Genomic DNA, 134,635 nt, shown 5'->3' with positions numbered 1-134,635 from the left:
GTCTTACAGGTTTGGAACGACATGAGGGTGAGTAATTAATGACAGGATTTTCATTTTTGGGTGAACTAACCCTTTAAGATGGCAAATTGTGTGTTTAAACAAATTCTTTCAATCCATTGCAAATCTGCGTTTCCCAAACACAGAAATTATACATCCTCTAAAGAAATACGATATCATTCCTTTCACAATCTAATACCATGGATTCATTAAGAGAAACCCTAACCTTCAATCACATTTGTGCAAAACAGCATGTAATGACAAGAGGCCAAGCCCCTGGAATTCCTGTGCTTGCTGTACAGCAGCCAGGTGACAGCAGCACACAGGTGTGAGGATTCAGAACAGCAGTGCTGGGCTTGTTCACAGGGGATTATGGTATCAGAATTAACCTGGCTGGAGAGAGGTCATGGCTATGGGCTCGGGCCTGTGTAGGGTAGTGCTGTAGAGTGAATCTAAGCTTCCCACGATCCGTTAGCTGTGAACTCCTGAACGCAGTGGCATAAATAGGTTAAGTTGGTTAATTAGAAGAGAAATATCATTCCATCTAACTAGATAAACATTAGCCTGCTTGCATAGCACAGTATTTAAACTCAGCTTTTATTGGTTTTATTTGCATCATATTCTCTAATGCAGAAAAAAGATCTCATTACAAACAATGAACCCATAAAATTAATTAATCGGTCACACTGCGATCAACCTCTAGTTATCGTCTTTAAAAATCACGCAGGGTTATTAAATATCGCTTCAGAGCAGTATTAGCACAGCAACAAACGATATGGATTTAAAATGTAGCTACAGTTGTTTTGCAACAAAAAGCCAATCATTTAACCGAAAAGCGCTTGATTAATTAAATATTCATTCGCGTTGTACGTCACAGATAGTTTACTTACGCTCTGTAAAAAAAGTTTACTTATGCACTGTTTGTTTAGCGTAAAAAAAAGCGTGTGTTGTAAAAAAAGATGTCAGTCAAGAACTGTGACGGAAGACGTATTGAGTGAGAAAAATACGGTTTTATTCTTACAGTTATTATGTAAAATCTCTATTCTAGTGTAAAACAAGTTCAGCTGATGGCAAGCAGTTATTTAAACAGGTAAGTTAGCGTCACGTGTTGTGAATTTGTTCAGCCAGTGATATTATTTGATACAGCACAAAATAACATTTAAAAACTCTGGTTTTATGAATGTAAAGTGTTACTGGGTTAGTTATTGTGAGTCACTTACACTGGAAGTGAATGAGGCTAATTTGAAAACACTGAAACGCTTTTTCAATTAGTACAGCCACAAGATGTAAACAATAGGCCTGTTTGCTTACTTTTACACCTTATCTGTGTACAGTTATACCTAACTTTAGGGTTTATGATACAATGCCATAAACCCTTAAATTAGTGTACAAAAATCATTTAAACAGTGTTACAGCTCATAACAGAGAAATTAATGTAAGTGCTGTATTAAAAATTCTAGTTTAAAAAAAAAATTAATGAAGAGGTTTTTGCTGCTTTTTACTGAACTTATATGAACCTGCAATATTCCTTTACCAACACAGTTTTTATTTATTTATTTTTTCATTTAGAAGGTGAAAGAGTATCTAAGCAGTCAGTATCTTTAAAGTGAGTGGATGCCCTACAGTTCAGCAAAATCATCTCTTTTCTGTTAATTTATGGCCATATGTTTAAACCGTAGATTTGACACACACGCACACACAGAAGCGTCTAGAGGATCATCTAGGCTTAGCTTGATTCTTTGTCGATTAGACATGTTGTTGGATTTTTGACTCTCCTAAGCACACACAGTCCTCTGTTTCCTTCCATGATTTCTCGCCCTGTCCTGAAAAGCGTCTATGAGGAATCCACGTCCCGTTCTGAATGCACACTTGTTCCTACTCTCGATTGGCCATTCAGCCCCCTCTAAGGAGACAAGCCCCAATCACAATATTGTCAAGGCTCTGTTGGTTTTCTGGTTCAAATCCTTGTTCACGCTGTTTGCTGAGTACTCATCTGCTGTGACAGCCTTCAGACAAACAGAGGCTCCTGAAAGAGGTCTTCCACAAGCAGGTCCTTCCTGCTGGGCAGTGGCTGAAACGGCCCTTTCTCTCGCCATCAAGTGGAACCCAGCCTATTGAGCCGGCCCCTGGGAGCCCCACATTGAGGCGGGCCACGGGCCAGCGCTTCACCCCTCAGGCCCTGGGCCACCCTCGCGTTGTTCCAGGACACCTGTGCCCACCTCCCGCTAGCGTGGGAACCCTTGGCGGTGAACCTTGTTACCTAAATCAGCTGTGGGCTGAGACGTGAGACCGATTTAGACACATTATTTTTAGTCCTGTGTTCTGGTGAAACAAAAGTTAGACTGAAACTTTTTTTCGGAACAATTTCAGGTACTAAAAATGGCCAGACTGAACTAAGAAACGGGTTATCGTTTTAGAAGTTGACCCACTTCTTTACACCAACCCCCCCCCAACTTCTCAGATGAGGCACCAACTAAATCTCCATGGCACACTGCAGAAAAATGGCATCAATTAATCAACATTCATGAACCGTTTACTTGAACCCCCCTTTGTTTGAAGCAGGGTCTAATCCAGACAGAGGCCTGGGTGTTTGGATCCCTGCAGACAGCAGCAGTCGGACCATTGTACGCTCACGTCCACTAGCACTGCACAAATTCTCATTCCCTCACACTCTCATTTGCTCATTTGTCATCGACAGCAGCGCTCTCAGCTTTCCGGCGATGACAGCTATATTCTTTTTCGCACCGATGTAAAGGTGAATTTAAAGCAAGCTAAAATCATCATAATTAGATTACATTTATGTGACAGTTTACACTCAAGCGCAAGTATCTGTCTCATTTTCCAGTTTGGAAGTCATTCGTGCGTCTTTGCGGGGCCAGAAAAGGCAGGAAGTTCTCTCTCTTGACGTATTTCTCTCCCTCCCTCTCACCGAATGCCAGCTTTGCCAATTCACTCCGCCGCATGTGTGAAGACATCTGTCCATATTCCAAATCTCCCATTTTGGTGCAAATGATCCTCCTTGAAGGAAGCAATTTTTACAATGTGGCAATTCTCAGATTTCCATCAAGGCTCAGTGCCTTTGCCTTTCGCCTCAACGAAGAAGCAAGTTTAATTGGAAGGCTGCATTTAAAGTCAATCCACAATTATACAATTATACTGAAGATGCATGTCTGCATGTTGCTCAGTTTGCACCAATTTACTGCACTTTCTGCACAGTTAAGACTAGCGCTCCTTTCAGTGGATGCAAATTCCCCTCATTTGGCTCCAAATGAAGCATAATTGCTCATATTCAAGCAAACACCTTGCTATGAGAGGTTCTTCCTAGTTAGTTCATATTAAATCTGAGGAGAATAAAAAAAAAAAAATCCCAAAATCCATTTGCGCACACGTGCCAGCTGGATCATTTTGTTTGGGGGAATGATGAGGAAATGGATGATGCAATTGAGCACATTGAACATTAAACATCCTGCTAGTACTTTTAATTCAGCAACTGCCGTCTCCAAACTTCCCTGTATGTTCCTAAATGCCAGTTAAAGAAGTAAAAACGGCTTCCATCCATCAAGTTGGTTTCATTTAGATTTCACCTAAAACGTGAATCAAAAGCGATTGTATTTTGCCATCACGAATGACGCCGAATCTCAATTAGTTCAAGCGCAGACGTTTCCCCTTGGATTGTAAAACGAAATGGAATTATATCACCCAGACATTCCACCATCAAAGTATACTCTAGCCTTTCCGCTCTTTTGTTTCGGATGCCGCAAGTTAGAGAGGGTCTCGTTGTTCAAAAGACCCAAAGTATCTGAAGTGGCGGCGCAAGCACACCACCGACAATGGCTTACAAGAGTCTGTTTTAATTCATACCCTCTTTTTAAAAAAGGGGGACAGCACAACAAACTGTTGACCCACTGATATACAATTAAGAGTGATGCGGCAGTTAATGCTACAAGCTACTCTGTTTAACAGTCTGTCTTTGACCCACTGCCACTGAATAAATATAATGCAGAGAGAGAGACCGAACGAGAGAAAGGGAGCCAGGGAGATTTTAAGCCACAGATCAGTAGTTAAAGACCTTTATAGAGTATAACACCATTATCCTTGCTGAATAAAAATAGGATTTAGTGTTTTTTCCACTTAATTTGAATCAAAAGAATCCCCACCTTACATATTGCACTGGTAATGTAATGGAGAGAGAATCACAAAAAGGCTTTGTGGTTCTGACACCTCCTATAGTGGGCCTGTGTTGTCCCGCGAGCAAAAGGGAGAGCAGGCTTTTTCTTCTTCGGCTTGCTATCTGCTAACACATTCTAATTGATGCCGCTGCATTCCTGCACTGTGCACATTCAATGAATAACGAGTGACGGACTCAATGCCCATGAATAAGTCCCTTCTAAGAGAAGCAGTAAAACAGCCCCCATGCCCCCTGGCGCTAGATCTCCCCCTCTAGCCACCGAGCTCCCCTCAATCCTGGGCCAAAGCCTGCTCCAGCTTCACCGCCCATTAAAGTGCAACTATTGTGCACCGACGCAACCCACAAAAGCTGTCCGTCTCTCCAAGGCCTCTAAAGCCCGGTCTCACACAGACTGGAGTGACAACCTCTGCAACTCCCCCTGGCCTCCTTCCCACCCTCGCTCTTCCCAATAAACCCCCTAATCCCACCCCTTCCACCAACGCGCACACACATGTGTGTGCGGGCAAGTTGTGCTCTCTCTCTGTCCCTCGCTTGCCTCTGCTGTGCACAAAGCATCAATCTGTCTTCGGTGTTGGCACCCTCGGCCCTTTGTCCAATCTGCAGGTGTCTATGAAAGCAGCTACGGTTGCCCTAGACCCACGCCTCACCACGCCTCGCCCAGAGACAGGAACTGCTGACAAAGACCCAGTGTGGGAATGAGGGATGCGTACAGGGAGTGAAAGTTAGGGGGCTCCCCTAAAATTGATGTCTGAGGAAGTCGTGCAACTTTTAGGAAGTCCTGTCCATGGAGAATAACAAGTTGTTAGAGTGACTAGAGCTCAGTGTCACTATGGGAAGAGATGGTGATGGAATGCCAGATGTAAATGCCCCTTTTTGCTCTCATAAACACACAAAAAACCTTATAAATACTTAAAATAAAAGTTATATATATAGTTAACTGAATCAGTGCAACTATTAATAAACAAAGCAAAAACAGTGAGACATCCTTGTAATGTGAAAATAAAAATCATTAAAAAACAATTATACTGAATATGTAACTTATTATTAATTATTCTCAAATGTCATTAAGGTATGAATAAAGTGTGCATGTATTTAGAAAATTAGCCTATTTACAATCACAATACAGACAGGTTTTAAGTACAAAATGCTTCAGTTACACATTTCATATATAAAATGCTCACCATATGTCCTACACTGTTCTGTAGCCCTGAACATTTATGCTTTCCATCAGCAAACTAAGTGTGTTAAGGATGCAAAGTGTTGCCTGTATTAAGTTTGAACCTACAATGAAAAAAACGTGTATAATCAACCGAGCCAACACTTACTGCATTAGGGCGACATCGTGTGGGTTTATTACATATTGCAGATTAATTTACTGAGCACGAGCTACTTTTTATAAAACATCACCAGGGAAACTTGAAATATTTTCATGCCAGGTTTATTATAGTTATCTAAAACATAAAACGTTTTCGTTGCTTAAAATAAAGGTTAACTGAAATAATAATAATAATAATAATAATAATAATAATAATAATAATAAAAACATTTTATTTCAGCTTGCCACATTTTTTTGTTCTTATTTATTTTAACTTAAATAAAATGACTAAAAATACATAAATCTGAAATAAAAATAACAAAACTGTATGTAGACACACACGCACACACACACACACACATATATATATATATATATATATATATATATACAGTATATATATAAACGGATAAAATGACAAAATACAGCAAAATTACGAAAATGAAAACTATCAATTTGAAAATAAAAACAAATATTAATAAATAAACACTGTAATAGCCTAGTATCTCATTGGTACCAAAAAAAGAAGAAAATACAAACACAGTTTCATGCTTATAGTAAATGGTGCAGTGTTTATATATTATATATTTTTAATTGATTTTAATTTTTTTTTTGCTCACTCTTATATATAAAAGAAAGTATTAACTAGAAATGTCCATCAAAACAAACTTACAATTTACTGAAAAAAAGTGTGTGTGTATATATATATATATATATATATATATATATATATAGAATCAGAATCAGAATCAGAATTAGAATATATAGATTGATATATATATTGTGAGCCGTGTCCCGGGCATCTATCAGCGTCGCCCTGGCAACGGAGGAGATCCACCTGCACTCAATCACTGTGGGCTGATAGGTCCCAGCTGAAAACGCTCAGACGAGGACTACAAAAGCTGTACCCGAGAAGACATGGGTGAGAAACCTCTCCAGAAGAAAGCCAGCTAATGTTGTGTCTCTTATCTCTCCAGGAAGCGATTGACCGACCAGCCCGCCACCTGAGCACCGGACACCGATTCCCCTTGCACTCAGCCGGCCGGCGAACAGGATCACGCAGCACCGAGGACGAGCACCGGACACTACTGGCACCCTTACAATCACCACCACAAATAAATACACCCTCCGGGGCTTTAAACTTTCATCACAGCCTGCCGTGTGATTCTTCAGCCTGCGACACTGGTGGAGAATGCGGGCAAACTGCTGAAGAATCACCGGCACCATGACCCGATTAACTCACCGTTTTTTTTTCCCCCTTTCTCTGTGTTTCGTCAGGCGGTGACTCCTTCCCCAGCCATGGAGGAACTCCTCAAACACCTGACGGAGATCAGTATTCGACAGCAGCAAATTGTTGAACATATGGCTACTCGGCAGGGAGAGACAGAGCGCGAAGTCGCCGCTCTCTGCTTCGCGGCTGCCCAGCAGGTCCCGCTGCCGGATCCTCGCGCTCAAGCCACCCAGCTCCTGCCGAAGATGACCGTCCACGACGACGTGGAACATTACCTGGGCATGTTCGAATCCATAGCCACAAGAGAGGACTGGCCCCGCGAGAGCTGGGCACGGATACTGGCCCCGTTGCTGACAGGAGAACCCCAGTGGGCCTATTTCTCCATGCCAGCCGGCCAGAAAGAATCATACGACGGGCTACGGAAAGGAAATCCTGGCCCGTATAGGTCTGTCTCCCGTCGCCGCGGAATACAACAGCCAGTTGCCAGCCCGTGCCCAAGCCGCCGAACTCAAGCGCCTCGCCCACCACTGGTTGCTCACCGGGGACCCCAGACTGAGGTTTTCATCAATGCCCGACCGCTCACAGCTCTGTTGGACTCCGGGAGCGCAATAAGCCTGGTCCAGTCCTCCATACTTCCCCCACGGGTGGGAACCAAAGCCCGCGTGTCCATCACATGCGTCCACGGCGACACCCGTAGCGTACCTACCCGAGTGGTGACCATCTCCACGAAAACCGGCACTGGGCCCCTAGAAGTGGGCGTGGTCAAGGACTTACCGGTACCCGTACTGCTGGGGAGAGACTGGCCAGGCTTGGAGCAACTACTCACCCAAGTTACCCAGCCTGCCAGCCCTGCCAGGAACCGCCCGAAGAAAAAGGACCTCCGCCGAGCTCTCCGACGGAACCCTGCCCTCCTGGCCTCAGACAGCACCCAAGATGGTGAGTCCCCCCCCCCCCCCAAAGTTCTAACCTTTTTTATGATGTCTTCCAACAGGTTAGGAGTGGGGGAAAATTTGTGGTGGAGCAGCTCGGGGATGATCGGCTAAAATATTGCTGGAAGCAAGTAAGGGTGCTTGAGGGAAAGGAGGTCCATCCACCGCCGCACCCGACCCCACACTTTGTGGTCCAGAATGGCCTGCTGTACTGTGTCGCGCAGTCAAATGCCCTTTGAGCGAATAGGAATGGATTTAGTAGGGCCGCTGCCAAAGTCTGCCCGGGGGCACGAACATATATTGGTCATCGTGGACTATGCGACCCGGTACCCCGAAGCCATTCCACTGCGCAAGGCTACCTCCAAGGCCATCGCCCAGGAGCTCTTCCTGCTGTGTAGCCGGGTCGGCATCCCCCGAGGGATATTGAGCGACCAGGGCACCCCCTTCATGTCCCGGACGATGGCTGACCTCTGCAGCCTCCTTAAGGTAAAACGGCTCCGGACCACCGTCTACCACCCTCAGACCGATGGGCTGGTCGAAAGGTTCAACCAGACGTTGAAGCAGATGCTCCGTGGCGTGGCTGCGGACGACCGACGGGATTGGGACCAAATGCTGCCGTACGTCCTCTTCGGCATCCGGGAAGTCCCCCAGGCCTCCACAGGATTCACACCTTTCGAACTGCTGTTCGGGTGGCAGCCCCGTGGCCTGCTCGATGTCGCCAAAGAGGCCTGGGAGCAGCAGCCGACCACCCATTGGACCACGATCGAGCAAGTGAGGGAGATGAGGGAGAGGATCGACCGCGTCATGCCCCTCGTCCGGGAACACCTGACAGCAGCCCAGGAAGCACAACGTCGACGATACGACTGGGCGGCCCAACCACGGGAGTTCCAGCCAGGTGATTACGTATTGGTTCTCGTCCACACGGCAGCTTGTAAATTCCTCGCGAAATGGCAAGGCCCATATATCGTCACGGAGAAAGTGGAGCCCGTGACTTACAGAGTACGCCAGCCTGGACGAAGGAAGGAAAGTCAACTATACCACATTAATCTCCTGAAGCACTGGGAGGGAACGAGGACTCAGGTCACCGCACTCACCGCCGTCTCTCTCGTGGTTGCTGACATCAGCCCCCAACTGTCGGCCGCCCAGAGGACGGAGCTCCAACATCTGGTCGGTCAATTCCCTGATGTGTTCTCCCCACGTCCCGGGCGGACCCACATACTTCAGCATGACGTACGCACACCTCCAGGAACCATCGTGCGACAGCGGCCCTACCGAATCCCGGAGGCCCGGCGACACGCAGTCGAAAGGGAGGTGCAGGAGATGCTGAAGTTGGGGATCATCGAGCCCTCCCGCAGTCCGTGGTCCAGTCCCATAGTCATGGTCCCAAAGCCGGACGTCACCCTCCGGTTCTATAACGACTTCCGCCGCCTTAACGAGGTCTCTGTGTTCGATGGATACCCGATGCCCCGTGTCGACGAGCTGCTGGAGCGACTGGGGAGAGCCCGGTTCATTTCCACGCTCGACCTCACCAAAGGCTACTGGCAGGTACCGTTAACAGAGCCCACCAAAGGCAAGACCGCCTTCTCCACCCCCAGTGGCCACTGGCAGTACCGGGTTCTCCCCTTCGGGCTGCACGGGGCTCCAGCAACCTTCCAACGAATGATGGACATCGTGCTTAGACCCCATCAGGCTTATGCAGCGGGGGGGGGGGGGGGGGGTGAGCCGTGTCCCGGGCACCTATCAGCGTCGCCCTGGCAACGGAAGAGATCCACCTGCACTCAATCACCGCGGGCTGATCGGTCCCAGCTGAAAATGCTCAGACGAGGACTACAAAAGCTGTACCCGAGAAGACACGGGTGAGAAAGCTCTCCAGAAGAAAGCCAGCTAATGTTGTGTCTCTTATCTCTCCAGGAAGTGATTGACCGACCAGCCCGCCACCTGAGCACCGGACACCGATTCCCCTTGCACTCAGCCGGCCGGCGAACAGGATCACGCAGCACCGAGGACGAGCACCGGACACTACTGGCACCCCTACAATCACCACCACAAATAAATACACCCTCCGGGGCTTTAAACTTTCATCACAGCCTGCCGTGTGATTCTTCAGCCCGCGACTATATATATATATATATATATACATGTTTGATAACTTTAAGTCCATCTATATGTAACTCCAATACTATATGTCACTGAACTCATTTAAAATGTACAACCTTCTCTTCCATAAAACAGGCAAACAATAATAAATTTACATTTATTAATTTAGCAGATTTTTTCAAAGCAACTTACAATTGAAGATATTTATGATATTATTGACTCAACCTGCATTACACAGATCGCTGTACAGTAAAATGCTTTCTATCATGAGAAGGTGATTTCTCTTGTGCACTGGTTGTCAGCTGTACAGTATACTGTCGCACACTGCTTTAGCAACATGCTCCAAACCACGTATTTTCTGTAGAGCTGCGGGGATATTGATGCCCATTTCAGCAGCCTGGATGGATGGCCAACAGCATGTAACATGTGCGACATATTTATTATTATGGAGCAAATTATGAGATTTACATGAACTTCTGAGCATTTTTCCCCATGTTACAACAACAACAACAAAAAATTGTCAAATTGTCGTTTTTTTTTAACTTTTTCTTACGTTTGTACTAGCAAATTTAAAAATCTGATAATGGAAGACCTTAGAGTAAAATAGGTTGTGAACCAATGCCCTAGTATCATTTTCCACTGATGATAAAGTAGCAAATCGTGAAAATTAAATTAAAATAATTGAAAACAATTAAAAGCTCAATTAGTTAATTATGCATTATCATCTGTCATTAACAAATGAATGTGTGTGCATGTTTTTGGACAATCAGGCTATTAAAGGTCACAATAAAAATATATATATATTTTTTCTTTTAAGTATATGACATTGAGATGTATGTAATGTAGCTGTGGCAGGGGGGGCGTGGTTTAGCGAAGTCTGCAGCGGGAGAGAGAATCAGGAGACGAGCGGTAAGTGAGTGGTTTGCGCGAAAATTATCATCACCTGTTTCTTGTTCTAGTAATTGGCGTGGAGAGAGTATAAAACGCCAGGAGAGTCGGAAGCAAGCGAGAGAGAGACGGACTGCTGACGCAAACCGGAAACCGAAACCGGAAAGAGCAAACCGAGAGTGTTGTGCCGACGTATCAGAATAAAAGTCACCAGTTGGTGTTTGTGAACTTTAATTTTATTTGTTAAATAAATACGTCAGCAGTCCAGCATACCCCTTTGTCCTCTTCCTTTCCTCCAAACGAACTTGCTACACTGGTGCCGAAACCCGCCATGCAAAGCCCGTCCTCCACGCCGCTTGCGGACATCATCCCCTCCCTCGCGGTCCTGCACCGCGAACAACACCAGGCCCTGCTGGACCTAAGGACGGATCAGGAGAGGCGTTTCCAGGCCATTGTCCAGGCCCAGCAGGAGGACCGCGAGAGGTTCAGGAGCTGGATCGATCGGGAGGTTCGCGCCGAGGCCGCCGGGCCGCCCGCCGCACCCATGCACCTACCGCTGCACAAGATGGGGCCCCAGGACGATCCGGAGGCCTTCCTGGAGCTTTTTGAAAAGTCGGCGGAGGCCTGCGGGTGGCCCGAGAGCAGTGGCCGGTGCGCCTCATTCCCCTGCTCTCTGGAGAGGCCCAGGTGGCCGCCCAACAACTTCCGGTGGCGAACCTCCTGGTCTTCGACGACCTAAAGAGGGCCGTCATCCAGCGGGTCGGCCGGTCGCCCGAACAACACCGCCAGCGGTTCCGGTCCCTGGACTTGGGCGAAGCCGGTCGGCCCTTCGCGATGGCCCAACAGCTCCTGCCGCAAGTGGCTACTAGCCGAGGGAAGCGACGTGGAGCATGTCGTCGACCTGGTGGTGCTGGAGCAGTTTATCGATCGGCTTCCCAAAAAGACGGCGGAGGACCACATGGTGGCGTGCCCAGGGGTCGGTGCACCCCCACCTACTAACTCTCTCTCTCCTTCCCTCTCTCCCCCCTCTCTCTCTCGCCCTGTCCCTCTCCCTAGGTCCCGTCCACCCGGCCCTCCTCGTGTCCCGCCCCGGGCCATTTTGCGAGTCCAAAGGCCCTCGCTGCCGGAGGGGACAGTGCTTCCGTTTCTCCGCTCTCTCTGTGCCAATTCTCCAATCCACTCCCTGCTACTGGGGCGGCGGGTAGGTCTGGGCTGGCCGGTTGGCGTTGCGGGGACCCGGAGCATTTCGTGGACAGGTGTCCAGTGATGGAGGTGGGGACGATGATCCGGGTCCCGGACGTCCCGCAGGTCACCCCCGGTCAGGCTGGCGAGTACCAAATACCAGTGAGTATCAAGGGGGGTACATATCCGGCCTTGGTGGATTCAGGATGTAACCAAACCTCAATCCATCAAAGCCTGATTCAACCGGGGGCATTGGATACAAGCCGCGTGGTTAAGGTGCGGTGCGTACACGGGGATGTGGTGGAGTATCCGGTTGTCCCAATTGTAATTCAATTCCGGGGACAAAAGCATAGTGTGGAGGTGGCGGTTAGTCCCCACCTCCGGCATCCGATAATCTTGGGAATGAATTGGCCCGCGTTTACGGTTTTATTGGGGTCGTTATGTGTGGATGCCTCTTGGGGAAATAAGGCGCGGAAGGAGACCGCGCGGGTACAGGTGGGGGAAACTGAGCCAGGACCGCTGGGTTCTGCTTCAGGGGAACCGAACGAAATCAGGAGATTGATTCTCTCGGAGCGTGATGACTTTCCTCTGGAGCAGTCTCAGGATGAGACCCTAAAACATGCGTTTCAACAGGTCCGCGCTATCGATGGCCAGTGTCTCCAACCTGCCCTCCCGCTCTCCTATCCATATTTTGCCATTTTAAAAGACCGGTTGTATCGAGTGACCCAAGACGCTCGGACAAAATTGAATACAACCCAATAGTTAATTCCAAAGGGCCGCAGGGAAATGCTTTTCCACGCGGCTCATTCTAATCCTATGGCGGGCCATTTGGGACAGGCAGCAACACTAAATCGCCTCATGGCCCGTTTCTTTTGGCCGGGCATTCATGACAACGTGCGCAGGTGGTGCGCGTCTTGTCCGGAATGTCAGTTGGTAAACCCACCGGCCGCCCCAAAAGCGCCTTTGCGCCCTCTTCCCTTAATGCAGGTCCCCTTCGAGAGAATTGGTATGGACCTCATTGGGCCATTAGAGCGATCGGCACGAGGACATCGCTTTGCACTAGTCACAGTTGATTATGCAACACGATATGTTCGTTCACGAAGACGGCAAAAATTGGGATAGGTGGCTAGAGCCCTTGTTATTCGCTGTGCGAGAGGCCCCGCAAGCCTCCACGGGGTTTTCCCCCTTCGAGCTTCTCTATGGACGCCAGCCCCGGGGGTTGCTCGACGTACTGAGAGAAACGTGGGAGGAGGGACCATCTCAGGGCAAAAACGAAATTCAGTATGTGCTGGACTTGAGAACAAAACTCCACACATTGGGGCGGCTATCAATGGAGAATTTGTTACAAGCCCAGGACCGCCAGAGCCGGCTGTATAACAACTGGGGAACTACGGATATTATAGACGGTTTATTCCTAATTATTCGGACCTCACCAGCCCTTTGACTGACCACACTAAAAAGGAGGTGCCAGATACGGTCCAGTGGACGGAGCCGTGTCAGCAGGCCTTTACTCAGGTCAAGGCTGCTCTGTGTGGCGGGCCGTTGTTACACTCTCTTGATTTTTCTCTCCCTTTTCTGTTGCAGACAGACGCGTCGGACAGGGGGCTGGGGGCAGTCCTGTCCCAGGAGATAGAGGGAGAGGAACGGCCGGTGCTGTACATTAGCCGGAAGCTCTCGAAGAGAGAGGCTAAGTACAGCACCATCGAAAAAGAGTGCCTTGCCATCAGATGGGCCGTCCTCACCCTCCGCTATTATCTCCTGGGACGGGAGTTCACCCTCTGTTCGGACCACGCTCCGCTGCAGTGGCTCCACCGCATGAAGGATACCAACGCGCGGATCACTCATTGGTATCTAGCTCTTCAGCATTTTAAGTTCAAGGTGATCCACAGGCCGGGTGTTCAGATGGCGGTGGCCGACTTCCTCTCCAGAAAAGATATTTTCATTTCCGACCTGAGTCGGGCGGTGGGGGTATGTGGCAGGGGGGGCGTGGTTTAGCGAAGTCTGCAGCGGGAGAGAGAATCAGGAGACGAGCGGTAAGTGAGTGGTTTGCGCGAAAATTATCATCACCTGTTTCTTGTTCTAGTAATTGGCGTGGAGAGAGTATAAAATGCCAGGAGAGTCGGAATGCTCACGTAAACCGGAAACCGGAAAGAGCAAACCGAAAGTGTTGTGCCGACGTATCAGAATAAAAGTCACCAGTTGGTGTTTGTGAACTTTAATTTTATTTGTTAAATAAATACGTCAGCAGTCCAGCCGACCCCTTTGTCCTCTTCCTTTCCTCCGAACGAACTTGCTACAGTAGCCAATGTCAATGACGTTCTGAGTGGCTGCTAGGGAGTTTCTAAGGTGTAACAGGTAGTTGCGGTTGGTCCACTCTTAAGAAAAACGGTTCTAAACAGTACCAGAAAAGGGTTCCTCGGCTTGTAACAATAGTAGAACTATTTTTGGTGCTAAATATAACTCCCCCCCCCCCCTTTTTTTTTTAAATAAGGTTCCATAAGGAACCATGCTTTGAATGGTTTATATGCTCTGAATAGTTGACTTTGAATAAAGGTTTATTTTTAATATAATTTTATATATTATTTTATATCATTTCTTGTTGTTTAGTGACTGGGCATGTTTATGCATAAACCAAATAATATTTTAGAACTTTAACAATATATTTAAAAAAAAGATAGATAGATAGATAGATAGATAGATAGATAGATAGATAGATAGATAGATAGATAGATAGACTGGATTGGTCTCTCTGAATCAGATATCAGAAATCAGAGCTTCCAATAGGCCTACATAGAGCAATAGAAATATATATATATATATATATATATATATATATATATATATATATATATGCAAATGTGCTGCTATTTACTATTAAATGTGCCTTTTTGATGGGTAAAAACTGTATATAACGTGCTTGCAATCTAAACTTGAACCGCATGGTGGTGCTATAACAAAATCTATCAACAGGCAGAGAGCGTGATTAAAGGGGTGAGCGAGGACGTCCATTATTCAATCATTTTAGGTAAAATGCATTTTATCTCATCCCAGACACGACCACGTAGTATTATTAATGGTTCATGTAGTCTATGTATTTACAATGCGACTGATTTTCTGTTATGATTTAGGACAGTGACACAGTGATTCACATCGTCGACCTGAAATAGCCTATGTTAGAAATTGGTGGTTTAATGCATGTAAAAATGCGATAAAATAATGTGAAGCTACTATATTACATATACTGTATGTCACATTTAGTGATTGAGCTTAACTGAGTCATGATACATGATACTACAGCATACACTAAACAACATACTGTAGCTTACTGCAAATAAATATCATGTTTTTATTAGATATAATTGACTTAGACCTTGTTATTTATATAAACAATGTATTCTGGAATTTCCATGATGTTTCATGTTGGGGGAAGTCGTGGCCTGGTGGTTAGAGAGTCGGACTCCCAATCGAAGGGTTGTGGGTTCGAGTCCCGGGCCGGCAGGAATTGTGGGTGGGAGGAGTGCATGTACAGTTCTCTCTCCACCCTCAATACCACGACTTAGGTGCCCTTGAGCAAGGCATCGAACCCCCAACTGCTCTGTGTGTGTGCACTTCGGATGGGTTAAATGCAGAGCACAAATTCTGATTATGGGTCACCATACTTGGCCGAATGTCACTTCACTTCACTTCACAAGATACACTGCTAAACCAAAAACCAAAAAGAAAAATTCTCAGCAGTAAATAAAACAAAGTGTAGCTCCTTTTAAACTTATAATGAAAATTACATCAACATTACAAATAGAATACCGGCTAATTACGTTAATTTAAAAAAAAGAAAGAAAGCAAGAGAAAAAAAATAGATTCGTACCCAACCAAAATACATTTCCCAGAAACCTGCGGAATGTGATGACGGCACCGAGGGGCGGGGCTTGTTGTCGTAGCGGCTCTTGCGTTAGGAGAGTAAATGTGTTTGACAGGAATCTGAACGAGAGGAGGGGGCACACGAGTGGAAATCCGCACCTTCAAGAGACTTCCCCCCTCGCGTGCAGTCTATTAACCGCGGGGAGGCGAATGCGGTGAATTATTTGGAGGCTCAGCAACAGGGCACAGAGTACAGGATGCCGCTGATTGTATCAACCCCGCGCGTGGGGGGCTCCCGCGACTAACACCGCGCAAAGTAACCAAAAAGGAGAATGTGAATGGTTAGAGAGGACAGGATTCAATTAACATGGAAACGATGTAGCTTCACCGCCGCATTGCATATAGCTCTGGGAAACAGGTTAGAAAGTAGATAGCTAAATAGGGCGCATTTTGCCGTCATACATGCAAACTTACTCATCATCAAGCTCAACTAGCCTGTAACGTTAGTTGGCTGCTACAAAAGGAACAGCTGCTCGACAGTGTCTTCAGATAAAAAAAAAAGAAGACAGAAGAATTAAAGATGTTACGGAGGAGGCTCAACCGATTGGTATGTATGGCACTCTATGTTTGTAATGACCAGCCTGAGTCTGATAACAGAGCGCATGTCGACGAAACAACTCAAATGCTGCATGAGTGGAGCGCTTATTTAAAAACTAGGAAGCCACCCTGCAAAAGCTCCGAGTTTCTCAACACCACCAAAGCTGTAATTAGTTGAGGTATGCAGTCAACTTCCTGTTAACACTGGCCAGCTGTTGCAAAGCGAGTCGTGCCGCTCACATTTAGCGGTTCAAAACATGAGTTTATGGGCTTTAGCAGCCGTGAATTTAATTCATTTATTTATTTATTTATTTTGAGTGTGTGAAGTTGATAGTTGTCTGAAACGCTTTTGAGTTGGCTACCTAGGGTTAGGAGGACAGGCTGGGTTTGAGACACTGGCGACGTCTCTGCTGTGGTGAAGATAATCGTTCAGATGTGTCCTGCCAAATGTTTTTTTTTTTAAGTTGAGCTGCATTCCTGATAGCGCTAATCAAATAATACTGCTCAGTCTTGCAAGCTAAGCCCTTTAAGTGCTGTACTTGAATCCAATAATTAATTTCCTAATGCCCTTCGTTGCTGTCGCAATCTTTTAGCTGCAAACTTTATTTGGGCACTTGATGCAGAAATTCTGCTCTTACCACATGATTGCAGAGCATCCTGGCAGTTCTTGGAGTAGCTCTTGAAGTTGAATGTTGGGTTCAAGATGAAGCCTGTTGTTAGTCTTGGCTGTTTAAGCCTGTGGTGGGAATACTTGTAATGGAATTTCTCCCTTTTTGAGCTTCAATTATTGTTGTGATTCACCCTTACAAATGAATTCACTACGCTCTCCATATCCTCAAAGGGATAGTTCATCCCAAAATAAGCATTTATTTCCTCACCCTCATGTCGTTTGGAACCTGCATGACTGCCTTTCTTCCATGGAACAAAAAAATAAATGATAACTGATTCGGTCATTTTATGAAGAAAAAAAAAACTAGCAGTGAAAGTTTATATGGAAGAGAGAAATTCAATTCAGGTTTGGAACAACATAAGCCAGATTAAATCATGACACCACTCTGCGTTTAATACGGCTGTGTCAGATTGTCTTGTAATGTGTTGATTGTATGAGGTGAAACCTCTCATTTTGCTTAATATATTATTCTTACCATTTGTTACTTCTGGGTCCGTGTGAGCATACCAGATCCCAGGGCTGGACTGGGACAAAAAATCGGCCCGGGCATTTTTTCCCAGACCGGCCCACTATATGATCATAAACACCACCCATCTTTGCACGCCCTTAATTATATGCATACCAACTCCTATTCATTAAAACCACTAATGCCATGTAATGAGTGAGTATAGGAACGAGTGAGAGTTAACAGATGAAATAAGTCAAAATTGTATATATATTAATACAGTTGAACTATACTCCACAGCGGTGAATCCTAAAACAAGCTATAAGCGGCTGTGGCATAGCAATACCAGTGTTTCTTACAGGATTTTTATTAAAACTATGGTGGTGTGTCCTCGGTCCTTCTAGGGGGGCTCGGGGGCATGCCCCCCCGTGAGAAAATTTTGTGCATTTTAATGTTAAATTCATTAATCTGATGCACTTTGTGAGTTCAAAATTAAAAGCTCCAACCCATATTCAGTGTGCAAATTAAACAAAGAAAAATTCAAACCTCTTTTAGTTACAGTGTCTATTTACATTACACCTATACATAATAATAGTTATAATATTAATCCAATGACAGTAATAGCCATATTTTGTAAAACAAATGCACAAAAAAATAAAGGAAACTTTCTTAATTAGTTGTACCAATTTCTATACTTGAAAGAGATAAGCACATGATCTTTTATTTTGACGCAAACTGCATCAAGCTTTTATTTTGGCGGAAAACATGGTTTACAAACGCCTCTTATTAAATTTCTAGTGAATTGCGGTAATCGTCAACTATGCAGATGTGGAAATAATCTACACTCATGACATGGCCTAAGTGTTTTGAAAGTAGTTATGCTTACCGCAGGCTCTACACTTTCTCATCTCTCTCCTGATCCTCCGTCCTCACTATCATCATCTGCCACAGGAGCTGATGAAGGTCAGAAAACATATATTTTGACACAGTTTACAGTGTCTGCTTTAAGGGCCTGGTTCTATTTTTTCACGCTATTTATCTGCACATTCCTTGCGTTTCTTCTCCATCTTTTTTTACAGATACACACTGACACTTCTGCCGCTCACTCACTCGTTTAAAGTTGTGATTGGGCCAGCCCAGTGTCAATCAAGAAAAGAGCTAATGGGCCGCTGATCTACGTGTTTCATGGGCTGGTCTGTCAGAAAAAAAACTAACACTGACTTTGACCAATGCACTACACCGGCACAAACCCAGCGCCGCCAATTAAGCAAAACAAAACAAAACGAATGGGCCGCCGATGTACAAATTTTATGGGCCGTTTAAAAAAAAAAAAAAAGAAAAAGTATGAGATATCGGCCCAAAAAGAACGTCGGCCCACCGGGCAAATGCCCGGTATGCCCAATGGCCAGTCCAGCCATGCCAGATCCTCATTTGTTTAGTCTTGTACTATTTGCATAAACCAGACCTTGGTTTATTCCCCTCAAAGTTTATGTACCGGAAATTATTATTAGTTTGCATAAAAGGAGGCTTCTTAGAACACGATTGCATTTAATCAAGTAGCTTTTCACCAGCCAACCTCTTGATCCAACAAACCCTCTGTATGTCTTTAAAATTCATCCCGTTTTAGGCACTTCACACAGAACATTTTTATATAAACGTGCTAGACTTATGTCGTGTTCGCACCATGTGTCTTTTGCAGATTCTCACAGTTGAGCATTGCTATGTCTGGTTTAATAAAAGGTTCCTAGATTGTGCCCCCCCCCCCCCCATCATTCATGTCCGTAATGCAAATGCATTCACTATAAATGGCTTTAAGCCAGCATTAAATGAAAATTCATTCTTATTTTCCAAATGCATGTTATCTATCTTATTGTGAAAAATTAATCAGATTTTGTTTGATAAAAAAAAAATAAAAAATCCAAATCTTTTAATGAAAATGTCAGAACTAGATAACTGATGTATGCTGGACTTCTCCAGTCCTTTTAGTCAGCTTAAACCGGTCACTGCAAGCTAACATTCATCTGCCTTCATTCTGGACTGAATCACCCACATCAACAACTGATGAATAGAACCGAGTCTCCGTCCTGTATAGTATACGTTATTTTGATAATCCACTACACTCAGATGTTTGTGATTGTGTTTTGTTGTGACCCCTCTAGCTAATTTCTGATTCAGGTGAACCCAAAACCAGCCTAATTATTCATGGCTACCTTAAGACCAAGAAGTAAATGTCCACATCTCTACCGGTCAATCACATAGGTTCCTTTTTTATGCTGAGCCATATGTTTCTTTTTATAGTATAACTCTCCCATAACCTGTTGGTGCCATTAGGTTAAATGGTGCTGCTGGCAGTGTGTGCGCTATAGATACCAGCAGTAATAGACCAAAATAATGATACCATGCTCTGATGTATTTCCACAGTTCTTTTAATGTTACACAAACCAGCATATTCTCTTGCCCTGCTATGGGCTTTGCTATTTTTTTGTAGGAATCATAAATAAAGTTTGCATAGCCGCCATACTTGTTTTCACTGAACCTGACAGTATTGTTATTACAGCATCTCATTTCAATTCGTTCTTTTCAGATAACATGGAAGACTATGGTAACATGGTCTGTGTAAACTATACGAGTGGGAATCTTCTGTTTTGATGTGCATTAAAATTGTGTTAGCTGCTACAGCAATGCACCTTTGATTGTAGTTCTCTGACAGGAATGCTAAATCTTGGTGCTTTTGATGTCCTCTCACTCCTTGAAGATAGTGTCCTGTTGTGTCTTGACTGCTGGTCTGGAGGAAATGTGATAGCATTCAGGTTTGAATCTGTTTTGTAAAGATGGGAAAACAATATAGATAGATATGAAAGGCTTAGTTTTCCAGAAAAGCCTGCTTCTTGTTTTTGCGGGTGAGTGCAGAGTTAGTTTAGGGAAATGCAAGAGTTTGTTCAAACGGTTTCTTTTCTCATGTGTTGAGTAGTTCCTTGACTAAATAAGAGCTGCACAATAATGGTTAAATCACTAATACCAATTATATAGAGATACATTTTCAAGATAGATAACCAGTGTTGGTTAATATTGCCTAATCATGAGAAGCAGAAATTGTTATCATACTTTAACCTTGATTAATCATGCAGCCGTATTATTTACAGAAGTTCTCTGAACAGTCAGGGTTTATTTGTTTCAGTTAGACTTCAGAGTAGCTGTTGACACATCTAATGTACATCAGGCCCTGTTTGACTGGATGTCTCTGTTGCGCTGTCACTTCTCTTTGACTGTTTCTCACAGGTCCTTCCTCTTCACCAGTTATTTGGTGAAGTCAGAGCTTCCTTTGGTGCGTATGATGCTCTCTTAGGAAAGACTTTGCCCCTTTGAAGCAAACCTGAGGAGATCTGAAGATGGTGCTGTGCAGATGTTGTTAACCATGGCTTACCCAAAGAACACTGCAAATGTTTAATGTGCGAGGGTCCTTTTTCCCTCTTTTCTGTAGTTTTTCACCATCTGTAATAATTTTTTAATACATTTTGTGATATTGTGAAACATCCGTGGGATGTTTGTCTTTCCCTTCTACCATATTTTTTTACTTTATTGTGTGTGTGTGTGTATATATATATATATATATATATATATATATATATATATATATATATATATATATATATATATATATATATATATATATATAATTTTTTTTTTGTTTTTTCAGCTGCAACAACAGGAAAAACATGAAAGTGTGGGTGGGAGAATATGTGCTACAGGGAAATTAGGAAATAACCAGAACCGGGATTCAAACTCTGGGGAGCCATCTGGCCACACTTCCCATCAAGATGCATATTTTTTTCTAATTGTATTGTACTGCTGTTTTCCAGTGGAAGTAGTGACAGATCGTTTCTTCCCTATTGTGACGTACATTTCAGTAAAATTGGTTATCCAAAAAAAAAAAAAGTTGAGGAATTGTTTCTATTCATTTGATTTTGAGATGTGGATGTTGCACTCAAGTGAATGTAAGCTTGTAGGAAAGGGGCGGAGTTAAAGCAGGAGTAGACTGGCATACATCACCAAGAAGATGGTGTTTTCATAGGAAGATTGAGTTATGACATTTTGTAAAAAAAAAAAAAAAAAATTAAGCCTATACATGGATGATGTTACCAATAAGATCTGTAATAGACATTTACAAAAATATGTAGTGCATTTTCATTTCATGTTGACTTTAAAACTAACCAGTGTCCCTCAGCACTATTGCTGGCACAAGTCCCACAGAATTCTGGCATATTGAAAGCTTGCATGTTCATCATGCACCTTTTTCCTTTGTGTACTACAAGCAAGGTACTCAAATTTTAAGGACATCCCATTACTATTAGCAACTGCTGAGATAATTTGCATGAGTTTCAATGGTATTTTTTTCAACAGTGCTGAGATTTAAAACCAAACAGGGCTTTCAGTACCCCTCGTGATTGGCTGTCTTGTCCCTGCTATGTCCGAGTAGTCAGCTGTACTGTCATGCAAGGGCCGCTCCGTCCTGCTCCACTCTGCTGCCTCCTCTGTGCTGTGTCCAAGCTGCTAATCAGTCAGCCGTCCGGCTGTGCCTACATAGGATGTTTTTGGGTGTCCGGGTGGTGCAGGAGAGCATCATAAATTGAAGCCGCCGGCCTCAGGGAACCTGGTGTGCAGGTTTGTTGGAAAGCAGCTGCTGTCAGACAGCTCACCCAACACTCATGCTTGTGTGTGTGTGTGTGAGTGCTCACTCCCCAGGCACTGTGGCTGTGTGCATGTGATCTGTCAAATGCCCATCTTTACGAGGTGTAAACGTAAACCCAGTAGGTTGCGAATGTACACAGGTGGACATCAGATAATATGTGTTGCCTTTGAATCTGTGCATAAGGTCTTGCATTTTTAAATAAAGCTTAAGAACCTATGTAATCTGAAAATTAACTACCATGTTAGCTAAGAAGTGGGATCATTACAGCTCTTCAAGATAAATGTAATAAGCTCTTTAGATTCTGTTTCACACGTCTTCATCTAGAGTGTGTAAGTGTTAAAGCTGAGTCACATTTTCCTGCAGTCTGAACATAGCCTAAGTGACTTCTTGAAAAAAGCATAGCATCTTACATACCTAAAACTACTGAATAGTAGCGTAAACTCCTTTTTCACTTTTTACTTACTTCATAGAAGCATATTGAGAATATTACATGCTGCAGTGCAGAATTACGCTCCGTTCTGAAACTATTTCTGCTGTGAAGCTCTGTGAATTTTGTGAACGGTCAATATGTGCACCTAAAAGAATATATGCAAATCAAACAAGATTGTGAAACATGCCTAGGCCTAAAAAAAGAGAAATGGCTCATTTATTGTAACAAATCTGCTTCTCCGTCTAACCGCAGACAGCACTAAGTCAGTATAGATGGAGTTGATTATATTTAGTAATCATGCAGTAAATGCAAATTATTTAAGCATTTATTTTTCATTTCTTTTTTCACCCTAAATTCTGAATGTTAAGTGTAATACTTTATACTTGAGTAGTACTCATGCCTTTATTTTAAATTTGATAATATTTTTTATTAAAATATTCTTTTTAAAGTAGTAATTTTTCAATAGCACATTGAAAAGCTTTTTTCCCCTGGAAGTAGCACTAACTTCTAAAATTTTAGAGACAACTGTTAACCAGTGAAGCTATGCATCAAACTCTGTTAAGTCCAGCCTTACTGTATATTAGAATTGGCAGTGTTTAACAATTATGAACAATTATTTGGGTTTTTATACTTTTACAGCACAGCTCATGCTTTGAAAATGCAGTTCACCATCTATTTAAAACCGATTAGCTCTAGCCTTGTCCCTGGTATTTTGTGTAAGCTGCTCTTTGTGTTAGACCAGTGACCATGTACCCTCACCATCTTATAGTATTACTTGAAGAACTTCTGACTTCATTTGTTTTGACCGCCTATAAATGCTCCTCAGGTGGAATTTTAAGCTCCATCGCAGAAACAGACCCTAATCGTCACTGACCACCTGTTGCAGAGTAGTTATACCGATGATAACCATGTAGATGGTGTGATGGGCTTTTCGGGGTAAGTGCGAAGAGGGTGAGGGGACCACATTGGCCTGCCTGGGCCAGTGATTTATTGGCCTTGTTTCATCAGGAGAGCCACATATTGATTAGAGTCCTGCTCCGTTTTGCTGCCATTTGTCTTGTCCCTCCCGAACTGGCTGGCAGACACAAATGCTTATGCTGACTACTACTACTTCTTTCCCTCTTTCTCTTGCTCTCTCTCTCTCATTGCACTTCAACTACCCATAATGAAAACGCAGCCAGCCGCACAAGGCTGAACCCTACATCCCATCAGAGTCAGGATAGGTGAGAGAAGACTGTGCAGAAAGCAGACAAGGCAATGGAAGTGCATGTGCAGATCTACCTGTAGTATCCCTCTGTTACCTTCCATGTATAATAGACAGGCTTTCAGAGGCTGATTGCCACAGCGAGGGCGTTGGAGATGAAGGAGCATCCGGGACTCTAAAAGCAAGGCTGAATTCTCAGTTTGTCATTTTAAATAATTTACGTGGCTCGTTTTTAAAGTTCTCACAGCGTTTCTCCATTCCCAGCTGTATTTCGTCACCAAGGCTTGTGGACTTGAAATGCATTCCTGTCATCCATATATTTATAAAGCATCATCCTGAGATTCTCTGTGTTGTGCCCTAGCTACCAGCAATACCCCAAGAGCACTTGTGCTGCAGTGTGAAGAGAATAATGAAAAGTGTAAGTCTGTGAAATGGAAACAGAAACTGTGACTTAGTGTTTTTTGGTACTTTTGCTTCTGTAGGCAAAAAAGAGAGACTTTCCACTTATACCAGCGAAAGCAAAAGGATCTATTACCCGGCCTTGATGCACACACACACTTGGAGTTCCCGGTTAAATAACTGGCTCTGATGAGAACTGGATGAGCACACGCTGGAGCTTTCCCATCAGTCCACTGCAAGGAGAGAAATTAATCTTTACTCAGCTCACCGGTGCCTGTGAGTGGAGCCGTGGCCCTGGAGCTCAAACTGCTTGCCACCTCAGCAACCTGAGTGCTCAGTAGCGTACATTAGTTTGCTTTTGCTGTTACGCTCTTCGACAGAGCTAACTTTTTCTCTGTCCCTTCAAAAACAATTTGCTGTAATTAATTGAACGGTAAATACAGTCAGTGATGCTAAATGTATAGTAAAAGATAATTGCATCGGAGCCACAAGAGCTGAGATGCAGATTTTTTTTTCGATATGTCAGCATTTAGATGCAAATATCCAATGTTAAACAGTAGCTAGAACGACTCCCTCTTTCCCGTCACTCCTTTCTCTGGCCCTCCCCCATTCCTCTCTCACTGGGATGAAAGCCACAGTGCAGTCAAACTGATTAGTTTATCCAAAGACGCAACGTGCAAAGGAGACATGATAGTACCTAAATTAAAGCCATAGTGCCATTGTCCTTCTGACATGTTATTTGGAGAGAGTTCTCTATTGCATACATGCAATCTTTTGCACTATAGATTTTAAAGTAGTCATTTTGTAATGTGCTTATATGTTTTCTTTTAGATGTGAGGATTTGAGATTTTGTCTTTAAGACACTTTTTTTGAAAGCCTTTTGTGGCTATACAATAATTCTCACCCATTACAAAGTGAATATTTTATTTGGCACATTATTTTTTTCAAATTAACTTGTGCATTCACTTTATTATCCGTTTAATCTCATATACAGTACAGACCAAAAGTTTGGACACACCTTCTCATTCAAAGAGTTTTCTTTATTTTCATGACTATGAAAATTGTAGATTCACACTGAAGGCATCACAACTATGAATTAAAACATGTGGAATTATATATGCAATTATATACATAACAAAAAAGTGTGAAACAACTGAAAATGTCATATTCTAGGTTCTTCAAAGTAGCCACCTTTTGCTTTGATTACGGCTTTGCACACTCTTGGCATTCTCTTGATGAGCTTCAAGAGGTAGTCACCTGAAATGGTCTTCCAACAGTCTTGAAGGAGTTCCCCGAGAGATGCTTAGCACTTGTTGGCCCTTTTGCCTTCAGTCTGCGGTCCAGCTCACCCCTAAACCATCTCGATTGTGTTCAGGTCCGGTGACTGTGGAGGCCAGGTCATCTGGCGCAGCACCCCAACACTCTCCTTCTTGGTCAAATAGCCCTTGATGCCTTCAGTGTGACTCTACAATTTTCATAGTCATGAAAATAAAGAAAACTCTTTGAATGAGAAGGTGTGTCCAAACTTTTGGTCTGTACTGTATGTTAAAATGGTTTTGAACGAGTTTAACCAGCTGGCAGAGCAGTTTAGTTTACCAGTGTTCATCCATTTTAGCTCAAGTGGGTCAGTTCCCAGTTTAAGATTTGATTTTTAAACAATTGCATTCTCACCCGAAATACTTTTAAAACTACATTTCATGACACAATGACAGTAATATTTTGAAAATTATATGAATAAATGGTTGTTGAAATCACAATGCTGCCTGAACTCAACCAATAAGCATGCTCAGTGCCCAAGTCCCGCCTCAGAAAGTTTTGGGCCTTTGAAAAAGTACTACCTTGGGAGCAGGGACTTTCTGATGGGCAATTTTTTACCTAGAAATTTACTTAGAACCTGGTTCCTGCGGTGGAAACACACCGAGTACCAGCCCAAAGTGTCTAGTTCCTGGGTAAAGTTCCAGCGGTGGATCAACTTTATGATTTCAGTAGTTTAATTAATATCAAAAAATCATTATCATTTTTTCTTGTAACTATTATTGTTTTAAAATGCTTTTAAAAAAATTCTGTCATTAATAGGGTATTTTGGGCAGATGAGCAGATTTGAGCAGATTAAAAATATTCACTCCACGAGTATCTACTGTCAGCTGCTTCAGAGTTCCTGTTGCCAGTACAAATGCAATCAGAAAACGGCCCAAGGGAGTAACTGGTTCTCTGGGAGCGACCCTGCTGGCTAGTTCCTAGGTGCAAAAGCCCCTAATTACTCACTCATGTCATTCCATAACCTGTAAGGCCTTTGTTCATCTTCGCAAAATAAATGAAGATATTTATGATGAAATCCGAGAGCTTTCTGACCATGCATGGACAGCAATGCAACTTAAAGGCCCAGAAAGGTAGTAAGGACATCGTTAAAATAGTCCACGTGCCATCAGTGGTTCAACCATATTTTTACAAAGCTATGAGAACTTTTTCTGCATGGAGAAACCAAAAATAATGACTTTATTCAACAATTGATGAAAAATTCATGAAAGCTCACATAGTAGAGCCGTGTAGATCAGTCTGCAATAACATGTCTCCTTTTTTTGGTCGTTCGGCTTGTTCTTTTAGTAAAGTATGCTTGAATTTGAAATATTCAATATTCACAATATTTCCAAATTTTACAATTCCGTCAAAATTATTGTGATATTATCGCTAAAATTCAATATATCGCCCAGACCTATTGCAGACCAAGTTGAAAAGCATGTTTCATATCTTCAGTCTGCTTTCATACGAAACTGCATTCACAGCTCCACTACCTTCGAGAATATTCAGAGGGAAATAGTAAGGAACAGGACTTTTGATTAGATCAATATCGATATGCTGATACATGTATGGGATAAATCACACTGTCAGAGTTTTTTCTTGTTAATGATTGGCTGACTGTACATTTTTACTGCTTATTACATGACTACAAAAGAGATTAGTAAGTGAATAGGAAAGGATGTGTGTAGGGAACTAGCAGTAAAAAAGAATGAAACTAACACAGCAATACAAGCTATCAGCTATGGGACAATGAATAGAAGCAGTCATTATACACAAATATTTAAAGGCGCAATATGTAATTTTTCTGCTTTAAAAATAGCAGATATCACTATATCTATGTTATATATATTTTTTTGTTGTGTACTTACATTATCCCGACAGTTTCCACAAACTTTAAAATCCGGAGAAAATGATAGTTTAATTAGAAGACACGGCACGTTTCTTTATTTCCGTTTTGTCTCCCGTCTATGTCGTCATATAAACTTTGACCCCTCTAGTTTATCTAACTTCCTGCGGAACCGCCAAATACAAAGGTGAACAGAAGCAAAGACGAGACGAAGAAGAAAAAGTAGTAGCTAGCCTTGATCGAGACTATTATATTTTATATTTATATTGTTTATTATCGTATTTATACCTCAATCAATAACTTAGTTATGGATCATGATTATGCTTCGCCTGCACGTTCTGTGAAGCGCAAACGTACGGGTGAAATAAATGACCTGAGAAGGTTTTGGGACGAAGAAGAAATGAGACACTGGTAAATATTGGAGTTGCATTTCCAAGATAGAGAGAGCTTCGTGACAAGCTGAAACTACAGAGAGATGCTTGCATTCTAATAAACAGGTATGCATCCATTCAGCTAACTATATCTATCCGTATATTTTGTGAAACGATGATGTCTTGTGTAAAACGCAGACGGACTAGCTCTCATGTAGAGTATAATGTAAATCTACATGTGTTCTATATCTAGCTGGATAAAGTAGCTTCAAATGCAGTTCACTATCTTGTTCGATATCATAGTATAAACGTAGCCTAATTATAATTATTAACGAAAGGCAACCGTGTTTTTTTTTAACATATATTACTACTAGCTAGATGGAATATTGATTTGATAGGGGTCTGATAATTCATATATATCTCCGTTCGAAAATATGTGATTGTCAAAATACTAAGGCCGGTGACACACTGGCTGCGTGCCAGAAGCGCGGCGCGTTGCTGCTGCTGCTGTAGGTGACATAGAGGGAGACCGCCGACAGACCAGGCTCTTGTCTTCATGACAACAATATCTATACTTCATGTTGAACATAAATATAAAGCCTACTGATAAAGGACACCGTCAACAGTATTGACGGCAAAATAGACTTATGTTTGACAGGTGCAATATTTGAAAATCGATAATTATTTATTTATTTTTTAAATTACATTTGTATCTGAATTTGTCAACCTATAGACTTTCAAACATCAAAATGTCATGAATTAATATGTATTTGTGTACAAAATTACATATAAACATATTTTCCTATTATATTTTGCCTGGAAACGCTTCCAACACGCGTGCATGTCTCGTGAAAAATAGGCGTCGGTTCTATTTCTAGCATGCACACATTTTCCGCGTGGCTCGAGCCGCGCCTGAGACACGCGTCTCACGCAGGCAGTCTGCAAGCTCTAACTCAGGGATCCTCAAATCTCGAGACCTCGAGATCCACTTTACTGAAGAGTTTAGTTCTAACCCTAATCAACCACACCTGAGCATGCTAATCAATGCCAGTCGGTGTCTTCAGGATCATTAGAAAATCACAGGCAGGTGACTTTCATCAGGGTTGGAGCTAAACTCGGCAGTGCATTGGACCTCCAGGGCAAGATTTGAGGAACCCTGCTCTTACCTATTAACATGGGAGCCGAATTAAAAACTGACACGCCACGCAGCTGAGACGCTTGCGCCACGCATCCAGTGTGTCGCCGGCCTCAGTTAAAATGAGTGAGGAATGTGGGGAGCGACAGAGCGCGTGTTCCAATGAACAACAACTCCCATGAGCCTACGCTCTTTCCCGACGTCATCAAAGTACGTCTCATGTTATTGTTTTGATTGAGTGACCCCTGGTGGCCAAAAATTCCATACTGCACGTTTAACTGCAAATCATCTCACAACTGACCAATCAGATTCAAATAGTTGAAGGACAATAGTAATACAGTAATGTTTTTAGTACCTAATTTCCCCCACCTGTGGGACCTGATAAATCATGTACTACAAGGTACATTAAGAAAGTAAATGGTCTTAAAGTTTGATTTCATGTGGTCTGAAGTGTAATAATGTGTGTAATGATGATTAATGAATGTAATGATGATGGTTATCTCAGTTATGTTCATAAACAAGTTTCCAGCCTCACTGACAGCAAGCTGTCATCACAAGTCACATTCTCTTTGTGCAGACAACAGCACAATGGCTTCCTGTTGTTTTCTCTCCCTCAGCTTTTCCTTAAACTTTCACCTCTCTCAAATCCCTCCGTAATCTCACATGTCTCTGCAGATTCAGTCTGAGAACTGGGCTTGAGCCAAGCAAGCTCAGACCAGTTTGCTTTTTCACTTGCAGTTCAGAGCAAGAACAGGCTTGTCTTCAGTGAGCGTCTGGGAACACTTCTTTATATAATTTACATCAAAAAATGAAACCAAAATAAAAAGCCATCAGCATTCTCATCACTTGCCGAAAGCCAGCAGTGAAAACTCATCTCACACATCATTTGAGCTTGCGACTTGCAGAATCCCCGGATGTAGTTTAGTTACTTTCTTTTTCTGCGTCTGTCCTTTTTTCATCTCTCTCTGTCAGTGAGGCCATGTTAATATAGGCCAGGCCACAGTACAGAGTGTCTACTGCTGCACCGCTGCTCACACTTCTCTCACTACCAGTCTTCACTTCAGCGTGTCGTGATGCTATTAATATCCTCCTGGTGCCACCCTGTATTCTGCACATGATGGAGAATAAAAGACTTGGGAGTCAAGGCATTGTGGGATCTGCTGTACTCCATGGGGACTACTACCAGTATAAAATGTGATGAATGAATGATGGCGGTTAAGCCTTTTATTCAGGTTTATTATCTGGTAATGCGCAGAACGTGCAGAAGCAGCATCTGAAGTCTTAATGTAAGGCTGATGATGTTGATATTACTTGATGTATTTCATTTCTTGTCCATGAAAGCTCAATCTAAATCAGATCTAAATGATGTTCTGTAAAAGAAAATTTTTTGTTTATTTAATTTAGCTATGCAAATGTAGGCTTGATGTCGAAATAATGTTGGCTATGTTTTGTGGGAACTCTGCTCTGCCTTGCGTAACTACAGTGCAACTGTAGCCAGACAGCTTTTTTTATTTGGCTTTAAGCTTGAGCGTTTTACTTTTGTAAAGCACAGAACTGGCACCATTTTTAAACATGTCAGCTTTATTGAAATCTTATGAATGACTCATGATAGTTTTGATAGTATTAGTGAGAGTGAAAGATTAGTAAAAAAAAAAAAAAAAAAAAAAACCTACAATGTTGTGCCATAATTTTACACCATTAGTTTAATATATTATATAATAGTATGTTGTTATATTATATTATATTATACTATTTTCTGTGATTATTTAAATTATTATTTTATATTATTAAATGCCAGTGCAACTCAGAAAACATATAATTTCTGTTTTATTATGTTATGTTGTGTTATGTTAAGTTGTATATATTCCAGCTTTTGTCCTAACATTTGATTATTATTATTTTTTTTAATATGAAGTGGATTAAGTAGTTTTAAAATACATGTTAAATGATAAATGTAAAATAGATTTAAAATAAAAACAATATACTGTAAATGTAAGATGTTTTTCTGTAAAGCTGTTTTGAAACGATGTATTGTAAAGAGCATTTGAAATTGGAATTGTGAAGCCATTATTGATCCTTACGACTACTTTTTGTTGGTTTTAGGAGTTAACTAACTCCGTTCTGCCCGATGAGAGTGGTTTGGATCTCTAAAAACATGCCCTTTTGGACTCGCTCAACTTCGCCCTGCTGTTAGCATCAGGTTATGAGCTGAGAGCAGTGAGTGGGTGTTGTATGGTTTAATACAGCCTTCACAAAGCCCCTTACACTTTACTCCAAGTCTCTAAATCCGAGCAGTTATTTTAAGTGTTCAGTTCACCCCCCCCACCCCCCCCCCACCCCCCCCAATGTGAGTGCTCTTAATTACTAGGTCCTTTTTCAGTGTAGCAACAGTCTTGTTCCTTTGACAACCAGTGTCTCCCTCTGTCAGCGTTTGGCCGCTCAGAAATAGCATCCTTGCAATTTTGAATATTCAGATTAGTATGCAAAGTCAGTAGTAGACCATTTGTTTTGTCATTTGTTTGCGGCTGCTACTACAGGAGTGGGCTGGTCACGTGTAGCATCTGCCCAGATCAGCCCTGGGCCACGAGATCTCTGCTGACATCTTCTTTCAGGAGTATTTAGAAGCTCATTGTTCACAGTCATTTACACTCAACTTGAGCCTGTTCTTCTGCTTTTAAGCTGTCACTGTCACTTTGATGTCTTGCCTTCTTGCCCTATTTTCTAGTATAGATTGCCTGCTTTTCTGAATGTCAGTGGTGGAATAGCGCTGTAAATAAGCCACTTTGTTTGTCATCACATTGCTTGTCTTGTGTTTTTATGTAATTCAGGGAATCTGGTTCGTATAGGTTTTCAGAAAAGGTGAAGAACCTGGGTGTTGATAAGATGACCCAATTGAAATGCAAAAAGTACATCCACTCAGGCAAGTGAATGAGGAAGTGCACTGTATGGAAATCATCTTCTCTTGCCTTGTCACCTTCTGTAAAACTCAAAATGAAATGTCCTTTTTATCATTTACCTTGCTTACACTAAGAGGCTTCTGATGAGAAGCCTCCCTGTAATATGCTTCATGAAGGGGTGTTACAATAATGCGTATTACTTTTTACCAAAAAGTACATTGTTTAGTCTGATAGCCAAAAAGTTCAGTTGTGGTTATAAGACTGTAGAAACCTCTTTCAACAAGTTTCACATCTTCCATGTGTAGGGTTGGTAATCATTAGAAAATTTCCGGTTCCGGTTCCACCTAACGGTTTCAATTCTGGTTCCATTAAAATCATTAAACATCTATAAAATAATAGTGGTAAGGAAAAATGCACAATACTCAATACCCAAATGCTCAATACTGTTTATTATTTACTGTAAACTTAATTTAAAGTTTGGCAATGTCAAAATGCAACATATATTACAGTATACAAATTTTCAGGTTCCGATTCCGGTTCCATTTAAATAGTTTTTTACTATTTTACCTTCACTAAATGTAGTGTTGCTGGAAGCTAGTAAATAATGTTGAGTAAGGCTAGTCCATCAAACAGCATGTGCTTCAAAGTTGATGTTTTTTACAGTATCGATAACATTGAGCTTTTCTAGCAAGAATAAGCTGGTTGGCCAAATAGTTCCTTTAGGGCTGAGACACTTGTTCATTTCCCTAAATTAATGAAATATAAACTGTTATACTTATAACCATGTATACACACTCCATAAAGCCACGCGTGTACAGTCGTGGGAAACGTGTCAAAGACACAATGCGGCGTGGAGAGTCTGTTGAGTGCGCGTCATTGGAAACGATGTGCTCCGTAATTAAAGAGGCAGGCCGGCGTTTCTGTTATTTTGTTTGTGACCTGTTTTACGGGAATCGCAGAATTATCAGAACACACGCTTGGTTACGTGTCGCACCAGAACTGTTTTTGGAAACGAAACTTAGAAATTGCTCACGGTTCCGGTTCTTTTAAAAAAAAACAGAACCGGTTCTCGGTTCCCAACCCTAACCATGTGCCTTCATGCGGACTGTAAGTGTGATGTCAGGGCAGCAGTTATCTCTTCAATCTGAAGCTTTTAACTGGTTTCTTGCACTATCCTTTTTCAAGGGCAGTCGACTCGTGGTAGATTTACAGCTGGGCTGTACTCTTTCCATTTACTTAATTATTAATTAAACTCAGAGGGTGTCCAAACTGCGGCTCGCTGCCTGTTCCGATGCGGCCTGGAGGATGTTTTAAAAATAGAACAGATTTTGGCTCGCTGTTGTGAAATTATATGAATTTCTGAACACTGTATCTGTCACATACAGCCAAATCGAAGCACTTCACATCTGCAAGTACGTTCTTCGCAGGTGCCATCACACATTCTCGGTCCAATGTGATTCTGTTCTGTAGTAAAAACACTTGAGAATGTGTATTATGCAAAGTGCTATATGTGTTGCTTGCCCGTGTAGAAGTCTTTGCCATAATGCTGTGGTCTTGTGGGTGTTTGCTAAAGTCTTCATAGTGGTTTTTAGCAGGTTGCTATGCAGTTCAGAGTGTGGCTGGTTGCTAGGTAGTTGCTTGCTGGTCCAAGTCAAGCAGAGCCTACCTCCAAATTCTCATGTTTTCCTCATTTTGGTGAATAGATATGACACATTCATCGTTTTGATATCTGCCAGGCAAAAATCATGGATCAAGTTGCTTAGATAAGTAATACAACAGCCGTACGATTTGAGGTATTATTCATGTCTGTAATATTTACCAGACTTAAATATTTAGGTGTTTAAATCCCTAAGTATTAGCAGTCGTAATAGTGATGCTTGCCTTAGCAAGCGCTGCTAATTATAACTGAAGCATGCCTTTCTGCCGAACACGGAGAGAAATGATATGATTTACAGCAATCAATTGTTAATTCAGCTGTTATTGCATGCACAGCAGTGTGGTTGATAGAGGTCACGCTATCACTCTTTCATCTTTCGATCCACTCTTTATTTACTGCTGAGAAACACTGAACGTGAGGTGCAACAGCATAGGGTTCAGGAAGTGTATTTATTAGTGATATATCACAGACCATTTCTCATTCCATTGCTCAACAGCAACGCAATCAATCATTTGCTGAGAGAGTTATCCCATCAGAAGCTGACTCTGTGTTTTTGTGCAACTTTAAGACGTTTCATCAGAATATTCATTACAGTTCCAGGTGCCTGGGCGGCAGGAGCAGCTCAGCTTGGCAATTTTGTCAGGAAGCCTCATTTGTTTTACCTGGAAATAAAATATAAAGCCTTAAAAGCAAAAATAGGCATGGAAATCATGAGCCATGACTGTGCAATCTTTGCATTGTCCATTTATCAAAGGTAGCTTTGTGTGAGAATGCAGACTATTAAACACACACACATTTACTTAATAATAAATAAAATAATAAAAATAAATTTTAATGTGACTTAATGGTTAAATGTAGGGCTGGGCGATATGGAGCAAAAAATATATCTCGATATATTTTGCTATATCTCGATATACGATATATATCTCGATATCTTTATAGGAAAAATAACCCCCCCAAAAATACTGCAAAAACAAATATGCCAAATATTACATGTTTAGGGCCCTATGAAATGTTTTATTTTTTTCTTCACCATATGTTTTATTGTTACCTAATTCTGTGTTTTAGCATGTGTAATTATTTAAATGCATAAAAACAACTTAATTAGTTAAAAAAATCTTAAAATAGCCTTATGTGAAATGTTTTTTTCCCTTCAGAAATTCTGATTTACATTTTTCTGGTTATCAAATGAAGGCATAAAACATTCATTTAATTTATCTTTTAATTATTTAAAATTAAGCAATCTTATTTTTTTGGTAAACAAAGGGGATTTACTATTAAAAATAAAACATGTAAGAAATGTTGTGTGATTATTCCTTAAAAAATTATGTTCATTTCATTTTAATAGTAGTAGTAGTGGGCTATGTACATTTTGCTGAACAATAGTAATAGATTTCTGGCAAATACTTTTTTGACGGGTTTACCGTTACAGTTCTGTGTATGTGATTCTACAGTCTATGATGTGATATGACGCTTGTTTTACTCAAATCAAACGGTCAAAAGCTCATGAAGTGACTCTCAGTGCAGTTCTGGAGATGTTCCTCTTGTGTTCACGTCTTTATTAGTGAGAGGAAAGACGCTGAAATCAGCGCGAGCGTCATGCGCGCTTCTGTGTTTTTAATGAATGAAGAAGCGCTTCTGCGCCATTCATTAACACAGACACGCAGAACATGCAGGATTCATATTTAAATAGACTTTTCCGGGATAATATTTGCAGATATTAGTCCATATCGCGATTTGATGTAAGTGCATGACCTACTTTTGATGAATTCATTCACAATTTGACAAATTCCATGACATTCCGCGTTAAACTGTAAATTCCGTTTTTATGACTGTATTCTGCGATTCCGTCCGCGTTTTCTGCATCACGGAAATCATTGGGCCCTACAGTGCCTGCTGTTCGCCCGACGCCTTAAAACCGAAGTATCGAAGTATTTTTAGACTAGTTCTCTACACGCGAGGGTAGAGGGGACAAAAGGAAGGAGGCGGGGGGCGAGCGAGCGGGGGTGAGCACAAAACAGAGAAGGCAAACAAGCAAAGTGGCGGAATCAGAATTAAATATAAACAATATATCGATATATACGATATGTCAAAATCCATATCGTGTTTAAAAAAATCTCGATATATTTTAAATATCGAGATATTGCCACCCCTAGTTAAATGTGGTCTAAGCAAATGCCTTTTGTCAGTCTTTTTACACATGCCCATATGTTAAACTTTTCTTAAGTTAATTGCTAAATGTTAATAATTGTTTAAAATAATTTTTGTTTCATCAACTGAATGATCTTGACTTGTTTGATTTTCTTCTGATGTGAGTGTTGGGCTCAAACACGTGGTGAGCCGTCTGCATCTGAGCAAGTGGTCAGCAGCTGTAATGCTGGCACAGTCTGAATGCTGCTTTGTTTCCATTGAAATCACAGCATGCTGAGGCCTGGAACCACTGCTGTGCTTGCGCATTTACTTGAATCCATGTAAACATGATGTCTTTAAAGTCTAATTTGATATAGTAATGATATGCTTTACTCAATTCCCTAACGTCATGTTTATTCTGTGGCAGCTGCGTCGGGTCTTGAATGAGCAAACAGTGTTTGTGTTATTGATCCTTCACTGCTTTAGACCGTAGCAGAGAATGGGGTAAGCTGTGCCACGTTTTATTGATTTGACCTCTGGTCAAGGAGAACTGAGAAAGAATCCCTCAGATACTTTAATGAAAATTGTTGTTGACAAGACTAATATAATGATATTTCCTGCATTTGGATGCAAAGCTCACTGTTGGTTGAGCCACTGGCATGCTTTATCGCATCGCTACCATTTTGGGAAAATAAATTAATAAACATGATTGTAGAAGTACTTCTTAGCTTACTCTTTAGATCTGAATACATTTGTTTTAACAACTCATTTTGTCTTCTTCATAGGAAAATTAATCCAACAATTTTTTTTAAACCATTTCTAGCATAAAATGTTTACAGTTTCCATATCCGTTATCACGTTTCCCTATTATATAAAAGGTGACAAACTGTATGTGAGGTAATTAAAATATACAAATTCATATTATTTAAAAAAATAAAAATAAAAAACATCAGGCAAAAAGTACCTAGGTCTACTTCTGCTGAGATTTTGGCTCATTCTAATCATGACACCAAAATTTTGACTTTGATATGATCTGTGACTAAAATATTTAAATACTGCTACTGGACTGATACCAAGACAAAAACATTAAAACAACAGGAACAGTATTTGAATAAGCTAAAAGGATAAGAGGGCATGAGCTAGGGAAATATGACTAAAATCTTATTTTTGTTAATAAGAAGAAAATAAAAAAATCACATAGATGCAATTGTCAAACAGAAGGACGAATACAATAAAACTGACACAAATGAAATAAAGTGTTTTTCCATTTAACAGTAGCATTCAAGTAAGAGATAATACAGAAACCGATTAAAGTAATCAAAATGTAAAATTAAAGCACTGCATGGTCTCCATTGTTTGGCCTTAAATAAGCAGTTTTGAAAAGAGTGTCACCAGCATCTAGCATTTTGAAAATGCAACGGGGCCCTATATTCTGACCCTCATTATGTTTAACACTGAACTCCGATGCCAGTTCAATGGCCTTTTTCTTATCTATCCTGTCCCCTGGCTTTTTTCTTCTTCTGCTGTCTTTGTGTAAACAGTTCTGTGTTTTTTTTTTTTTTTTGTATTCTCTTTACTATCCGTGTCTGTTCTGACAATTTTCCAGAATGATGCTGCTCTTGTGATCTGTCTGTAGTTGTGTAACTAAGATTTATATTGTGACCTGTCAGTGTTTGCTTCGCAGGTAACCTTGAGACAGCGCTGTAACGTTGATCCTGTGGTTAATGACTCCAAATGAGAAAAACACACAAGAGAAGATGAGCAATGCTCACAGACCTGCACTTTTAAACCAGCAGAGTAATCAATAACTATCAGAACTGTACTTTTACACCGATTCAGTGCAGTTTGCACCATAATCAGTCAATGGATCAGCTTCCTGAAAACTGTTTCATTTTTCAGAACAACTATTTATTTTTATTGGTGTGAAAATAATTAACTAAGAGGCCTCGTTGATTTGATTTGTCCGAGTCAGAGACACTGAGGTGCCATTTCACTCAACATTTGCCTGTGTCAGAGCTGTGAGTCTCTTCTTCATGTACCATATGTGATGTAGTGCTGCTCCATGAATATTTAAAACGCTATTGTTGTTCTTTCCTGGGAAGCACACCTATTTTGTGTGCAAATGAGGCTCATTATAGAATTGTATAGAATATAGTATTGCAGATTCTTAATTTCAGCATTTGTAGTTCTATCATTCAGAATGATTCATGAATGTGTCTCAAACTCACGAGTTATCAGTTATATAAACTTATGCTCATATTAGTCATAAAAGTGAATATAGGAGTGTTTTTTTTTAAATAGCTTTTTCTAAAAAAAAAAAAAGTTAATCAAAACATTATTCGAATCATTCGAACTGAAACAGAATGGTTCATTTCTAGTAAATGAGGGCTTATTTAAAAAGGGATGTTTGTGTACATTTTCCTGTGATCATGACACTGGCTTATTCTATCTTGGATTTTTTTTTTTTTTACACTTTTTTTTTTTCATTTAATTTTAAGGTCCTGTCTAGAAATCTTTTCTTGCACTGTCTTTCAGCCATTGTCTGGGCACATTTTTATGACACTGCTACCCTGACATAGCCTGTTTTTTGTTTGCCATTACCATTTGCAAAATTCCTGCAGGTGCTAAACAACACAGACAGCATGAAAATAATCATCATCAGTGGAGTCATTCAGTGGATTCCCTCCCAAAGGCCTCTTTTCCTTCTTCCTAACCCTTCTCCTGACTGTAGTTGATGTATAACTAATAAAACGAAGAGACCGTATCTGAGCAAGCATCTAACCTAAAGGACCTCACTGAATCATTCACTTTTTACAGACCATTTTGACCTTTCTGTGAAACGCTGAAACTGCAGCCCTCACACAAGCATCGTCCCAGCCCTGATACCCTTATAATTCGGTTTAGATTTAACACAGCTCCACGTCCGTTTGTTTTGTTTTTCCCGAAGCTCTGCGCTGTGTTCCTTTTACACCGGGTGGCATTTGGAGGTGGATTCAATCCCCTGAGCTCTGGAACTTGTGCCATTTCCTCTCCCCTCACACCTGCCCCTCCCCTCTCCATTTGGTCCAGCCTGTTTCATCCGGGACCAGGGAACGCACCGCATGCTACACTGATGTGTGAAGAGCCGTCACGCTTCACAAAAATGTACGTAATCCCAGGCTCTTCCCAACCATCGAGCCAGAATATACAGATTGCGCCGCCATGTACATTTAAAAAAAAAAAAGCTGAATCGAGGGCATATCCAGTGGGAGACGAGAAGATGATGCAGATGAAACAGTCATTGACTGTTTTAAATAGCTGTCTCTTCTGACTCAGAGTGCAGATGTGGATGAGAGTGACTTGTATGCTGAAGATTTGCATCTAGTTTGCAGTAGATACACATAAGCCTCTTGTTCCTCGATGCCCCGAGTGAGGGACGTGAGTTATCGCGCACCACTGATGCATACTGATACGCTGTGATTGAGTTTTCAGGTGATGAATACACTGATGCGAGCGATTAGGGCAGATATGCGACACACAGGATCAGCATGTTATCTGATACACACCGTACACAAGTCCTGTCAGCGAGGAGCTGAACATTACCGGACAGGTTGTGACAGCACTACTATGCCTGCCATCCCTCTACCTGATGGGGCGGAGGTGTGGAACAGATGAAGGGGGGCTCAGCACACACTCACACACTGCATTAAACCCTCAGATTCTGTCTCTCAATGCATTCTGAATTATTCACACCAGCAGTTGTGGTACTGCCTCTCACACTGTCCTGGGAAACACTGGGGGGAGGGGGGCGAGAAAGAGAGTGGGCGGCGGGTGGGGTTGAAGTGTGATGCTGAAAGCCTGCTGAGACGTGGTGGCAGCATATGTTGTCTTCATAGAGACCCTCAGTGACAGAGAAATGGTGGTGTGTGTGTGAGTGACTAACTAAAAGTAGCAGTTTTAAGATGCTGCTGAACTCTGCATTATCGGCTATGCTCTGTTAAAAAAAGCTATATTACATCCATCCATCCATCTTCTTCCGCTTATCCGGGGCCAGGGCCGGGTCGCGGGGGGAGCAGTCTAAGCAGAGAACCCCAGACTTCCCTCTCCCTAGACACTTCCTCCAGCTCTTCTGGGGGGACACCGAGGCGTTCCCAGGCCAGCCGGGAGACATAGTCTCTCCAGCATGTCCTAGGTCTTCCCCGTGGTCTCCTCCCAGTGGGACGCGCCCGGAACACCTTCCCGGGAAGGCGTCCAGGAGGCATCCGGAACAGATGCCAGAGCCACCTCAGCTGACCCCTCTCGATGTGGAGGAGCAGCGGCTCTACTCTGAGCTCCTCCCGGGTGACTGAGCTTCTCACCCTATCTCTAAGGGATCGCCCAGCCACCCTACGGAGAAAGCTCATTTCGGCCGCCTGTATCCGGGATCTTGTCCTTTCGGTCATGACCCAAAGCTCATGACCATAGGTGAGAGTAGGAACGTAGATTGACCGGTAAATCGAGAGCTTCGCCTTGTGGCTCAGCTCTTTCTTCACCACGACAGACCGGTACATCGACCGCATTACTGCAGAAGCTGCACCGATCCGTCTGTCAATCTCCCGTTCCATCCTTTCCTCACTCGTGAACAAGACCCCAAGATACTTAAACTCCTCCACTTGAGGCAGGAACTCTCCACCAACCTGAAGAGGGCAAGCCACCCTTTTCCGACTGAGGACCATGGCCTCGGATTTGGAGGTGCTGATTCTCATCCCAGCCGCTTCACACTCGGCTGCAAACCGTCCCAGTGCATGCTGAAGGTCCTGGCTTGATGAGGCCAACACGACAACATCATCCGCAAAGAGCAGAGACGAAATCGTGTTGTCACCAAACCTGACCCCCTCCGGCCCCTGGCTGCGCCTAGAAATTCTGTCCATAAAAATCATGAACAGAACCGGCGACAAAGGGCAGCCCTGCCGGAGTCCAACACGCACCGGGAACAAGTCTGACTTACTGCTGGCAATACGAACCAAGCTCCTGCTCCGGTCGTACAGGGACCGGATAGCCCTTAGCAAAGGGCCCCGGACCCCATACTCCCGGAGCACCCTCCAAATGCCGCCTCGAGGGACACAGTCGAATGCCTTCTCCAAATCCACAAAGCACATGTGGACTGGTTGGGCAAACTCCCATGAACCCTCCAGCACCCTGTAGAGGGTATAGAGCTGGTCCAGTGTTCCACGGCCTGGACGAAAACCACACTGTTCCTCCTGAATCCGAGGTTCTACTATTACTAGGTTTCTACTATTACTAGGTTTCTACTATAAGCTATATTGTCCATTGATTTTTGAGTTACCCTGTTTGTTATGTCATTATTGTTAATTATTTCTTGTGTTGTGATGTTTTTTTTAATTTACATTACAGTCCTGACTTACATGTGTGCCATCCAAAACGTCTTGATTCATTCCACTGATTAATTTGGTCCAAAATGGCCCTCTCTCATTTGTAGTACAGGAAAGTCTTGATTCATTGTAGTGAATGGGGTTGTTTTAAATGGTTCTCTCTCTCTCATTTGTAACACTCTAAAGTCCAGCTTCAGAGATCTGGCTTCCTGGCTGTCCATCAGCGTGTATGTTTTATGCCAACATTTCCTCCGGCAATCCCATGCTTACACAGCTTTGAGTCAAGTTGTTTCCCCTTTTCACTCTATAGAAATGTCCTGAGTCACGAACTTGACCACAGGGGAAACTCACAGACCTGTTACAGTGTTTCTTAGGGATTTTTTTTTACAGTGGGCAAGCAACTGCAATCCCACTGCCAAACACTACATACAAAACAAAACAATAGTATATTAGTATAGTATATTACATTATATATATATATATATATATATATATATATATATATACCACACATCCTCTGATCCCACATGTTATCTATTAAAAAAAAAAGAACAAATCATGTGATTGCATTCAGCTTTAAGAGTGAGATCTTAAAAGTCTCAGGAGCTTGATCACACTTTGACCCACCGAACCCTTGTTATACTTGGCTGTGTCTGGAGCTGTGCTAAAGCATGTGCTGCAAAGCTGAAAGTACACATCTCAGACCTTTAGTTATTATACTTTAGGGGTTGTTTATTTTTTTTTCTCTTTTTTTAATAATATATTTAGCAAATATTTTAATTGACCCTTACAAAAAAAACGTATGTATGTATACGTGTGTGTGTATATATATGAATAAATAAATACATAAATAAATAAATAAAACATTAAAAAGTAATCAAAGTAGTAATTCAAATATAAAAAAGTAATACTCAGGAAAAAAAGGTGCAAAAGCAGTAACTATTCCAAAGGTACAAGTGTTTAGGGCAATGGTCCAACATATAGTTCCATTGCGCAATTGGTGTCCCGAGTTCGAATCCCAGCTCAGGGACATCTCCCCCGATCCTGCCCCCCACCTTCTCCCTCTTCACTTCCTGTTCTCTATACTGTCCTATAACAACAAAGGTAAAAACTGAAAAAAGTGTACCTTTTTTTTTTCTCTCCTGAGAGTGCAGTATAAACAGCTATATAATGTTACCTTGCTGACATTTAAACCAAAAGATGTCACAACAATACTATGACCTAGTGTAAAGGCAAAAATGTATGACTTTTTTCAAACACTGTACGCCGACTGGTTCTCCATTTTGATGTTGGTCAGCTGATGTTGCTGTGTTTAAACTGTTCATGAGAATGATCTCTCTCTCTCTTTTTTCCTGTTTCTCCTTGTGTCCATGTAGTGTGGAGGAGACGAGAATCGAGTGGACAGCAGGACAATCTATGTAGGACATCGGCCATGTCCAGACACAGAGGCCTTCATCCCCTCTAAATTCTGTGACAACAGGATTGTGTCCTCCAAGGTAACTTCTGGTATTTGTTATACTTGACCTCATCACGAATCTGAAAGCACGAACTGGGCCATTGCTTAACCTCCCCGTTGTGTAATCAGATTTTCACAGGATAACAGCATTAGGGGTTTGCTAGCTCCCTTCAAGAGCCTGTTTGTAATTTTCTTTAGCTCGTAATTAGCAAGTGTTGTTTTATGCCATGGCAACTGCACTGCAGCATTAACACGTAAGAGATGTGTGTTAGCAGCAGCATGTGGAGAGTACGGCTTCTCTCGAGCCATGGTGTTCGGCCACCTGTTCCTTCAGGTGTGAAGAGACTGTTGGGACCCTTCTACTGTGTTTGAATTTAGAAATTCCTTCCCATTTTCTCTTTTTTCCTCTGCTCTTTCATAATTAGTTCTTCACAAACTGCAGTAAATCTTAGCACCCCCCTTCCGCCCCACGAAACTCCCTAATTTGCCTGTCAGAGCAGTGCTTAAGATCCGGCTGATAAATACATAGTTGCAATTAATGCTCAATTGTTCGGGGTGGTTGACTCTGCCCCCCCCTTACTCTTGTGGGACTTCCTGAATCTCATCATTCAGTCGATAGATGAGGAATGTTTTAAGATACAAAAGGAAGAAACAAGGGAGTAAGATGTAATAGATTTATCAGACCTGTGGTTGTGCTGTGGTATCCGGTGATCAGTTCCTCTCTTGCATGAAGATCTAAACACTCTTTAATTACCTGCGCTGAGATGTTTACACTTCTCTATGCATCCGCTTTGCATCTTCCCCCTTCAAACTTAGCATAACCTTTTCTCCATGGCATCCATGGGATCCCATTTTTCCTCTAAAATTGGTCCAGACCTGCCACATCATCTCGAGTTAACCCCAGTATAACATCTGCTGTTAGAAATGACGATGTATTCCCTTTTATCTTATTGCAGGTGCCACAAACTGCCCTCTCTCACTTTCTTCACCCATGGTGATCCATTATTTAGCAGTGATGGTTATATTAGGTGGCAATAGCGGTCCACATTCCAGTTATTTTTCTGTCTCTTTTTCTTTCTTTATCTCCTCTCCAACATTATTCAGTCAGTATTTGCATTTATTTTTAGTTGTATAGCTGAGTTTTTGACATATTGGATATTTAAAATTCAACACAAAAAGAGTGATTTTTTTTTTAGTGTATTATATTTTATGGAATAATACAGCTTTTTTTTTATTTTTATTTTATTTTTTTACAATATTACACATGTATTATGAATTTCTGTTAAATATAATTGTGTGTGTGTGTATTATATATATATATATATATATATATATATATATATATATATATATATATATATATATATATATATATATATATATAGTGCCTTGAAAAGGTTTTTGCCCCCTTATTTATCCTTACAACTTGGATAGGTGACAAATTATTTGTCAGGGAATGTAGGAACAACAAATAATAACTTGACTTCTAGTTGATCATTTGGAATCAAAAGTGGCTTATATGAAAGGCAAAGGCCTCTAGATTACGCTTATTTTACCGAAATAAAATCTTATAACGCCTTGATTTTTAATTATTTAATTAGGACAGAAAGGACAGACTTGGCTCAGACAAATGTCTTGTCACATCTTTAGAGGATTCAACCAATCACATATTAGACCATCACCTGTGACAAATACTGTAATTAACACATTCTCAGGTAGAAGAAGAACCCCAGCACATCCAACCTTCATTTGAAATGCATCCTGACCTCTGACAGCGTGCCAAAGATTCAACCACAGACCAAAGTGCTGATCATCAAGAGCCTGAAGACCAAGTCTCCTGCTGAGGTGGCAAACATCTTTAATGTTTCTAAACGTCAAGTGGAGAGGATAAGAAAAAGATTTAAAGAAACTGGTGAAGTTCATGACAGGCCCAGGTCAGGCAGACCCTGTAAGACAACTGTTCGAGAGGACCATTTGTTGGTTAGACAGTCCAGGGCCGGCCCTTTTTCACTGCAGCAGAGCTACGTAAGAGCTGGTCACCAGAAACCCCTGTATCTACAAGAACAGTTTGTCGATTCTCTCACGCAGTGGTCTCAATGGCTGAATTAGTGCTCAGAAACCAGCATTAAACAGAAGACAACTAAAAATTGTGTTGCATTTGCCAAGGCCCACAGCTTGCAGGAAGGATGGACTGTGGAAAAGTGGCAGAAGGCTGATTTTTCTGATGAATCATCTATTGAACTTCATCCCAATCGTCGCAGATATTGCAGAATCATCTTGGGTCCATGCGGGTTCCAATAGGTCTATTGGAACCCGCATGGACCCAAGATTCAAACAGAAAACAGTCAAGTTCGGTGGAGGAAATATTATGGTTCATCATTCAGTCATTCAAAATCATTCAGTATTGGGGCGTGTGAGAGATCTGCAGAGTGGATGGCAACATCAACAGCCTGAGGTATCAAGATATTCTTGCTGCCCATTACATTCCAAACCACAAGAGAGGGCAAATTCTTCAGCAGGATGACGCTCTTTCTCATACTTCAGTCTCCACATCAAAGTTCCTGAAAGCAAAGAAGGTCAAGTTGCTCCAGGATTTGCCAGCCCAGTCACCAGACATGAACATTATAGAGCATGTCTAGGGTAAGATGGAGGAGACATTGAAGATGAAACCAAAAAATCTTGATGAACTCTGGGAGTCCTGCAAGAATGCTTTTTTTGCTATTCCAGATTACTTAATTAAAAAGTTATTTGAGTCATTGCCGAGACGTAAGGATGCAGTCCTCCAAGCTCATGGGAGTCATACACAATATTAATTATTTTTCCACTGCACCATGATCAGTGTACTGTTTGAGTAAATGAATTACTCCGGGATATTGGTTTATTTTAACTTGGATGGAGTGTCAGCCACGTTAAAAACGTTAACAGCTTAAGTAATTTGTGGATTAATGCTTATTGGAGACGTGAACCGTTTCCAACGGTTTCAAACCATTACAAGAAGAACCGGTTAAATTAAATGATTAGTTCGCGAACCAGATATCACTAAACTCTAAGCTCACAACAGACACGGAAGAGAAGACAATGCTGAATAAAGTAGTAATTTTTATTATTTTTGGACCAAAATGTATTTTCGATGCTTCAACAAATTCTAACTGACCCTCTGATGTCACATGGACTACTTTGATTATGTTTTTATTAACTTTCTGGACATGGACAGTATACCATACACACAGTTTCAATGGAGGGACAGAAAGCTCTCTGACTAAATCTAAAATATCTCTAACTCTGTTCCAGAGATGAACGGAGGTCTTACAGGTTTGGAACGACATGAGGTGAACTAACCCTTTAAGGTTAGTGTTCATGATCCAACAATAAGAAAGAGACTGGGCAAAAACTGCATCCGTGGGAGAGTTCCAAGGCAATAGCAATTGCTGACTAAAAAGAACACAAAGGCCTTCTCACATTTGTCCAAAAATATCTTGATCACTGATCTGATATCATTGTACCTGTGATGATAATGGCAGAGAGGCAGTGAGACAGGGAAGCCTCTGCTCTTCTCCATAAAAGCACATGAAGGCAACCTTAGTAATATCTTGATTACTTTAGGGGAAATTTCTATGGACTGATGTAGGTGCTGGGCGGTATATAGAGTTTGTACGATATATCGATATTTTCTTTATAAGCAATTTGATATGAGGCAATACTATTTATATCGATATACAATAGTTTAATAAAAGCGCATCTGAAAATATAGGCCGGACACAGACTGAGTTGCTTTGAAGAAAGTGCTTTATCCAATTTGTTCTTAACATGTGACAAGCTTCATATTCAGGCCTGGTAAGATATAGTTTATAGGTTTGTTTTGCAGAAGTTTAAGCGGCTCGGCCCGTCTCAGACAGTCTCGACATATTCTCAGACAGAAAGGCTCAGATATGCTGTCTTCCTGAATGCATAACTTACATATCACAGGTATATCCTCCATCTGTAAATGTTAGAATGCCATGGAAATATGTAAAAAAATTTGTCATAAGTGCATGAGCCTTCTGTTCTGGGATTCTCCACTAAACTTCAGTGACTGAGCACAGTCTTGTGCATGCGCCAAACAGACAGAGCACAATTACATAGGAGCGCTATAATTATAATCACAAGTAAGTCTATTTTTATGATAGCACTGACTGTAAAGAGACTGCAATGGAATAATCAAAATAGCCAAACAACTCTGTGCTTTTGTTCTCATTTTTAGTTTAGTGAATTTAACTTAACTTAGAAATTAACTTCTGCTTTATTTTTTATTATAAAAGCCTTATTTTTGTATTTAGATTGTAATATTACAATTTTTGAATGAAATGTGATTTTAACCCTTTTTTGCACATAATATAAAGGCTTACATGATTACATTAACTTTATTTGTTTTGATAGCCTTTAATATGTATTGTTTTGTTGGACAACATTGGGCGGTAAGTGAAATAAATAGATATTAAACACAGATTTTTTTTAATCCAAATACAAAAAAACGAAAATACCTACATATATATTGGATATTGCAAATCGGCCAAAAAAAATAGAGATATGATTTTTTGCCCATATCGCCCAGCCCTGGACTGATGCGACAAGTTAAACATTTATGAAGGCTTGTGTCCCGTTACATCTGGCGTAAAACCAACGCAGCATTTCATAAATAGAACATACCAAAAAAAAAAACAGGAATGGGGCAAAAACTTTTTCACAGCACTGTATATATAGGTGCTTGTCATATAATTAGTATATCATCAAAAAGTTGATTTCACTAATTCCATTCAAAAAGTGATATTTGTATATTATATTCATTCATTACACACAGACGGTTATTTTTCAAATGTTTATTTCTTTTAATTTTGATGATTATAACTGTCAACTAAGGAAAATCCCAAATTCAGTATCTTAGAAAATTTGAATATTGTGAAAAGTTTCAATAATGAAGACACCTGGTGCCACACTCTAATCAGCTAATTATATCAAAACACCTGCAAAGACCTTTAAATGGTCTCTCAGTCTAGTTCTGTAGGCTACACAATCACGGGGAAGACTGCTGACTTGACAGTTGTCCAAAATACGACCTTTGACACCTTGCACAAGGAGGGCAAGACACAAAAATTAATTGCAAAAGGGGCTGGCTGTTCACAGAGCTCTGTGTCCAAGCACATTAATAGAGAGGACGAAGGGAAGGAAAAGATGTGGTAGAAAAAAGTGTACAAGCAATAGGGATAACCGCACCCTGGAGAGGATTGTGAAACAAAACCCATTTAAAAACATGTAGGGGAGATTCACAAAGAGTGGACTGCAGCTGGAGTCAGTGCTTCAAGAACCACTATGCACAGACTTATGCAAGACATGGGTTTCAGCTGTCGCATTCCTTGTCAAGCCACTCTTGAACAACAAACAGCGTCAGAAGCGTTTAAAGACAAAAAGTACTGGACTGCTGCTGAGTGGTCCAAAGTTATGTTCTCTGATGAAAGTAAATTTTGCATTTCCTTTGGAAATCAGGGTCCCAGAGTCTGGAGGAAGAGAGGAGAGGCACACAATCCAATTGCTTGAGTGTAAAGTGTAAAGTTTCCCCAGTCAGTGATGGTTTGGGGTGCCATGTCATCTGCTGGTGTTGGTCCACTGTGTTTTCTGAGGTCCAAGGTCAATGCAGCTGTATACCAGGAAGTTTTAGAGCACTTCATGCTTCATGCTGCTGACCAACTTTATGGAGATGAAGATTTCATTTTCCAACAGGACTTGGCACCTGCACACAGTGCCAAAGTTTCCAGTACCTGGTTTAAGGACCATGGCATCCCTGTTCTTAATTGGCCAGCAAACTCGCCTGACCTTAACCCCATAGAAAATCAATGGGGTATTGTGAAGAGGAAGATGTGATATGCCAGACCCAACGATGCAGAAGAGCTGAAGGCCACTATCAGAGCAACCTGGGCTCTCTTAACACCTGAGCAGTGCCACATACTGATTGACTCCATGCCACGCCGCATTGCTAAGTTTTGAGTGCTATACATTCTCATACTTTTCATGTTCATACTTTTAAGTTGGCCAAGATTTCTAAAAATCCTTTCTTTGTATTGGTCTTAAGTAATATTCAAATTTTCTGAGATGCTGAATTTGGGATTTTCCTTAGTTGTCAGTTATAATCATCAAAATTAAAAGAAATAAACATTTGAAATATATCAGTCTGTGTGTAATGAATGAATATAATATACAAGTTTCACTTTTTGAATGGAATTAAAAATCAACTTTTTGATGATATTCTAATTAAATGACCAGCACCTCTATGTGTGTGTGTGTGTGTGTGTGTGTGTGTGTATATATATATATATATATATATATATATATATATATATATATATATATATATATATATATATATATATATATATATATATATATATATATATATATATATATATAACTTACTAACTTGCGCTTATTCTCTTGCTAAAAAGTTTATTTAAAATGGTAATGTTGCAGCATCAAAATATAAAACACTTTCCTGTTTGTATTAGATTCAGCCTTATTTGATGTTAACTGTCATTCATGAGCTAGTATGCTTCTGTTGTTGTGTTTATTTCCTAAAAGAGAGCTGAATAAATAGTGAGCCAGTGCCAAACGGGTCATGTGGCAGGTTCCCCTTTCTGGGGTTCGCCGAACAAAGCGATAAGTTGCTAATCCAAATCAATGTAATAGCTGCTAGCCCAGAGAGCTGCCGCCTGGTCACACACATCAGAGAGCTCCGGAGCTATTGAAGTCTCAGCTCCCTCTCCCAGAAAAGCACAAACACAGGACCTGATGAATATTGAATGCATTTAATCCTTCCTCCTGCTTTTGATCAGGATGTGGGTTTAGACTCACATCGCTGTAAATGAATAGTTCACTTAAAAATACAAAATTCTGTTTGTTTTTGGAGAAAGTCCTTTCTGTCTGGATAATGAAAATTAATTGGAACTGAGATGACAAAAAAGCACCTTAAAAGTAATAGACATGACTTTTGTGCTATATCACAAGTCTACTGAAGCCATTAATAGTTTTTTTGTGAAGTATAAATAATGACACAATTTTCCATTTTTGGATGAACTATCCAAACCCTATTTAAAACCCTATTTGCAACTTTAAATAAAGTAATTGACAGCTTGTTGGTTTTAAGCTTGTTACTGTTTGACACCATTTTTTTTCTCACTTCCTCAGTACACAGTGTGGAACTTCCTGCCAAAGAACCTATTCGAGCAGTTTAGAAGAATTGCTAATTTTTACTTCCTCATCATATTCTTGGTGCAGGTAAGTGAGATCATTTGATCAGTCATAATCATCTGTCATCCCCAGAGAGAATGCTTTGTGTCTCCTGTGTGTGTGTGTGTGTGTGTGTGTGTGTGTGTGTGTGTGTGTGTGTGTGAGTGTGAGAGGATACAAGTGTGTTTATGTGTGACTCATAGCCTGGTTGTTTCTTTCCCCGTGCTGATCTGATGTCATTGGACCTGTGATGATAATGGCAGAGAGAGGCAGTGAGACGGGAAAGCCTCTGCTCTTCTCCATAAAAGCACATGAAGGCAACCTTAGTTAAACTAGTGAGTGGAACCATATTAACAGCTGATGCCTTTTAGACAAGTGTGTGTATTTAATAAAGGGTAATGGTGGATTGCTGAAGAGCTTCTAGTCTTGTCGGTGTCAGGTTCAAGAGGAGTGAGAATTGAAAGACACGATTTGACAACTGACTCAGCAACATTTTATTTTTATTTTGTATAAGTGTGAGATTGATGCTAATGAATTATTTGGTTATGACTGTGTCCAAACCTGCAAATGCTGCGATCTCAGGCAGTATGGGGTTAAGGCAGCATCAAGGCAATACTGTTCAAAGGTTTGGGCTGAGTATGAATTTGAATGGTTTGAAAGAAGTATCTGATGCTCACCAAGGCTACATCCATTTAATTTAACAATACAGTAAATTAAAAGAAAATCCGCTGTTGAAATAAAAAATAACTGTTTTATATTTTAATATATTTCAAAATGTAATTTATTCCAGTGATGGCAAAGCTGAATTTTCAGCATCATTACTTCAGCCTTCAGTTTCACATAATCCTTCAGAAATTATTCTAATATGCTGATTTGCTGTTAAAAAAACCTTATTATTATCAAAAAGATACCGTCAAAAATACTTTGAAACTCATGTTTGAAATATGAATTGGCTGTTGTCTGAAAATGTAAAAAAAAAAAAGCATCTGACAGATCCTTTGAAATCAGAAAATTCTTAGATCATTTTTTTTTTATTTAATTCATGATCCAGATTCTCAGTTAAATAAGCCTTGTAAATTATATGAATAAAATATAGATCATACAGACTTGACATTATATGCTTAATATGACTGAAAAAGATGCCTTTTTAGTCACTAACTAAACATGGCATGTTCATTCTATTTTATTCACAGCCTATACATGTGCATCTCACAGTAAATCTAAATGGGCATCCATGTTGAGATGTGATCTGTGTGTGTGTGTGTGTGTGTGTGTGTGAGAGGGAGAGATCCCCAGGTGTTTGCCCGATTCTGGCATGCGTCTGGCATGCCTTTACTAATCCTGCTTTTCTCTGGAGGGGCTCCTTATGCTCTCTGACTAGCTCTCCCCACGCAGCCCACTATTATAACCGCACAAGGGAGACACACACGCACACCTGTCACACAAGAACTGCGCTTGAATCACCAGCCTCCAAATAGATCCGCAAGATTCTCTTAAGGCCAATGTTAACGCACCATCGTCTTATGCCCAGTTCTGTCTCCCTATGCCATTTTTCTGTTCCTCACCCCCTCTCTATTCCTCATTTCTTTGTTCTCCCCCTTCTCTCTCTCTCTTTCTCCCTTTCACTGTATGCCTCTGCAGCACAGCACTGCTGACGTCAGCAGCCAGGAAGCCCTCTGTAGTTCTTTTGAGCCACAAATAGACACTGACTGATAAAAAAGCACCAGTACTCTAAAAATAGCACTGTGTGCCTTCGCCGGAGTCCTGATGGGAAAAGAGAGATGCGAGGAGGGAGGAGAGGAGAACAGAGGAGGGAAGGAGTCAAGGGGGATCTCTGTCTCTCACACGCACATTTTGACACACATTCTGCTGGAATGTTCTAAATACCTGTGTGTGTGTGTGTGTGTGTGTGTGTGTGTGTGTGTGTGTGTGTGTGTGTGAAGGCAGAAGAAGGGATTTCTCTAACAAGCACTCAGTGTTCAGCCGAGTGGAAGTGTGCATAACCATAAAGAGGAAATTAGTGCATAATGTGAAATAAGAGGATGTTTTTGGCGCATGTATCTTAGTCAGAGTAGTCAAATGTGATGGATGAAAAGAAGTAGTACATACATGTACAATATGATTAATTGATTCTTTATTTTGAACTCTTCAGGGTGTTAATTTTAGTTATTTAAAAGCACGTGCAGAGTCAAACATAATGCATCTAAATGTTGTGCCACACTGTAATGCTGCTAAAATGAAACAGAGGCACATCTGCAGTGGCATCTGTACCAAAAAACTCTAGTTTTACCGCAGGACTCCGATTTTACAATAGACTTGACGTGGTGACCCAACAACCAAAATCTTTCACCATACAAAAATGTCCTAAATGCATGCATGACTTATTTTAGTGCTGTCAAACTATTAAGTGTGATTAATCTCATCCAAAATACGTTTTTGTTTACATAATGTGTATGTACTGTGTATATTTATTCTTTATATTATATATAAATACATACACGTACAGTATATATTTTGAAAATATGTGTGTGTGTGTGTATATATATATATAGAATATAAAATATATTCATATAATTTATTTTATATATAAAAGTCATATATAAACATAACATTTTTCTTAAATATATACATGCATGTGTGTGCATTTATATACATACATAAACACAGTACACACACATATTATGTAAACAAACTTGGGTGTGATTACTTGTGATTAATCGTTTGACAGCATTACTTATTTTATTGCACAATATAGTTAGTTTCATTTCATTATTTGCATGTAGGCTGTCTGAGACCAGAACAGAACAACAGAACAGATTTGTGACCCAGCAGTTGAGGAAACGTTGGTTTACAGTACTGTGCAAACACACACACAGGTGGAAGCCTGCAGATACGTTTAACAGCCAAGGACAAAAAGGTCTCAAACGTTATTTTACAATGTCTTAAACAAAGCAACCAACCGACATTATGAATTCCATGAACTGTATATTTAACAGTCATAGGAAGCAAAGTTTTTCCCACTCAAAATGAATAATTTTAAATCTGTGCAGTTTTATGTCACTGAAAACAAGATTTCTGCTTTTTGACAACAGAATTGAATGTCTCTGTGATGCACTGACGTAGAATCATATTTCTGTTGGCAGATGAAAGCTGTAGTACAGCTTTTATGCACTGAATTTGCCAATAGGTCACTAACTAATTTCCCATGCTTTTGCTGAAAAATTAAGTGGCTCAGTGTTTTAGAATAGAAAATACTGTGCAACACAGTTCTCAACCTTTTTGTGACCATTGTTCATATTTCAAGATTAATAATATCAATATTTTCTATATTTTCTCTGGTATTTCTGCTGTAATTTTTTTTTTTTTTTACAGAAACTTGTAACGTTGATGTATTTAATTATATCATTAAAATATAAATGTAATATACTCTGCTGAAATTAACCACAATTCATTTAGTAGTTCTAGAATATTCTGTAGGTTTATTAGTAAAAACAATAAATATTCAGGGGTGAAAAAAAAATTGAACTTGTATATATTTTTAAGCATTTTGATTAAGTTATTCACTCTGTGTCTCCCTGAAAGTTTGCTGAGGCTCCCAGTGGGCCCCAACCCACTGTTATTTTGTTATTTTTAGATGGTATGTTATATTAACAGGCTTTATAGTGGTTCCTCTCAGTCTCATTTTCACATGTGGCCAATTAAGTCGTGACGTCCAGTCTCACGAAAGGTCTGTGTTGGTATTTAGTAACTCGCAGGTTGTGTCTGCCTCTGTAAGGTGTTTCAGCAGTAACTGATGTGTTTAGCATTAGCTTTGGGAATTGGCTCTCTTGAGGCGGCGGTTAAATGGATGGTGTTTTGCGTCTCTGCAGTGGAACTAGCGAGGTGGGTCTGGCAGTGATGGGTGGGGGTGCTTTGTATGAGCGTAAAAATGACGAAGGGGCAGCACTTCAACAGAGAACTCCCTGTATTTCATTACAGCTGCTGATGAGCTGTATCAGTGGTGCTGTCTGTTACTGAGCGATCCAGGCAAATAAACTCCCATTGCAGGCGGGTGTGTGTGTATTAAAAACAGAAAGCAAAAGAAAGCATACTGTAGGACAGACCGTCCTCTGCACTTTGGGACACATCTCTCTTAATATTTTTAGTGGGCATCATCCAGATGGAACTTTATCAATTTATTAAATCCCAAAAATTATGTGCAGGGCCGCTGGCCCCCACAACATCCATCACTTGAAGGAGCCACTAGCGCATTAGAGCGCTTTCTGCTGACTGAATCCCAGACTCAGCCCTGGCTTCCATGGAGAAGGGTCAGTCTCAGAGAAAAAAGAATTAAGAGAGGAGAAACCCACCTGCTACAGGAAAAACCAGGGGTGGTATTCATAGCGGTCATGTGCTTTCTTTGGTGTTTTTCACAAAAGTACCTTTCTGAACTGCTGAATTTGTTAAACTTGCTGTCATTTACTCACCCTGTTTACTCACACCTGTTCTTCCAAACCTGTATGAAAATGTTATGGTTCAACTATGGTTAACCTGTTAACTGGTGAATTCCTTTATTATATGCAGTAAAAAAAAAAGGGACATTTCGTGTTCCTTTTTTTTTTTTTTTTTTACTTACTTACAGTGATGTATTGTTTTAATGCACAAATAACATTCAGAAAATTCCCTGTGTGATACTTCACATTAATTTGATGGTTTTACAATTAAAATATATATTCTTTTGTTTTTTGTAGTTCATGTTTATTGCACTATTTTAGTGTAGTGTGTGCTACCATGATGGTGTTTTCTATTTGTACCTAGGATATCATGCACCGTCTATATACTGTATTAATATTAACCTCAATTATACATTTTCAAAACAGATTTTTGTGCTTAGTACGGTTCATGAATTTTTTTTTTTTTTTTTTTTTTTTACCGTAAATTTAAGTATCCAAAATTTGGATATCTTTTTTTTCCAGTGGGCTCCAAAACATTTGCTTCATTGTATGGACAGAAAATCACTGAGGCATTTCTCAAATATCTTCTGCATAAAGAAAGTCATAGTGGTTTTTGAACAATATGAGGGTGACAAAATGATGACAGAATTTGCAGTTGAGAGTGAACTATCCCCTTAATGTTGCTTTGTCCTGAATGGGGAAGCAAATAATCAAGAAAAGCCCTCTATCTGCTCTTCCTCTTTATTTTCCTGATGACGGTCCCACTAAATAGCCGTTTGCAGACATCTGGCAACTGAGAGATGTTTAACGCATGATGGTTTGCAGACATCTGGCAACTGAGAGATGTTTAACGCATGATGGGCCACTACTGAAAGATTTGGGCTCTTGTGAACATGTCTGCGCACATACACCGCTTGTTTCTCACAGTGCTGCGTGTTGTTTTAGCATTAGCCATAGGGCAGAATTTAAAGATGCCTGAGTGCATTTGGGTTGGTCTGCGAGCTGTAACTTGTGGCTGTTAAGTAACTGGTTGCGTGTGACATGAGGAGGGGGGGGTTGCATGATTGGCCAGACCGTAAAGTGGTTTAGATGACGTCTAATGGCGGAGTCCAAAAGTGAAGTATGTGGTTGGATGTTTCAGAAGGGTTGTTTGGGATTATTCGTCTAAGAGTGAAAAAGGCCTGAAAGCACTCCCTGGTGTTTGTGTGTGTAGTGTGTGTGTGTGTGTGTGTGTGTGTGTGTGTGATCGGGATGATGGGGATTATAAACTCTAAGCTGGAGTGCTGTTGGTCTGAGATGGGCTTTCACCTTCTGAAGTCCTGCTGGCTTTACAGTCTCTCCCTACAGGAACTTTGGCACCGACTCGGCATCTTTGTTTTTAAGCCCTTTCTGCAGTGAAGATGCCGTTTCTCACGGTGGCGTGTGGTTTTTGCGTTGGCCTCTTTCAGCCAGGCCCTGCAGGGTGTGAGCGGAAGATGCAGTGTGTCTGTAGCTCATAGGAAGAAACATAATGTTCACACCTCTGTGGTCTTGAACCTACCCTATTTTTTTCCCCCACATACATACAGACATAGAGCACGTATTAATAACACCATGTGGCTGTTACCTCAAGTTGTTTCCTGAAAGAGTTATGGTTTGTGCTCTCTACTGCATGACAAACCGGTTATGTTAAAGATAGACTGGTGTTTTATGTTTTCAGCAACTGGATCTTGGATGTTCAAACTCAAGCTATCATGGTTATGATGCCATGTCGTTTGATGAAATACTGAACAAATGAATACTGAACCATACTTTGTAAATGAATAAAACTAGTAATTTTAATTATCATATTGATCATTAAAGTTGATCTAAAGCGATCTATATTTTATAGTTTAATAAATCAAGCATACAGACTTTATTAGAGCCACAGAAAGACAAACGTATTGCTGAAAAAATTGGGGTGAAGATTTGGGACAAATATAATTTAAGATAATGAAAAGTATGTGAATGGCAGGATTTTAAATCTAAAATAAATGCAATATCAGGATGAATCAAAAAATTTTTGGAAGTGATTCTCTAATTCGGCTTTGTTAATAATACATGCACGTGTCTCTTTTTATAGGTGATTGTTGATACCCCGACCAGCCCCGTGACCAGTGGTTTACCTCTGTTTTTTGTCATCACAGTGACGGCCATCAAACAGGTTGGTTGTGTTATGTTCTGAATATGCTCCTGTCTCTCTGTATAACTCTTTAGATATAACGAAATCACTTGATGTTTTATAGCCATATGTCACTGTTTAAATAATGCCGACCCCTTCCGAGAGTCCGCCTGACCACTGAGTCCATCTCTCACAGACAAAACAAATGGTCCGGGGGCTTGTCACAACACAGTGGTCCTCTTGCAGCTTTAGATGTGTTGTTTTAGGATCAGCTTTTTTGTAAAGCACAATGGAAGGTGGACTTCCTTCCAGATATCTGTGGCCTCACACTGAGAGGGGCTCAGGTCTTAATTGGGCTTTGAAATAAGAGCCCGGGGGACCGTGTGACCCCAGCCCACTTTGACTTCAAATGACTTAACTCCCTCAGCTCATTCGCACGGTTTCCATTATTCATACAGGCCTGCTGTATGTGATGGAAGTTCTCAGAGAATTGTTTTATTTTTGCATGTGAAATGATGTGTTAGACTGTCTCAGTCCTCATTTGACCTTCTGCAGTTTCCACACACATGCGTACTGTTTGTTCATATTCTCTGTGTCTCTCCTCAGGGTTATGAGGACTGTCTGAGGCATAAAGCAGACAACGAGGTGAATAAGTACCTGGTGACGGTGTTAGAGGACGGCCGGTCGGTGAAGAAGGAGAGTGAGAAGATCAAGGTACCTTTTAGTTGCTACACCCTCTACAAGTCTCTCATATACAAGCACTGTGAGAGCTGGGTGTGGCAAGCTGCTGTACTTTACACGTGGACAAAAAATATGCCCACTAGGGACATTCACAGCTGGGAGTGTTTCCTTCCTGTATATGGAAGGGAACAAAAGTGTTGTACACTGTGAAACAGTTAGTGTCACAGACGTTTGGATGAGTTTGCCAATACAGCTAGCTGAATGTCAGTTATTTGTGTTGTTGCTTATAACCACTTTTGTAACCATTTTTTTTAATAATTTTTTTTCAGCAAAGATGCATTAAACTGATTAGAAGTACCACCAAAGGCATTTATAATGTTACAAAATTAGGGGTGCCTTGATTGATTGGCTACCGATCACAATCGGCCAATAATCGCTTTGGGATAATTGATCGGCGGTTTCTAAAAAGGCCGATCTCATAAAACCGATCTCAAGCTGATGACGTGCCTGTCGTGAGAGGTTTGGTATGACATGCAGTAGCACCGTTTCAGTCTCTGTCCGGCATGGGTGAAACAATTATAATGCTTTAGATGAGGTACAATTCATATTTCTTCATTAAATAACTGATAAAGTAATTTGAAAAAGATTCTGTTAGCCATAATTTCACAAACAGCGTGAATGAATCACAGCGCGCTCTCTTTCTCTCAAAATGCAAATGGCTTCAAATCACATCGCGTTCGCACTATAAGAAAGCTGCACAGTGACACAGGAATTGTCACTTGCACTATCAAGACAGTGTCGCATCGTCACTAAAGTTTATAAATTGCATTTTTTTCTTTTTAATTCTTGCCAATGTTTAAACCATTCAACGCTCATGCGTTTTCCTGAAGACCGTTCTCTCATGCATACTTGCAGCGCACACACATAATAATGCCAGGTTCACATTACTTTGTTTGCAGTCTGTATGTGGTGCATATTTTTTCCGCGCTCATGTTAATGGATTAAAGCGTTCACACTGCATACACGGTTGCAGTCTGGCAGTGCATTTAGGAGCGGTGCGTCTGCAGCAGTGCCAGAGCATGTGAGCGAAGCAGAGCGGTGTGATGCTCCGCTATGTTTTCCGCTTTATGGACGTTCGCTCCACTCAGTCGCTCAACCGCCCAAGCAAGCGCTCCGTTAATATTCCGCTCACGCTCGCCGTAAACCAATTCTCGTTCAGATCCCGCTCCGACATAAAATTGCTCGACTAGTAGGCCTAATTGTTTACTGTTTGAGGGAGGGATCCAGCACTGGTTTTCCAAAATCCTAGTACGTCTTCCTGTGGACTTTTTCTCATTGAGCCAAGGTACTCCTCCATCTGACCTATGGCGGTGTCAGCTACACTCGAGTTACTTTCATATGAGCCGAAAATGCGTACCTTCTTTGGAACGATAACATTAGCCTACCTGTTTATTCGTTTTTATGGTATGAAGCTCACCTTTTGCTGCACCATGTTTGCGTAGCACATCCTCGTGCTTTCTGGCAATGTGCAGCTTCAGATTCCAATATGAATCTTTACTAACTTTAACAATCTCACCGCACTCCCTCTCAGTTTCTTCTCCCTGCTCATTCTTAACTTTGATTTTTACTTTACATATATGTACAAGGCTTGCAACTTCGTTGAAACAATATCTGAACTCCATAACTGCTCTACTATTCTTGACCTCTACAGATTCTCGCTCAAAGCAAATCACCAAAGGGCATTCTGGGTTGAGCGAGCGGAGTGGAATCTTCAGAAAGGCGCTCTGTGCTCTTATGGAAATATTACCACTCTGCTCCCCGCTCCCCGCTCCCGCTCCACTCTGCTCACATGCTCTGAGCAGTGCAGAGATTGTTTCCACACTGAGTCTATTTTTGCTGCACAGCATGCACTGAATTAAAGTAACGGCGCATTGTTTATGGTAAATATGAGCATGCTTTGACAGAAAAATGTAATTATTACACCATTAATGAATATAATTAAAGTCTACTGTGTTTCACAGCCAACACATAGGCTATGGTTTTTTGGCTAGGTTTAAAGGAAAAAAGCACTTTTAGATAAACAAGGCTATGATTTTAAAGTTCTTAATTAAAGTTCTTTATGAAACACAGGATTGCTTGTAATAAAGATTTAAATGCAAAAGAAAAGGCAGTAGAGCTGACTGTTTCTATCAATGGTAAGTTTTAACGTAGAATGTTTGTAATAACTAGGGCTGTGTATTGCCAAGAATCTAACGATACGATACATATCATGATACATGATACAATCGTTGACTTGATTGCAAATAAATGCACAGACACTATTTAACTGAACAGAGATGACATAACTGAATCCAATGATGAACTGCCTTTAACTATCATTTTGCATTATTGACACTGTTTTCCTAATGAATGTTGTTCAGTTGCTTTGACGCAATGTATTTTGTTTAAAGCGCTATATAAATAAAGGTGACTGAAAGGGGTTGCAATACGATATGTTGCGATACATTGCGATACTGTAAGCAAGGCAATATATTGGGATATTTCTTATTTTAGGAATAGTATATATTGTAAGGAAAGCTGTCACTAAGAACGCACCACCATTTGCAAACCTTAGCAATAAATAAATAAATAAGGATTGTTTAACCAGAACACAGTTTGATCTGCATTTGCAATAATCAGTCCCTGTAACATTCAACATTATTGAACCAATTTTTGTGCAGTATGAGTAAAGGGGGATAAATTAAATTGCTTGCAGGATCCTTTAGTTAAATGTATAATACGTATAAAATGTATTTTTATAAAAAGAACACACACACACACACAGAGATATCTATCTATCTATCTATCTATCTATCTATCTATCTATCTATCTATCTATCTATCTATCTATCTATCTATCTATCTATCTATCTATCTATCTGTGTGTGTGTGTGTGTTCTTTTTATAAAAATACATTTTATACGTATTATACATTTAACCACAAATGCCCAAATGACGGGGCACTTCAGCTTTGTACACCGAAACATGAATTGGGACAATTCTTTCACCCTCCATTACTAGCAGCGAACTAAATTAACGCTAACATTAGCAGCGTGCTCTAATACTAGTGTTTCCTGTCACTCAAAAATACAGTGCATGATCAAACATTTAGGTGACAAATATATTTTTTTGATATAAAAAAATATATCTCCACCCCTCAAATGAAAAAAAAGAGGAATTAATTTTCAAAAATGAAATTCAGGCCCTGAATAAATGTCTAAAAAAATCTTGATTTGATCATCACTATAAATAATTCTACATGATAAAAAGAAGGCTTTAAACAAATTGGTATCGGTGATCGGATCGGCAAATACTGCTTTCTGTGATCGGCCTCAGAAATCCTGATCAGAGCGGCCCTATACAAAATATTTCTATTTCATGTAAATGCTGTTCTTTTTAACTCTCAGAACAACCATTGAATCCTGAAAAAACTTGTTTTCACCAAATTATTAAGCAGTGCAACTGTTTTCAACATTGATAATAATGAGAAATGTTTCTTGAGCAGCAAATCAACATATTAGAATGGTTTCTGAAGGATAATGTGATACTGAAGACTGGAGTAATGATACTAAAATTCTGCTTATTTATATTTAATGTATACTAAAATAGAAAAGAGTTATTTCAAGTTGTAATAATATTTCACTATTACTGTTTACTGTATTTTTGATCAAATGAATGCAGATTTGAGCATATATTTTTTTCGCTATACCCATATTTTACAGTAGATTTTATTACAAATGGCAATCATTGAAACTCTTTTACATCAAGAATATAAATATTAATGAAAATGGTATATTAAAGTATTACTTGGGGTCTACAGCCCCAGTTAGACATCAAGTGGTGGCCAAACATGATACCAAAATTGTAATTTGTATGTTGATTTAAATGAATATAACCAATGATTGAATATGCAGACTCATTAATGACATTTTAAAGAAAAAGTGACAATTTAAAAAAAACAACAGAAGCTGTTCAAAACAGAGACGTGTGGATGTATTTTCATTTTACCTTAAGTTTTTAACATTTTCATTATATATTATTTTAAAATGATATATTTTTATTACAATATTTGCACTTAGCATTGTATTTTGAATCTGAACAGACTTGTGAGCCAGCAGTTGTGAACTGACCTGACCTGACCTGTGGTCTTGTGTTAATGTCAATGTGCTTCCGGTCAGGTGGGTGATGTGGTTGAGGTGGTGGAGGACGAGACCTTTCCCTGTGACCTGATTCTGTTGGAATCCAGTCGAGAAGATGGTACTTGTTTTGTCACCACAGCCAGCTTGGATGGAGAATCCAACCACAAAGTGAGCTTATGCATTCAGTTACTAATACTTCATAATTTCTGCTGTTTTTCTTCTTTTAATCACAAATATATAATGAGATAATATATATATATAATATGTGTATGTGTGTATGTGTATATATATATGTGTATATATATATATATATATATATGTATGTGTGTGTGTGTGTATACTGTATATATATATATATATAAAAAAGTCCTATATATACACATATAAAGTCTTTAAATAGGTGGCCCAGATCTTGTAATAATCATCCTTCTGCTCCTTGTCTTTCTCCCACTTCCATCCATCTGTATTTGTGTGTTCAACGTGACCTGGAATAATAATTTGCCTGTCTTTTCCACAGACACACTACACAGTGCAAGACACAGAGAAGGACCTGCAGGCTCTCACTGCCACCATCGAGTGTGAACAACCCCAGCCTGACCTTTACAAGTATGAACTCCCCTAGTACAAACACTCACTTAACCCGAATCCCTTTCGCTGCCTCATGATATGTTATGTGTTAACTCAAGTTTCTGTTCAGCTGTTCTCTGTAGGATGTTTGATTTCAGATCAACAGCTAATAGTGTGATTCCATGGAAGAGGCAGACACTATCTATCCTTTCTGTTTGAGTATAAGTAAAAACAGATTATGAAACAAACACAATTTGCAAGTTTATAGAGGCAGTCCTTGGCCTCCAACTGTAATAGCAGTTTAACTCAGCAGCGCCCCCTATCGCTAAAAACGTCTCATTAAAGCCTCTTTAGGCGGAAGAACATTTGCATTTCTGATTTCTAGAGCACCAGATGTCTCCTGCTAAAATTCAGTCTATAAAAAAAAAACTTCAAAGGGCTGTTGCCAATATGCCAGACTGTTGGGTCATCACCAATGAGCATCTTCCTTGTAATTGGTTCATTTCGTACAAGGCTCATTTGCATAGTGTACTGAACTAGAATACAGATATTATCACCAATCCTCTTTAATGGGGAAGGAGTCTATATTAAAGGAACAAAACGCTAATGCACGTGTATGATGGCATCTGTTCTTTTTGACCTCATCAGTTACTCTGGTTACATTTCTGGGGCGTCACTGCATTCATTCTGTGTGTGTTTGTGGTTGAGAGAACTTATATGAGCGTGTACGTGCTTGACTGGAGCCTGTTTGCTCTATTACAGGTTTGTGGGTCGAATGCACATTTACAAGGCGGAGCAGGAGCCAGCAGTAAGGTGAGACCGTCTTTGGTCTGTTCCCATTGACCCACTATATCCCACAGTATCTCCTAGTCCCTTCAGCTCTGTCTTTTCCCATTGAATTAGCCTCTGATCATTATTCCATCGACCCATACGCCATAGCAGCATTCAAGTAAAGCCGGCCTGGCAGCTTGTCAAGCCCTGCACGCTCTTCCATTTGTCACTGGGCATAAATGGGCATAAATGTTTTTATGAGTCTCTACGCTGTGTCCTTCATGAGAGTGGGCCAGGTCAAACCGGCCTACATAATTTCAGCAATGCTGCTCATTAGGAGCCACTTTAAAATGTGTTTGGATGCCAGGATGCATTTTTATTGACATAATTGTTTGTTTTTATGGTTTAATTTAGATCTTTGGGCCCAGAGAACCTTCTCCTAAAAGGTGCTACATTGAAAAACACCAAAAAGATTTATGGTAGGCCTTGGCACCTTGTAATTAGATGAATATTTGATGATGTGGAATTACATTCACCCGAATCACTCTTCATTGCTTTTCCTTTTAAAGGTGTTGCAGTATACACGGGCATGGAGACGAAGATGGCGCTCAACTACCAGGGCAAATCTCAGAAACGATCAGCTGTTGAAAAGTAAGCGAGTGTCTTGTCAATATAAATTTTGGGATTATTAGCAATGTTAATTTGAATTATATTGATTGCAAATACCAAGATTGATCTGTGTGTAAAAATATTGTCTCTCCACATTAATATTCCTGAATCAATTGCAAATCGAGTGAATCAGTATGATGTGAATCAGAATTCAATTAAATGAATGACGTCTGCCAAAGTTCATACTGTATAACTAATATATAATCATCTATAATATCTTAGTGCAGAAATTGTATTTATTTAATTTTAATGAATTTATTTGAATATATATTAGTAATATGAAGTAAAATAATAATTATTCAAATAAAATAGTGTGATGATGATGATTTATTATTATTATTATTAAAAATAAACTAAAAATAATAAGTGAATCAGGGAAACTTTAGTGTTGTTGTGAACTAAAAGTTTTCTTAGCATCTTATTTTGGCTTGTTTATATGGTTTTATATGTACATAACATTATTAAGCACATATGATCATATGTATGTTTTCTCTTCCTTGCAGATCCATCAATGCTTTTCTGTTGGTGTATCTATGTATCCTCATCAGTAAAGCTGTTGTGTGTACTACACTAAAGTATGTATGGCAGAGCAAAGAAGGTCAGGATGAGCCCTGGTACAACCAGAAAACTCAGAAGGAGAAAGACACTAATATGGTAAATAAATAGTCTGTGGATTTCACATCTGACCGATTTGAACATGATTACATGAATCAATTAGCAACTCCTCCTATATCATCAGTCATTCTTGATGCAATTAATATAAATTGAGCTAATCTGGTCTCAGGTGGCTATGGTCAGCTCTTACACAGATCATACTTAATAAATCATAATTGGGGATTAGCTTTATGTTTAACCTTTGCTGTTCCAGCCGTGATATTGTGTCTTTGAAGAGACTGAATGCAGGTGTTCTGTCTTTGTTTCAGTATTTGAAGATGTTTACAGACTTCCTCTCCTTCATGGTCCTCTTCAACTTTATAATCCCCGTGTCCATGTACGTAACCGTGGAGATGCAGAAATTCCTGGGCTCTTTTTTTATCACTTGGGATAAAGACTTCTTTGACTCTGAAATCCAAGAAGGCGCGCTTGTCAACACTTCAGACCTCAATGAGGAACTTGGCCAGGTTAGACACTTTGTTCAAACCTGAGCTTACTCTTTAGCTATTTGTTTTCATATGTAGAATAAAATGTGTTTCAAATGATTTAGGAAGTCGAGCATGACATGAATATAATCTGAGCTGTCCCTGGCTCTTCCGTGGGTAGTGAGGTCATAGATCACCCTTGGCTGGTTATGCAGATGATTACTCTAAATTACAGGCCATGCTTCGTTAAACTGATTTATGCAAGCAGACTGGTTTTGTCGCAAATTAATTGTCCGTTCTTATCCTCAGAATCTGTTAATTTGAGAACGAGCTTTATTGTCTGGGTTTATAGTCGTTAAGGTCAACATTTGTCTGTGCCCTGCAGGTGGAATATGTATTCACAGACAAAACGGGCACGCTGACCCAGAACAACATGGAGTTCATCGAGTGCTGTATTGACGGCTTCCAGTACAAACACAGAGACACCCATAGCGAGGTGGACGGCTTCACTATGACCGACGGGCCTATGAATAAACTGCATCAGAAGGCTGGACAGGTGAGTTACAATCATTCTGAAACCCTAAAGACCTCAGAGGGATTGATTTTACATTTACGGATTGTGTTGTTGGATGTGTACACCTCAATATGTAAACTGACTGCAGACCTCTTGAATTATAAATCCTTTGAGGCTCTGATATAAACACAAAGGCAGTAAACATATAAGGTTTGTGTTGACCGTCTACAAAGGACTAAATTTATGTCTGTTTACTTTGTTTTGTTTTTTTGTTTTTTTTTACATTCTCATATTCATCATAAACGGGCAGTCCTTTGAGAGCACTTCTTTAGTTAGGGCCCTTGTCAGTGTGTAGTAGTGTTGCAAAAAAGCACTACAGCGAGATGGCTGCATTAATGGCTTTACTAAACTGATTTGGCTTTACTAAAATGTGTGCATAATCGCATTAAATAGTTTAAATAAGTTGTTCAGATGAACAAAGCACGAGGTTTTCTTGCATAATTAACATTTTAATTGTTTGGTCAGACAGTTCATATATAATATTCACATTAATCGGGGATTAAACGTGCAGTTATGTTCTGTATGCTAAATATGAAAACGAGCGTATCTGCACATCACCTGTAACTGCGCTTTGTATCTGCTGATTGCTGATCGAGATTTACATGCTTGGCTCACTGACCCTGTATACTTATTCCTTACGTTCATAAACGAGATGTATCAGTTCATTCAACTCATTCACGAATGAGAATATCTCTCGATCTCGTTCAGTGAAGGGCGTTTGGGTTCACTACATTCAACAACTCACATGCTCCGTCAAATCTTGAGTAACTCTTTGACAGGATGAAACCGTTCACAGAGCTGTTCACGAGCTGCGCATGCGCTGCTAATAGTGCTGTGTTTCTGCGCTGCTGTGGAGGGAGGAACTACAGTGAACGAGAAATGAGAAAATAAATGTTACTTTATTTGCGGGATGGGCCGGGCCAAATAATTTCATAAAAGTGGGACCTGCAGATTGGAAAAAAAAAACGGACCCGTGCATCACAAGGCTGCATGTGCAAGCACAAGTGATACTGTGGCCGCCGGTCCACGACTGGTAGAAAAAGATGACGCTCATTAAAGCTCACTGGCTGAGTCACTGACAGAATAAGTTACAATTTCTGAGATATTGCTGCTAAATTTTATTTTATTTTTTATTTTTTTTACTTTAAAAAATGCCATAGCTTAAATTGATATTATTTATCTTTTGACATTTAATCTTCTGAGTTCAGAAACATTGTTTAATATAATCGCTGTTAAATGATTAGAAGGTTGTCCCGGTTTTAAAATAAAGCACAGCAAGGATATTTGAGAGTGTATTTTCCCTTTTCAGGAAAAGTATCGAAATCGCAATTCTTGACTAGGTATCGAAACAATAATTTTGGTATCGTGACAACACTAGTGTGTAGTGCACATGATCTGTATACTAGGGTTGTCATAATAGCAAAATGTTAGTAATCAATACTGATACCACTGGAATTTGGAACTGTAAAAAAGTAATTGAGCTTCATTTAAAGTTAAATAAAAACATTTTTTATTGCAGTAAAGTCACTAATACACACTAAAGGCTTGTTCACACCAAGGATAATAACTATAAAGACAACGATAAAAGATATAGTTCTAAAAGTCGTTCTCAATAATAAAGAATTGCAGAGTCCACACCACAACTATAACGATAAAGGCACAAAGAAACAGTATCCAGATTTTTTTTTGGTCAATTTAGTCATTTTTATTTTTCTATTAGTTTTTTTTATTTGATTAAGTATTTCATTCTAAACTTTTTATTTATTTATTTCAGTTAGCTGCAAATGCAACATTTCCAATAGTTTATCTAATATTTTAATTTAATTTTAATTTTAATCAAATTTTATTTAATGTTTCATGTTTTTGTTTTTCTCTCGATTAACAACACTAATTCTCACAAATATGCATGTGTTCATAAGAAAAAGTATCATTCTGTATGCCTTTATTTCCATCTATCAGGAGAAAGAGGAGTTGTTCCTGCGGGCCTTGTGTCTGTGTCACACGGTGCAGGTGAAGGAGGCTGGATCAGAAGAAGTACTTGCAGACCAGGTTGACGGGATCGACGGGATGCTGCCCCAGCTGGAGGAGGAAAGAGGCTTCATCGCATCCTCTCCTGATGAGATCGCACTGGTCAAAGGAGCCATGAAGTAAGATAATGATATTTTTCTTTTCTGGTCTCATAATAACCCATGCTGGCACTTACAGGCATAACTTCTCTCCTCTTCAGATACGGCTTCACCTTCCTTGGTCTGGAGAGCAAGAGCATGAAGATAAAGAACAGGGAAAATAATATAGAGGAGTAAGTCATGACCCTTGAAATTAGAGACTCATTAAGAACAATGTTATTGCTAATATGCTGCATTAGTACTGAGTTTTTAGGATTTTTAAAATGTTGTATAGCAGTTAAGGGATTATATAAGATTTATCTAACATTTCAGGTACAAGTTGCTCCATGTCCTAAACTTTGACCCAGTTAGACGGAGAATGAGCGTCATTGTGCAGACCAAATCAGGTGAGCTAAAGATCATTAGTGGTGCTTGCTATGACTTTTGCTATTGCTCATAATCAGGGTTGTAGATTTGAATATACAAATAACACATCCCACACCTTTCCTGACCTTTTTAGCAATTTGACTGGATGAATAAAGCAAGGAAAATGTCATAGGTTTGCATTAAAGCAGGGATTACAGATTAGATTTAATTTCTTTTTGAGACAATATTTTGTATCTTTGTTGTTTTAGTTCATGTCTCTCTGTTAAGGTTAAAATGCTTTATGTATTTCACTTAAGAATGAATAGCTGCTAAGTAAAAAATTTAATAATTTATACTAACAGTCACTAACCACTCAGAACACAGCAACCACTTACAATATCACCCCCTCCGAACATCTTAGCTTTGTGCTTGTGAGTTTTGCAGACGATGACTCTTAATGTCTCTCACCTCTGTCTTCTACTGCTTATTTAGGGGAGACGTTGCTTTTCTGTAAGGGAGCTGATTCCTCCATCTTCCCAAGAGTCAAACCAGAGGAGGTGGACAGGATTCGCATGCATGTAGAGCGAAATGCAATGGTACTATAATAGATTTCAGCATGATGATATCTTGCAGTGTCTTTAATTTCCAAGGATTAGATGACCAGTTTGATTTGCTTTGATATACTGAAATGAAGCATAAACCTCCTTCATTATATCTCTGTCTTGAAAGAGACATCCTGTAGAGACATTAAATATTGGAAAGGTCAGTAAATTTTTGCTTAATGGCGTGCTTTCGCTCTCCAGGAGGGTTACCGTACACTGTGTGTGGCCTTTAAGCAGCTGAGTGCTGAAGAATATGCCATGGCAGACACTGGGCTGAGGGAGGCTAGACTGGCTCTCCAGGACAGAGAGGAGAAACTCATAGCCGTGTATAACCAGGTGGAGAAGGGCATGAGTTTGATTGGAGCGACTGCTGTGGAGGACCGGTTGGTGACCCAAATTGGTATTTACGCCACATTGTTTTCTCAAAGGAATACTTTGAATAGGCTAACGTCTCAACATCTTGTGTTCTAGACTTCAGGAGGAGGCAGCAGAGACCATGGAGGCCTTGCAGGGTGCTGGGATGAAGGTTTGGGTGTTGACAGGGGACAAAATGGAGACGGCAAAGTCTACCTGCTATGCTTGTCGTCTGTTCCAGCGGGGTACAGAGCTATTGGAACTGACTGTGCGGACACTGGAGGATGAGAGGTTAAAGCGTGAGGAGAAACTGTATGAGTTGCTACAGGAGTACCATAGAAAAGCAGTGCAGGACGCCCCGCCTGTCAAAGCTGGGGTCACCAGGTCAGACCCTTGACCTTCTGGATTTGTTGTAAATGTTTGATACGGTTTAGAAATGTAATAAGACTACATAGACAAGTTAAAAATCCAATACTGACATATTTATTTAATTTCAACTGATGCTGATAAATGAAGAAGGAAAAGATGTAGTTAGTACACGATATTGAATTTTTAATTGTTTGTGCTTATTTCCCTTTTTTAAATAAAATGAAATTGCTTAGATTTTGTGTCGCACTATTTAACGTCATCTTAAGCAAATCTCGAAATTAATATACATTTTTATTCTTTAAATGATATTTTTTTTATTCTTTTTATACTCTAAATTATATAAAAGTCATATGCTAGTTTACTTGTGGCATTTGAAACAATTTGAACTTTTAGTGTTTTATTTTATATTTATTTAGACAAAATTGTGTAGTTTCAATAGCAATCTTAAATATGTCTTAAATGTTTATGCTTATTTCCTCTTTTTATAATTTTAAATGACCTTTGCACCACCTAACGCTTAAGTTAATCTTAAAAAACATAAATTTAATAATTAATACTTTAATTAGTGTTTAATGTCAACTTTAGCAAATCTCAAAATCAAAATACATTTTTGTACTTTATATTTTTTAATTGTTATTTTTATACTCTGTCTTAATTTACTTTGAGATGATTGATTTTAAGTCAAGATTAAGATTTTTAATTTTAAGTGTTTTATTTTTTATATATTTAGTCAGAGTTTTATACTTTTAATCAAATTTTAAATTAAACAATAATTTATCAGGTATTGGACGTAACGTGAAAATAATTGTCGGTTTTATTATATTGGCCAGAATTTTAATATTGATATCTCTCTAGTACAATTGTGCTGTATGTTTAATGAAATCTAATTTAGTGAAATTTTTGTCCTGCAGGAGCTGGTCTACTGCAAATCAGGATTATGGCTTCATCATAGATGGGGCGACATTGTCGTTAGTGATGAACCCACAGCTTGAGGCAGATGCCAGTCAGTACAAGAGCCTCTTTCTGCAGATCTGCCAGAACTGCACTGCTGTACTCTGCTGCCGCATGGCCCCCCTACAGAAAGCTCAGGTCACACTTGTAGACCTGCATTTTGGCGGCTCTTTATGGTGCTTATAATTAGAGCCCGACCGGTATATATTATTTAGCCAATGTTATCGGCCGATATGAGCCTGTTGCCGATATATTGATATCGGCGAATATTCCACCGATATATATCTTTTTTTTATTATTGTTTTTTTTTTTTTTTACAGGACATATAACACAGATTAAATGCTACTGGCGACCCTGGTCGGTGTAGTGTGTAGAGATGCGTGGATGAGCTCAAACTTCACCCGAGTCCACTGCTTCAAATTATCCGCCCACCCGCACCTCTACTTGACTGTCACATTACTATGACTTTAATTCTTAGTTTTGCATGATGATATGATGAATGGATGGCTCAGTTTTAACAGCAGATTCAGTGACGTTAGAGACTAGAGCTGATCTGCACATAATGTCACGCGTCTGCGGCACATTAAAGCCTGTGTTATGGCTACGGAGCTGATGACGGCCATTCAGTTAATTCAGTTTAAATTCTACAATAGAATTCTATTGTATTTTGTTACGCCGCACCTCTCGCATCTGGTGTAGAATAGAACCATTATAATAAGTTACTATTTATGACGTGCTGACGCAAAGTTCATATGATTTTCAAGTCCAATACACGACAGTGTGGTTGTGGTTTGAGTCTTCTGAATGGTGATTTAATGCTACGTTGTCACCTAGTTGGAGAGACTCATTGCTAAATAAACAACAATGTCCCCATCTATTACTCTCACAATGAGCTTATCATATTCGTTTGCTACATTAGTAGGACCCTAGGATGTGGATGGAATCGTGGAATCCAGTCATAAAAATGTAATTTTTTACACTTATAACAATACACTTTAATAAACTTTATATATATATATATATATATATATATATATATATATATATATATATATATATATATATATATATATATATATATATATATATATATATACATTTGAATAATAAAGTTTATTAAAGTGTATTGTTAAATACCTTGCCTCCACTACATAGGTCTATTTTTGTTATAATTAGTTGTCTATATAAGTGTTTGATCACCACATTTGAGTTATTGCAAAAAATGTTTGTGTGTGTATATATATATATATACACACACACACACACACACACAAACACTATATACAGTACCAGTCAAAAGTTTGGACACACAAATGGCAAGTGTTTGAACTTTTGACTATACTGTATTATAATATAGCCTACACATAAAGAATAATGACCGATATATCGTTATCTGCCTTTTTTTTAAATTCCCTAATATCGGCATCGGCCCCCAAAAATACCATATCGGTTGGGCTCTACTTATAATAACGTGCACTTATACTTTATAAATTAGTAGGCTAAAATTATCTTTTATCCAATTTAGATAGTGAAGATGGTGAAGAACTCCAAAGGTTCCCCAATCACTCTCTCCATTGGCGATGGGGCCAATGATGTTAGCATGATCCTTGAGGCACATGTGGGCATTGGTTAGTTATGATGCTGAAAATTCAGCTTTTCCGTAACAAGAATACAATTTAAAATACATTAAAATATTAAAATGAAAAACAGTTGTTTCACAATAATACAGTTTTTATTTATCTATCTATACTTTTTTTTGGAGTGTAATGTTGCTATTGTGTGTTTAGGTATTAAAGGTAAGGAGGGCCGTCAAGCTGTGAGGAACAGTGACTATGCCATTCCTAAACTCAAGCACTTAAAGAAGCTTTTGCTGGCTCATGGGCATCTGTACTATGTGCGCATTGCGCATCTCGTCCAGTACTTCTTTTATAAGGTATGTCTGGCATCCAGTGGAACGTGTTTCAGTCTGTACTTATAAATGCAGTCGTTTATTGAATCCTCTTGAAGTTTGAAACATTTTCTCCTTCTCTCCTGCAGAATCTTTGCTTCATCTTACCTCAGTTCCTGTACCAGTTTTTCTGTGGATGCTCTCAGCAGGTACAGTATGTACAAATAAAGGGCTTTTTGGAAGACTATGTCCCAGCAGGTCCCTCTCCTCTGCTCTTTCCTTTGCAACTTTCCTCTGAATTTCTCTCTCTCTCCCCTTCTTTCTTTTGATATATATAACAAGCACAAACTAATAAAAAAATTCAGTTAGCTTTGGTGTAGTGGTTAGTGCTTATGTGCAGATTTTGCCTTGGCACTCAACTAACTCAGGGGTTTAAATCTGGCCTGCATTGTGTACAAGTGTTTCTTTTTTTTTTTTTCTGAAGTAGAGCCCTTTCACCTCTGCTATTGCCATATATATATATATATATATATATACATACATACAGTGATGCCGGTACTCTAATCTGACCACTTTTTTCAGTAACGAGTGATCTAATACATTACTATTTCCAAACCAGTAATCAGATTAAAGTTACTTAACCAAGTCACTGTGCGTTACTATTTTTGTCAATTTCCTTAATAAAAATAGATATTTATTTATTTTTGCATCTCGGGTAGTGAAGTCACTTATGCGACAAGTCACGTTTTCAGCATGCATGAAGTTCACTTCATGTGTACGTGCCACCCAGCGACACAAACGGTAACAATGGAGGGAGGCGAGAGATGTGCGTTTTCTAGATGGAGATACAGTCACTATTTTGAGTTTGTGCCAGCTAAAGATGACAACATTAAGGTCCGTTGTACACTCTGTGCTGTCGGCGACAGTGTTATCTAGCTACAAAAACACTATGTCGAATTGGAAAAAAACATTTGGAGTCGCAGCACTGCACAGTCAAACTTATAGAGCAAGTCACAACAGGTGATGAGAAGCAGAGAGCAGGAGGTCCCCAACCACCTAAACAACAAAAGCTGGACTTCGGTGCAAAACCAGTAAGTGGGGGAGAGTTGAAGAAGTTAGTCTGGCAGTTTGTTGTGGAGGAAATGCCATTAAATACGGTTGACTTGCCCTCATTTCATGCCATAATAAACAAGATCCCTACCACTGTCAATGCCGCGCTGCCTCACAGAACAGCTTTTTATTCTTACGTGGAGAAGGAGTATTCAGTGATGGAGAGAAATCTAATATTTTTTTATTAAAACAAGTATTTATGTTAAGTCAAGAAAGACTGCCTTTATTTTTTGTAAAAACATGTATTTTTTTCAGGAAATAGTTTTTAAGTTCAACTTTGCCAGGAGATAGATTGTGGATGTTACTGTTAAAAATACACTTCCAATAAAGTGAGTGTTGGCAAAACCGGTTGTCATTTTTATGTTGTCGGCAGCTGCTGAATGTAACTAATAAAGTAACTTGTAAAGTAACTTAGTTACTTTTAAAATCAAGTAATCTGTAAAGTAACTAAGTTACTTTTTCAAAGTAACTGTGGCAACACTGTGTGTGTATATATATATATAAAATAATCTCTTAGCGGCTCAGAAGTCTCTGTAATTCCATATAATTGGGTCTCGACCTCATATTTTCCAGCATGTGTTTTGTGTATATATATCTAGTGAACATTGCATGCGCAGCCACACAGTCAGTTTCCCTCTCTTTGTTGTGTGCATATGTGTGATCTCCTTAATGTGGTATTAACCTCCCCGGTGCCCCGTCCTTTCCCTCGTTCCCCTTCCCAGCCCCTGTACGACGCAGCCTATCTGACGATGTACAACATCTGCTTCACCTCCATGCCCATTCTGGCCTACAGCCTGCTGGAACAGCACATAGACATCGCGATTCTGCTGGACAACGCTGCCCTCTACAGGTAACACTCTGCACTGCAGCTCTTCTGCTTATTTCATTTGTACCATGCTGTTGCTGATACACACTGTGTTCTTACAGAGAAATAGCCAACAATGCCATGTTACGCTGGCGCCCCTTCCTGTACTGGACAGTTTTAGGAATTTTTCAGGGTCTTCTGTTCTTCTTTGGTGTCCGTTTCTTGTTCAGCAATCCAGCCTTACAGGAAAATGGGCAGGTTAGAGATAGTTGTGCTTTTTACATTTATACATTACATTTATTCACTTAGCTAACGCTTTTATCCAAAGCTACTTACAATTGCCACATATGTCAGAGGTCACACACCTCTGGAGCAACTAGGGGTTAAGTGTCTTGCTCAGGGACGCATTGGTGTCTCACAGTGGATTCGAACCCGGGTCTCTCACACCAAAGACATGTGTCTTATCCACTGCGCTAGCACCACCCCTGTTTTTAATATGCCTGTAAATAAAAAAATTGGGAATGCATTTGATTTGCTCCTTTCTTTTTCAGGTCTTTGGAAATTGGTCTTATGGAACAATTGTTTTTACCGTCCTTGTTTTTACTGTTACATTGAAGGTTGGTGGCTTGGTTGGTCTATAACTATAAAAAGTAACTCAGATCTTCATTTGTCAGAGACTGATGTTTTCCCTCTCTCAGCTGGCAATGGACACACGACACTGGACGTGGATCAACCATTTTGTGATATGGGGCTCTTTGGCTTTCTATGTTTTCTTCAGTTTCTTCTGGGGGGGCATCATATGGTGAGCAAACGTTAAAGTCGGCATGAAACAGAAATCATCCACTAGGGATTTATTGTGCTGCAGCTCCACTGTTGATCATTTCCAGTAAACTTTTATTGTATAATGATGGTCTATATCTTTCCTTCTCTTTCTTATTTCCTAGGCCGTTTTTGAAGCAGCAGCGTTTGTACTTTGTGTTTGCCAACATGCTGAGTTCAGTGTCTGCCTGGCTGGTTATCATCATCCTCATCCTCCTCAGTCTGCTGCCAGAGATCCTTTTGGTGGTCCTTCGCAAGCCAAGAGGCCCCCATTCACGACAGGTATACCTCTCCCTCCCTTTTCCCTTTTTAATTCTTTTTTTCTACCATATCCATCCGATTCTCTGTTATTCCCCCTGATTTACTTACTCTTCTGTTCTTCTTTCATCTTACACCGTGTCCTAACCAGGCGTGATGTGACAGTCACATCCAATAGAAAGATATTTCATGTTGTACTTTTATGTGAAGCAGGATTTTGGGACCAGTCTGAGTGACAGGTTTGCACAAAAACTGATTTACATGAAAGAGCGATAGCTTTTATTACTTGTTGCATTATCACGTCACACCTGGTTTGGATGCAGAGTTACATTTTTCTTTGAACCCAGCATTACCTCCCTGTCTTTGGTTTATTCAGACCAGCCAGATTTGACCTTATATTACCTTTTAGCACCTTAAACTTTTTTTCTTATACTCTCGGTTGCATCTGTTTTCTTTACTTCCCCCTCACTCTCATGAATTACACCACTGACTTTTTTCCTAACAGAAATTTTGCCTTGTTTTAAGGCTGTGAATGGTTTGGATTGTTGTGATTGGTCTAACAGACTGGAAGTCAATCAGTCTAATTGTTACGATCACTCTTCTTCGATGTCCTCTCCTTGACTCCTGTAGTTTTTTCCCGTCTATCGCTCTTTATTCCATTAGTCAAGCACAAATACTTCCATCACCCTGTGCTGCTGTGAGTGGCTACCCAACCAGGTAACATGTAACACGGTTAGAATCAATAAACTATATTTAGAGCTCTCCAATCATTTGAATAATTCAGAGGATGTAAGCACACACTGTAGGCACTCTATGTTGTTAGTAACACTAGTTAAGCAGCCTTTAAGGCCAGAGATGAACATATGGTGCCAATCTGCCCCCTGCCTCCTCACAGGTAGGTGCCGCGACCTTTCCAAGTATGCCACATGTCAATTAAAACCACCAGTGGAGAGAAAATAGAATGTATGGTCATGTTTTTTAATTACTTGTTTGTGTAGTTATGTCATTTATTCAGTTGTAAACCTTAATAATAAATGTAGAATTTATAGTCTAATGAACTCCATTAAAATGATGGCCTTTACTGACCAATGTAACTTGTAATATGTCAAATGATAACTTGTGTGTAGAGGTTATATCACCAGTTTGTAGGAGAAAAAATATAGAAATCTACACATAATTACTCATACATAATTATGAAAATTAAACAACTATATGCTTTAATTTAGAATGTGGTCATAGGTGTGTTAATGTTCATTTTACTATAGATACAAGTGAATCCGATTCATTCAGAATTTACATTCAGTCCTGTTCAGAGTTTGGGGTCAGTACATAATTTTTTACATAATTACGTTTTAAATGTTACAAATTTATATTTTAAATAACTGCAGTTATTTAAGACTATCTTTTATATGTAAGAATTATATATAAAAAGTTTCTTTATAAATATTAAGCAGCTCAACTTTGTTATGATTTATATTGAGAATAGATTTTTATTGAGCAGCAAATTAGCATATTAGAATAATTTCTAAAGTTTCATGTGACACTGAAGACTACAATAATGATGCTGAAAATCCAGCTTTGCATTAAAGGAATAAATTAAATTAAAGTAAAAAAAAAAAAAAAAAGATTTTCACAGTATTGCTGTTTTAATGTATTTTTGAGCAGGTAAATGTAGCCTTGGTTGGCTTAATATATTTTTTTCAAAAACATAAATCTTATCAGCCCCAAACTTTTGAACGTTACTGCATCGTAGAGAGTTTTTTAAATTTTTTTTAATTCCTGATAGTTTAATATTTATTCTAGAGACCATAAATATCTTGTATGATTTGTGTGCCATGTAATTTCCATTAGAAAATGTAGTTTGTTTCTAACTCAAAGAAAGCCCAGTCACTCATTTATTCTGAGCTTCTCAACATTCTGCTGAATCAAACAGCACATACTGAAGGTTTCTGGTTACTGAAGCTATATAATATTTACTCTTGTTTCTCTATTTCTTCTCCCTTAACTTTATTCCCACTTTTTCATTCCCTTGACCTTCCTTTAATTTTCCTTTCCTCTTTGGTCTCTTGCTCACCTGTGTGCTGTGCCATAGATGAAACAACGGCTTCCTTCCTCTGGAACATCCACTATCTTCATGCTGTCGCAGACTGCTAGCACTCACAGCTTTTCCTGGAGTGACTGAGGTCTCTCTGCCTGCTTCGTTTCTGCTTTTTGTCTCACTGTCCTTGCTCCTTTGGGTTGCCTGTCTGTATCTTCAGTGTCCTGCCTGCTGTCTCTCCACCTGTTTGTCTCTGCTCCTTCTTTGTGAGGGGGTGTTCGCTAGCTAGGTTGTTCTACTCTGGTACAAACATGTTTGTCATGGGTGCTTGGTTCAGATTGTCAGTCAAAATATGTACCACAGTGGCTTTTTTTTAGTCTTGAGGCATTGTGAGCCGTGGTGGTGGTGAGTGGTCCTCAGTGTGCGTCTGTAAGGGCTGCAGGGTATGATGGGGAATCCTTCAGCTGCCTGTTCCCGGTGCCTGCTGTCTCTGCATGCCCAGCCAGGAGAATGCGGCACACAAACACATATGGGGTTTCCTGCATGCGTGCTCGGCCCAGCCTGCACCGCTCCTCACCCAAACCAATGACTTTCTGGATGCATCAGTGCTGCTTGATTCAGAATGTGGTTTTGTGTGTATGTGAGAGAGTGTTTGTCATGTTAGAATTAGGGATTGCACAAAAAGAAAGGGACATTTTTAGTTTGGACAGTTTAAATAATTTGATGTGTAAGTTTAAAAGACAATACAGTAATTAGCAGTAATTACAGTAATTAGTGTATTTTCATGATTAAACAAAAACGTCATAATGGGATTAAATTATTATTATTTCTTTATCATTTTAAATTAGGCCCCAAATATGGTACTACAGAATGGCTTCGAGAGTCGAATTCATTAGTCTACACTTGTTTCTCTGGGTTATGATTACAATTTTACCTAAATTTTGTATTTAATATAATATGTGATTTACAGTATCGTTCAAAAGTTTCAGATTGGTACGATTTTTCAGTGTTTTTTGTAAGAAGTATCTAATGCCCACCAAGACTGGATTTATTTGATGCAAAACAGTAAAATATGGGAGCATTTAAAAATATTACAATAGTTTTCTATTGTAGCATATTTTAAAATAGTTTATTCCATTGATGATAGTAGATGATCGTTTTTCATCAGTGTCACATGATCCTTTATAAATCATTCTAATATTCTCATTTGATGCGCAAGAAGCCGTTGTTATCATCATCGATAAATAGGAAATCCAAAAGCAGCATTTATTTTAAATATAAATATTTTGTGACATAAGTGCATTTGCTGTCACTTCTTGATAAATGTATTGAAAAAAATCTTACTGAGCCCAGACTTTGGAATGGTAGTGCAGTTAGAATCAATTATTTGGCACTTTTTTTCCACAAGTACTGAAAGAAACTGGAATCATTATGTGAAATCGGTGGTTTTCATGGGTTAATATCGTTTGAGTGTTGGCTGACTTTTTTTGCGATGTCATATTTATAATCTAGTACAACTGAGTATGTTTGAAAAAAAAAATTGCCATTATCATTTCTACCATGAAGGATTATCTATATGGAAATTAAAAACATGTATACACGTGGCTTCAAATATGAAATCTCATAATTGTAAATGTCCTTCACAGTGTTTTGTCTTCTTTTTGAAGAAGGATGTACTGTATAGCAGTTTTGTGTTTGGGTGTGTGTGTGTCTGTCTGAGCCATCTTGTCCTAAGTGTCTTTCACCCCACTCCCACCCTTTTTAGAAAAAGCCAAGTCAGTCGAATGTTGGGGGCAACCAGTCCTCTCAGTCTTCAGCCAGACCCCTGCTCATGAGAACCTTTTCAGACGAGTCCAATCCTGTCATATAAACAGGTACAAGACCCCAGACTTTCTAATCAGAGCCCCAATCAAGTGCCTTACGCTAGTCGTCCACAATGGATTTGTCTCCTAGTCGGTGCAGTTCCTCCCCTTGGGTTCAGTCGGCCCCCTCTGCGGGATGATATTAATTCTGCTATTGAAATTTTCCCTACCTCAGGATGAACTCACATCGGTTGGCTGAAAAGACATTTACAAAATAGACACACCGCAGCTCATCTCCCTCTCACTTTTTCAGCGCTTGGTATTGCAAAAATATTTTATCCATAAAGATTTAAAAGTCTGTGACTCTACATAATCTTCGTGATTATGTAATGTCATATGTTACCAGGACTTTTGCAATAAAAAAATATATCTGGAAGTTTGTTTTCTCTATCGGATGTTTTTTCTGTAATCCTGTTGTTGGACCTTTGTTGGACCACAAAAAGTATTTAAGTACTAAAATAATAGTCCACAATGCTATACTGTTGACAGTAAGGAATCGAAAACAATGATTTGGTGAATATTAAATGATCCTTTCAGCCTGCCAGGGGAAGCTCCGCCCCTCATTATGTCATGCATGTGCTCCTCAAGTAACCTGTGATTGCGTCCTTATTAACTGACTAAACCAGTCCTCTGTAATTTTCTTCTGGTTAATCTCATCCGGGTTTATTTGTGTGTGAATGACAGCATGAATGTGTGTTTGGTTTTGTGTATTTTGCTGTACTGGGTATTTTGTGTGGTGTGGTAGTTGTTGTGTTTGTAATTTGGAATCGTTTTTTTTTTTTTTTTGTGACAATGGAAGTCGTTTAACCTGCCTAATGGCTATCTAACCTTTGTATGACATTATTTTGGTTTCAGTGGTTGTTTCCCTGCATTAATGCTTTGTGTTCTGCATGCTGCTATGCTTGTTTTGCATGTTTATCTGTGCCAAAAGCTTCTGGGGTCAGTTTGTGACGGTTGTAATTCGTTTTTTGTGAAGCTGAAGATAGGAGGTAATCACCAGAATTAAACTTGCTTTCTGTTCTTCTCAGCTGTCAGAGGATTCCTCGACTGACACATACAGGTAAAGTGTTCAATATGATCAAAAGGAATGTTCTGGGTTCAACAAAAGTTCATTCTTGAACATCTGCTTTTACCAACAAATTCACCCAAATGAATTACATTGGTAAGGTGTAACCAAAAAGTACATCTGACAATTCATTGGACAATTTTGACTTTCTTATAGCAGAGATAACACATTTTGAATGGAAAATATAAATCCATTCATAGTTGCTAATGGGTTTATAAACATTTTTAACATGGAATGTATTTTTCTTACAATTATTTCTGATTATTTCTCTTTTACTTTTAAAACGGAGAATTAAAGGATAAGTTTACAGATTTTTAACAGGCTTTGTATTGTAAATCTACACATTAAACATCTGCAGTCTTGTAATTCCACCAATGGACTGTCTGGTCAGCAGAGAGGAGGTGGCCAAATAAAAAATGAATTACAGGTGTTTAAGTTTTTGTCAAAAGGGACAAAAACTTTTTCTCTCGCTATGTAGCACAGATTTCAGAAAATTTTTCTCCTTTCTACTCCTTTCTAGACAGCCCAGTTTTATTAAAAGCCCAAATCGGCAGCTATCAATTGTAGTGAGTGACAGCCTGTCTGACGTTGAGTACTTGTTTGAAATCCAGAACATTTCTTAAACCAGAAGTGAATCATTCCTGACCACCAGATCCTCCTCTGATTAGGATGGTTCTTTGGTGCATTTGAGATTGATTTGGTTTAGGGTTGGTGTTGTGTACTGAATTATCTGGGTTTATGTGGTTATTTTTGATGAATCAATCGAATAAGAGATGCACTTAAAAACGGGTGTTACTAACTGTTCCTAATCATGTCTTTCCTATTCAACCATTAAATACATTTCTACACGTGCGCTAAAGAGTTTTGTGTGGTGATGTTTTTGTACACCGCAGATGGCTGCTGTCACACCTCTCTCCTACAAGCATCTGAACGAGCTCTACTGATGGCCATGGACAGCCTTGGGTTAAGACTTCTGACCGGACCCTCACACCTGCCAGGGTTGCTGCACTTCTTCCTGCCTGTTTAAATGAAACATGACAATGGAACCAATTTAAACAGCTTTTCTGTTACATCTTATCCTAAAGCCTTCCATTCCAGCACGATTCCACAAGAACTATGTTTTCACACTGGTTTCATCCCTGCCCTACTGCCAGACTCTCATGTTCAACCCTACCGGGATGAATGTGTCTCATGCTAAGTGGTCAGTAGCGCTCGACTGCTACAGAATGTACCAACATCCTTATTGGTTCTCTTGCATGACCGACCCAAAAAAGTCCAATAAATGTGATCACAATCCCAAACCGTAGTTTAGAGTTTTGTGATATGTAGCTGTTCGAGATCCCTAAATGTGAGCTCTCTCTAAGATGCTGCACTGCGGGTCCTGACCCTATGGGTATAAAAGCTGCCTTTCAACAACTTGCTGTTTGTTTAACCACATGGAGTTCTGGGATATCCCACGGAGCCCAACAACTCTGTATGTATGCGTACGTGTGTGTGAGAAATTGAAAATCAATTTCAGATTTTCTTCTTATAACGTATTGTCAAAGTCTTTCGATGTTACTCTTTGTTGAAACGGGGATCAGTTTACAGTTGGGTTACAAATTGTACTAGTGAAAAAAAAGTGTGGAAAATGTTGCTTGATGCCAAAAAAAAAAAAAAGAGAGGGACTTGAGTTTTCTCTTCAGTTTTTCCTCAAGGATGAATTATCCATTGTTACAGCATATTTTAGGATTGGTTCTCGATGCAAAGTTAGTAGCATATTTCAGAGTGAGTACGAGGTAAGCAATGTTGAGCCATTAATGACGTGTATATTGAATGTGTCAGCTTTATATACCAGGCCAGTACTCCAAAACACACGTTCACGTGCACACTTTTCACTTTCGAGGAAACTGAATGAATCGTTTAAGAATCGTTTAGGAGCTTAGATTGATGAAATAGGAGTGTTGGATCTGATGCTTATTGAAAGTCATATCTGCCCTCTAGTGGTTTGGAGGGCTTGTAATTTTCATTCTACTTTCTTCACTTCTGAATACATTCCATTTCTACGTGCCATAATTTCAAACACCTTTTACATTATAATTGAATTATTTGTGTTTCTATTTGACATATTTATTGTACATTGTAATTAATCTCACAAATGTTGTATTTTTGTCAGAGGTAATTCTTTCTCTTCTTTAATCATTATCAGCTTGTTCCAACAGATTTTTATTTTATTTTTATTTTTTTAGCCTGTGCAATCCGCTGTTGAACAGATTGGGTTTTTATATCCAGACCCTGTAGACCAGCAGCTCTGGGCTTTTTCTCTGATCAAAGATCAGTCCTATAGACCCTCTCTTAATATATGGTGTGAATGCAGCTGAAGTCTCTGATTCCCTTTAAAATGTATGATCTATTCCATAATTTCTGCTTGTAGCCCAAAATGGGTGTTAAAAGAGCCACTGCCTGGCATGTTCTCTAATCGGGCACATTTTTATGTTATGTATCTCCTAAAATAATGCCATATGAAAGATGCTCCATTCCTGCTTCAGCTACCTTAAAGAGTATGTGGATTATTCAAGGGAAAGTGGTGTGTGTTAGACCTCTGACTGTGTCATGAATGCTAAGCATCTTAAGCTCAGCTCCCAATCTTGGGCCTGGCTTAATCCAGCTGTATCACAGCCCTGCGTAACCGCCAGGCCTTCTTTTCATTTCTGATTACATCATGAATTATCTTTTCAGAAAAAATATATCAGAGCTCTATTTACATTTGCTTTCAGCTAGACCGGAGAGCCCAGTTGGTGTAATGTTTCATTTTAAACATTAGTCCAACGTGAGCCCATTTTTGTTGTTCTCATTGCATGTGTGACTACTAATGCCACCACTGGACTGAACCCTGGTGAACACATACACACTCACACCGAGACGGGGACACATCCATGTGTTTGTTCAGCTCAGTTTGGGAGGGGAAAACAGAATTTGCCTGCAATGTTTGACATTTCCAAACAGACCTTTAAATTACTTCAGAGATGCTATTTTCAAAGCTTATAATAATTCCTGGATTCTGATGTTGTTTGATATATATATATATATATATATATATATATATATATATATATATATATATTAGTATTTTTAATGAAACTTTGTGAGCCACTTTTTGTAAGAAAAAAAAATTACAAAAAAAATAAATAAAAAAGGCTGAGAAAGGTGGCCTGTTTGTGGCGCACGAGGCAGGGCTCAGGTGCGTTGCTGTGAAATGAATCAGGCACTAGCACGGTCAGCCCTGCTTCCTCCATCCTGTCCCTCAGGCTCCAGCTGATCTGAATGTACCTCTCAAGACCAGTCTGTTTCAAACATTTTTCTTCAATAAAAGCTGTTTTGAAAGAATACATTTGTGTCTGAAGTTTATATCATTTTTTTCTAAACCATGTAGAAATGTTATACATGCACTTTATAAGGGCTTCAGAGTAGCTAACTAAAACAGCATCATAATATTTGTATGTTTAAAATGAATTTGTCACACTATAGGACTATAAGTCACCAGTTACAGGACCTAGAGTGACATAAGTTGTTTTGTTGTTTTTAATCTTTCTGTTTGTTTGTCTATTATTTTGTGCAATAAATGTTAAGCTATGTGTACTTTATCTTAATATAAATAATAGTAAAGATCTGTTCTTGCATGTCTAAAATCTTAATATTCATGAGTAAACATTGAAGTTCATAATAATAATAACTAAAACAATACTAGCAGCCAAATGCTCACCATGGTTGTATTTATTTGATATAAAGTACAGTAAAAAAATTATATTTTGTTGTGTTGGCAAAGTTAAGTTTTCAGCAGCCATTACGCCAGTCTTCAGTGTCACATAATCCTTCTGAAATCATTCTAAAATGCTGATTTTCAATGTTGAGAACGGTTGTGCTGCTTAATATTGTTGTGGAAACTGATACACTAAAAAATGTTGGATTAAATTGATCTGGATGCTTTTATTTATTTTTATCATCAAAGGATCTAAACTGTTTTCAACATTAATAATGGTATGAGATATTGAAATCTCATTTTATAATAATTTCTGAAGGATCTTGTGACACTGAAGACTTATCTTAATTATTCCAAACATTTGACCCTCAGCTCATATAATAATAACAACACTTGCCCATGGTATTTTTCTGGTATTGTCCTTTATTTGTCTTCAGATGTTAAACTTAGTCTCTCCAAATCTGTCCAACAATTGCAGAGCATGTGCATACTGAATAAAGTCTGCAATGCCATATGTTATTTCAAACCAACAGTGTCTCGTGGGTATAAGATGCGGTTGTAGATGCATAAATAGGGTGTTCTTTGACAACAATGCTTCTTATTCATGTAGCTGTTTGTCTTTGTGCAATTTTCCCACGCGTCATACTTTTCTGTATTGTGAACAATGAAACTCCTTAGTCTAGGAAGAAAAAATAGTTTTGCTGTCAATAGTGATATTCAGAACAGTCGGCCTGTGTGTGTGTGTGTGTGTAAGAGTAAGAGTGAGAATGTGTGTAATACAGCATGCAGTGAGAAGAGAAACAGAATTTGAGCCACTGCCTTTGAGGGAAAACTGACCAATGAGGAGTGTGGAGATCAGCAGGGGGCGGAGTCTGAACTCCACAAGCAGAGAAAGTCAATGGGGAGGGAGTTGGCAGAGTGTCAATAGTGTGAGTCGAAGAGCGATGCAGATCTGACGCACTCTAACTCACGGGAGTTTGCAGCCGGAGGGAGTGTGTGCGGTGTGTTTTTAAAGAGGGGAGACTGTCAGCACTGTGGACAGGAAACCCTTTTAATTCGATACACTTTTGGGACAGCACCTCATCCTCTCGGCCCCTCCCTGATGTGTGTATGTGCGTGGTTTTTGTAAGCTGAGATGTGATATTGCAGTGCCACTATCGGCTGCAGCAGGCTGTTTGCCATAGATATTTCCGGATCCCATTTCCTCCAGCGGCGGTTTCTCTGGATGCACTTGCTCCTGCTCAAGGTGACTTGGGGAGTCCAGAGGCGTGAGTGGTGGCACGGAGCTGAAGTCAAGGCTCAGTTGGGACTTGTTCAGAGGAGATAGTGAGATGAAACCCGGGTGGAGTGGGATGTGAGGGCCTGACGGGCCCAGAGTCAAGTCACTCCTCTCCAGGAACAGCCAGGGAATGGACTCTACCTCTCCTCTGGAGCCCGAGAAAGACATGGAGGGCTATTACAACCTTTTGCAGGCAGGTTCTGAGCTGGAGAACACGCTGCAACGTGAGTATATATGTCTGCTATATATAACTGCCATTTTTGTTCACAAGGACATCAGTTTCTCAGGATGTTCACTGGCGTTTTATGTAGTATTGCAAGGATTATATTTGCTATTTATAACTTCATGGCGTTTTATCCATAACCTAGATTTGATATTTGATAATCTGCTTGACTGGACTGGACTCAATCTTTCTGTAATTGAAAGGCAGAGGAATTCTAGAACCTTGTATTTTTCTATGTTAGCCTTTTCCTGAAACCTTAATATTAAAAGAGTGTTTTGATGGACAGATATTGTAAGCTGGCAGTTTATAATCATGCAATCTGAATTCAGGTCAGTAGTGAGATTGAAGGATGAAAATATAAATTTTATTGTATGTATCACAAATGGACGCCAACACACAGGAAGTGGAGCACTGATATTAACCCCCAGCCCTGCTCTCTGGCTATTAATTTGCCTTAAAACCCAGAGAATGCTCTTTAGACCATGACTCAGCATCTTCATTTTAGCCACCATGTCGTTCCTCAGGCACTTTAATGCATTTAAAGGTTTACAAGTCTGAATCACTCCATTCTGCTGTGTGTTATGTAATATTTACTTTATGATGCTTTGGTTTACTCAAAGTGTTTGTAGGAGATTAGATTTGGCAGTGTGGCTCAGGTTGTTGGCATCTGTCTCAGTGTTGGGGTTGTTTTTATGTGAGAGTGAGCGTCACGTCTGTGTTAAAGTAATGCTTTGGAAAGGTGTTTGTTTGTTACGTTGTAATGATGCATTGTAATATGAGACAGCAGTTCCTCTCAGGCCGAGCCAGGTTCACAACAACAACATTCTGACACAGCCATTGTGAACACCTGTCTGGGCTTCGATAACATCCATGCTGAAGCACGCCAGAAACTGCTCAAAGAATGAGAAATGTTGGTATTCCTCAGTATATTTGACATTAAGAAATCTGAAATTTTTATGAGTTTATGATTTTAAAGCTAAACTGTTGAGTTTTAAATGCTCTGTAGATATGAACTCTGATCCTTTCATTCCTCTAACCACATTGCATGACAATATGTACACGTTTATGCATACAGTCAAGTGCAGTCAGGTGTAGTTCATCACATTAACCACTAACATTTGACAATCAATACATTTGTCATAGTTTTAAATGGCAAAATTTTGTGAAATGTTTTGCTTGAAAAAATTCCTCTTGGGTTGATTTGTAATGCATTACCATTCATACAAGTGGAACTGAAGTGTCCAAATACTTCTGGGCTTAATGTATCTAAAACATGTTTATCAAGGATAGTCTTGTCTGGGCTTTTTTTTTTTTTAATTAAAAGTATAAAAGCTCAGGCAACAACTCCTCTTATCATTTAAGCCTATTTAGTAACCATCAAGAACTAAATTTATGAAAACATTCAGAAATTATTGTTTGTTCAAAGGTCTTTTTTTGTTGTTGTTGTTGTTGTTGTTTTGGAACAGCATTTTAAAAAATACATCATTAATGCTTTCAGTATTTACTTGATCATTTTTAAATAAAATAGAAACATGCCAATCAAAGCGCAGCAATTATGCAACACTGAATGTATTATTATATACTTATATTTACATTATACTACACTATTATATAACACTTTTTTTATTATATATTTATTATTTGATATCACTTTTCACATTCTGCTTTTTCTGAATCTTGAGAATAGTTCAGACAACCCTTTCTCTTACAGGACAGATCAAAGTCTCTGTGTTGCTACTGAGCAGTACAGTTTTATTTAATAAGTGGCTTTCAAACTCAGTTCAGACATGTTCACATGGACAGCACCTGAATGTGTTTGTTATACACAGACTCCCTGTATCTCTGATCTCACTCTCAAAGGAGTATAAGGTGTGGTTTTCCATCTGTTGTTTCAGAAGGGCGATGCTGCCTAAACGTAACAATGTCAAGGCAATGCTGGGCTTTCTTATAAAGCCTGAACACATGGCAGAACAAACACGATGAGCAAATATACTCCAGCATTTAGTGACCTAGCAGACTCAATAAAAATGTAAATGGAAAATGTCTTAATATATTCATTTAATTGATTATATTAAAGAAATGGTTATTTTAAACATGAAAATTTGATGAAAACGTACTCACCCTCAGGCCATCCAAGATGTAGATGACTTATTTTCTTCATTAGAACAGATTTGAAAAATTTAGCATTACATCACTTTCTCAACAATGGATCCTCTGAAGTTAATAATCCTTACTTGTAAAAGGTGCTTGTTCTCTGAATATTTCTTTCCTAATTCAGATGAGACAACCTTCACTGGACAAAGCAGTACATTATGAATAGAGGCAATGGTTTGAAATTAAAAACATCTTGATAGATGTTTACTACAAACATGCAGATTGTGGGTTATTTTCATTATTTGTAGATTTTGTGATGTTTTTATCAGCTGTTTGGACTCTCATTCTGACGGCACCCATTCACTGCAGAGGATCTGTCGGTGAGCAAGTCATGTGATGGAATTAATTTTTAATAATTTTTATTATAAAAATTCTGTTATTATTTGTTAATATATTTGCACACAAATATTTCTTGACAGACCTTAAAATGTATTTTTATTATTATTATAAAAAAAAATTGTCTATTATATCATGACACTTCACTTCACATTTGCAAATTCATCTCTCTCAAATGCACAATGCATTTATCTCTCAATATGTCATCCCATTATAAATCTCATTCATTTTGCTTATGAGGTGTATATACAGTCGTGGCCAAAAGTTTTGAGAATTATATAAATATTGGAAATTGGAGAAGTTGCTGCTTAAGTTTTTAAAATAGAAATTTGCATATACTCCAGAATGTTATGAAGAGTGATCAGATGAATTGCATAGTCCTTCTTTGCCATGAAAATTAACTTAATCCCAAAAAAACCTTTCCACTGCATTTCATTGCTGTCATTAAAGGACCTGCTGAGATCATTTCAGTAATCGTCTTGTTAACTCAGGTGAGAATGTTGACGAGCACAAGGCTGGAGATCATTATGTCAGGCTGATTGGGTTAGAATGGCAGACTTGACATGTTAAAAGGAGGGTGATGCTTGAAATCATTGTTCTTCCATTGTTAACCATGGTGACCTGCAAAGAAACGCGCCATCATTGCATTGCATAAAAATGGCTTCACAGGCAAGGATATTCTGACTACTAAGATTGCACCTAAATCAACAATTTATAGGATCATCAAGAACTTCAAGGAATGAGGTTCAATTCTTGTCAAGAAGGCTTCAGGGCATCCAAGAAAGTCCAGCAAGCGCCAGGATCGTCTCCTAAAGAGGATTCAGCTGCGGGATCGGAGTGCCACCAGTGCAGAGCTTGCTCAGGAATGGCAGCAGGCAGGTGTGAGCGCATCTGCACGCACAGTGAGGCCAAGACTTCTGGAAGATGGCCTGGTGTCAAGAAGGGCAGCAAAGAAGCCACTTCTCTCCAAAAAAAACATCAGGGACAGATTGATCTTCTGCAGAAAGTATAGTGAATGGACTGCTGAGGACTGGGGCAAAGTCATATTCTCCGATGAAGCCCCTTTCCGATTGTTTGGGGCATCTGGAAAAAGGCTTGTCCGGAGAAGAAAAGGTGAGCGCTACCATCAGTCCTGTGTCATGCCAACAGTAAAGCATCCTGACACCATTCATGTGTGGGGTTGCTTCTCATCCAAGGGAGTGGGCTCACTCACAATTCTGCCCAAAAACACAGCCATGAATAAAGAATGGTACCAAAACACCCTCCAACAGCAACTTCTTCCAACAATCCAACAACAGTTTGGTGAAGAACAATGCATTTTACAGCACAATGGAGCACCGTGCCATAAGGCAAAAGTGATAACTAAGTGGCTCGGGGACCAGAATGTTGAAATTTTGGGTCCATGGCCTGGAAACTCCCCAGATCTTAATCCCATTGAGAACTTGTGGTCAATCCTCAAGAGGCGGGTGGACAAACAAAAACCCACTAATTCTGACAAACTCCAAGAAGTGATTATGAAAGAATGGGTTGCTATCAGTCAGGATTTGGCCCAGAAGTTGATTGAGAGCATGCCCAGTCGAATTGCAGAGGTCCTGAAAAAGAAGGGCCAACACTGCAAATACTGACTCTTTGCATAAATGGCATGTAATTGTCGATAAAAGCCTTTGAAACGTATGAAGTGCTTGTAATTATATTTCAGTACATCAAAGAAACAATTGAAACAAAGATCTAAAAGCAGTTTAGCAGCAAACTTTTTGAAAACTAATATTTATGTAATTCTCAAAACTTTTGGCCACGACTGTAGAGCATTAACATTTTAAACTGTTGAAACTGTCTTGAGTGTTATTAAATATTTAGTTGTGTCTTAGTTCACATTCATCTCTGCCCCAGCACCATTATACCTGTTGGAAACTCATTAAATTTTAATGTCAGCATTTATTTTTTTATCATGATAGGTTAATGGTTATGTAGATAGCAGTTTTTAAATATTACAACATTCTTCAGGACATGACCCTTTATTTAGGAAGAATATCAGGTCTTTTTATCAACAATGGTTAAAGTAAGCATGTAAGGAGCCTTATAGTAGGAAAGAGAAGCTGTACTGTAACTTGACCCAAGATAATCCATTTCCTCTAGAGTATTGCATTTCTCTTTGTGGAATTAATTTATTTTGTTTGCCGCAGACACATGAAGTGAGTTCATGGTGAAGTCACTGGATACCATTGTTGGGCCATATGTAATCTGAACACATCCTTTATTGTCAATCCCTGATTGCAGTGTATTGTAGTATGAGACGAGGCTCAAAGGAAACTGAACCACCATCTCCTCTTGTTTTCAGTCTCTGGCTTTAGTCCATCTTGATGGTTCTGCAGACATGAATGCATTAGACTCATTGGTACTAACTACTAATGTTGTCCGTTTTACTGAGGAGTCCATTAAAAGACCATAAATAATTTTATATAGCACTGTCATTAACAGCTTCTGGTAGTTTGTACAATTAAACACTGGGTGGTGCTGTCCCTGAAATTTCACATACCGTAACTGTGACTAAACCGCATAAACTTACAGAAACATGACCTAAAGCTTGCCACTTTGTTATTTATATGAGCCTCATCTTCATTGTCTCCTCAGAGGTCACAGTCCCTGTGAGTATGCAGGAAGTGGCTGGCTACATTGAGAAACAAGTGGCCTATTTATCAGGTGGGGGTTTAAGTTTCTGTTTTAGCGTTTTTGGAGACATGAAGTATGTGTGGATTAATATATTGTCTAAACATGTCAGATAAATTTGGAGCAGTGACACAGAATTTGTCCTTAACTGAGAAACTGTAAATTTGATGTTTATTGAATTCCAGGGGGACGCGGTGAGGACTCTAGTGTCATCATCACTCTCCCAGAATGCTCTGCTTTCAGCGACATTCCTGAAGAAGCTCTGGCCAAAGTTCTTTCATACCTCACACTGATCCCGAGGTCCGTGTCTAATACATCAGCCTCTCCATGCAGTACAGCAACAGTCCCTTATGTATTCTCTTCACATAAACCTTGCAACAGCTTTTACACGAATTGAGCTATTCAAATTAATGTATTGTTAGTGTGCTAAATATGCATGCAAAGATCTTTGTAGTTACATTGTAGACACAATACAGTCAGGATCTTTTAGAATGAAAGAACATGTTGATCCCTCCATACAATACAAGCAAATGCCAGTGTACATTTACATACATATGTTCAGAAATTGTGGTTGTTTACAATGTCATGTTCTTAACAAAGATTTGACACACTTCACATGTTTCCAGAACACGGCAACCTGGTGTAAAATTTATCATAATTTTAGACCGAAGATTGGATACTTGGGCCTCGATCAAAACAGCATTGGCACGGATTGCGGTAAGAGATTACAATGTTTTATTTATAATTTATATTTTTTTATAATTAATGCAAAAGTGTGAAAGGGGTTTTGTTGTTTTTATTTATTTATTTATTTATTACTATTATTATTATTATTTATGGTTTAATATTTAATATTTTCCTTGCATAAACTTGGATTTAATCCTTTTAAAACGATAAAAAAAAGTTTTTCTTCTCTCTCTCTCTCTCTCTCTATCTCTCTCTCTCTCTCTCTCTCTCTCTATATATATATATATATATATATATATATATATATATATATATATATATATATACACTCACCAGTCAATTTATTAAATACACCTGTTCAATTGCTTGGTAACACAAATTACTAATCAGCCAATCACATGGCAGCAAATCAATGCATTTAGGCATCTAGATGTGGTGAGGACAACTTATTGAAGTTCAAACCGAGCATCAGAATGGGGAAGAAAGGGGGTTTAAGTGACTTTGAACGTGGAGTGGTTGTTGGTGCCAGACGAGCTGGTATGAGTATTTCAAAAACTGCTTGATCTACTGGGATTTTCACGCTCAACCATCTCTAGTGTTTACAGAGAATGGGCAGACTGGTTAGAGATGATAGAGAGGCAACAGTAACTCAAATTACCACTTTTTACAACCAAGGTTTGCTGAATATTATCTCTGAATGCACAACGTCGAACCCTGAAGCAGATGGGCTACAGCAGCAGAAGGCCACACTGGGTGCTGCTCCTGTCAGTTAAGAACAGGAAACAGAGGCAATTCGCACCAAAATTAGACAATAGAACATTGGAAAAACGTTGCCTGGACGAATGAGTTTTGATTTCTGCTGCGATATTTAGATGGTAGATTCAGAATTTGGCATAAAAAACATTAAAGCTTGGATCCATCCTGCCTTGTCTCAATGGTTCAGGCTGGTGGTGGTGGTGTTATGGTGTGGAGGATATTTTCTTGGCACATTTTAGGACCCTTAGTACCAATTGAGTATTGTTTAAACACTACAGCCTAACTGAGTATTGTTGCTGACCATGTCCATCCCTTTATGACTTTATGATCTTCTGATGGCTACTTCCGCCAGGATAATGCAACATGTCACAAAGCTCAAATCATCTCAGACTGGTTTCTTGAACATGACAATGAGTTCACTTTACTGAAATGGCCTCCACAGTCACCAGATCTCAATCCAATAGAGTAGCTTTGGGATGTGGTGGAATGGGAGATTTGCATCATGGATAGGCAGCTGACAAATCTGCAGCAACTGCATGATGCTATCATGTCAATATGGACCAAAATCTCTGAGGAATGTTTCCAACACCTTGTTGAATCTATGCCATGATGAATTAAGGCAGTTCAAAAGATAAAGGGGGTCCAACCCAGTACTAGCAAGGTGTACCTAATAAAGTGGCCAGTGAGTATATATGTGTGATTTTTTTTTTTTTATTACGGTTTCAGTTTAAGTCATACACACACACACACACACACACACACACACATGCATGCATACATAAATACTTTAAAAAGTATTTATGTATAAAACTTAAAAGAGGTATATTTTTTCATTAGTGAATTTATTGTATTATTGAAAAGCTTAATAGATCCAGGGAAAACATTAAGCATTGCAGATCCTTATATGTCCTTTGGGGATTGAATGATTGAATGACAAACTGTATTTGTTGTGTGCTGAAGCGGTCTTGTCGCTGTCCGCGGTGCTGAAGTGTATCAGTGCAGGTTCAGTACAGTATGTGCTCACCAGCCCAATTCTCTGAGCTCCAGACTGAATAAATAACTAAATGCGGCACTTCTAACTGAAGATTGCGTTTAAAAACAGCTTGTGTGAAACCCGAGCTCACTGCGAGGCAACGGGAATGCATGAGTTGGCAAAAAGTATGCAGCAGGTTTTGACATTATGACGCTCTTGGGGCGAGGGAGAGGTGAGGAAAGCGCAGGAGAGATACGGTGCTGTGCTGCCACCCTCCCGATGCTGCGGCGATGAATCCCGCAGACCGTCCACTGCACCGGGCACCGGTCTGCCACAGCAGGATGGGCGAGGTCTTTAAACATCCTCATAAAACATCGATCGCTATGAGCGAGCGAGACTGCAGGCGAGGACTTCCGCGCATCCGCCGATCGACGGTAATGTGGAGTAGTTTCGCTAAAGAGTTGGACTTAAGTTTAGATGAGCACAATGCGGTACACTGCGGCGCGACGGACGGCTTTAGCTTAGTCATCCGACATAGATAAATGCTAGAGAAGGCGTTGTTTATTAATGTAACATATAAAGAAATATATTATCGTGCATATGAGCGATAGCAGACTGAATATTTTCGCAGATGAAGCTTTTGTTTACAAATACGTAAGGACGAGTCAATGTCAAGCGTGGTGTGTCCTTATACTGTGAACTGTGTGCTAGGATGAACCGTCATGTTCATGTCCTTTTTCTGTTTGTCAAAGAGATTAGTCAGATTTGTTTCAAATACTTATGTATCTCGATGTGATTCAGCTCCTGTGATTAATAAACTGTACATTTACAGTAGTTGTCGGCTAATCAAGCTGGTTATCTCAGTTTGTAGTTTAGTGTTAACTAGTTAAGCGTTGTCTCATCAATTTGATTTTCATCAGTTGTCAGTGTGATGAGTGATAGTACAGGATGCACCGTAACACTAGATTCAGTTAGACTAAATGAATAATATTCATACTTGGAACGCATTTATTGCTTTTTTTGCATGCATTGTCGGAATTCCATATAAGGTGGAGTCCAAAAGTCTAAAACCACACTGAAACCTATAAAAATGTAAACAAAGAGGCAAAATGAATTGGCAATATATTATTCTGCACCATTTCCAAGTGATTACATTTTTGACATTATGCAAATTTATTTATTTTTTTTACAATTCGAACAGTTAGTTATTATTTTATTTTTTTTTAATTTATGTATTCAATACAATAGCAGACTTGAGGATAATTTCATTTGTAGCTAGCACTTGCAGCATCTTTTGATAACTATATTGGCCATGAAATTTATAGTAGTGGAATAATTGAATAAGTAACTAAAATAGTTTATGCATATTTTATTATTTCTTTATCATAGTACTGTACTTTACATGTATTTTAAAATGGATTTTAATTTTTACATTGTGTCTGGGACAAAGGTAAAACAGTAAAATCTAAACATTAAAACAACTGAAAAATACTACAAATAAACAAGTGTATGCAGGGTAAATGTTTCCATGCAAAGCAGATTTACATTAGACCCAGAACATTCATTAAACATGGAACTCTTTTCATTAGAATCAGAATCAGAATCAGAAAGAGCTTTATTGCCAAGTATGCTTGCGCATACAAGGAATTTGTTTTAGTGACATAATCTTCCAGTAAACAGAGACAACAACACACAGACAAAAAAAAAAAAAAAAAAAAAATTACAGGAGAATTACAAATTGGCAAATAAATAAGTGTATAAACAATTGTGCTATAAATGATAATGGAATAGGATTGAGTGAGATGCAGGAATGTTCTAGGATGGAGGGGTAACAAATAAATATAAGGATATTGCACATTTTTGCATAAGCATACGTTTAAGTGGGAAACATTTAACTGTTCATGAGGTAGATTGCCTGGGGGAAGAAACTATTCTTGTGCCTTGCTGTTCTTGTATTTGCGGCTCTGAGGCGCCGGCCAGATGGCAAAAGTTCAAAGATGGGGTGACTTGGATGTGAGGGATCCAGAGTGATTTTCTGAGTCCTTTTCCTCACTCTGGATGTGTACAGTTCTTGGAGGGTGGGCAGGGGAGCACCAATAATCCTTTCAGCAGTCCGAACAGTTCTCTGTAGTCTTCTGATATCTGATTTTGTAGCTGAACCAAACCAGACAGTAATTGAAGTACACAGGACTGACTCAATGACGGCTGAGTAGAACTGTTTCAGCAGCTCCTGTGGCAGGTTAAACTTCCTCAGCTGGCGAAGGAAGTACAACCTTTGTTGGGCTTTTTTCACAATGGAGCCAATGTGATTGTCCCACTTCAGGTCCTGAGAGATGGTGGTTCCCAGGAATCTGAATGACTCCACTGCAGCCACAGTGCTGTTCATGATGGTGAGTGGGGGGAGTGCAGGGGGGTTTCTCCTAAAGTCCACAGTCATCTCCACTGTTTTGAGCGTGTTCAGCTCCAGGTTGTTAAGACTGCACCAGACAGCCAGCTGCTCAACCTCCTGTCTGTAAGCAGACTCGTCACCGTCCTGGATGAGGCCGATGACTGTAGTATCGTCTGCAAACTTCAGGAGCTTGACAGAGGGGTCTTTAGAGGTGCAGTCGTTGGTGTACAGGGAGAAGAGCAGAGGGGAGAGAACACATCCCTGAGGGGCACCAGTGTTGGTGGAGCAGCTGTTTGACATGAATTTCCCCAGTCTCACTAATTGTTGCCTATCTGTCAGAAAGCTGGTGATCCACTGACAGATAGAGCTAGGAACAGAGAGCTGGGTCAGATTGGTTTGGAGGGTTGTTGGGATGATGGTGTTGAAAGCCGAACTAAAGTCCACAAACAGGATCCTCACATAAGTCCCTGTTTTGTCCAGATGTTGCAGGATGAAGTGCAATGCCATGTTGATTGCATCATCCACGGACCTGTTTGCTCGGTACGCAAACTGCAGGGGGTCCAGTAAGGGTCCAGTGATGTCCTTCAGATAAGCCAGAACCAGTTTTTCAAACGACTTCATGACGACAGACGTTAGAGCCACAGGTCTGTAGTCGTTAAGTCCTGTTATCTTGGGTTTCTTTGGAATGGGGATTATGGTGGAGCGTTTGAAGCATGAAGGCACTTCACACAACTCCAGAGATCTGTTGAAGATCTGTGAAAAGATGGGGGCCAGCTGGTCAGCACAGATTTTCAGACAGGCTGGTGTAACGCCATCTGGGCCTGGTGCTTTTCTTCTTTTGTTTTTCTTGAAGACCTGGCGCACATCATCTTCACAGATTTGAAGAGCAGGAGGTATGGAGAGGGGGATTGCAGGAGGTGTTAATGGTTGTGTAGGGAGATGGTCAGAGTGGGTGTTGGGGGTTTCAAATCTACAATAAAACTCATTCAGGTCGTTAGCAAGTCGTTGATTAGCCTCAGTGCAAGGGGATGGTGTCTTGTAGTTTGTGATGGCTCTCAGTCCTCTCCAAACTGAAGTAGAGTCGTTGGAAGTAAACTGGTCTTCCAACTTTTTAGCATAGGTCTTTTTAGCCGCTCTAATCTCTTTGTTCAGTGTGTTCCTGGCCTGATTGTACAAGACCCTGTCCCCATTTCTGTAGGCATCCTCTTTGGCCTGACGAAGGTGTCTGAGTTTTACTGTAAACCATGGCTTATCATTGTTGAATGTTAAATAAGTCCTGGTAGGAATGCATATATCCTCACAGAAACTAATATAGGATGTTACAGTCTCTGTGAGTTCGTCCAGATCGGTGGTAGCAGCTTCAAAAACGCTCCAGTCTGTGATGTCAAAACAAGATTGTAAATCCTGCTCTGTTTCGCTGGTCCATCTCTTCACAGTCTTTACTACAGGTTTAGCAGATTTAAGTTTCTGCTTGTAGGTCGGTATAAGATGAACCAGACAGTGATCAGAACGTCCCAAAGCTGCTCGTGGAACAGAGTGATATGCATCCTTTATTGTGGTGTAACAGTGATCCAGTATATTACTGTCTCTGGTGGGACAGGTAACATGCTGTCTGTATTTTGGCAGTTCACGAGAGAGATTGGCTTTATTAAAGTCCCCAAGAATGATTAAAACAGAGTCCGGGTGTTGTTGTTCTGTGTCTGTGATCTGATCAGCGAGTTTCTGTAAAGCTGAGCTCACATGCGCTTGAGGTGGAATGTAAACACTAACCAGAATGAGCGAGTGAAACTCCCGCGGCGAATAGAACGGCTTGCAGTTGATAAACTGCGTTTCTAGATCAGGACAGCACATCTTCTTTAACACAGTTACATCTGTACACCACCATTCATTGATGTAAAAGCATGTCCCGCCGCCGCGCGATTTCCCCGTTGATTCTGCGTCGCGATCCGCTCTAAACAGCTGAAAGCCCGGCAGATGGAGTGCGCTGTCCGGTATGGCGTCATTCAGCCAGGTTTCCGTGAAACACAGAGCAGCAGAGTGAGAGAAATCCTTATTTGTCCGAGAGAGCAGAAGGAGTTCGTCCGTTTTGTTGGGTAGAGAGCGGAGATTTGCGAGATGGATGCTAGGCAACGGCGTTCGAAATCCGCGCTTCCTGAGTCTGACGAGCGCTCCCGCTCGCTTTCCCCGTCTGCGCGTCCTGAAGCGCTTGATCAGCGCCGCTGCTCCTCCGATAACAATGTTCAGTAAAACGTCTGTATAATAGAAATCCGGAAAAATATCATGTGGTGTGTTCTGCCGAATGTTCAGCAGTTCATCCCTGGTGAAACTGATCGTGTTTGTTAAACAAAAAACAGGAAAAACGAACAAAAACAGTACAAACACTGGAGAGCCAAGCATTGAAGCAGCCATGTGCGGCGCCATCTTGGATTGGAAAATCCAAGTTTATATCCTCCAGTTTTTAAGGATTATTTTTGCATTTATCTGCCTGTTTAAGGCGGTATGTCCTTGTGTGTCTGCCAGGCTGATCTCATCTATTTCTGTCTTAGGCCTCATTCCCTGGAAACTTGCACCTTGTGTTGGTGCTAAGACCGACCAGCTTCTTCCAGCGCACGGTTACAGATCTCGGCTTCCGCTTTAGTCAAGACGACTTCATGCTTAGAATGCCTGTATGACTCATTACACTCATTTGTAATTTTATCTTTGTAAAGTCAGTACCACCCCGACCTGCATTTGTGTCTGCTATTAAGGTGGTGATGCTCAGCTCTGTCACAGATCTACTGCGGTACATTGATGAGAATCAGCTGACCTCAGAGTTTGGGGGAACTCTTGACTACTGCCACAGCGATTGGATCGTCTTAAGAACAGTAAAAAATTATGGTATAGATGCATTAATGAAATAGACCGAAATATCACATAAAACAAGGTAGATTCTTTGCTTTTTACAGGCCATTGAGAGTTTTGCGGTTATGGTTAAGGACATTGCTCAGATGCTGCAAGCGTTTGGAACAGAGCTGGCTGAGACACAGTTATCAGAAGAATGCAGTGCTGTTGAGTTCCTCCTGCTGTCCCACACTGAGAAATACAGGAGACTTAAGGTACAGCTCAGTGAAGCCCTCATGTGTAGAGAATTCTCTCACTTTTCCCTTATTGATTATTGCTGGACTTTAAAAACTGCTTTATGAACAACAGAATTTCTGCTTAACATGTAAATGAATTAATGCTGTCAAATGATTAATTGCATCCAAAATAAAAGTTTTTGTTTACATAATTTATGTGTGTACTGTGTATAATATTATGTATATATAAAGACACACATACAGCATATATTTTGAAAATATTTACATGTCTATATTTATATTCACATAAATTATATCCTATATAATTATTAATATTTAATGCATAAATGTAACATTTTTCGTAAATATATACATTCATGTGTGTGTATTTATGTATACATAATATATGCACACATATATTATGTAAACAAAAACTTTTATTTTGGATGCGATTAATCAAGATTAATCGTTTGACAGCACTAATATAAATATAGACTACGGTTTAAAAGTCAATACGTTTTTGAAAAGGTTCATTAAGGCTGTCTGCTATTGTCTTTTTGATCAAAAATACAATAAAAACAATAATATTGTTAAATAATATTACAAATTAAAATAACTTTTGTTTTTATTATATATTAAAATATAATTAATTGTTTTGATGCAAAACTGAATTTTCAGCAGCCATTACCTCAGTCTTCAGTATCACATGATCCTTCAGAAATCATTCTAATATCTTGACTTTTATTTTCATTTATTATTATTATTATTATCAAAGTTGACTAGAAAGTGCAAAAGAACATCATTTATTTGAAATAGAAATCGTTTGTAACATTATAAATGTCTTTACTGATGAATTGAATGCATCTTTGCTAAGTAAATATTTTTATGTAAACATTTATTTTTATAAAGAAAATACTACTCTCCCCAAATGGTTGTTTATACAAAATCTGAAACTAAATTTTTTATTATATATATATATATATATATATATATATATATATATATATATATATATATATATATATATATATATATATATATATATATATATAATATATATATATAAAATATGTATATGTATTATTATTATATTATTATTTAAATGGTTCTGTGGTGAAAGAAATATGTGACCCTGAAGCAAAAAAAACAGTCTTAAAGCGCTGGGGTATATTTATAGCAATAACCAAAAAAACATCGTATTGGTCAAAATTATTGATTTTTCTTTTATGCCAAAAATCAGAGTAAAGATAGTGTTCATAAACATATTTTGTAAATTTTCTACCAAACATTTATCATAGCTTAATGTTTGATTAGTAATATGCATTGCTAAGAGTTCATTTGGACAAATTTAAAGGCTATTTTCTCAATATTTAGATTTTTTTTTTAACCCTCAGATTCCAGATTTTTTTTTCCGAAAAACTGCCACTTAAGACTGGTTTTGTGGTCCAGGGTCACATATTATAAATATACCCATGTCTTGCATCAGTCTCTCAATTGAGGACAGCAGAGCTGCATGCATAATAATTATAATATATTTAGCTAAATAATTAGCAATAGTTTAGTTCGGAAAAGGACAAAAAAAACTCTTGACAGGGCAACCTATTAAACAGAGCGTCTGTAACAACCTCTTTTATCAGATTAAACATGGTATCTATGCTTGTTTCTACTACCACTTATTTTGCCAAGGAAAACATAAAAAAGTATCATACCTAGGGGAATAAACTATAATTAGGGTACACAAAGCATGTGAGTGCAAAAGCTGTGTTCCACTCCAGTCTGCAGTCACTTTTAGTTCCAGTCTTGTGTTTCCTGCCCCTCTGGGCTCTGGCTGTTGTTTTGTTCAATGATTCTGTGATGTCAATGACAGCAGAACACAGTGCGAAGTGTTTTTGTTGTTATTCATGGGTGAAGGATGCCATCAGATCTGTGATGAGAGAGGGGTGGCAGCTGCTCTCTAACCTGGAGACTTCAAGGAAGGAAGGGGACGCCGACACGCGCTGGGACATGACACAGGACTGGGATACCATGCAGAGGTGTAGGGTTTGATCCTGTTTATTTGAAAATAAATAGTCTTCATCACAAATACATTCTTCTAAAACTATGTGAACTTGAAATCATGCTTTCTGACATGTCCTTACTGCAGGCTGCTGGCTCAGCTCACAGATATGGAGATGGCGTTTGATGGCTTCTTTGATAAGCACCACCTCAAACTGCAGCAATATTTACAACTGCTGAGATATGAGCATAGTTATCAGGAGGTGAAATGCTTTTCTGTTCCAAACATTGCACAAAAACATACTGACAGCTCACAAACAAATGCTTTACACAAAACCAGTGCTGCCATTTGTCAATGCTGCATTACCTAATTTAAAAGTAAAAGTAAAGCAAAGAGGGAAGGATTTTTTTCCCTATTAAAATAGGAAGAGTCAATGAAAGTATTTTATCTAGTTGATCTAACATTCTCTTTATGTCAGATGGAGTGCTCTTTAGAGAAAATAAGAGCACAGGAAAGGAAGATAAGCATCACAGGAGAAACACTGTCCCAAACAGAGCAGTGTGTCAGAGAGCTGGACAGTTTGGAAAAACATGCACAGGTAACTGCATTATGCCTCCCTGTTCATGTTGTACAGTCAGTCACGGATATTTCTGATAGATTTGTGTTTGTTTCAGGAGGAGATGAGTCAGGCTCAGGTTCTTATCCTGCATGGGCATCAGCTGGCTGCTGGACACCATTATGCTATGGCTCTGATTATCCAGCGCTGCAATGAACTCAGACATCAGTGTGACACCCTGACCTCTGCCCTCAATACTAAACGCAACTCCCTGACACAAGCACAGACCTTGCTGCGCTGCCTCCAAGAGGTGGGCTAATACACTCACTCCTTCTCTTTATAAAGTCATTTTTCATTTCATATTATGAAAAAGTTTTTTTTTTTTTACATTTTTTTAAGAAGTGCCTTATGCTCATCAAGGCTGCAATTATTTGATCAAAATAAGAAAATCAGTAATATTGTGAAATACTAATGCAATTTAAAATAACAGCTTTCTATCTGAATATATTTTAATATAATTTCTTTAATTTCTATAATTATTTATTTTTGATAACTTTTGATCAAATGTAATGTGTTCTTGCCAAATAAAATGATTAAAATCTTTCTTTGTTTTGCAGGCTCTACGGTGGTGTGATGATGGCGCTTATCTCTTGGCCAATCAGCAGGTGGATAAATTCCAGTCTAAAGAAGGGGCGCAGGCAGCTCTTCGAGATATCGAGAAGTTCCAGGAGGCGGCGCCACCTCTCCTCGTTGCAGGCGAGGATGTGCTCTTTCTGGAGTATGAATCTGTGCTCACTCCTTGTCTACAGGTAAACACTGTCAGACTACAGAAATGAGACTAGATTCCTAAAGTAAATTCCTAGGCATCATTTTAGACAGTCATTTCAGAAATGTAGCTTCTGATGGATGTATTTGGTCCCTCTAAATCTTAAAGATTTAATTACACTATAGGCTAAATATAAATGGAAATCCTTTACTGTGGTGTGTTTCAGGCTCATATAGAGAAGACTTTCCAGAAGCATAGCTCTGTGCAGGCTCTGATTCAATCCAGACAGAACTGCCTGAGGAAAATGGCAGACAAACATGTCCGACCAATCCAGCTGGTGGTCCCTCGTGCAGAGAACCCACCACGTGCAAAATCCCCCCTCTTCTCCCCCAAACATGGTATGCGACAGTCCAATATTAATGTTAGGTCCAATTATCCTCAGTATTTTTCAGCCATTAATTCTCACAGTCTTATCAATAATTACTTTTTGACAAGATTTCGCTCTAAATTTTTCATATCTGCCATGTACATCACTTGCTACAATACAAAAACTAAAACACACTCTTTAATGAAGCTTTCAAGATGCCTGATCAAAAAGGATTTCATTGGGGTAATAACATGAAATCCTTCTATAGCTATTATGCATTTAAAAATGCACAGCTGCACCTTTTCCCTAATAAATCCCTGTGGATAATGCAAAATTCCTGGGCAGTTGCAAAATAAGGTGCATTTGCAATTCTCATGCAGCTCTTTTAATCCTTATTAACTCTGAGCACCCATAACAAAGGCTTTTCTGTGACGCATAGTCAAATGAAAGGCTCCATGTAAATTTATTTTTGTTTACCCCAGAATGCAAACCTTTATTACGTGGCTCTGTGGAATACTTGATTCTGATTTGTCAATAGTGGACCTCAGCTGTCAGATCCTTCTGTATAAGGACCATTAAATTGTATATTTCCCAAGTGACTATGGGAATGTGTTAAAAAAAGTAAATTGAATTGCAGATTAATAATGTATTACAGAATAAAATTCTGAATGTTATAATGGGAGAGGATAAATAAGATGGATTCGGTCGTCGTGCATTCACTTTTATTGTGAGAGCTGATGCACTTTAAGATGGAGAGATCAAGGGAGGAAGCCATAGAGATGTGCAGAGCTCACCTGACATACCGTGATCCTCAGCACAGCTGGATAACAGCCCATCAAATGTGATCCGCCAGGAACGCAATGTAAAGATGGATTTGTAGTTGAAACAAGGGCTTTTGGGAGGATTTTATTCACTTACTGAGGTCATAAACTGGTATTGAACTCTGAATGACCTCCAAAGTCAGATCAGGTTGATATTATGTTATTCCCAGTACTGTCTGATTGTTTTTTATGATATGATATGATATGATTTGATTGTGCATAGTACTGTGGCCGTTAATGTTTTGTGCTGCAGTCACTAGTCTGCAAAAAAATATTCTCATGGCTCTCACTGAAGCTACACGTTTTGCAACATATCAATTCTGTGTTGTATCCAACTGCTCTTTTTGTTTTAAAACAGATTTTAATTCCAGTTTAAAGTTCACCTTTGACCTCCCATTACCAGGCAAAAGAACATCAAGGAAAAGCCCAAACTCCAGGAAGGTAACAGCACTATTTCACTTGGTCTTTAGAAATAAATTTGGAGGTTATTTTTATAGTAATATATGTTATATATGGATGTTTGCTCAACTATGACCCGGTTGACTTTTAGAAAATAAACTCTCTCACTAGTCATCTCCACTACGTCTCAAATGATTTATTGTATTATTGTAAGGGCTCTGTAATGGAAAATATGGTGATGAAAATGACATTAAAAATTTTTTCAAAATAAAATAACTGAGGCTAATTAAGGCTTATTTCAAATATTGTATCCTAAAAAAATTTAAAACAATAATCACATTTTCAGACATTTCGTAATAAAATATTTTTTTTACTGTAATATTCACTTTAATATATACTAAGTTTAGATTTTTCCCTCACACATCAGTTTCCAAGATGTGATTGACATGTGACAAAAAGTTGAATTACCTGAACTACCCAAAGTTGAAGAAACACCCATAGACTGTATTTCACTTTTCATTGTAAAAAAGATGTATAAAGATCAGAAAAGTTGTGGAAATGGTGCAGTATGTGTGGTTTGATTAAATCAACACCTTATGCTTGTTTCTAAAGGAAATCATTCTGTGTTTTCTGTGTGGTTCAGATTGAAGTGATTCATGACTATCAGACGGCCAGCTCTCTCCCGTACAGTATGGATGGAGAAGACGCCACTGATCTGCTTAAACGGTGAGTCTGCTGTCTGACACTGTCTGTTTAAATGACACACTGATGTGTCTGATGACCATGTGAATGTGTGTGTCTCCAGACATGTGATAAAAGAGCTGATCGAGACCGAGAGGATCTATGTGGAGGAGCTGCTGGCAGTGCTCTTAGTAAGATGACCTTCATTTTTCTGAATGTGGCACTGAAGGTAGAGCTGGAAGCTGAGGTGTTGATGTTGTGGATTTGTTGAAGATCTCTGTCACTCTCTTTGTTTGGATTTGCAGGGCTACAGGGCTGAAATGGACAATCCGTCTCTTGCTCCGCTCCTGCCAACAAGTCTTCGGAACAAGAGAGATGTGCTGTTTGGAAACTTGCCTGATATCTACAACTTCCATAGCAGGCAAGGCCACACAGAGAGAACTTCATAACGCTGCTATTTTGCTGCAGGAGCAAAATGTTAACAATAGCTTCAGAACGAAATATGATTCTGTTTCCTGTGAGATAAAACGGCAAATCCTCAGCCTCAGAAATTCAGGCACAACTGCACCCTCACAGTTTTGACTTCAAGACACCTTCCTAAAACATCTTATTTTAATAAAACATATCGGTTTGTGCAGCTGTGTTTGCCAGTGGCTTTGAAACTTGTCTTGCCTGCTGGGTCTTCATCCCCGGGTGAGGCAAATTGCCAAATTGGTTGACTGCAGGAAGCCGTTACGCCAATTAAAGCACTTTAATTACTGCTAAATGGCTGTTGGTCAAATAAGGATTTGATTAAGCCAATGAGAGCTCAGCTGGAAGGGAGCGCATCAGCAGAGCGGGGGTTCTGATAGACAGCTGTGTGACCTCTCACTGAGTGTCAGTCAGTCTTATCTGTTACAGAGACAGAAAAAGGCATAGTGCAACTGGGAAATAAGAAAATGAAACAGTTGCTAAACTAATTATGCATACTAGATATTGTGCATACTATTTAAAGTGCATACTAAGTATAATGCACACTTTATTTGTAGTGCATATTAAATTTAAAACCTATTAATTGTAGTGCATACCGGATGTTAAACATTTTATGTGTACTTGATTTACTGCATAATAGATTTGTCAAGCATACTATGTGTATATATGTTTAACATGTTACTTTTGTAGTGAAAATGAGATTTAATACACACTAATTGTAGTGAATAGTTCTAGATATAATGCACATTAGATGTTGTACATACTGGATGTTTACTGGATTTCTACCTTTCAGTAGTTTGGAGTCAAAATCTATTTATAATTTTGTGTTGTTTTGTTTTTCACTAAATATATCTAAACATTTTTACAAGAAGATAAATTACAAATTGGAAGACATTTTTTCAAGTCAATCAAGACCTTTTTTTGTTAGATATAAGCATAAAACAAGAAAGCATTATTTGCTGTAAAAATGAATATTAACATGTTAAAACATGGGTAATTATATAATGATATTTTAAAATATATATTCACTGCTATTCGAAAGTTTGGGGTCAGTAGGAATTTTAAAGAAATACTTTTATTCAGCAAGGATGCATTAAATTGATCTATATTTCATATATATTTAAATTATATTTCAAATAAGTGCTGTTGTTTTGAACTTATTACTGAATACTTAAAAATGTATGACAGTTTCCACAAAAATATTTCAGCACCGTTTTCAAAATTGATCATAATAAGAAATGTTTCTTGAGCAGTAGAATGATTTCTGAACATTCAGATTTGCCATCACAGGAATAAGTGAAATTTTTAAACATTGAAATAGAAAACAGTTATTTTAAATTTTAATAATATTTTATATTACTGTTTTTACTGTATAACTGATCAAATAAATAGTAAGCAAAAAAAATAAAAAATTATCAACCCTGAAATTCTGAATTACATTAAATTATGAACAGCTTGTAGTTTGGCACCAAAGTGTGTGACTTGTGTCTTCTGTTCTCCAGTGTCTTCCTGCAGGATTTGGAAAGCTGTCTGGAAAGCCCTGAGGCAGTTGGAGCTTGCTTTCTGGAAAGGGTGAGGAAGTTTATAAAACCATATGAGGCTAATTCTGTTTTGTTTTTACAAACATATCCAACATAAACTACCTGTCTGTTTTCAGAAAGACCATTTCCATTTGTATGAATGTTACTGTCAGAACAAGCCTCGATCTGATTCTTTATGGAGGCAGTTCTCGGACTGCCCATTCTTTCAGGTATCAAAAACCATCTCTATCTATAAAAATACTTGCAGCGCACATCTAGAAATAGACCTGAAATGTGTCCTGTGTGTTACAGGAGTGCCAAAAGAAGCTGGAACACAAACTTGCTCTTGACTCATACCTGCTGAAGCCAGTCCAGCGCCTTACAAAGTATCAACTCCTATTAAAGGTGCAAGCTTTAGTTGAATACAAATGTGAATTTAGGATTTTTTCATATAAAAGTATATGTTTTGTTATATGTTAAAAGTATTTTAGTAAAAAAAGAAACGTTTTATGTGGTATTTAATTTTATATACATATATAATATATATATATATAATTTCCATATTATGTATTTATTATACCTTTTGATCAGGAAATCCCATCTTAGTTTGTTTGATAAGGTGTTCTGGGATATGGTTCATGTGAACTGCAGTATGGTTTGCATTTGGTATTATATAACAATGCAACCTGTGGAAGTTTATTTCTGCCACAGAATAAAAACTAAGTATTTAATATAAAAAATATAATGTATAATATAACAGAAAAAAGTTTTTCTTGATTTTGTGAACTAAAGCATCAAAATTCAGGCAATTCAGACTTTTTTTTTCTCCGAATTGCGAGTTTATATATTGCAATTGCAAGTTTACATTTCATAATTCTGGATGCAGAATTGCAAGACGTGAACTTATAATTTTGAGAATAAAAGTCAAAATTGTAGTGGTAAATTTGAAATTCTGAGAAAATATTTTTGCATGCACATGCAGTCCAGTCAAATGCCTCATATTTGGGGAGGGAAAAAAACTTCAGAATTCAGAATTGTGTGATATAAAGAGGTGTAAACGCTTAGTTATGATTTGATTTCATAACTTGGATTTGCATTAGAAGGGAACAAGTCAGAATTGTGAGTGATAAACTCACAGTTGAGGAAAAAAAAAAGTCATAACTGTGAGATAAAAAGTTTTAAATTTTTGTTCCGTAAGCTTCCATAGCAACCTTGTGTAATTTTTTACGTTTTCTGATGTACTGTAGGAATACTTTTGTCCATTAAATCCGAGGAATTGTATGCGTGTTTGATAATAGGAGCTTCTGAAGTACAGCTCAGGCTGCGAGAGAGTTTCTGAGCTGCAGGGGGCGCTAGAAGCCATGCTGGACCTGCTGAAGTCAGTCAACGACTCCATGCACCAGATTGCCATCACCGGATATGAGGTGACATTTTTACCAACTTCAAGTGAGTGTGTGAATGCATACAGTAGCTAACAAGTTGTATGTTGCAGGGAGATCTCAACAATCTGGGCCGCGTGCTAATGCAAGGCTCCTTCAGTGTGTGGATTAGTCATAAGAAGGGTCCGACCCGAGTGAAGGAGCTGGCCCGCTTCAAGCCCATGCAGCGACACCTGTTCCTGCATGAGCACGCACTCCTCTTTTGCAAGCGTCGAGAGGATCAAGGAGAGAACGCTGACAAAACTCCCTCCTACAGCTTCAAGCACTGTCTTAAGGTACGGCGCGCACACTTCCTGCTGGGAGGGAGCACATGTGCAATCTCAGAAAGTCCTGCCAGCATCACATGTGGATGCATCGTTGTATACCAGCCTGTTTACTCATGACAGCATTCATTTCTTGTTTTTAAAATATGATGCTACTTCACAGGATGTGACAGGATATGACATTTTTATACAGCAGATAGCTGTGAGTTTTCAGATTCACATGTGTTTCCGTGAGTATACAATGCCGTTTATGCTGGCAGATGAGTGCAGTCGGCATTACGGAGAACGTCAAAGGAGATGTGAAGAAGTTTGAGATCTGGTACAGTGGCAGAGAGGAAGTCTATGTGATACAGGTGAGAATGTAGTATTATTTAATGGACAATGACCGTGGTTTCTGTCACATTTACCACTGTTATGCAAAAAATTCTCATAGGCACCTTCAGTGGAAGTGAAGATTGCTTGGCTGAACGAGATCAGAAAGATTCTGACCAACCAGCAGAAACAGCTAAAAGGTCTCAATACATTTCCTGTGATTAAATGTCACTGTTATATATACTTGTGAGTAATGTGTGCTGTTCTCTCATTGGCTCAGAGGAGTTGTGTCACTCTGCTGCAGTCTCAGAGCAGATACAGGTCTCTCCTTCTCTCTCAGTGAGGTAAGAATCCACTAGTGTACAGATCACTGTTCCTGAGCCCCTCTCTAATCCCTGATCCAACCCTCACCGAGCACTCGCTCTCCTTGACCCTTTGGCTCAGACCAGCTCTTTCCTGCTTTTAGCTGTTAGAAATCTCACATGACACTTCCCTCCCAGAATCTTGCCAATAACAGTACCCCCTTCCTGCTTTTACAGTCCCCGCTTTAGCAATCCATATGATGTGTAAGCACGGTCCAAAATTAACTTCATTTTAATTATATGTAACTTTGTTACCCATCAGAAATATACAGGTTTTGAAATTGAATTGTGCATGATTGTAAAAATAAACATAGTAGTTTATGTAAAATGTATATATAATAAATACAACAAATAATATATATAATAATGCACTATAAAATGTAAAAACTTGTAGATATGCATACGTCTGTTTTTACTATTGATGTTAAATTATTTTAACTTTATATGGTATTATATAACATTTTATATTTATTATATATACTGTGTATTTGTTTGTACATGATACAAAAGATTTCTATTTAAATAAATGCAGTTTCTCTTGAACTTCCTTTTAAACAAAGGGTTTTACAAAAAATAAGAGAGAGAAAGAAAGAAAGAAGCTCTTCTTGAGAGAAATCTGAATATTATAATGACTTCTGAAGATCATGTGAGGATTGGAGGAATGCCTGAATAAATTACATTTTAAAATATACTGATTAAAATATCAGATATTAAAAATATATAATATAAAGATCATATATACTGTATACATCACGTATACTGTATATGCATTTGTATTTTGATGTATTTAGATTTTCATATTAGTGAGGGCCAGGTTGTAATTATTCAAATTTTACTTTAAGCATATAATGTTTCGATTCCTAATTAAGTTACTGACCAACTGTTTTATTTATTCGCCAGTGCAGTTTTTACTCTCATTTGGCGAGTGTTCATTTTGGACCCATGTATAAGCCATATTTAAAACATCTTTGTTGTATTTGCATATACAAAACCCATGCACATTCAGGATGTCTCATTTTAACAAATCAATTAAGTAAAAGTACTTAAATGTATGAAAAATGTTCTGCTGATGAGGGGACTGAAGCCGTTGTGTGTGTGTGTGTGTGTGTGTGTGGTTGCCTGTCCTCCCGCAGGGCCGTGCGGCCTTCCGGTGGCGTTCTTAAGGGCTGTCTGCCCCGTCTGGACCTTGTGTCCCTGTCGGGGGGCGTGTGTGTGTGCCTTCGCGCTCGAAGCCCATGCCTCACTCGCTCCTCCCAGCGACAGTGACGCTCAGTGGTAAATCAGGCAGGAGGGGGGCCGCTCCGATCTGTGCTCCGTCACATACAGGGCTGCTACGGCCACACTTTAACCACCATCGCCGTCCCCTCCATACACACCCCACCCCTGCGATCTCACCAGCAGAACCCTTATCATTAACATAACAGGCAAACGCTTTTCCAGCATCTCTGCATCTGTTTTGCATGACATGCAAACAAACGCAAACAGCAGAAGAGTTTGGTTTGACTCCATTATTTTGGCTGTTAAGCAGCACTTTGAAGATGGGGCTTATTTTGAGATCAAGACGAGTTGAGTCATATGTTGACAAATCAAGACTATATCGGCTTATTTTCCCTCCATTTCCTTATCAGCATGTCTCTATGCTGTTATGAAAGAGTCATTTGCCTTGCAAGCCTGAAATTACCTCCATCTGTTCATATCTGCCAGCTTCTTACATGGTTTGCTCTGGGTTTTCGGTTGGTTTGGCTCTTGTTTCATTTAGAAAACCATGTGCATGTTTGAATAATTGTTTATTTACTTCTAACTCTACTCTTGTCCCACAGCAAACAGCAAAGAGCGTCAGTCAGCTCAGAGGGGACCGAGTCGGGCCACAGCAGTCCAGATCCGTTCAGCTGCTCTAACCAGCTCCAGCGCAACAGACGCAGTGAGTGTTACACACACAAACACCTGCACATACACACCTCATCTCTGTAGAGATATGTCAGTGCACAATGTGTTAACTGTACAAATGTTTTTCTTTAACTGGACTTGTTGAACTGTTTAAAGACCAAACATGGAATTTTGAAGTGTATTTACGCATTTTCTGCGGTTTATCTTGGAGGCAGGAAAATAACAAGTATGATGAAATAAGATTGTTTGTGGGTAATAGTGTATCATTTTAAACATTAGCATTATTAACATTGATATATACATATATGCGTATATACATACATGTACAACAATATATACTGTATCGTAAAAGTTGCATTAAATTTATCAATAGAGACAGTAAAGACTTTTACATTGTTACAAAAGTATATTAAAAATACACAAATTAAAATATATTTTTTTAAAAAGTATTACTATTTACACAAAAATGTTAAGTAGCACACTGTTTTCAATATATATATTATAATGTTATATATATATATATATATATATATATCATTACGATTAAAAAGATTTAAAAATATATATTTTTTTAAATTTGTATATATACTGTAGTACATGTTATTTCATATTAATAATTTATATAATATTTATAATTCTTATTGTTATTACTATTATTGTACATTTTTAAAAAGAAAACCATTCTTTTTCATCATATTTGTTGTGTATCTACAGTATATTGTCTTTAAGTGTGGTATGTAGTTGGAAAATGGTCAGGTAAAGAAACCTACAAATGACATGACAGTAATGCAACACATGTAAATGCATTGCATTTTAAGTTCAGAAAGCAACTGCAAGTGAAATCAAGTGTTTGTCTTGATAAATAAAAAATTATTTGGGCCTTAGATATACTCACCAACTTATAAACACACATTCTGCACATGTACCAACATGAGTAAGTGTAGTTGAAGAGTAATGCTTGCTGTTCAAACTAACACACATTCATGTTTCTGCTGTAAAACCATTATCCGTGTCACCACAAACTTCAACCGCACAGTCAGTATAAAACTTGAAAGAGCGTCTGATTTCTCCACCCACACGCATGATCTCTGAAGCCCACAGGGCCGTCAGCATCGGTTAGATTCATAAGACACAGTGTATTAAATTCATGAATCAGAAACATTCATGTGGTGTGTTTGTGGTAGGCTGGCCGGGCGCACCTTATTCTGTAGATATCTGTGAAGGTCTGGAGGACTGGAGTGGAGCAAACAGCCTTTCTAACCCGTCTGACACTGAGGAGGAGGATGCTGCCCGTTTGGTAAGAGACGGACATTCCACACTCACTCAGTCACTTACTCATGTTGGGCGACACTTGTTATTCTTTACTTATCTGTTTGTTTTAGGTTGCAGGCAGATATAGGGCCTTCGTCGACTGGCGAAAAAATGGGACAGATAACTTTATCATTAAGTGTGGTGATGTCATACAACTACAGCATGAGGAAAATGATGGCCAGTGGTGAGTAATATGTGTGAGCTTAAAGGAATATAAAAGATGGTCTGGGAGAAATGCAACTTAACCGTCATCATTTACTCATCATCATGTTGTTCCAAACCTCTATGACTTGATATAAAAGAAGATATATTGAGAAATGTCTCAGTGGTACAGTTGGAAGTCGAGTGGAAATCAGTGGTATTTGGACACAAAAACACTTCAGTATATCCTCTTACCCGTGTTCCAAAAAAGAGTATGTGACACAGGTTTGAAAGAATATGACATTTTATTTTTGGGTAAACCAATAGTCAACTTTACTAGGATAGGTCAAAATTCAGAATTACCGATAGTAACCGATGGTTACACTTTATGAATTTTCTTTCATTATATTCCTCCTTTTGAAAATTCTAATTCTACATCTTGTTTGTAAGATTATTCAGGAATTTTAATTGGAGTTTAAAGGGCATTTCCAGTTCAGTATTGCATGATGCAAAACCCTGATATTTAAAGACAACTGAAGTGGATTAGATATTGGTTCGTTGTGAATCAGTATAGCTGTGTACTCTCACAGGCTGGTGAAGAATCTGAGTCGCAGACAGGAAGGCCGTATCCCTACTGCCAACCTGCAGGGCATCTTGGGGGGAAGCATCAAGAATCACTCCAACCGGCTTGGAGGTGAGAGTCCATTTGGACATCTACTGCCTTTTTGTGTAGTTCCCAGAAAATATGAGTTTGCTTAAGATCCATACTGCCATATCTTCTGTGCAGACCCAGGGAATCGTAAAGCACGCAAGCTCAGTTCGCCATGAAGGAATGGCCCAGTGCAATATTGGACCTTTAACATAAACGCTTGGTAGCTCAAGACTGTATATGACTACGTGGATTCAGACCTGACCAGCAGGATCATCTTCCAGAGTTTTTGTACTGATCCTCATTGACAGATGCTACCAAAATCTTACAAGAGTTCTCCACCATTTCAGAAAAGCCAGAGAGTGCTTTTAAACATCTGTCCTCTGCCTAAACACACTTCAGTCCTCCTGACTAGGTGAAGCCTGGAACATTCTGACTTTGTGGTTGTTGAATAATGAATAATGAATCAAGGCCCATCAAAAGGCCTCTTCGTCGCTCTCTTCGCGGTTAACCCTCTCAGAAGACCTATGAAAACATCCTGTGCATAAAGGACAATAATTTTTAAACTGTGTTTGTTTGTGCTGTTATTTATCTTGTACTGTTGTATTTATCCTCAGTCTGAGCTCTTCCTGAGAGCTTCAATGCCAAATCATGCAGTGCCATAACGCCTGTTTCCCCACTTTTTATTTAATGCAGACTTTGCTCAGTAGTGCACTAGTTACCTCAAAAAAAATATTTATAAGCACTTTATTCAGGTCACGCAAATTTGTGGCCATTTGTCTCTCTCTACAGCTTAAAACCGGATGAATTTTGCATGCCGTCAATTCTTACCTCTCTTATTTAGTAAAATTCTCTTGTCAGGCACTTCACATGCAGAATCTACTCTGCCAGCTTGAAGACCTGGGGGGCCGTCATGTAAATGTTGACTTTAGAATCACAAATATGAGTTTTGAGGGGGTGAGCAGAGTGCATGTGTGTTGAATGTGTGGCACGGCTGCGAAATCAGAGCCATGTTAATGGAGGTTTCTTATTAAGGGAGATCTTACAGCAAACATTAAATATACCCACTGTTTAGAATGCTTAATGAAATATTAATTGCAGACTTATATGAATTTACTACATTAAATCAGGCCCACAGTTGGAGGGCTGACTTTGATATACCAGCGTTTGAAGTGGAAATGAGCTGTGTGTAGCAGCAGGAGACGCTTTGGAGTACATATCTCTTATGTTATTAATTTAGCTATCAACTTGTTCCCTTCCAGCGTGGATCTCCAGCCACCCACTCAAAATCAAGCCATGTCTAGGACACAACTGCCTGTACTGTGCTATATTAGCCATATATACGGTCAACTTTGCATATTTTTATGCTTATTTGTGTCCAAAAATTTTTTTTTTAGATATTTGTGAGAGCACATTGAAAATCTGGGAATCAGAATTTCATGATCATCAGGTTTTTTCTCCATCATTTTCAAGTTAATTTAGTAAATTTAGTTTTTCAATCAGAAGTAATGCTAAACAAAGCATGTTCACTAATCGTCTCAGACTTTTGGACCTCATATCTATATCTAATAGCATTTAATCCTGATTTTTGCTTATGTTTGTTTTTTGGGACTGGCTTCTAAATTGTTTTTGAAGGAATGTATCTGTGTCGATTGTATTGTAACAATATTGTATTTAAATTTGTACAGCCTATTAAAAATTGTTTTTTTTTTTTTCAATAAAACTTTTTCGTAGAAAATAATTTGTACCTACAATATATACAGTATATAGTATTATTATTTAACTACTCTGGTGTTTAAACATTTGGGGGTCAGTAAGATTTTTCAACGTCTGCTCACCAATGATTTATTTGATCTGAGCATATATTGAATATAGCAGAAACAGTAATACTGTGAAATATTATTTTCTAATTTAATGTATTTTAAAATGTAATTTATTCTTGTGATTGCTAAGCTTAATTTTCAGCATCTTTATTCTTGTCTTCAATGTCAAATGATCCTTCAGAAATCATTTTAATATGCTGATTTGGTGCTCAAGAATACAGTTGTGGCCAAAAGTTTTGAGAATTACATAAATATTGGAAATTGGAAAAGTTGCTGCTTAAGTTTTTATAATAGCAATTTGCATATACTCCAGAATGTTATGAAGAGTGATCAGATGAATTGCATAGTCCTTCTTTGCCATGAAAATTAACTTAATCCCCAAAAAACCTTTCCACTGCATTTCATTGCTGTCATTAAAGGACCTGCTGAGATCATTTTAGTAATCGTCTTGTGAGGTGAGAATGTTGACGAGCACAAGACTTTTGGAAGATGGCCTGGTGTCAAGAAGAGCAGCAAAGAAGCCACTTCTCTCCAAAAAACACATCAGGGACAGATTGATCTTCTGCAGAAAGTATAGTGAATGGACTGCTGAGGACTGGGGCAAAGTCATATTCTCCGATGAGGCCCCTTTCTGATTGTTTGGGGCATCTGGAAAAAGGCTTGTCCAGAGAAGAAAAGGTGAGCGCTACCATCAGTCCTGTGTCATGCCAACAGTAAAGCATCCTGACACCATTCATGTGTGGGGTTGCTTCTCATCCAAGGGAGTGGGCTCACTCACAATTCTGCCCAAAAACACAGCCATGAATAAAGAATGGTACCAAAACACCCTCCAACAGCAACTTCTTCCAACAACAGTTTGGTGAAGAACAATGCATTTTCCAGCACGATGGAGCACTGTGCCATAAGGCAAAAGTGATAACTAAGTGGCTCGGGGACCAGAATGTTGAAATTTTGGGTCCATGGCCTGGAAACTCCCCAGATCTTAATCCCATTGAGAACTTGTGGTCAATCCTCAAGAGGCGGGTGGACAAACAAAAACCCACTAATTCTGACAAACTCCAAGAAGTGATTATGAAAGAATGGGTTGCTATCAGTCAGGATTTGGCCCAGAAGTTGATTGAGAGCATGCCCAGTCGAATTGCAGAGGTCCTGAAAAAGAAGGGCCAACACTGCAAATACTGACTCTTTGCATAAATGTCATGTAATTGTCGATAAAAGCCTTTGAAACGTATTAAGTGCTTGTAATTATATTTCAGTACATCACAGAAACAACTGAAACAAAGATCTAAAAGCAGTTTAGCAGCAAACTTTTTGAAAACTAATATTTATGTAATTCTCAAAACTTTTGGCCACGACTGTACATCATGAGCATCAACTGTGTTGTTATCTCCCAGAGACTGGCCTCAGATGATGAAAGGATCTTTCACGGGTGAGATGTGAGCGATCTGATGCCTCCAGTGTTTATGGGGAAGATCCAGTGATTTTCAGAACTAGGTCACGAGTCTTTTAAAGAACGCTGTTGAAATCATAAGTAGGTTTCTAGTGTCAGATATTTTCAGTCATCGCCCCTCACATTCCTCCAATTTTCCCTCTGAAGGCAGTTTAAAGCTTGAGGGGCTAAATTTTTTTTATGTTTGCTGTCTGAATGCGAGATTGAGTTCTCAGTCAAGAAACCATAGCTAGTTCTAACCATGTAGCAAGGCAGTACATTGCTTAATAACATACCTGCTTTCATTAAACCACAGGAGAAAACAGTGTCTATGGAGTATTACATGTCCTTATGGGATACTGAAGGTACTAAGTCATGTATAACTGATCAAATGCTGCACAGGGTTTATTTGATGGAATCTCATTGGCCAGCCAGGACTTGGAGGCAGAGTATGACCACAATCTGTTACAGATTAAGAACAATCTAATTGTATTTAATTCACCTGATTAAACAAGTGCATCTGATTACTCATAGAATTTAAAATGATAATTCTAGATCATAGGTCCACATCTCTAAGCAGTACTCCCTTAGTAACACCCATGACGTGTTGTATCCAACGATAATAATTACCAACCTGTGTGTACACACCGTACTTCCCTTTCTTGGCACATTCTTCTCCCCAACTGACAATGCCTGTGAGGAACCAGGTGTTGTGGTAGCGTATGGCATGAGGTCCTCCGCTGTCCCCCTGACACGCGTCTCTAGGAGAATTTGAGTATCCAGCACAGAACATGAAGTGTGTGACTTGGTCACTGCTGCTTTCCTTACACACTGTTCTGTCTACATAAGGCAACTCAACCTTCTGTAGGGTTGCTGCACTACGGCCTTGAAAGCGCAGACGGCCCCAGCCGCTGACAGTAGCCAGAGATCCGGACTGCAGCAGTGAGTTGGAGAAGAGCATGGGTCCCAGGCAGATGGGACGTACAGTTGGGGTAAACCGAATGGGGTTGCGCAGCCGCAACATGGCAATATCATGATTATAGAGGCTCACTTTGACGTCATAACGGGGATGTGAAATGAAACGGGTGACGTTCAGATTCTGTTCCGTCCCTTCAGTCTTGGAGACATCATGCTCCCCTGTCAAGCATAGTTGTTTAGTTTAGTGATATAATTAATAACTGGTCTTGGAATTGTACAGATTTCAGGAAAAAAATATTTAAAGATCATTTGTAAAAAAAATAAAATAAATAAAAGATAAATTTACATGAGATGCAATGTTGCATATAAGACAATGTTTTTTTAATATTTTTTTTAGCTCGCCAAGGCTATTTTTTTTATACAGTAAAACCACTTATATTGTGAAATATTATTACAATTTAAAATAAATAAGTTAAAATAAGTTTTCTATTAGAATGTATTTTAAGGTGTAATGTTCCTGTAATGGCAAAGCTGAATTTTCAGCATCATTACTCCAGTCTCCAGTGACACATGATCCTTTAGAAATCGTGCTAATATAGTCTATTTATTTCTATTTGGTGTTCAACAAATATATCTTATTATTAACAATTGTGAAAACAGTTTTGCTGATTAATATTTTTGTGAGATTTTAAATATTATATAGGCTAAATTAAAATATCGGCGCCATACAGCAATTTAATGTAGCCTAATCAGTATTTCCTTGGCTGTTGTTCTGGTCTTACCAACTCTGATGTAGAAGGATCCATTCTGTATCCCTACCAGACAGTGGGCTGCAGTTATGACCCATAACTGGTTAAGGATGGAGCCTCCACAGAATACCTGTTGTGTTGAGCGCGCCACCAGCGCCACCTAGAGATCAGCAGTTAACTGGGGTAAACTACATGATTTTGGGTGCATAAAAAGATTGCGTTGTAGTAATTTTTTTTTATTTATTGCTATAGCACATAATAGCCTATTTATAGTCTTTACCTGCCATGGGATTTCTCCAGGTAAAGCTGGATTGCCACCAACAATACGGCTTCTTGGGGCACTTACAGTTGGTACAGGAGTCATCAAATACTTATCAAATGCCCATTGAGGGAGTTTAACATGAGATGGCGTGATTTTCTCTTTTTCCTTTTTAGAATTTGAAGGGGTTGTCGAGTTGTCTAGTTTGGAAACGCTGGATGTGGATTTGACTGTCTTATTGGAAGATTGTGCAGAGTTCATTACAGAGGTTGGTCCGCTGGCCCAAGTTCTCACAGCTGTATTAGTGACTTTGCCACATGGAAACTTAACTAGTGACATAAAAAAAGTTGTTGTTAAATATTTTGCATTTTAAATTTGCTTGCAGTGCCTTTCTTTAAAAAACAAAACAACCGCTAGTACTTTAAAAATTAAAGTAGCTCTTTCAGATGTTTCAATCAGCTCATTAGGAATCTAAGAAGTAGATAAATCACCTATAGGTTCACATGTGAATGCATCTTCTTTGAGTCTGTAACTGGATGCACACCGACATCCTGTCCCATTAGACTCCATCACAACACAGAAATGCTCACAGCCTCCATTATCAACATCACACATTTTGGCAGTTACTAAGAAACAGCACAAAACATATTTTTAATTATCTTTAGAAATTTAATTAATTCGAGCAAAATATGGTGCACTGAGTGTTTGAGGGAAGAAAGATATTGCCTAACCTATTTCACAGTTTTTGCCAAGATAGCCCGGTTTACAGTTACAGGTGTATGTGCCCATCTGGTCCTCACATGTGCCTTGGTTTTGACAGGGTGATGGTTTACACTGGTCCCCATCTAACAGACAGAATAATTTATTAACAACTGCTAAGAAAAGAAATTATAGAATAATGTGCTTTATTCCAATTCTGGAAGAAGGAACAGAAGGACGGGAATTCAAATCCAGCATAAATTATTTTTTACAATTTGTCTAGTGTTACTCAAATGCATTTTATTTCCTGAATTCTGAGTTTAAGAATAAAATGATGTCCAGTTCAAATTTCATTTAATTTATTAGTCCAATAGCTACCTAAACACATCATAAGAATGTTTTTAACCTTAAACTGTAATTTCTCGCCAAAATATGAGTCCTAGCCAAAATATGAATTCATAATGATGCTTCCTCCTAGTGAAAACATTCATCCCATGTCCTGTCAAAATCCATCAACATATTTGATTAGAACTGTTTTGGACTGTTTTCGCAAGACAGAAAGAATCAGGAGAGAAAGCAATATTATGGATAGAGCACTTTCAATTTTACTGGAAACAACAGTTTTGATGATCGATATGCTAATTACAAACACACCGCTTTTTGCTTCAGGGATGGACTGGAGTAATTTGTATTACTTGTGGATTACTGTGATGTTTTTATCAACTATTTGGACTCTCATTCTGACGGCACCCATTCACTGCAGAGGATTCATTGGTCAGCGAGTGATGTAGCCTAATGCTTAAATTTCCCAAAAATCAGTTCCAATGAAGAAACAAACTCATCTACATATTGGACGGACTTGGGGTGAGCACATTTTAAGCAAATTTTCCTCTTTGGGGTGAACTGTTCCTTTAACATGTAGAGATGTTCTCCTGTTTGCCCTTGGTAAATATGATGGTCAATGATTAAACACACTTACCAATATAACTTGCCCAGAACTCCATCTGAAAAACAGACCAAATGCTCAATTCGCTATATTATACAACGCATGACAGCTGACAAACCACATCTTGACGACTCACTGTCTTTTCATCATTTTCAAATGCTTCTCTGGCCTCCTCCAGGACACATTTCTCTTCCATACATTCCCTCTCTACATTCCCATTCAGAAACTCCTCAAATAATCCTGTGTTCGCTCGCCTTTGTCTCCTCAAAATGCTGTCAGCTTTCTCCCCGTTTAGGAACACTGATCCTGGGGCTGTTACAGAGTTTGAGAGTTTATATTCTTTACTGGAGGGGAACTAATGAAAGCATACACGTGAATATTATTTTTAACCCTTAGAAAGTCAGAAGGCAAATGCCAAGTGTGCCTGTTATGTTCCCTGTCAGCTCTAAGAAGAATGATTTATAAGAAGTAAAGCTTTTGCAGGTCTTACCTGCAAAGGTCTGCAGCATAATATATGGGAATAGAACAAGAATGAATAAAGCCATATCAATCCCAATTCGGTTCCTTATCATTCCACAGTGAGCTGACAAATAAACTGAGCCAATGCTCCAAAGTACACCCGTCTACCACACTTCCACACAAACGACTGGTTCAGCATATTCTGTTTAGCTGAAAAGTAGAACAAAATATATTAAAATAGAAAGCAGTTATTTTAAAGAGTAAAAATATTTGACAATATTACTGCTTATTTGGGTCAAAATAATGCAGGCTTGGTGAGCGGAAGAAAATTATAAAAAAAAAAAAAACACTTTTTTGACTCATAGTTTATTTCAGTTTGTAGTATCTATAATATAGCATGCAATATTTTTCCCACGCAATATAAAAGTATTTATATACATGAAAATATATAGCCTTCCTATTTTAGAAAGATTGCTAATCGCAAACCGATCTTCATATTCCAGAGTCCTTGGCATCAAAAAGTTTCAAAATCAAATCTCCACCAGATGGTGCTGCTGCTTTAATAAGCAGATCAATAACTTAACCATTAGTTTCCCCCTCTTGAATCAGTTTAGCATTCACTGGTTTCCTCTTTCACTGTTAGAGAAACGAGATGACATTAAATAGAAGGCGATGAAATATGCAATACTTCATAAAGAAAGAAAGCATTATCATGTATGTTCTCCACAGATGGGCCCTGTATTGGGGACTGTGGGAGGGGCTGGATCAGCTTGTTGGAGAACAGCCCAGTCTCCGGTTCAGTTCCGCTGTAAGTGCTCTTGATTTCTTCTCACCCCTTGGGAATCTGTTATCTTCTCAGATGGCACTTTCTTATTGACTGTGGGCTTTTCGTTTTTCGTTTTCCAGTCATTACGGGGCTGAATTATTCATTTCTACGTAATTAACACTGGTCATCAATCCCACTGTACGAGTGCCAATCAATCTGTACAGTAACTGAGAGTAAGTTTTCATTGCTGAGATGGGCTTTGGCTCACAGACTCTCAAGCAGCAATCAACAGACTGTTAATGCAGCTATAAGAGCATGAGTAAAACGACTAGGCCTACATCACTTTTTATTTATTTATTATTATTATTATTGCACTTAATGCTTGGAAGCTTTACTTCCTGTTAGCTTTGAATTGACAGCCATTTTTAAAAGTAACACCATCAGTCAGTGAAGCTAAGTCTCTGAAGGCAGAGCTATATTTAAACAAATCCAGACAACACTAACATTACTATGTTTAAAATGCCTTGAGGTTCTGGAATACTCGTTTATGACTGGTCCGTTGCGCTATCCAGTCATCCGTGGCAACATTGAACATTAGTGAAAATTACTTCAGATGACTTCACTATTTGTACTACGCTAATTCTGTTGCAAACTTTGACTAGTTGCTAGTTCGTTTTCAACTTTATAGTGGACTATTTTTCCCAACAGACTATAAAATAGTATACAAGTAAGATTATAAAATAATTCCAACTCAAATCAATATTTAACCTGCGTATTTTGGAAGTAGCTGGCTGACAAACAATGTGTTCTAAGAACGTAGGGAATATTCTGCCTTGGGAATATTTTATAATTTCACAAACATTATAGCAGTATTACTTTTGAATTTTTTTTCTGAATGTTCTGAAACAGCTCCACATATACAACCCGAATTCCGGAAAAGTTGGGACGTTTTTTAAATTTTAATAAAATGAAAACTAAAGGAATTTCAAATCACATGAGCCAATATTTTATTCACAATAGAACATAGATAACGTAGCAAATGTTTAAACTGAGAAATTTTACACTTTTATCCACTTAATTAGCTCATTTAAAATTTAATGCCTGCTACAGGTCTCAAAAAAGTTGGCACGGGGGCAACAAATGGCTAAAAAAGCAAGCAGTTTTGAAAAGATTCAGCTGGGAGAACATCTAGTAATTAATTAAGTTAATTGATATCAGGTCTGTAACATGATTAGCTATAAAAGCTTTGTCTTAGAGAAGCAGAGTCTCTCAGAAGTAAAGATGGGCAGAGGCTCTCCAATCTGTGAAAGACTGCGTAAAAAAATTGTGGAAAACTTTAAAAACAATGTTCCTCAACGTCAAATTGCAAAGGCTTTGCAAATCTCATCATCTACAGTGCATAACATCATCAAAAGATTCAGAGAAACTGGAGAAATCTCTGTGCGTAAGGGACAAGGCCGGAGACCTTTATTGGATGCCCGTGGTCTTCGGGCTCTCAGACGACACTGCATCACTCATCGGCATGATTGTGTCAATGACATTACTAAATGGGCCCAGGAATACTTTCAGAAACCACTGTCGGTAAACACAATCCGCCGTGCCATCAGCAGATGCCAACTAAAGCTCTATCATGCAAAAAGGAAGCCATATGTGAACATGGTCCAGAAGCGCCGTCGTGTCCTGTGGGCCAAGGCTCATTTAAAATGGACTATTTCAAAGTGGAATAGTGTTTTATGGTCAGACGAGTCCAAATTTGACATTCTTGTTGGAAATCACGGACCCCGTGTCCTCCGGGCTAAAGAGGAGGGAGACCTTCCAGCATGTTATCAGCGTTCAGTTCAAAAGCCAGCATCTCTGATGGTATGGGGGTGCATAAGTGCATACGGTATGGGCAGCTTGCATGTTTTGGAAGGCTCTGTGAATGCTGAAAGGTATATAAAGGTTTTAGAGCAACATATGCTTCCCTCCAAACAACGTCTATTTCAGGGAAGGCCTTGTTTATTTCAGCAGGACAATGCAAAACCACATACTGCAGCTATAACAACAGCATGGCTTCGTCGTAGAAGAGTCCGGGTGCTAACCTGGCCTGCCTGCAGTCCAGATCTTTCACCAATAGAGAACATTTGGCGCATCATTAAACGAAAAATACGTCAAAGACGACCACGAACTCTTCAGCAGCTGGAAATCTATATAAGGCAAGAATGGGACCAAATTCCAACAGCAAAACTCCAGCAACTCATAGCCTCAATGCCCAGACGTCTTCAAACTGTTTTGAAAAGAAAAGGAGATGCTACACCATGGTAAACATGCCCCGTCCCAACTATTTTGAGACCTGTAGCAGAAATCAAAATTGAAATGAGCTCATTTTGTGCATAAAATTGTAAACTTTCTCAGTTTAAACATTTGCTATGTTATCTATGTTCTATTGTGAATAAAATATTGGCTCATGTGATTTGAAAGTCTTTTAGTTTACATTTTATTAAAATTTAAAAAACGTCCCAACTTTTCTGGAATTCGGGTTGTAAATGAATGAATATTTTAGAAGAAAAACATTAAATTAACTATAATGTTTTTGTGCTAACGTTTTGAAAATATTAACAAGGACCTGATAACTTTAAACAAATGTTCTATTAACATTACTAGAACAATAGCTAACATTCTGAAAACGTTTCTTGTTAGCTGGGTGTGTTGTCTAGGTCAAGTTGTCCCCCTCAGAATTTTAGGGCCTGTCTCAATACAAAGTTTCAGTCTTTGCACTTGTCTATATAAGGGGCAGCTGTGGCCTAATGGTTAGAGAGTTTGACTAGTTGCCTGAATGTTGCAGGTTCAAGTCTCGGTGCTGGCAGGAGTTGTAGGTAGGAGGGAATGAATGAACAGCGCTCTCTTCCACCCTCAATACCCATGACTGAAGTGCCCTTGAGCAAGGCACTGAACCCCCAGTTGCTCCCCGGGCGCTGGATAGATATCTGCCCACTGCTCCAGGGGTGAGTTCACAGTGTGTTCACTTCTCACTGCTGTGTGTGTGCACTTGGATGGGTTAAATGCAGAGCACCAATTTTGAGTATGGGTTACCGTGACTTTCATTTTCATATAGTTGCATGACAAATTTCCTGTATTTATGAAGACCTCAAACTGTGCATTGCAAGTAAAGTTTTATTTGCATATTTTGATTTTCAGACCTTTAAAATAAACTTTTAAATGCCTGTACTGTAGTCCCTAGAGTAGATTTAGTGTACATTAAGGGCCCTGAGCTTTGGTATTTTTCCGACCTGAAAGAGTCTTGCTCACTGTCATGGGTACATGCGCAGGCCAGTATTGCAGGTGTGGGGATTGGGAGATGTCCTTTGTTCCAAAGAACCAGTTAAAAAAAAAGAAAAGATTCACCAGATCTTGTTCGCCATTATGTTATGACACCATTAATGTAATGCTGTCATCTTGGTGGATTAAAATATCACGCTGTCACAGTTTATTTTGTGATAATGATAGGCTAACTGTAAATTTAATTTACAGAGAGAAATTCAGAGATTACACTATCATTTGGGAAAAAATGCCTGTTCTGGGATGGCATGTTCTTTGACTTCACTGGGCTGAACTACATTGAGCCTGGGCCTGATACACAACAGGTGCTGAGACTGTATAATGTTGTGATAGCAGGGCAGGTTGGTGTGGTTTTGTGGTGCATGTGGGAACTGAAGCTGATTTATAACAGCTCCATTGATCCACACAATTTTATATAAATAAATAGTTTTATAATTTACTCTCCCTCACATTGATTCAAACCTTTTGAATTTTTCTACTGTAAAAAAAGAGTTATTAGGTACAATGTTCCGAAGTCATGAAATAGGTTTGTGTGAAAAAAAATACAAGAATTTAAAGGGATGGTTAAATCAACAACATGATTTAATCACCCTCAAGCCATACTAGTTCTTGTGTGTCTTGAATCTTGTGTCAACCAATCTGATGCACCAAATCTAAATATGCACATTCAAATTGCACAAATGAGATTTGTGAGCTACAGTTGCAGGGAAAATTATCTGAGAATTGTAGTCTTTTCCTCACATAAAACTCTTTCTTGGAATATAGTGTACATTCGTTCACTAGTTCTCTAGTGTGTTTTCTAATTCTTGTAAACATCTTGAGATGTTCTTCATTCAAAAATTGCTTCAAATAAAAGCACCTAAAAAATAAATACCATTTTTGTGGTACTTCAACCCTTTTTTGAACTTGATAGAGCCTGCTTGCCATTCACTTTCACCTTTTTTTGTTTCTATGGAGGAAAAAAGTTATACCGGTTTGAAACGGGTGAGTAAATCAGCACTGATGACAATAATTTTGGGCAAATTAATTATTTAATAAGCTTGTCAATAGAAGTGCTGTAAAGCATTACTGTATATATGACCATGTAGTATCCAGGAAACAGAATAAGTGTATTTGTATATTGAAGTTGTTTAAGATTACGGTTTTACGGTTAATAAAAGCACTAACTGAGGTTGAGTTTCAAATGAATTTCTTCCTTTAGTGAGATTGATTATTCTCCAGAGAGGACGAGGATGCAAGCCAGACCGCAGATATATAGCATCGAACATCACAGCGAACAGTGAGAACAGAGAAACATCACACCAACAGGAAACGGCACAGAGAAGACTGAGAAAGGTTGTAATTACTTCACTTTGTACATTTTTAGAAGAAAAAGGGGGAAAACAGACTTTGCACCACTTCAGACGAATGCAGACAGCCTAAGAATAGCAGGCTGTCTGAGAACAACCTTCACATCATGCAGGCACCTCAATCTCTGCCTCTGTTTCAGCGGTTCCAGGGATTAGCCGTGACTCACCATGTAAGTCCTTACTGTTTTCCTCCTCCTCTGAGAGCGCAGTACGGACATCAGTCACTCCTCACTTTGTGTTTACCCTGCTGCTGCTCCTGCGGGAACATGGGGGCGTGTGTGGGTGTGTTTTCAATCACGGTGGCATAATGAACCAAAGCTATTATTTATGCAAATTACATAGCATTTTATTGAAGAGCCACTTTCAGAACTTTTAGGTCATGCACTGGGGCTTCAAGTCTTGATTTCTGCTTCTCAAGTGACCCTCTTACCACCATATTCAGATCATAAAAACACTGTAAATTAAAAATCAATTAATCAATGGAGAATAAATGAAATAATCCTGTTGTTATTTTAGTAATATTTATATTCTATTACAGTTTTCACTAATGTTTTAATGAACTTTAGTTTTAGAAATTTAGGTAGTTAAACTTAAAACATTTCTAAAAAATTTTTTTAGAATTATTACAAAATAAATATAATTCATTCATTCATTAAACACAAAGATTATCTAAACTATGTGTTAAAAACACAACCAGATAGGTGAACATATTTTAACAGACAAATGTGAACTGTGTTCTCAGCACAATTATGTTTACAAATGTTAATTTAATGTCAAAAAAAGCATGTTTAATTTAATGTCAAGGCAAGTTGCCACATTTCTGCAAGTCATATTTTAAATTATGTATTTTTATACAATTTATTAATTGAAAATTGGTATCTTCTTTTCATGCTCTGCTTATTCATCAATTGTTTCATGTTTGGCAGGTTTCTATTGAGACAAAAATGGTAATCAGGTAAACACAAAGTGTAACAACAAACCCTGTATGTTAATGTTGTGTTCAATAAACTATATAATTTTTATTAAAGGGCAATATCAGTTAGCAACATCTCAAGGTATGTGTCTATTTAGGAATGGAAAATGAAAAAATTTAATTAAAATTAAATTGTTAAATTATAAAAAGAATGGATGAATAAATACATAAACAAACCTGTTAGCCTACTTCTCACCTGTATTGTTTAACCAGAGAATCAGTTGCTACATAATATAATATTATGATACAAAGCACTTGTTATTTATCATAAAAAAGTGAATAAAACAAAAAGATTTGCTAGATATGGAAGTATACATTTATTTTCTAAAGGTGAGTATAGGGGCATTTGCTGCTGCTGGCTCTGACATCTGTCTCCCTCTCCACCACTGAATCACACAGAGCGCTTCCGACTCCCTTCCTGTGGCCACAGTTATAAATGGAACGACTGCAGGCTTGAAGGATCTGCCCATGCTTGAGTCTCCTGGATGTGGCCATTGACATTAATCTGGAATTTTCTGGAGTGCACCTCTGTTAATTAGCACAGTCATTCTGTGAGTCTGAAAGGGTAATGTTTCACACACACGGCCCCTGTGCACCACTCCAGCTCGGCCCAATCTGACATTTAAACAATCTGCTTGATATTTAGTAAGAGGATGAAAAGAAATGGCTACTTTGTGTGTTTGAAATGGTAAACACATTTCTCTCAATCTACAGGCTAGCAGTGCTTCAACTTATTGGATGGGTTATTGGAGGTATGGTCCAGGGAATAATAACAAGAGGGTTGGAAAAGTATTTTATTAATTTCTCCAGTTCATTTGTCGACCCTGTCTAAAAAAAAACAAACAAAAAAACTCCAACCAAGTCCAGTATCAATGCCATTGCCCTACCATTATCCCACCACCACAATCAGCAGCTGGTGATTACAGTGGAAGTGCAAATGCCTAGAAACAGTGTCAGGGCTCCCATGTAATTCTGTGATGGCCTAATTCACAAGTTTCCAAACATTTTTGAATGCAGGACTGCAGATTATATTCTTATCATATTACATGTGAAATCTCCTCCAGCTATGCTGTTTTCATTTTTATAATGTTTTCAGACCACCAGGATTCATCATATGCCAATAACAAATATTTTGTTCATGCATTATCATAAAGAAAAGTTCACATTGTGCGTAACAAAATATGCCCCCCTCCCCCCACAGGGACAAAAATGAAAATTCTGTCATTATAATTACTCACCCTCATGTCGTTCCAAATCCATAAGATATTTGTTCATCTTCAGAACACAAATTAAGATATTTTTGATGGTATCTACGAGCTCTCTGACCCTCCGTAGACAGCAATTATATTATTACCACGATCAACGCACAGAAATGTAATAAGGACATCTATAAAATAATCCATGTGACATCAGGGGTTTAATTGTAATTTTAAGAAGCTGCAAGAATACTTTTTAAATGTAAAGATAATAATGACTCACACTCACTGACTGAGGTTTGTGAGAGAGAGGACACTTTGAGTAGAAAATTCAGCCACAAACGTAATGGGGTCAATTTTGCCAATTTTAGATGGAGAAGATGACAGAATTGAAATGTCAGGTCAAAGCTTTTGACCTCAATTCTAACAGTTGGCTGACCCCATTGGGAACTGTCATTGCTGGCATATGTGCTCTATACAGTAATGAAAGAGGAAGTGCTGATGCAGCAAAGAGAGAGGAAATGAGAAATTTCCTCTTTTAGGTATTTAATAAATACCTTTGTAGGTGGTATAGGCAATTATTTATACTGCAAAGTCAGCCATATGACCCTCTGTTGTCTCATATGATGTCATACTGTAGTAGCAGAATACTTATCATAACAGAAAATTAATTACTTCCTAATCAGCCTTGCCCATCAGAGCAATGGACATATCAATGTTTACAAAATAAATCTTCTAAATAAAACCTCAGCATAACAGTGGTCCATAAATCACTTGCTCTTTATTCCTAAAACACGTTTCTCTCTGTCCCAGAAAATTATTTTAGGCACAATCCCAAAAGGTCCTGAAAATGGCATATTTTCTCATCCATCATTTGGTCTGTAAAAGGTTTTCTATTTGATCGACCACCTTGAAAGGCTGGTTGATTTGAGATCATAGATTTATTTAAAGCAGTAAACTTATAAATACTCATATTAAATAAGACACTGATAAGATTCTCTGTGTATGACGTCTTTGATTAAAATAAAAACTTCTACAAAAGTTACTCTTGTGTTCTACAAAGTCACATCGAAGTGTGTGCCTCCTCACAAAACAAGTTAGAGAAAATCACCATGACTCTGTCCTGGCTTTGTAAGTAAAGCTGCCATTAATGTCAACCTATAACTGAGTGTTCACAGCTGAGCCTTTCTTCATGAACATTTAGATAATTGTTGCCCACATAATACTATCGTTCCAACCATTCATCAGTAAAAGCATTTCAAGGACACCTCTGGAAATCAACACCCCTGACTGTGAAATAATTCATAATCTTTCATCTTAACTACTGTTATTTTACAGAGGTTGATTGAGTGATGACTGAGTGGCACAATGGACACTGTGGGTAAGTCACATCGGAGCTAAAATCAGGTAAACACTTATTGTAACTTATTTTGACTTTATCTTTTAACCTACTGGGAGAATTGTGATTTGCTGAAATTGGGATTCCGTTTGTTATCGCTGCTATTGGGGAATTTGGTAGAGGGCACCACCTGACTGAAAACATAGGACACTCAGACTTTCGTAAATCTGCCTTTTAGTAACGTTTTTAGTAACAATTTTTAATTTGAATGTTAGGAGTAAATATTATACTGTATAAAGTGTGGTGAGTTTGCAATTTTATGCATTATCTTATTTACCATCATTAAATTGATAACGTATACACTCTGCTCTCTGGAGAATCAGTAATTTATATTAAACAACCACTAATCAATACAGCACTAACAAATTATTAAGGACATTCAATATAACAACAAACCAAGGTTACATAAGTGGTCTGTTGATTTAATGCATGATGTTCTATATGATCAGAGTAGAAATTCAAATTGATGAAGTGTAACTTATAAATTGCAATGTTTTGAATCAGTTTTGGTAATATTACTGGACTTGTTTATTTCTCATATCTGACAGCAAGTTGCATTGAGATCATTTTTCAGATGGGCGTTTTCATCATGTCATCCAGCTGGTGACCCCATTTTTCATTGATCAGTAGCACACTGACCTTCATGACCTTTTGCATCCAATTGCACATGGCAAATATTGATCCATTTGGAAAGCTGTACCTCTCTTTAATGCTTTCAGAGCTGCCAAAACAATATAGTGTTCAACACAACCCAACATCCACCAATTCTCCAAACTCTATATTATATTGCCTATACTCCAGGCAGTAATCGTTCCATATTATTTAAAAAAAAAGGCACACTGTGTTCAGCATTAATGCTGGTGTTACTAGCAGCGAGGACGATGACAGACTTGAACGGAAATAATTACAATGTGAGAACAAGAGACTTTCAATAACTGTTTTGTAAATAACGGTCGCTTTGCACTATAATTCAAGCATTTAGCTGCAATTAAACCCATAAATGACAACATTGTTGTCCACCATAAATCACCATTTTTTTTAAACAAGCATTAACTTTCAACTTAAATCTAGTGTGGAGAGAGCTTTTTGTTTGGGCTCTGGATTTGACAGACTCTGTGTATTTTAACAAGATGTTTGAGCATCAGCAGAGAAACAGTGAAGGGCAAAGGGAGGTTAAAATAGCCTACAGCTCCCTCATGCTGGGATGTGAGTTCTTGCCTGACAAACTACAACCCCAGAAGATACACTGTTCTCAGATAAACCACTTTAACCCGCACTTCATGGATGGCCTCTTTCCTCGCCTGCCATCTTCTTTAATTCTACAAGGTGACTCTGTAGACCTCAAAATGCCATCACTTGTGGAGGCAAACTTTCTGTTGGATTTCCAGCTGCTGAAATGATATTTCTATTTAGCTCGATCACCCCCCCCCCCCCCCCACCCCTTTAGAATTTATTTGCAAATTTAAAAGGGAAGAGAAGTTTTAAAAAATTATTAAAGATTTTGTGAGAGTTTAGAAAATTACTGGTTGGATATAAAGTGTTCAGAATAATGTGTGCAATAATCTTCCAAAAGCCTTGGTTATTGTAGAATTCGGTTCCTGGCAAACCAAGCACTGTCGGTTTAAAGCCATGGACAGTGTCTTACGAAAGTCTGGTCAAAGAAACTTTGAAAGGCGTCCAACTGTCCCTAAAAATAGCAAGTATGGATCCCGAAACCATTGCGTTCTGCTTCCTTCCACTCAGTGCCGCAAAAGAGTCCGTCAGGTGATAAACACCGAGTCTGGTGTCGCTTTACTTACAACTACAAATTAGCAGAGAAAACCAGTATTTCAAATGGAAACATTCGTGGCTCAATAGGTGTTAAAAGCGGACAAAGTGATTAGAATACACAGAGAATTTCATCGTGGTTGAGTTGCCTAGAGTGGAAGACCGAAAGAGGGCAATCCATCGGTTTTCCTCTCTTCGTCGAATAAACAGGTAAGTTAAAATATTTTATAAACGAGGGACTGTGCCAGGACTACATTTAAGGCAATACGAAATCATATTATTCGCCTTGACATTGTTTAGGGTGGAGACCAGACCGTAACATTCAAGATGCGTTTTTAATGGAATTTTTATTGCATTATAAACAGCCACACGGAAGCATATTTTCACATCCAAATATTAAAAGTATTATTGGGTAATGTTTTTAATTAACTTAAACATCTAAATGTTTTCACACATTAGAAAGTAAACTCCAGAGCTTCATTAGCTTCATTGGTATCCCTTTGTGAATATTGTTAGGACAAGACTGTTCATTGTCCACTCCGGGGACTTTATTAATGAAGAGTGCAAAAATCCTATGCGCGTCATAATCTGCTGAAAGATTACAAGTGTATTTGATCAGGGGTATTTTGTACGCCTAGAAAGAGCTACTTTCATGTTTCATAACTGTGGATTCAGAAGGAATTTAGTGATTATACAGGGTGCCATACAAGGACTATCCGGAGGTTCAACTGGGGGGCGGAGGCGGGGGCGCTTCAAACAGATGCCTCTAGTGGCTATAATTGGTACCACACGGAGAGAAAAAAAGCATGCGTGTCTTGTGAAAGCACAAATAGTTTGTTAGCCTACACATTTGAAAAGAATGTGGAAGATAGACCGAGGAAGACACGCAAACTTATTATCACACCATACTTTGAGAGCTTTTTCAGTAGCCCACAGCATCTCTCTATCTCATGCACCTTGACTTTAAAAGCTCACCCTTGTTCTTTAACCTGTACTATATATATATATAGGGTATGCTATTTGGCCTAAAATGAAGACCATAGCCCATAGCCTACTACTTTTCAGATCCTCCAATCTTTCTTTTTGAACTCCATGGGGGTTCGAGCTTTATGTAGGGCAATCAATAGGCCTATATAAAATGCGCATCGGAATTCGGGATTGTTGGGATTTTTTGCATCGATAGAATCAAAAATAGGAGCCTATTTTTTCTTTAAAATATCTTATGTATAGCCTGTCTTTTGAATATCAGTGGTTTTATTCCCTCTGCATTCGATCTAGACCGCTATTTCAATTTTGACTCAATATCTGTTGCTCACACTAGCATGGCGTGTTTTACATCAGACCCAGTTTCTGCAGACGCTGGCAACAGGCTAGTACATTTGTGAATATCTCCGTTACAGTAGCTAGCAAAAGGTGGTTCCTCGGGTTTTATCAGCGCTCGCGTCCAGTGTGTCACAGCTGACGTCGACTGACACTCGGTGGAAGCCCCTTTTCTTCCCTCGCGCTTTTTGTTCTCCGGTTTGCTTCATTCGAGAGGGTTCGTCTTATTTTCACCACCTCGAGATTCATGCAGGAGCCGTTTGTCTACATCAATGTGTATTAATGTAGGAGACACCGTGGAAGAGATAAGGTGAGATAACCTTGTTGATAACAGAGCACTACGAGAAGGTCTGCGTTTGATTGTGACATTGGCGTACTTGTTACTACGCGCTTTGTAAACTCGACTTCTGTAGTCTCTGTTTAACTGATGATAAATGTCGATAGAAGGTACGAGAACCACCACTTTCCCTTTGATGTATCTAAAAAAAAGATTCACTTTTGTTTATTTACAATGCGTTTCTTGCAGAGCTCTTATCTCATCACCTGGCACCTTTGGTTTGGATTTGCCAAGGATTTCCTAAAGCGACAGTGGGTATACTCGACTGAAGGATTTCGGGTTTTAATCTAAATCGGGATCTATACATCCAAACTGGGATCTATGAGCGGAAAAGTGGCTAAGACTAAAGAAGAAAAGGATGCTTCTAAGGGTAAGAAGAGTCTTGAAACGTCTCGATTGCTCTCAAAGGTTAAAGCGACCGTGATCTCATTCATCTTCTCGTTGCATTGTTGCTCAATTGTGAAAACATAAAAGCATTATGGAAATTGGCAAATAGAAATGTTAAACATTTATGAGATTAATAGCCTACATAATGATTAGCAGCTAGGCTGAATAACAAAAAACCGCCACCTGATAAAGACCGAAATCGGCACAAATTTCATTCAGTCTGCTCTGAGGAGATGAATTATTGGACTGTCGCTTTAACGTAACCTGCAATAAAACCAATGAATATTCCATTCAAATTCCCCATTTCCCCTTCCTTGCACATTAAGGTAGGTCTGAGTAACTGTTCAAATATTTATCACATTTGCAACGATCTTCGCTGTGTGATGACGCTTAATCGTTTGTTTGGGTAGCTACTGCGCAAATGACCGATTGCGTAAAACCGAGCTTCTGCATGTCTCTGAAACAGCCGCGCTTCAACTGGATGTAAACTGGCCAACCATTGCCTTGGAGACAAAGGGCTACTGGGTTGCCAAAGAAACCTCTGCACGATTAATTGATGTGCATGCTTTCTGCTGAGGGGTTTTCATTTAAGTTTACAACGACATGAATATGCTGTGCTCCTTTGTTCCGACTGATGAAATCCCACAGTGTAGCATAGCCTGATTACCTCTAAAATAAACCTGCCACTGTATATTACTAATATTGTTGGCAAACGGACAAATTACTTTTGTTCCTCTTTTGTAGAAATTAATAATTCATTTGTTTTTGCATAAAAGTAACTTCTAATAGACATTTTTATAGTTTACCATACAATAGAAAATCTAGAGTGACTTGACATGGATTATTTCAGAGAATTGGTTCGCTTTGATTCTTTTTGGCAAGTTAATTAAATTTTCCCATAGACTCACTAATATAAATTTAGTGCTGATCAGAAATAAATATGAGTGATTGCTCTGTTTTATTTTGGAAAAAATAAAATGAAAATGTTGTTCATAAATAGTGTTCATTAAGTATTCGTAAAAAACAAAATAAATCCATTCCTCGCCCCTCTTTAGGCACAGAATGAACAGACAGCTATCTTATTTTTTTTAAACATATTATTATTGTTTGTAGTAAATGTACAACAGACATTGTTGAATGCCGCAGGAGTTCATTTTTCTTTTTGTTTTAGGCAGCACTTTGTCAAAGCATTGCATGTGACTCATTCAGCATGCTGGCTTTCATCTAATTTGTTTGAAATATTATATTATGAAACACATTTCAGTGGCTGCCTTTACATCATTAAATTCCATTAACTTTGGTATTTTTATCCTTCGCTTGTTAGTTACTCTGGATTTAATGCACTAAAAATAATTTAGAGTAGGATTTACTTGAAAAAAAGGCTACTCAGGAAAGGCTAGTTATTTTGCAAAAATTTGCTAAGTAAAAGCCTAAATACAATTATTAGAAGCTTTATATATACATTTTTAAGTTAGGTTTACTTGGTAATTCCCATTTAATTTGAGTCTTGAGTCTTTGTTTGTAAATTATAATTAAGTACTGCTACTGTAATTATTTGCTGTATAACAGTAATTTACTGCATGTGTAAAAGTTTAGGTTTTCTGTATAAGCATGAGCAGTGCTGTCATTGAGCTCATCTGATTTTTAATAGAAACTATGTCAAGTCATTCACACTTTGTGTGCTTAGCTACACTGTTAAACATGGATTCGTGCTGTTTTTGCATAAAGGTTTATCTCTGCTTGATCTAACCCGGTTTTGGTGTAGCCCAATGACGTCAAGATGATGAAATAATAATTAAGTCATATTAAATAATAATCTTGACTTGTAGATGTTTGTCATTAAGTTACAGAAAGGAACTATCACAGTTTTTATTGCATATTATTGGCATGGCTATTAGAAAAAGGACAAATTGTAGCATAAGCGTGCAAGCTTTTAACACACTGGAGCCATGCTGATTAAGATGCAAGTTTGAATCTGTCCTGAGTGTCTTATTTACAGATTGATAAATACCAGTCCACCATTGCACTGCAATTTAGACCAGTGGCGCTGAATGCCCAAGGGCACATGACTACAGCACAGGCTAATTAGCCGGAGGATGAATGCCACAGGCTCTGGACTGGCTGAGCAGGGCTTGCGAGTCTTTCATAATTTTTTGCAGATGAATTCATCTCCAGGCCAGATGCAGTTCCAGATCAATAGGCATCCAGAGCATAATTTAGAGAGGCTTCATCAATCACAAAGCAGCAGAAGGACTTTTGTGCCCCGCTCTGACACCTGCTCTAATCTTCTTGGCATAGTGGAACCCTGAATTCCGCAGCATCCAAATCCACTGATGCGGTGACTGGAGGTGAAAAAAAAACATGCTGTCTTGATCTGCCGGACCCAAGTAAATTAAATAGCTGAATATGACTTGTGGATAAAGGGATGTTTTGTACAGTGTCATGTTTCAGCACTGTAGATTAAACCGTGTGAATAACATAAAAGAGAAGAGTTTGAACATGTTGTTTGGATATTTCCAACTGCATTTCACACACAGAGTGAGGGCAACTGGAGTCGTTGACATAAATAAAAGGCAAAAGTGCTTTCCTCATGTTCCTGAATGAATATAACATTAGTTACATAAGGATTACAGTATTACATAATTAAGCAATTTTACAGAAGGAAAAGAGTATCAGTATGATATTTAGTACAACAAATATTTGATATCTACCATTCAGAAGCTTGAGGTCTGTAGGATTTTTAAATGTTTTTTTAAGTCTCTTATGCTCACCTAAGCTGCATTTATTTTAATTCAAATACAGTAATATTGTGAAATATTATTACAATTAAAAATAATGCCTTTTCTATTAGAATATATTTTAAAATGTAATTTACTCCTGTGATGGCAAAGCTGAACTTTCAGCTACCATTACATCAGTCACATAATCCTTCAGAAATAGGCCTAATACTAAAATTCCAAGGTGCTTTATCGGGATTCTTTGAATAGAATGTTCAAAAGAAAGAAGTTTATTTGAAATTGATATCTTTTGTATCATTATACATGTTATTACTGTCACTCTTGATCAGTTTAATATATCTTAGCTGAATAAAAGTATTAATTTCTTTGCAAAACAAAAAAGCCATAAAAAAGCTAAAACA

General features: G+C 39.0%; 4 protein-coding genes across 16 annotated transcripts in view; 3 read left to right on the top strand and 1 right to left on the bottom strand.

The window, feature by feature from the left end:
• The first annotated feature begins 15,804 nt into the window (after positions 1 to 15,804).
• On the top strand, positions 15,805 to 80,481 carry LOC132109521 (phospholipid-transporting ATPase IG-like). Of its 6 annotated transcripts, none has more exons than XM_059515669.1 (31): positions 15,805 to 16,293; positions 42,184 to 42,303; positions 49,476 to 49,565; positions 56,052 to 56,132; positions 56,697 to 56,804; positions 60,989 to 61,117; positions 61,467 to 61,555; positions 62,279 to 62,329; positions 62,702 to 62,766; positions 62,857 to 62,938; positions 63,460 to 63,610; positions 63,880 to 64,077; positions 64,421 to 64,591; positions 66,569 to 66,756; positions 66,837 to 66,908; positions 67,048 to 67,121; positions 67,573 to 67,676; positions 67,884 to 68,065; positions 68,154 to 68,420; positions 69,317 to 69,494; positions 70,882 to 70,984; positions 71,144 to 71,289; positions 71,394 to 71,453; positions 73,077 to 73,204; positions 73,282 to 73,417; positions 73,711 to 73,776; positions 73,858 to 73,961; positions 74,104 to 74,260; positions 76,329 to 76,419; positions 79,165 to 79,196; positions 80,096 to 80,198. In XM_059515669.1, the coding sequence occupies exons 1-29, from the start codon at positions 16,267 to 16,269 to the stop codon at positions 76,416 to 76,418; spliced, it is 3,417 nt and encodes a 1,138-aa protein (XP_059371652.1). In that variant the 5' UTR covers positions 15,805 to 16,266; the 3' UTR covers position 76,419; positions 79,165 to 79,196; positions 80,096 to 80,198. The 6 variants fall into 6 exon arrangements, with proteins under 6 accessions (XP_059371652.1, XP_059371653.1, XP_059371651.1 ...); XM_059515668.1 differs by lacking the exon at positions 76,329 to 76,419 and adding an exon at positions 78,040 to 78,148 and having other exon boundaries at positions 15,806 to 16,293; positions 69,320 to 69,494; positions 80,096 to 80,201; XM_059515666.1 differs by lacking the exon at positions 76,329 to 76,419 and adding an exon at positions 78,040 to 78,148 and having other exon boundaries at positions 15,806 to 16,293; positions 80,096 to 80,201.
• A 3,398-nt stretch (positions 80,482 to 83,879) lies between these two features.
• Positions 83,880 to 113,120, top strand: LOC132109520 (proto-oncogene DBL-like). 7 transcript variants are annotated; one of them, XM_059515659.1, is made up of 30 exons: positions 83,881 to 84,444; positions 89,565 to 89,633; positions 89,786 to 89,900; positions 90,227 to 90,317; positions 96,952 to 97,071; positions 97,153 to 97,269; positions 97,351 to 97,500; positions 99,373 to 99,494; positions 99,605 to 99,719; positions 99,936 to 100,055; positions 100,132 to 100,323; positions 100,631 to 100,822; positions 101,006 to 101,177; positions 102,326 to 102,408; positions 103,010 to 103,092; positions 103,172 to 103,238; positions 103,353 to 103,468; positions 105,021 to 105,090; positions 105,176 to 105,268; positions 105,351 to 105,443; positions 106,337 to 106,462; positions 106,531 to 106,752; positions 107,001 to 107,093; positions 107,174 to 107,252; positions 107,333 to 107,396; positions 109,235 to 109,335; positions 110,486 to 110,598; positions 110,684 to 110,796; positions 111,328 to 111,447; positions 111,541 to 113,120. In XM_059515659.1, exons 1-30 carry the CDS (start codon positions 84,351 to 84,353, stop codon positions 111,554 to 111,556), a joined length of 3,321 nt encoding a protein of 1,106 aa, XP_059371642.1. In that variant the 5' UTR covers positions 83,881 to 84,350; the 3' UTR covers positions 111,557 to 113,120. The 7 variants fall into 7 exon arrangements, with proteins under 7 accessions (XP_059371646.1, XP_059371642.1, XP_059371644.1 ...); XM_059515660.1 differs by having other exon boundaries at positions 83,882 to 84,444; positions 102,371 to 102,408; positions 111,344 to 111,447; XM_059515658.1 differs by having other exon boundaries at positions 83,882 to 84,444; positions 111,344 to 111,447.
• Positions 113,121 to 115,034: 1,914 nt separating this feature from the next.
• f9a (coagulation factor IXa) lies at positions 115,035 to 118,874 on the bottom strand. Its single transcript, XM_059515657.1, has 8 exons — positions 118,716 to 118,874; positions 118,362 to 118,537; positions 118,259 to 118,283; positions 117,312 to 117,425; positions 117,072 to 117,206; positions 116,602 to 116,909; positions 116,355 to 116,481; positions 115,035 to 115,791 (listed from the first exon to the last, which is right to left on the bottom strand). Exons 1-8 carry the CDS (start codon positions 118,795 to 118,797, stop codon positions 115,211 to 115,213), a joined length of 1,548 nt encoding a protein of 515 aa, XP_059371640.1. The 5' UTR covers positions 118,798 to 118,874; the 3' UTR covers positions 115,035 to 115,210.
• Positions 118,875 to 130,860: 11,986 nt separating this feature from the next.
• The window catches only part of fgf13a (fibroblast growth factor 13a), a 131,207-nt gene continuing 127,432 nt past the window's right edge, over positions 130,861 to 134,635 (top strand). The window contains exons 1-2 of one of the 2 annotated variants that reach the window (XM_059515652.1): positions 130,861 to 131,082; positions 131,299 to 131,479. In XM_059515652.1, coding sequence (XP_059371635.1) covers positions 131,431 to 131,479 — 49 coding nt within the window. In that variant the 5' untranslated portion in view covers positions 130,861 to 131,082; positions 131,299 to 131,430. The remainder of the gene's footprint in view (positions 131,083 to 131,298; positions 131,480 to 134,635) is intronic. The other variant, XM_059515654.1, reaches the window with a different exon arrangement.

This window comes from Carassius carassius, chromosome 29 (genome assembly GCF_963082965.1).
Source record: "Carassius carassius chromosome 29, fCarCar2.1, whole genome shotgun sequence".
In the NCBI taxonomy this organism is placed as follows: Eukaryota; Metazoa; Chordata; class Actinopteri; order Cypriniformes; family Cyprinidae; genus Carassius; species Carassius carassius.
The sequence above is the reverse complement of the archived record's forward strand: the minus strand, read 5'-3'. Positions and strand labels throughout refer to the sequence as shown.

Excerpts from the sequence above, each read along its gene's own strand:
- LOC132109521 (XM_059515667.1), top strand. The coding sequence starts at position 16,267 with ATGTTACGGAGGAGGCTCAACCGATTG. Across the intron at positions 62,939-63,459 it reads AAACGATCAGCTGTTGAAAA|ATCCATCAATGCTTTTCTGT; the intron begins GTAAGCGAGTGT and ends TCTTCCTTGCAG. Across the intron at positions 73,962-74,103 it reads TTCTGGGGGGGCATCATATG|GCCGTTTTTGAAGCAGCAGC; the intron begins GTGAGCAAACGT and ends CTTATTTCCTAG.
- f9a (XM_059515657.1), bottom strand. The coding sequence starts at position 118,797 with ATGATAAGGAACCGAATTGGGATTGATATGGCTTTATTCATTCTTGTT. Across the intron at positions 117,426-118,258 it reads GTTCTGGGCAAGTTATATTG|ATGGGGACCAGTGTAAACCA; the intron begins GTAAGTGTGTTT and ends TCTGTCTGTTAG. Across the intron at positions 116,482-116,601 it reads CTGGAGAAATCCCATGGCAG|GTGGCGCTGGTGGCGCGCTC; the intron begins GTAAAGACTATA and ends GCTGATCTCTAG.
- LOC132109520 (XM_059515658.1), top strand. The coding sequence starts at position 84,351 with ATGGACTCTACCTCTCCTCTGGAGCCCGAGAAAGACATGGAGGGCTAT. Across the intron at positions 84,445-89,564 it reads GCTGGAGAACACGCTGCAAC|AGGTCACAGTCCCTGTGAGT; the intron begins GTGAGTATATAT and ends TTGTCTCCTCAG. Across the intron at positions 97,501-99,372 it reads AGAAATACAGGAGACTTAAG|GATGCCATCAGATCTGTGAT; the intron begins GTACAGCTCAGT and ends TCATGGGTGAAG.